Raw genomic sequence first — 144,179 nt, 5'->3', positions numbered from 1 at the left:
GGGGGCTTTGTGGGTTCCCAGTGACAATTCCTTTGTCTTCATCTTTCTCCTGGAATGAAAAAGAGACCCTTTGCATGAGAAAGTTGGCAGGGTATAGATTTTGTAGCCATTAATGCAAGAACTAGAATTTTATAAGAATCAGTCAGGAGCATTACTTTGAATTGGATCTTAGAAACCAGTGACAAGATATTTTAACTAACAACACATTTACTGTTTGACATCTTTCCCCAACCAGAAGAAACGTACTCTAAAACAAACTCAGAAAGCCCAAGGGATTTTGGGATTTTGCTTTCTCACATTTCGAATGTGGAAGTAGGGGACTGAACGTGCTATATTTCTAAGCCTTGACTGATTCCTGAGCTGTCATTGTCTTTACTACACTGAACACAGGACTCTCCTCATCATTACAGAGTTCAGTGAAGAAATTTCTGACTCAAATTTGTGTTGCAAAGGACTACACATTGTTGTAACACCAGACTGGTGAGGTTTGCAGGATGTGCGTTTGCAAGTAATTGAAAAACCAAGGTATCTCCCACTTTTTGAAAGTTTGTGCCACTCCGCTCTTACACAAGACCTACATTAGTGGCTGAATCTGCTCACCGGAAGAAATATGAAGAGTATTTTCGCTTTTATCAAAAAGGTGAAATGCTTTTATCAAAAAAGGTGAAAAGCAAAAATAGCATTCAGCATTGGTTTTGGGGTCAGCTCTTACAGAGGTGGTTCCCCCCCCCGCCCCCACCAGCAGGAGTGGCCCCTCCAAGCTCCTTCCCCAGGAAAGACACAGCATCTCCATGTCCAGCCACCAGAGCTTTGAACTGTGTCTGTGAGCGTCTGTGCTTTATCTCCATTCATTTTTTGCTTCCATTAGCAAGATGCATCGTAAGGTATCAGAAAAATCCTAGAGAGGTTATATTTTTGGGTCTGGGAACACTCAACTATTTTTCCATATATATTACTGGTAATTTGTTTCCTCACGTTATGCATCTTCAGCTTAGGAAAAGTTTCACAGGAATGCTTTCAAAGAGCAGGGGAAACCTGCACATGTATACCATTAAGCTTGATTTGTCATCTTAGGGAATGATTTGGGGGAATCTCACATTTGGAAAATTGAGTCTTACTGCCTTCAAATAAGTTGTAATTCCGAATTGCAATGAAGCACCATGATTTCCAGCAGCTAAGAGAAATCTTGCATTAGATAAAATTTCAAGTGACCCATCTTTGACAAAATCAAATGGGCTTACAAAATTATCTTCCAGAGCCTGTATGCATATTCCAGAGCATTCCCTCCGAGAGAAAGAGCTTCTAAGCACGGTGGGGTCTGAATTGATGGCAAAACCATTAAACCCACGATTCTAGCAGAACCAAAAGAGAAGGAAAAGTATTCTTCATGTTTTTCAGAATACGAGGTTGAAATGTAGAAACTTAAGCATGTTCCAGTCACTTTTCTTATTTTTATCTCAGGATGATGTCCCCATTACTTACCTAAAAACTCTTCAATATTCAAAACACCACAAACTTAAATACTTGATTTTTGTCTTTAAAAAGATCTGCCCAGCAGCTTCCTTTTTATGCATTATTTATTTTTATACTCGACTTTACAACATTTAAAAGAAAATATTTTAAAAATGGGGACACTCCTGAAAAGCAACAGTGAGACCTCTATTCATTTTGTTGACTTAAAGACAGTACCTTGTTTAATAAAACCAGGAATCCCTTAAAGTGCAGTGACTGGGCCCAGACACTGGGCCATTTAGAACAGAGGGCATTTCTTGAGTCCCTACTATTCCCCGAGTTCTTTCACATCCATCTTATTCTCATTCAGTTCTGATAACGACCCCCGGCAGTAGGTGTTACGGTCTCCGTCTCCATTTCACGCGTGAGAAAATGGAAGGAAATAACCTGCTTATGGATCTGTAGCCCTAAGGAAGTGCCCGCATAGACATTCTGGCCCTTATCCACCTGGCTGTCGGTTTCCTGTTCCTTTGTGGGCATCAGGTTGCCTTTTTTAGAGTTTATGTTATCGAATATCCTCCTTCTCCCTGGAGAACGTAAGAAGTGATATGAACGAGGATGTGAGGGTAATCTGGCTGCGACATCTGTCACCCCATTGATCGCCAGGGTTGATTCGGCTGATCTGGCTGGCTAGGCGGGTGTCCCCTTCCTCCCTCACCGCTCCATGTGCGTCCCTTCCGAAGCTGCGCGCTCGGTCGAAGAGGACGACCTTCCGCGATAGAGGACGACCTTCCGCGATAGAGGAGGACCGATCTTCGGTCAAGGGTATAGGAGCAGCTGTGCTCCCCTGCTAGAACCTCCGAACAAGCTCTCAAGAAGTGATATGAACGAATGCTTGCTTGTTTCTTGCAGGGCTACTTAAAAAAATGTATTTTATCCCCCTTAATCTTCTACTTTCCTATCCTTTTGTCCTTGTTACTTCATTACCCAGATTTTCATACTGTCTGGATATGTGTTCTCCTAGAAAAAAAATTGCATTTCCTCTATGCGAGCGATCTTCCCACCACTCCCAGAAACCCTAGGTTCTGCTTGTCACTTTTGAAGGCAGATAATAATCCAGAGACTATGTAAATAGTCCCGCACACAAAACAGGCCCAGAGAACCAGGGAACCACGAGTAAAACAAGAACAGCAATGAAACTCAAAAATGCAGTTATTAATTCACACCATCAGGATTATTGCTTTTTGTAAAGGTATTTTTAATGAGGGGAGATAAACAAAGCTTAAAAAAATACACACTGTTATAACTCTGGATCATTGATTTTTAGTGATTTCCCTGGGGTGCATACATTTGCTTATAAACATTTTTTGGTAGGGGTGAGAAGTTTGTGTTACATAAACCGATAGGGGCAGAAAGGTCTTCTGCTTTAAGACAAGGGACATTTATAAGCTATGCATTTTTACCATGCAATTGTTATCACAAACTTTCCAAAGAAGACCTGTGCAGATGCATCAGTGTGTATTTTTTTAACTACTCTAAATTCCCCAGTGTGCAAAGAATAAAACTCTGAATTTGAACCTGTAAGACACAAGTCACTCTCGTGTCTGGCTGCGTGTATGCACACAAGTGAGTGCACATGCATGTGAAATGCTTGCTTGAAGACTTGAAATTCGATTTATACAACACTCCGTGTGCTTATCAGACCAGGTGAGTCCTCTGAGAATTCAGAAGAGATGTCTTAGGGATGCTAGTCTTGAGTCTTTCTTGTGAAATGCTCTTTCAGGTGTATAGTCTTCCTGGTTTCCTTGTAGCATGCCTGTTCTAAAGTATAACAACTTGCTTATAAACACAATTTTTCATCTTCTGCTAACATTATCAGGACATCTATACATTTGTAACTGGAAGGTTGGACACCCTGTCTCAGGTCTCAGGGAATCAGACTCTTAATGAGGTCTAACTCCAAATCTCATGATCTCCTCCTGCTCCTTACTAAAGTCTGAACGAGCACAACTGTGCAGGGTGTGCACGAAGAGGTGCTTGAGAACCTGGATAAGACTTTCTAGCCCTGGAGTGGAGAAAGTCCTTGATTCAGCATATAAGCTCTAGCAGGACTGGGACCATATCTAGCTTATTCCCTACGGAATCTCCAGCCCTTAGCACAATATCTAAGACATAGGCATTCTTTTAAAATGTTGGTTTTATTAGTATTTGGGTATGGTGAGACCAAGACCAGGAGACAATTGTTATTGAAATATGGTTTGTTACTCACAGTTGCAAGAGGAGTGGGTAAGCCATGCCATACAGGGCCGCAGGGCTGGTCAGGAGGCAGGAGTGAGGGGGAAAGGTGGGAAATTTTAATGAAATTTTTATGGCAAGAAATGAGTGAGGCAAGGTAAGCTGCTTTAGAATTGACTAGTTTGAATAATGTCAGCAGGTTCTGGGGCATAGGCACTCTCTGGAGTTATCTGGTATCTGGTCCCAGTTGAGTGAGTAGGGCAGAGGAATTGGCTTGGCTTGTGAGAGTTTGATAAAGGAGATTGAGGAATATGAACTTTGGATTGGTCAGTTTGCATACGAAGGGCACATTCTAAGGGGTGTAGATTGCCATCTCTAGAAATTAGCTAGCCCTGGGCAAGGCTGTCCCTTCCTGGTCAGCAAGGACCTAAGATGTCAAAGCATCATTATATACAGAAAATAAGAAACAAGATTAGCAGAGCCATACAATAAACATATATTCAGCGAAAGCAAGAATAAATGAATGGCTGGTGGCTGCATCTCAGGGTTACACTCTTTGTTCCCATCTTCCATGCCCCCCCTGAAAATCAACAAACGATGGTGAAGAGAGCTGAGCGCAGATTTGTCTCAAACTCTTCCACTCCAAAGGTTACAGGGATTATTCAGGTGAGAGATCATATTGTGTCCTAGAGCAAATATGGAGCACATGATATGGCTGCCTTTACAAAATCTGAGTCCCTGTGCTGTGTATTTTTTATACATGCTGTGCTGGACTTGGATGACTCATTTTTCTTCAAATCTCAGATCTCCATCTACTGAAGAACTGAGTCCCTTACGTAAGTGTGTGCTGGTGGTGTTGGGACAAAAACATAAGCAACCACCACTGAAAGCTTTCAGGGAATGAATTTCAAGTAAAGATTTCAAGAAATAAATGAAAGGGAAAGGTACTTAAATTTTTGGAGGCCTTTAATGACTGCATGATACACACTGAAACAACTAAAGAGTAGCACTGTTAAGGGAACTTTATGCATATAAATAAATTCACAAGGACAGTTTAATAACATTTGCAATTAAAATTATTCTCCAGCGCTGGAAGGACGGCTTTCAATTACGTGTAGATCACTGGATTCATTTAATTCATATGACTTGTAAATTTGAGAGTCTGTGCTTCTAAAAATAAAGCCATGAAATCCTTCCTGAATATACACAACTCCATTAACAACTTCCTTAATTAAAATTATCAACAGTAAATACATTTGATTACAGTTGCTATATATTATGCCTTATTTAATGTTCCATCTATTTTATATATTATCATATAGGAATTTCCAACTATTGCCTTCGTGTTCATATATTTAGTTTTAATAGAACTTTATCTGAGTTTAGCTTTCCCTTTTAAAGGGAAAAAGTAATGTGCTGTATTTTACTCACAAGCAATTACGTGAAACAGGATCTTTCTCTTTTGTGATGGTTTCCCTACACCAAGTCAAGAGAGTCCGTCAGATCTCTGTGTCAATTGTTTGGCACCAAGCCTACACAGAGAGAAAAAGCTGTCTTGCCAGGACAGAAATACAGAAAGCGAGGGCTGGGGCGGGGGGGCGGTTTCTAGTGTAGCTGGATGATTTTACCCATTATCAAGGGTCAGAGATGCTGAACTCCATGAAATAGACAAGACTGAAAATTAATCCAGAAACAAAACCCAGGCAGTTGGTTAATCCACTCTAGTAGGTTAGCTAAGGACAGGAAGGATGAAGCAATGCCAGATGCCCAGGCAGACAAGCCCAGAGTCTGGGAGGAAGAATGCAGAGAGAATGGCACTGGTGAATGAAAGCATGGTTTTTGAAACTCTCAGCTGCATGGATATAGCTGGATCTATCAGAGCGAGAGAGGAGATGTGCAGTGGACAGCTTGGTTTTGACGGAGGCAGGGAAAATAAAGGTTAATGTCATAGTGAAATTTTCACACTGTTTTGCAGCATTGCCAAAAAAAGTGAAGTGATGCATACCTGAGGTTGGAACAGCTAGGTTTGGTTTAAGAGTAATTTTATGTATAGTCCATTAGTCGAATTTGCATATGTGGTCACAACCCACCAGCAGACACAGACTCCCTGGCAAACTGGCAAATGAGACCTGAACTTTACAATGACTAAAGTCATTAAAATGCTTTCCTTAACTCCATTAAAAAAAAAAAAAAAACCCACAACACCAAGTAAAAGTTTATTAAGTATTCTCTATGTTTCTTTCAAGTAAATAATGTAATGTAATTAACAAGAGTCTTTCTTGAGCTTAACCATGGGTGGTCCTGGGATTCAGGCACAGCATGTATGGGTCAACTAGCACAAGGCCCTCTACATGAGGCCCAAGGAGCTTCCCCAAAAGGAGACCTTCTTAGGAGCTACTATCTGGTCTTAATAACAGCAGGCGAGACTATGGACTATGAGAAACAAACTGAAGACTTCAGAGGGGAATGGGTGGGGGAAGGGGATAGACTGGTGATGGGTAGTAAGGAGGGCACATATTGCATGGTGCACTGGGTGTTATATGCAACTAATGAAGCATCAAACTTTACATCAAAAACCAGGGATGTACTGCATGGTGATTAACATAATATAATAAAATTAAATTAAAAAAAAATAAAGAAAAAAATAAAAAAAAATAAAGTAAAAAAAAAAAAAACAAACAGCAGGTGATGCTAGTTAGCATAGTACTTGTCACATACATTGTCTTGTTTTCTAGCCACTGGGGAGATTTGCCAGGGGTAAAGAAAGAATAAAGAGAAAAGAGAAAATGCTAAAAGAATGTCTCTAAATGTCCATGGGTCATTGATCTGAGTCCAATGTGAACAATACTGGCACTGCAGCCTCTTCTGGAGGGGTCCGAGCTAGCACCGGAGCCTTTGGCACGTTGGTGTAAGCAAGAGTGACCTAGGGTTAGGGGAAAACCTGAGAAATGTAGTATTACAGGCAACAAAAGAGTTTTTCAGGGAGGAGTAGTTTTTAAACATTATATAGTCATAGTGCTATGTATATATTGCATATAATTTATATAATATCACATGCACATGCCCGCGCATGCACACACACCACTAAAGAGGTCAAATAAGAATTATGTAGGTATGCGGGATTGCTATACTGGAGAGTAGATGGAGAGGCACTTTCTCTACCATCACAGAAAAAAAAAAGGTACAAGTAGATCGTTCAGTGCCTGGAAAATTAGAATGTATATTAGTAGAAATATTCAGGCTTAATCAAATCTCAAATTATAAAAGGTAACAAGGAGACTCTAGAGGTCATTGAATTATAAAGACTTATTTTGAATTGGATACAATATTTTTCTTTCAGAAAAAGAAATGGCAAAATTAATTTACCTTCTTCGGGAAAATTTTTTTATTGTTCTTATGATCTTGTTGTCAGATATCTTCCCTTCTTCCCATCTATATAGCTGAAAGTCTTAGTGGACTCACTTCCTAAAATAGGCATTATATTCCACATTATCTGATCAGGTAGGACATAAGTCTGAAAAGTCATCAAGGAGTTTCTAGCCTGTACTAAAGGAAATCAGGGAGTATTAGGTCTATGATACAATAAATACAGCATCTGTTGTGAATCTAGAACTTAAAAGAAAATCTTCTGTGGGCTGAAAGAAGTAGAATCTGATCATTAATGAAACATAGAACTTTTGGCCAAGTTATTCAAAATGGCATGAAGTATATCTTCTTTAAGGAAATTTCTTGATATTGAAATTATCGAGGGCAGATAATCAAGGCAGGTATGCCGTAAATTTTTATCCCTTATTGTTGAATTTACTTTGAAGCAGTAACAATAAGTTTTTTAGAGTTTAATATTTATAAGACTCAGTAGTAGTACCAGGAAACAGTAACTTCATATGGCACTCACTTTCAGAGGACTTACTACCCTAATAGATAAAAGCTAATTAGACAGAGATAGATGGTGGTTAGATGGATAGATAGATAGATAGATAAAAACAGAAAGTAACATGTAGTCTGCTCTAATAATTTTAAAGGCAGTAGTATTTCAGGAATTAGTAGGTGGAAAAAATCTGATACTCAAGGGTCCCTTATAATTCTATATGAATTTTCAAATCAGCTGGTATTCAGATAAAGTTTTTGTTGAATCTATAGATCAGTCTGGGGATTATTCCCAACTTTACAATGCTAAGTCTTCTGATCCACGAACATGAGATATTTTCCCATTTATTTAGATTTTTTAAAAAAAATTTTTCAATAATAGTTTTCAGAGTAAACTATGTTTTCATTTTTGTTAAATTTATTGCTAAATATTTTATTCTATTTGATGTTATTATGAATGGATGTATTTTCTCATTTTTTTCAAATTGCTCATTAAGTGCATAAAAATACAATTGAGTTTTGTGTATTGATTTGGTATCCTGAAGCCTTGCTGGACTCACTTATTGGTTTAAAACAAAATTAGTGAATTTCTTAGGATTTTCTATATATAAGATCATGTCATCTGCAAATACAGATAGTTTTACTTCTTTCTTTCCAGCCTAGATGCACTTTATTTCTTTTTCTTGCCTAATTGCCTAGATAGAGCTTCAGTAAAATCTTGAAGAAAAATGTTGAGAGCGGACATTCCTTTCTTGTTTCCCAATCTTAGGGAAAAAGCATCCAGTCTTTAACCATTAAATATGTTAGTTGTGGATTTTCATAGATGCCCTTTATCGGGTTAGGGAGTTTCCTCCTGTTCCTAGATTTTTATTATGAAAGTGTTGGATTCCGTCAATTGCTTTTTATGCATCTATTGTGGTGATCATGTGATTTATTGTTTCTTACTCTATAGATATGGTATATTATGTTAATTGATTTTCAGATGTTGAAGTAACTTTGTGATCCTGGGATAAATCCCACTCGGTCATGGTATATAATTCTTTTTATATGTTGCTGGATTCAGTTTGCTAAGATTTTTTTGTAGGATTTTGTATCCATATTCACAGGAAATATTGGTCTGTAATTTTCTTGTCATCTCTTTGTCTGGTTTTGCTGTCAGGGAAATGCTGCCTGTTTTAAATGAACTGGGAAGTGTCTATTTTCCTGCTATTTTTTTGGAAAAGTTTATGAAGAATTGCTGTTAATTCTTTGAATGTTTGGTAGACTTTAGCAATCAAGCCATCTGGGCCTAGGCTTTAATTTGTGGGTAGTTTTTAAAAATATATATATATTAATTCAATCTCTTTATTTATTATAGATCTATTGGTTTTTCATTGCTACAGATCTATTGGGATGGTCTTTTCTTGAGTAGGTTTCGACAGTTTGTGTTTTGTGGGAATTTGTTTGTTTCATCTGAGTTCTATAATTTGTTTGCTTACAATTGCTCATGGTATTCCTTTATAATCCTTATTTTGTAAGGTTGGTACTACTCTTTCCTTTTTATTTCTGATTCTAGTAATTTGAGTTTTGGTTTTTGTTTGTTTGTTTTTTCCCCATGGCCAATCTAAATAAGTTCTGATTCTTTTCCAAGAATCAGCTTTTGGTTTCATTGATTTTTTTTCTATTCTCTGTTTCATTAATTTTTACTCTAATCTTTATTTCCTTTCTTTTGCTTGCTTTGAGCTTAGTTTCATTCCTCTCCCCCTACCACTGTCTTAATGCAGAGGTTAGGTTACCTATTTGAAATCAGTCTTTTTCCTCAATATGGGCATTTCCAACTCTAAATTTCCCTCTAAGAACTGCTTAGTTCTTAGTTCTTAGCTGTACCCCATAAGCTTTGGTGTGTTGACTCTTTATTTCCATTTATTTCTTTTGATTTCTTTTATGACCCCTTGGTTAGTTAGGAGTGTGTCGTGTAATCTCTACTTATTTCTGAGCTTCTCAATTTTCTTTCTCTGCTATTGGTTTCTAATTCTATTCCACTGTAGTTTGAGAATGTACTGTATAATATTTCTAGCTTCTTAAATTTATTGAGGTTTGTTTTATAGCCTAGTATATGGTCAGTGTTCCATGTGCATGTGAGAAGAATGGCTGTTGTTAGGTAAACTGTTCTATAGAGGTCTAAAAGGTCTACTCATGGTGTGATTCAAGTCTGGCTTCTTGTTGATCCTTTGTCCAGCTGTACTACCCATTATTGAATGTGGGGTATTGAAGTCTCTAGCTATTATTATTGCACTGTTCATATCTCCCCTTACATAGGTCTTTTTTTTTTTGCTTCATGTATCTCAGGGCTCTTTTATTAGATGCATTTATATTTTTCATTACAGCTTCTTGATTGGTTGACCCTTTTATCATTATGAAATGTCACTCTTTTATCACTAGTAACATTGTTCAAGTCTATATTGTCTGACATTAGCATGGCCAGTGCAGCTTTCTGCGGTTCTTGCCTCACCGTCTGAGTCTGCGAGGGCTGCCATAAGGAAATACCGTGGACTGGGTGGCTTAAATAGCAGAAATATACTTTCTCACAGTTCTGGAAGCTGGAAGTCCAAGATCAAGGTGCCAGAAAAGTTAGTTTCACAGGTGGGGCCACTCTCCTTGGTTTACAGATGGCCACCTTGTCATTATACCCGTGCACAGCTATTCCTTTGTACGTGCACACTCCTGGTGTCTCTTCTGAGGTAAACAAACTTGCCTCCATAGAGATGATGTCAGAATTTGGCATTCCCACTACATTTCTCTCCTTGTCTCTACAAGGAGGCACCGGAGAGAAGGCATTTTAAGAAAACACAATAAATATGGGCCGTTATATGAGTTTAACAGTTGAAATAAGAGAGAGATGGGAACATGCATAATATATTCATGGTATATGATTAGATTATTGCAGCTGTATTTTTTTGGAGGGAGAACTTGGAGATAAGGGGAGAGTATGAGGGTCTTCAGTGTCAGGGTAAGAGCTTAGTTCAACGTTCTGAAAGAAACAGAAGACTCATAGCCCCAGAGTACATAGCAAAGGAAGTTTTTTCAACTATCAAAATCCAGCTACTATAACAAAACCTTGTGAACATTTTGTAACTATGGGCATCATTTCAACTTTTTATCCCAATACTTCAATAATTAGTAGAGTATGGTCAAAGGTCATAGGTTAAGTGAATAATTTCCTGCACTCTTACATGCATAGACCAGATATCTCTATTACTAGAGATAGATATAGAGAGAAATAATATACCTCTCATCCATGGTGGTGATCACAGATAAAACTTCACATACATTGTGTGATTATTTTATTTCTATTTCCTCATAAATAATAGCTCCACTGTACATATGTTTGCCATTTATATCTCCAGTGTCTACCTCGGTGCCTGTGACATAGAACAAGCTCAACAACTTTCCTTGAATAAGTACATGGATAGGGGATGGATGAGTGAATGGACAGGAGGGTGGAAATTACTTTAAAGGTAACCAATTATCTTAGTTTGGTACATGTCCAACTTGAGATGTTTGCTATCTTTTTTCTATTGTCAAACTCAAGAAGGAAAAAAAAATCCTACATTCCTAGTTCACAAATTGCAAAACAACCCCAAACAGACAAACAGAAAAACCCCAAAAAAACCCTGAAAAATATCTGTCTTCCTCTGCAGATGGTATAACTATCCGGAGGTTAGTGAAACTCACCAAATGAGAGCCCTCTGTGGGGACAGGTTGAGATTCAAGTTATCATATGAATTAACTATACTGGCTAAGGTACTACAAAAACATTCTAAGGACTCTCACCTTTAAATAACCACTTTCATTCTAAATAAAATACAGATAACTTCCGCAGTGAAAAACTGCTGAGCACTGTTTTTCCAATTCATCAAAGCGTAAAGCTAGCCCATACACAAATCAATCCAGGAGGTGTGCAAAAGGGAGGAAAGGAGAATACCAAGACAAAAATATCCATTAAAAGTGCAAAGTGCAGTAATGATTAGGAGCCTATAGAAACTCAGCCTTCACAAATGGCAGCAACCAAATTTCTGAGTAATCCTCCCTAGAATAGGTCAAGGCAGAAAGGATTAGTTGAAGGTGAATGGACAGGAATGTGGTCTGATCAATTGCCCTCAGTATGCTTCAGACATCCCACAGTGTCAAAGAAGCTTGGTCTGATTGGTTGTGCCAAGGGTTGTGTTGTCAGAAATTCAATTCACGTAAGTGAAGAAGCCAAACAAACTTACACTTCTCAAGGGCAAGCTTTGTTTGGAAACAGGAAGCAGGTACCCTGCAGTTTTCAAACAATGTGCATGGGATCTATCCCAATATCAATATTGCCAGTTTACTTGCATAAAATGATCTCATTTAACAAGCCCCCATACTTTCCTGCTATTGTTTCATCCTGTTTTAGGTGAGTTGTGTCTTAATATAGGCACCCAAGTTAAGGGGGAAAAAATGGCAGCCAATTTTTATGTCTCTTTTAAAATCTCATGGAGCCAATACTTCTTGTTGGAGAGTATTAAAAAATTTTGAGACTCTGCTCATCATAGCCAGGTTGCTTCTAGCACAGACTCAGGGGACTAGTACTTAACAGGAGAATAAGACATGCTTGGAAGGAGAGGGTTTCACTCCTGGGAGAGCAAATCCAGATGCTGGTGTTGAGGGAGGCATCACTCTGGCAGGCTAACCACAGAGCACCAAGGTCATGGCACAAAATGAAGCAGCCCTGGCCAGGAGTCATCTACCACAGAAGACGAGAGTAGTATCACAAAGAGGGATCCAACAGGAAAAGACACTCTTGAATCCCAAGAAACAGGCACTTAGCCTTAAAGATGGGAGTCTTAACAAGGATTTTCTTTCCTTCCTCCATTCACTTGTTCATTCAAAACTATGTTCAAGTACCCATTCTGTGACAGGCACCAGATATATAATGAGTTAAACGGATATGGCTCTTGCCCTCACAGACCTTACTGTCTAGTGAGAGAGACTGGCATTCGCATGAGGAATATACACATAGATGCATTATCATGAACACATTATCGTAAAATTGGAAGCTAATGGGACTAGAAACATGTAATAAGAAGCCCTAAAGTAGCCTGGTGGCTCCAGTGAAGGCTCACTTTCCTGAGGAGACATGTGAACTAAGATCTGAAGAATTGGCAAGAGAATGGAGGTGAGAAAACATTCAAAGTTCTCAGGTGGGAGATAATTATACATCCATGGAATTAAAAGAAAGTCAGGGCAGCTGAATCATAGAAAACAGGAGGGATACTGATAGAAGGGGATGAAAAGGAAGCCGAAACTAGTAATTGAAGATCTTGTAAATTATGTTAAGATTTTGTTTTTTATTCTAAAACATTGGGAAGACATTGCAAACCTTAAATGAAATAACATAATTGGCTATATTTTTAAAAGAAGATTCTGATTGAGACATGGAGAAAGGATTGTGGGTCATGAAGGTGGAAGGAACAGGAATGAATGATGCTGGGGAACGCTTAGGAAGATTTTTTAAAAATTTGTTTTCTGGATGAAAAATGACAGCTATATAGATTGGGGTGCTTCAAACAGAGATGATGGAGAGAGGCTGACGTATTACAAGAGGTGAGATCAACAAGAGTGGTGATGGAATGAACGAGATGTGTGGCAGTTGGTGTAGAGAGAAGTGACAAAATTACTTCTCAGATTCTCCTTGCAGAACTACCCAGATGATGGCCTACTTTACAAAAATAATAAACACTGGAAGAAGTGTTGGATAGAGGAGAGGATTGAGTTCTGTTTTAGACATTTCCAATTTGAATTCCTTGGAAGAAGATTGGATAGAGGAGAGGATTGAGTTCTGTTTTAGACATTTCCAATTTGAATTCCTTTGATACATCCTAGGAGATGTAAAGAAAACATAGCTGAGTAGGTAAGCCTACAGCTCAGAGGTGACATCTGGGCTGGTCATATAAACTGGAGAGTCATTTGCATATAGGTGACTGTTGCTGAGAAAAGCATTTGGTGGGTATGGCTTTGCTGAGGGAGGCAGTACAGAATGAGGAAAGAGGAGCACTTGGAACCCAGCCTTGAAAAATGTCAACCTTTAGAGGTTAGGAAGAAGAAAATGGACCAGAAAGAGACTGGAAGTAGCAGGCAGAGAAGTAGAAAAGAAGAAGGAGGTAGGAGTGATAGATCACAGAAGGCAAGGGAAAGTATTTTAAGAAGGAAGGAGTGATTAACAGCATCGAATGCTGATAAGGAATCAAGAAAGATGAGGATTGAAGAATGTTCATTGAATGGTGACATGGCGGTCATTGGTGACTACGAAGAGCTTTTTTCAGTGGAAGTTTTGTGTTGTTGATATTGTTGTTTTCTCTCCAGATCAATGAAACTCTTTCTCTCTAGATCAATACACCTATTGCCTTGCTGATTAATGAATTCACCAAATTTTTCAGCATTAAGCAGGTTTTCAAGGGAGAAGGTAGGAGGCTGATAAAGGAAGTTAGGAAGATACACCGTGGAGGTACTTTAGGAAGCTTGTTAGAAATGCAGACACCTGCATTCAACCTCTTCAGATTTTCATTCAGGAAGTCTACAGTCGGGTAAGGGAACCCTCCACGCAAGTAGTCTCCTTGCCCTCGAGGGTTCTCTCACACCGACTCTCGGCTTGTCCATTTGACTGGCTTTGCCTAATGGAGCATTAGTGTGAAGCAAGCAAAGCCTTGGGAAGAGCTTACCACTGGGGCTTACCATCTGGGAAGGCTCCTTCTTGGAACACAGTTGCCAGTTGTAAAGAAGGCCAGGTAGCCATGTGGAGTTGTTCACAGGCAGAACAGGGCCCCCTAGCTGGGGCTTTGAGCTAGCAGAGAATACCAGTGAGGGGGTCATGTGGCACCCATTAGACATCCCAGGACCTCTGCCAAGCCCACTTGGGACAGAACTGCCTGGTCAGCTAGTAGACTCATGAAAAAATAATGGGTTGTTTTTGTTTAAGCTACTAAGTTTTGGAGTGATGTGTTAGGCATTAACAGGGACTGTAAGAGTCTCCATTTTAGTGTGCTCTCCTGATGATTCTCGATGTACTGTTCCAGAACATATCAGCCCATTTTACAATTGCCACCATCTTCTCCCCTTTTCTTCCTCCTCTTTGTTCTCCAGCTACTGCTCCTTGCAGCTCCCTACCTGGCAGCATCAGACATGAGAGGATCGAGCAGGAGCCTGGAACTTTTCCTCACTCATGTGCAATGCTGGTAACTGACTTAATTCTGGGAGCTTCAGAGGCCCCATCTCTAAGCACAGGGACAAGAGCTCTACAGCAGGAAAAGGTGCGGTGATGTGTGTGGGATCAGTATCTAGGACACAGTAGCTCCCTTTCTCCTGTCACCAGTTTATCGCTTTCCCTTGAAGGACTCCTCAGCACATTTATCTAAGCTGTTTTCCTCATGTTTGGTAACATTCACTTTTATTGGCCTAACAGTCATCGACGCTCATACACAATAGGGTTTCTTATAGATTACTTATAAGGTGTGAAATAAGACTTCTGGAAGGCTTCAGGTTTCTTTTTAGAAACCCATCTGTACTAAAATGCCATCGTGTAGTGGAGAGATCATTTCAGATGAAGGCAGGTGGGCTGGAGGACGCAGGGCGAGTGCTCTCCTGCTCCCCTGTACCACCTCTGGACAATTTCAAGCACTGTGGGTTTTGCATAATAGAAAGCACTCGAAAACTTCTGGCTTCAGAGGCACCGAGCGGAAGCCAAAGTTCCTATTATATTTCTAAGCTCTTCTTTTCTGCTTGAACAAGTAATGGCATCATTCACCTATACAAGCTATCAGTAGGAAATTCTGATACTCTCTCCCACAGGACAAATCCAAAGTAAACTGTCAGGAGCCCGTAATGGTCCCAGGCTCTCAAACAACGGGAGTCCCCAGGCATTTCTCAGGATGGATAAGGAACTTGTGAAACTCATTGTGTTCCCCTTCTCCTCTGAAGCCCTCGGTGACCTGTTATCGGCCGATCACAGGTTGTTCCGCGTCAGGGTTGCTCATGCAAGTGATGGGAGCTTGAGCACAGGCCACAACCTAATCAAGCCCAGGGCTGCTCGGCTGGGAATTCTCTCCGCCAGCATGTGTGGCTGGCCTCGGTAATAGGCATCATGGATATACTGGATGGCTCAGGGACGCTACTGGGGAATTTGGATTACTGGGAAAGGGGAGGAAATTGTTAGTCTTCGAAAAATCACTGGAAAGGGGCTCTGTGAAATCTGCTAGCAGCTTGCTACTTCATCATTCCACCCCATTCATTGGACACATGCTCTTTTAATAGGCAAGAAGGTGACATGGCTGAAATGAATCCTAGACAGGGAAAGGTTTACAAAATAGCCCTAGAATCTGAACCACCTTTAATTTTTTTTTCTGTGAAATTTATTCAGGAGTTTGGTAAAGAAATTTTTTTTTTCCAATAGTGCCTGGTTCCCAAGTAGGCTAAAAGGTGCTATGGCATCAGAATTGCCACAATAGAGTAGAACTATTATCTATTTTACCCAAAGTCTGTCTTTGGAATACCAAGGGATGGCCTTTAAGAGTAGTATCTTCTCTGCCTCCACTGCTAACCCTTTAGTCACTGATTAATTATTCATTCATTCATTCATTCATTCATTCATTCATTCATTCATTCATACAGTATCCACTACGTGTAGACCCTGTTAGATGCTGAAGTATAGAGATGAATATGCCATGATCCCAATAAAATAAGCAGCCTGGTAGCGAGTAAAGACACATAATAACGGACATTTATACAAGATAAGTAACCATTTCAAGAACAGAGTGATTAATTCAACCTGAAGGGGTCAAAAACATCCTCAGAGAGCAGATGGCCCTTCGTCTCAGTGCTGTAGGGTGAGTGAGAATTCCCTGGGAGGTAGTGATAGAGCTGGTCCTATCAGGAAAACATCCAAGCATCCTTCATCATCAGTGACATGTCTCCACTGCTGGTTCTCATCCTGGAAGTGCATAGAATCTCCCATGGAGCCCAAATAAAACCAAACAAAACCAAATTCCTATTCTGCCCGGGAGACGCTATGATGACTGTCCAGATCCGTCCTCGGGCTGCTCATAGATGGTCCTCTCCTGCCAAAGCTGAAGACTCAGGTCTCATTCCCTCCCCAGGGCAGCACCAAATGACTGACCAACATGGGGGTAGGAAGTCCCAGCTCCCTCACTCCAAGTGAGTAGACCTCTGGGGGGCATCTTAACCTCACAACCCCTTAGGTCAGCTGAGGCCTCTGTAGAGACAGAGGTGCAGTTCATCTTTCTCTGCCCAATCTCTCCCCTTCTCAGAAGTCATCTGTCTGAGAGTCAGCCTCCTGGGGAGCCCCACCTGTGACAAGTGGCCTCCTTCCACAGAAGAATGAGTACAGCAGGTCTCACAGAGCAGGGAGGCGTAGTTTCATGGAGGTCCACAGGCACTTCTAGTGCATATCTCTTGTTAAGAATCACTAAATGGCCTTCTCAAAATGAGATCTGAAGACCCCTTGCCACAGAATAGATTTAAGCAGCTTTATTAACTAGAGATTCCTAGTCCTCCCTCCTGGCCCCCTTGAATTACAATTTGCAGGTAAAGGAGACTGGAAATCTGCATTGAACAAGTTCCTCCAAGTTCTTTATATGCACATTGCTTTAGAAAACACATAAGCTCATCTCAAGCATTTATGAATGTATTTATCTTTTATTTTTAATTTTCTTATTTCTTAAGTAGGGCTTGAATTCACAACTCTGAGATCATGACCTGAGCTGAGATCAAGAGTTGGACGCTTAGCTAAACGAGCCACCCAGGCACCCCATGCATTTGTCTTTTAAATATGTGCTCACACACAGATGTGAGTACACATGAATCACTAAGAGAAACACTGGTTACCCCTGCAGCCACTTTTACCCACCCATGCTCAGCATTTGGGTAATGACTGAGTGACATCTGACAACAAAGCCAAAAAAAAAAAAAAAAAAGACTTGCCCTTCAAGGAGACTCGTTGGCATCTGAACATTTCTGTGTCCTAACTCTAGCACCACTCTGCCTTTGATCATTGCATTTCCCCGCCCTGGCATGTGGTCAATACCAAAGATAGGAGAACATCATTCAGTGTATCCTAAACCTTTAAAATGGAAGCCTCCAGACATAATCAAGCATGACTTCTGGCAGCTCTCTCAGGCTCTCTTTCTGTCTCTCCTTTAGTATGCTTTGCTAATCTATTTTAAAATTATTTCCAAGCAACGTTGCCTCAATAGCTTGTCCTTGGTGGGCACTCCATGGTCTAATTAGGCTTTGAAGGTACTTTCCTCCTCACCTACATCTTTGCTCAATCTGTCTTTTTGTTTGTTTGTTTTTTAAGATTTTATTTATTTATTTGAGAGAGGGAGAGAGAGAGAGAGAGCATGAGCAGGAGGAGGGGCAGAGGAAAAAGCCAACTCCCCACTGAGCAGGGAGCCTGAAGCAGGGCTCAATCCCAGGACCCAAGTCAAATGTTTAACCGGCTGAACCACCTACACACTCCTCAATAATCTGTCTTCTTTTTAAAAAGCAGACAAATCCTATTCTTTATGTTCCTTTCTCCTTCTAGTGTCACTGTAAAGAAAGTACAGAAATAGTGGCAATCTGGTGCTGTCGTCATGTAAGGGAACTAAGGTGAGTCAGCTCCTTGACGAGTTAGAGATAGAGAAGGACCGAGACTGCCCTGAGTGCGGTTGTCACATAAAGGAAAATTTATTTGCGGCAAGAAGAAGATCACAGGGAATGACTTCCAAAGTGCTGACTCCCTGAGTGGGGGTAAGTAGATTTCTCTTATTTAGGGTTAGGATGAATATTCAGAAAGGGAAGCTGTCATCCCATGTGGAGGGGGCATAAGGGTGCACAGGCGTACTTAGAAAACAGGACTCTACAAGTGTCATCTGTTGTGCTAACGAAGCTTGTGCGCCTCCGACATTGTAAGGAGGTAGAGATCACTGCCGGGCGCCATGGGCCATCCCAGCAGGTATGAGCCGGTGGGCAAGCTCAAACGAGTCTCAGCCACCAGAGCCCTTCCTGTTGTTTGCTTCTAAAAGAAGAGGTCAACTTTCTTGTGAAGAAGGGTGGATTCAGTGAGGGTCTTGCTGACAGTTTCAACCTCATTAACCCTACAGGCCCCGTTTCAGGCACGGCCCTGGAGTCAAACTCCCTAGATTCCAATCCTGGTTACCTGTATCATCTTGAGCTGGTTGCATCATCTCACTGTTTCTTTATTTTTGATCTGTAAGTCTAAGATAATATCACATACCTCGGGGGGAGGGGTATTGTAAGAATCCAGTGAGTTGGGACAAAGAACTCCGGAACGCAGCCTAGTACGGAGGAGGTGTTCAAAAGTTCTGGCTATCATTATCACAGATGTGGGCAAATGAGAACCAAGTGACATTTGTCCACTTCCCATTCCTGGGCCCTATTTGTATCTTTCAAAACTGACTCAAAATAAAACACACCAAATTAGTAAGAAGTAGGCAGATAAGATTTGACCGGAGAGGTTTTTACAGAGGCCAGTGGAGGCATGGCAGAAGAAAGTGCTTCATACCAAGAAGAGGCTGAGAACAAGTCGAAGTTCAGAGGTCTCACCTACCAAACTCAGATCCGACTCCCTTGCAGATAATTTTTCACCTGAAGCACCATAGGTCAGGGTAGATCTGGATCCTCTTCTGCAAAAACTATCTGGGTGGCTGTGGGCAAGACATTCAACTTCTCTGAACCTCAGTTTTACCTTTAAATTCAGATTATTCATCCTCTCTTCACTGGATACTTACTTGTAAAGGCAAATAAGAGGGGGTACACCTGTACTTGTCACAAGGTTGGTATTAATAAAGCATCAGGTAAATCCGGTGTCTATTAGGATGGAGGGAGTTGAAGACATGGCAAGAAGCATGGGTCACTGACTAGGAAGGCCAGGAAGCATGGGTTTCCCGCTGGGCTGATGGGAGCCCTGGTGCTACAAAACCAGCATGGTCTATTTAACTTCTCTCCATTTGGATACTCCCAGCAGTGGCTCCCTTAGGAGTACATAGTGACGGCTAAGAAATGTATTTGACGAGCTAGGAGTCAGTCACAGTCAGTCTTCCACACAGCAGGCAGCCCTAGGAACAAGCAACTTATTCCCCAGGCCATTGTCCCTGGAGGGAATCGCAGTAGATCTTATTTTTAACGGTGAATTTCTGACTGTTCACCCCTGCCTTGGATGCTACACGTCACTGGGCTTTAATGAACAAAGGGAAGCAGCCTCAAGGTCCTCTGCACAGGACTCATTAAACAGACCCAAAGAGACCTCAGAAGGTTGTTTTTTGCCCCCAGACATTTGTTCTCCTGGTTACTTACAGACACAAGATGTTGGGATACCTTTCTCCTAGATCACTGTTCACTTTTGTCTTTAGAGATAAAGCAGCAAAGATAAAGAATGAACATATGTAAAAATCAAAGCAATAAAATACCACTAAATATATGCTTTGTGTCAAGACTTTATGCTGTATCTTTACTTTTCACAATTTTATGTAAATCGTCTATTCCCAGTTCCTTAGAGGAGGATGCTGTAAGGAGAATCAGTCATGTGTAACAGTTTGTCCTAGGTCACACAGCTGGAAGTACTTGGCTGGGATTCAGAGGGTTTGTTTTTTTAATTTTTTGCCTGGACTCAGACTCATGTTCTTTCCATCCACCATGCTGCCCTTCCCCGAAAATCATTCAGGCTGATAAGGATAATGAGCAGGAAAGAGGGAGAATGGAGTTGCTCTCATTTCCAAGAGCCCAAGAGTCTCTCTGCTTATGTTTACTTTGAATTCACTGCTTCTGCCTATAGACGCCCTGAGAATAAAACAACAAATAAGGCCATTTCCCATGGACCATGTTTGGGATAGCACAGCAGTGTCCCTGTGGTTACAAAGATCCAGAGATATCTGGTAATGAAGTCGTCTCACTTGGCCTCTTGGGAGAAACAAAACAAAACAAAACAAAACAGATTTTAAGCCCCTCACTCCCTGTATATTTCAAGTCAAATATTTTCATCTTTGTTATCCAGAAGAAAGCGATTCACACGTTAAGCAAACATTTACTGAGCACATATTACATGCCAGTTGCCATCCTAGCACCTGAGAGGTATCACTGAATGAAACAGATAAAGATATGTACCTTCAAAAAGCTTATTTCATCAGATACTCATAAATCCCAAGAAACAAGGAGTCTTGAGGAAGAGGATACAGCAACTCATTCTCCTAAAGTGAGTTCCAGTTTTCAACACACAGGGATAGCAAACATGTTCTATGTTTTCTCATTTCTGAGTGTTCCACACCATAGTAAATCAAAATCTTCAAGAGCTCTGCAAATGGAACCTTTTAACATCCAAATGTGACATTTTGGACCATTATGATGTGTTCAGCAAAAGGAATAAAGCATTCTCAGAGGGAACTTCCTGGTTGCCAAAGTAAATTCAGTGGCACAAAATGACACCCACTCTGGGGTGTTATGTTACACCTTGACTTGACGTGAGCGCACTTGAGTACAAAGACCTGTGCTGCAATATAAAAAGGAACTGATGCAAGTTCAAGTTCCAACTCCGCCACTCTGTGGTATGACCTGGACAAAACAAGTGGCCTTTGTGAGCTTTCCTCATTCCCAAGGACAAACTGTGTCTACGTCATTGCGTTTTGTTTTGTGTATGTACATTTTTCTCTTAGAACACAATGAAAGAATGTATTCAATTTCATATATTTGCATGTCTTTATATGCATAGCAATTTTTATCACTGCTAATACTAGGGTAGAGTTCCTCTCATCTTGCTATCTCTTTTTCTTCTTGTAATGAATTCAGTATTTTCTTTATATTCGGTTTCACGTACTTGACCTTTCTCTTCCTGTTGCAATAGTTCAGGTGCCCGTAGTATCACTGCTGAAATACCGGAAGAGCTGCCCAGCCCCCTGGTTTCACCTGGTGTACCTTCCAATCCTGCATATTTCTGACAGACAAATCTACATTTAAATAGTTCTTCCATTAGAAATCCAATTTTTCTAATACCTCTTGATGTGTTCATTATACATACAATGAAGTCCAAATTGGCATTTGGGTCATAGTTTATTTTTCCAGACTTGTGTGTCTCTACTAGCCCAGCACCCCTATTCACTATTCTTGACTATGTCTCATAATTGCTTATATCTCTTTGCTCAGACTACCCCCACTGAGCAGCATCTCGCTTTCTCTCTATAGCTACGAGTTATGCTTCGTCAGACATTCTCTGCTTACTCATCAGCTGTCACTAGTGTCCACCACCAAGTAGGAGCTCATGAAAGTTTGTCACCTTGAAGACCAAATAAGATACCAAGGCACAACTGACTGATGAGTGAATGGACTAACACCTCTCAGTGTAATTTCCTGCTATTCTAGGAATTTCTGAGATTTTCAAGTGTTCTAGAGTTTCCAGTTCATTATTATGTCCACATAAAGAGCTACGGCTCTATAATACTGTTAGCACCTGACAAATTCTTCGGTGATATCATGAAACCCACCAAGATGAACTCAATTTCCTGGACTCACAAACCTTTGGAATCCCCATCATTAAGCACCTAACTCTTTAGGAACCAACAGTAATACCCAACATTGCCTAATCATCTCATTTACTAAAACATATAGTAATAAGGAATAAACACATTTATATATCCCTTATCTTATTTTACTTTCAGTCAAGCCCTGGGAATGGGGTATCATTTTGTCCTTACTTTATAGGTAAGGACATTGAGCCTTGGTGGTTAAAAATAAAAGTTACGCAAACTCATGTTGTTTGTCAGAGTCAAGATTTGAACTCAAGTCTTTGGAATCCACAGCCTGTACAACTGTTCAACAGATAAGGTGGTAATAGGTGCATACCGAGGTTTGATGGCCTATTTAGCTTACACTGTCTCTTCCCTCGCCCCCTCTTATCCGCTATTCCATAACACAGTCAGAAATAATCTTCAAATACCAAACTTTTCCCTGAACTGATACCCTTTAGAGGCTTCCCATGGACTCCTGGATAATGTTCCAACTCCTTCGCGTGAGTGGTGGGGCCCTGTATGGTGGATACTGCCTGTCTCAACCCCTCAGGACAGTTCCTCTGCAACCATTCATTCCACTAAAAATGAGCTGAAGATTCTGTCTTCCTCTGGATTCGCTTGCCTTTGGGGTTTGCCCCAGGCTCAGTAGCTGGACAGTTAGTTTGTCATTATGGATCAGAGGAGTGTACAACCTTGACCCCTCATCTCGTATTCAGGCCTAAGGGCGACTACTTCAAGACTACAGCTTGGTCAGTGGGGTCTAACCCCTATTATTTGAAAAAAAAAAATCATGGTTCAATAAAACACAGCCTGAAAATACCTTCATCTATGCATAAACTCTTCAGCTATTGGAGGGAAAAAAATCTTGATTTTACTTGGCAGACATGCAGCACCTATCAGGAAAGAAAAGCAAACGTGTGACAGGCTGTGAAATGGAAGGCAATATTGCCTCATTAGAGTTAATTTTAAGTTGGTTTTAAATGACGCTTTGTCATGCATCTAAATAACTCAAGTGGGTACCAGGAATGTGTTTACCATATTGCTTGCAATACGTTTTCTTTTGCTCCCCTAAATATAACCCTTCTCGGAATTGCAAAAGGCAAAAGGCAAAAAAAAAAAAAAAAGGCCTCTTTCCCTGTAGGAGGCTGTGAGTGTAATCAGGGTTTTAATGACATTTCCCCCTGAGTCTGCCCTTATCTAGTTCCAGGAGCAACTCTGAGCCAGGGAAAACGAGGAAAATCACTGTTTTGATGGTTTTTGTCTTCTTCTTGTAGCCTTGCCTCTCCCTTGGTACTGTTAGACTATCCTGTTGAAACCTCTACGAAAGATGCATGTAGAGTAGCGGAGAGTGAAGACACTTGGCATCACACTGCTCTGGTTCTAATCCTGTCTCTGTCATACAATAGCCATGAAACCTTGGACAAGTTCAATGCCCTTTCAGTGATCTGTTTTTGCTGTTGTTGTTGTTTTTTGTTTTGTTTTGTTTTGTTTTAAGTAAGTTCTATGCCCAACATGGGGCTCGAACTCATGACCCTGAGATTAAGAGTTACATGTTCTACTGACTGAGCCAGCTAGGTGCCCCATGTGATGCATTTTTTAATAACAACTTTATTAAGACACAAGTCACATAGCATGTAATTTACACATTTGAAGTGTAAAATTCAATGGTTTTTAATATCTTGACAGAGCTATAGAACCAAGACCACAGTCAATTTCAGAACATTTTTGTCACTCTCCCCGCCCCCCGCCAAAAAAACCTGTACCCGTTAGCATCCACTTCTTGTTTCCTCCTGCCCCTCCCCCCTGCCCCTGCACCCACCGATATACTATCTCTGGAAATTTCACATAAATGAAATCATACAATGTGTAGTCCTTTGTAACTGGCTTCATTCATTTATTTTCAAGGTCCGTTTATGTTATCATATTATCCGTACGTCATGCCTTTTTATTGCCAAATAATATTCCATTGTATGAGCATATTACATTTGTTTATCCATTCATCAGTTTGGACATTTGGGTTATTTCCACTTTCTGGCTGTTATGAATAATGCTGCTATGAATACTTATCTGCAAGTTTTTGTGTAGACATATATGTTCAGTTTTCTTGGGTCTCTACCTAGGAGTGGAAATGCTGGGTCACGTGGTAACCTTATGTTTTGTCTCCTGGGGAACTTCCAGACTGTTTTCCAAAACAATCACATCAATTCTCATCTGCAGTATATGAGAATTCTAATTTCTCCACATCCTTCCCAATGCTTGTTATTATTTGTTATTTTTTTATTATAGCCATCTTTGTTGGTGTGATGTGATATCTCATTTTGGCTTTTTGTTTGCTGTTTCTTAATTACTGGACTTCATGTTTTCCATGGACAGTAAAATCGAGCAGCTCTTCCAGAGAGTCCTCATTTTACCCTCCTCCTCCCAACACGCAGTTGTAATTACTCATGTCTTATATGGTACCGCATTAGTTTCCTGGGGCTGCTGTAACAAATCACCACAAATCATGTGGCTTAAAGCAACAGATATTTATTGTCTTAACAGTTGTGGAGGGTTGAAGTCTGAAATTAAGGCATCGGCAGGTTCATGCTCCCTCTGAAGGCTCTAGAGAAGAAATTTCCTTGCCTCTTCACAATTTCTGTTGGTTGCTGGCAATCCATAGCCTGCCTTGGCTTGTAGCTACATTATTCCAATTTCTGTTTCCATCTTCATCTGGCATCTTCCCTGTGTGTGTGTGCCTATGTCTCTCATGGCCTTCTTATAAGGACGCCAGACATTGGATTTAGGGCCCACCTTTATTCAGTATGACTTCTTTTTAACTTGAGTACATGTGCAAAGACTCTATTACCAAATAAGGTCACAGTCACAGATATCTGGGGTTAGGATTTCGATCTATCTTATTGTGGGACACAATTAAACCCACAAAAAGTATATTTATGAACTAAATTAATGGACCAATATTGATATATTGTTACAACAACGGTCCATCATTTATTCAGATTTCTTATGTCCTAATATAATAATGTTCCTAATGTCCTTTTTCATCCTAGGATTCCATCCAGGATACCACATTATATTTAGTTGTCAAGCCTCCTTAAGTTCTGGACTGTGACACTTCCCTTTGTACCCTCCCTTTGATGACTTTGACAGTTTTGAAGTGTATTAGTCAGGTGTATTATAAGATGGTCCTCTGTTGGAATTTCTCTGATGTTTTTTCTCATAATCAGACTTGGGTTATGAGTCTTAGGAAGAAGATTACAGAACCTTCCAGGTGGGGCAGGGTACTGAGGATACCTACTATCAACATGACATCATTATTGACGTTAACCTTGATCATCTGATTGAAATAGCATTTGGTTTCTACAACCATAAAGAACACACTTTTCCCCCCTTTCCATACTATACTCTTCAGAGTGAAGCCACTGTGCAAAGCAGCCCGTACTTGAGTGGGGAGTTTTTCTCACCCCCCATGAAAGAAATCTTCTACATTGTCATCTGTAAATACGGGTAACAACGCTAACTACCAATTCAGAGTGTGAGGTGAAGGTTTATGGATTAATTTATGTAAAGTCCTAAGAACAAGTACTTGCAATCACTCAATAAACATCAACAGTTATCACCATTATTATCATTATTAAAACCCTCACCCTTTGCCTTCTATTGTAATAGATTTGTACCTGTCTGTCCTCCCTTTGATATAGTAATTTCCTTGCTTAAATGCAACTCATTGTACTATTTCCATAATCCCTAGCAATGGCACTATATTTCAAAGTCAATGCTCAGCTAAAAAATATGTTCACATATAAAAAATATAAATATAGAGATGCAATTACTTAATAAATCCCTTTCTTGCCCCACCCTCTTCAGCATAGTGTAGCTATTCTGAAAGAGTGACTCACTTGGCTGACCTTGGATAGGTCATCATGCAGATTGAGGCAGCAGGAGATGGGAGCCACTGCTCCAAAATATTCTGTAAATGCCCATTGTTTCATCATTATAATTTATCTCCTTAGTGCCCTAAGAATTTTCGTCTTCAATTTCCAAGTTCACTTTAATAAGGATTTCTTGGCTGAATAATCAGTCATAGGCACTCTGGGGATCATGAAGATGAGTAACGAATGGTCCTCGGTCCCTGCCCTCATTAACCTTACAATCTAATTGTGGAGACAGAAATAAATAACTCTAATATGAGCCAGAACTGTAGCATAACTAAAGCTTTTTGACAATGCGCAGAAGGGAGTAATTAATTCTGATCGTGATTATCACAGAAGACTTCACAGATTCGTAGCATTTGAGTTGACCTTTGAAGAATAAGTAAAATTTCAACAGGTAGAGAGAATAGGGAAAGAAATTCCACCTTATAGAAACTGCATGAGGAGAAAGATAAATATGAACCTCGATAAGAGTAAATAATAGCTAATATTTATTGATAAATCATTAATAAGTGTTCTAATAACTTTTAGGCACTTACATGGTTAAATTATTTAATCATCACTAAAGAAATTCTGGAAGATCAATACTACGCTATATGATTATCCCTTAAGAGCGTAATAAACGGTCACTCATTCTGATTATTCAATAGAATTTAGGGCCTAGATGACAGAAGGTAAGACAGGGAGGATAGAGGGTAGGATGAGGCTGAAAGCTAAATTAGAAACAGATTGTAAAGGGCTTTAAATGCCAGCTTATGAGGTCTGGGTTTTGGTTCTGAGGTCACTAAGGAGCCATAAAAAGATGATGAGTGACTTTGTGTGTTCAAACTGGGTTGTATTGTGAAGAAGAAAAATCCAAGGTTGGTGGAGAGAAATATGTCAGGTTTAGATACTGTAAATACATTTAGAGGAATGTATTATATCAGAAAGGCCTTGTTGAAAAGAAGACAAGGAAGGGAAAACTGCAAAGCGTTTGTATTCTTATCACCTTAAGAATGAAATGAGCTCAGCACTCAGCACTTAAGCAGCTAGAGAAAGTAGGGCAGAGGACCTATCCAATCCAGGGCTCACATGCTTGCTGCTTTAGTCAAGGTGCTTTCTACTTGTATTATTGTTATAATGTGAAGAACAAAACAAAGCCAACATGTTCTAACTGAGGAATGAACGTTGTGTGGTTCCGTTCAAGCCACTACAGGGGAAGAACTAGAGGCATTTGGAAGGAGCTTGTACCTTAAAAATTAATAAGAAATATCCTTTAGATGTGGCTTAAAAATAAAAATGAATATATTAAACATGACTAGGAAGTTCTTGGTACTACAGACAAGTTGTGTCATTTGCTGACTTGGTCATGGTCAGTCTACTTAACTATATTTCCTAGGTCCATGTGGCCTCACTTGTCCCTGGTGTAATGTCATTACATGTTAAACAAGTTGATAAGGTGGGGAAATCCATGAAGGATGCAGGGTGGAAGAACCACTAGTTAGAAAGCTCTTCTGGGCAATAGCATAGAGAATAGATTGAAGGAGAAGATGGCAAAGTCAAGAAAATTTGGAGTGTTAGTCATTTATAAAAGATAATAGAGAATTAAATAAACCAATAAGGGGCGCCTGGGTGGTGCAGTCGTTAGGCGTCTGCCTTCGGCTCAGGGCGTGATCCCGACATTCTGGGATCGAGCCCCACATCAGGCTCCTCCGCTATGAGCCTGCTTCTTCCTCTCCCACTCCCCCTGCTTGTGTTCCCTCTCTCGCTGGCTGTCTCAAAATCTTTAAAAAAATAAAAATGAAAAAGCCAATAAGATTTTAAAGTCATTTCTTTGTAACCGTAGATACTATTGAAAGTTTAGACAACTTTCTCATCGCACATTAGAGCTGGGTATACATAAATGTTCAGTGCAGAAGACATCCCTTCTGTTGGACAGCTAGTTCATTCACCTTCAGAGCAGAGGGGAAACTAAGGCCCAGAGAGACAGATGGAATGTCAGGTCTGTAGGTGAGTTAGTAGAAGAATTAGGACCAAAATGTGTTTTACAGTTTCCAACTTGCCAAACTAGCCTGTTTTCCAAAACACCGGGTTCACCAGTTACCAGTCTCGTTTTCTAATTAAGGAAAGGATAAGGCAGGAAGGATCCAGGTACTTGAATAATGTGAAATTGAGGGTAAGAAAATAAATCAAAAGGAAGAGAGGAGAACACAGAAGATGAACTTGACTGACTTCACATTTTGTCAAGAGGTAGCCCCGCTGAACCATATCCAAAACCAAGTTCACTTATGGGGAAGAATAAATGTAGATAGAATCATCTCTTCAAATAAAAACAAATTTGCCTTGAGACCCTATCTCCTTCTAGCCACCAGGCATGCTCTAATATTTTAATTTTCTTTAAAGCCTTCTCCGAGCACCACTGATTTATATCCAGTCCCCTGAAGAAGAGTGAAATCTTCAGGGTGAGCATTTGCCATAGATCATAGCTTAGAATCATTACCAAGATAAAAAATTATTCCAGACCAGTGTGACACGTATTATGTGAATAAGTATGATGAAGAGGTAGATAAAATGACCGTATCCATGATGATGACTCCTTTCTGTAGGAACTACAGATAGTCACATGACCTTTTTCTTTATCCATAAAATGCAAATGATGGTATAAACCTACTTTACTAGGCATTTATGAAGGCTTATGGCAACATGTTTCTAAAATTGAAAGCTCAATGTAAATAGCATTGCACTGTGAGTTGTTAATGTGCTCTAAAGTTCTTTCAGTCAATACATTAAAACATCTTTAATTCACCCTCAATTAATTCAAGCTTTGTAAGAATTTCAGCAGAAGCTAGGCTGATGATTGTTTTATACTATTTGTTTTGTTTTGGATATAAAACTTATCTATAGGTATTGTAGAAAAACTGTAGAATTAAAGCCAGGCTGTGCAAAGCAGGAAGGCATAGTGGTTAACACCCCCCCCCACCCCGGCACTGCCGTTTATGAGCAGTTTTGCTCTGTATTTTAAATGACACCTCTGTGCCTGGATCAGTTTTTTATTTCTGCAAAGAGATAATCACAGCAACCCCTCCCCAGAGCTGTGCTGGGAATGAAAGTTCTCAGTTGCTGTAAGCTGTAAAGCCCTGAGAATAATTCCTGGCTCAGAGTAAGTACTCAATAAATGTTAGTAACTGTTATTACTACCTCTTTTTCTTATTGTAATGAGAGCCAATTTCTAGAAGTAAATTTCACATGTAAAATATAAAGGATAACAATACAGTTTTACAAATAAAAAAATTGACGCCTTTGAAGGCTTCTTCGTCCCCCTGACTCCAGCCCTCTCTATCCCAATGCCCTAGGGATAACGGCTATCCTGAGTTTGGGATCTGTTGTCTCCTTGTTACGCTCCGTAACAGTCTTTCTCAACCACATGTTGGCGTATCCCTAAGCAGCATTCTGTGACTAAAATCATATTGCTGTACTCTCACCAGTCTCCTCTCCCCACTCCCCTGCCCTAACATTTTCCTTAAATCCACCTGTATTGATTCACAGAGGTGTAGACCACCCCTCCTCTCTGTGGTATTCCATCATATTCCATAGAAGACCCTTCAGATGGGCAGTTTGATTGCTTCCAGTGTTTTGCTTCTTTTCTCTCCTACATATGACGTTGCTGTTAATATCCCAATACATGTTTCCTTTTTACTGGTACAAAATTATTTCCAAGGTAAACGCACAAGAGCAGGATTGCTGTGCGGTAGCATATGTATCCAAACATGGACGCTGGAATCACCTGGCATCGAGGACACTGACCATAGTCAGGCTTGAACAACAATTAGAAATTGGAATTATCCCCGGAGCACCCGGGTGCTCAGTCCATTAAGTGCCTGCCTTTGGCTCAGGTCATGATCCCAGGATCAGTTTGGGGCTCCCTGCTCAGTGGGGAGCCTGCTTCATCCTCTCTCTCTGCCCCTCTTCTCCGCTTATGCTCTCTCTCTCTCTCAAATAAATAAATAAAATATTTTAAAAAAGAAATTGGAACTATCCCAACGAAAGCAGGAGGTGTAGTCATGCCAACCCTTCTAGATAATGTCATTCTAAAAACATTGCTTTCTAAAGTGTTCTAATTTACACTTTTTAAAAAAGATTTTATGTATTTGTCAGAGAGAGAAAGCACACAAGCACGGAGAGCAGCAGACAGAGAAGGAGACTCCCCGCTGAACAGGGAGCCTGATGTAGGACTTAATCCCAGGACCCTGGGATCATGACCTGAGACAAAGGCAGACACTTAATCAACTGAGCGCACCAGACATCCCCCAGTTTCCACTTCTATCTGCAAGGTGTTTTGCTCTTGACTGCACCTTGAATCAGCTTTGGTAAGTTCGTTAAGATATACTTTTCTAGTAACTTGATTTTCTAGTCTTTCAAATTTACTGGAATAATATTGTTTTTTTTAAAAAACACCTTACATTTTACTCCATTCAATTATCTTTAGATATGACTGCTTTGTCATTTTTAATACTGTATTTATGTCCAATTGTTTGGTTTTTTTTTTTTGATTGTTCAAACTTGCAAGAGAACAGTCCTTTGAGAGACAAACTGAAAATTTGACAAACATTTGTCTTTTTTTTTGATCTTCCCTGTTGCAAGGCTATTTTTGAGGTTATTAACTTATTATTACTTATTTTCTTTCACTTTCTTTCAATTCATTTGTTTTTATTCCAACTTTGTAAATTTAGTGTTTGGTTTATTAATTGAAATCTATATTCTTTTCCAAAACACAGATTGAAGTGTTTAAGTCTATAAATTTCTAAGAAGTGCTTTAGTTTTATCTCATAATATTTTTTTAGGTAGAAAATTCTTGTTACTGTTCAGTTCTGAATTATCTAATTTATATTACTATTTTTTATTGGCTCATTAATTATTTAAGAGTATCTTCTTTCAATTTTCAAAACTTTAGGGGTTTTACTACTATTTTTTATTACTGATTTTTAATCAGTAATGATTATATATATATATATTTTTTAACATCCCACGATTTTGTGAGTCAGAAATTCAGAAAGTGTTCACAGGCAACTTTATGCTCCTAATGGCTTCCCCTGTGATCATTGGGGTCACCTGATGGCTAAGATAGGGAACTTCATTCATGTGCCTGATGCGTTGCCATAAAGTCCATGAGTCTGGGTTTGGCCTGATCTCTTTCCATTTTCATGTCTTCTCAGAGCCTTTCCATGTGGTCTCTGCAGGAGCCTTGGGATTCTCAATAGCATGGGGGTCTCAAAGTAGTTTTACTTAAAAGGTGGCTCAGGGCTCTAAAGACAAGTGCTCCAAGAGATCTCAGTAGAATCTGTAAGACTTCTTACGGCCTGTTCTCAGACATCTAAGAACATCACTTCTAGATTCTATTGGTCAAGAACCTCACTAATGTCAGCCTGAATTCAGGGGGGAAGGGATTAAATTCTGCCTTTTGAATCCAGGAGTAGCAAAGAACTTATGGCCATCCAAATTCTGTCACACCTACGAATGCCCCATCCTGTCACCGCATCTACCTCCAGCTTCAGGACCTCCCAGAGACTTACGGTCAATACCATCAAGTCCATACATGGCTTTTCATTTTCTGGTGACCGACAAACTAAAAAGATAAGTCAGCTGATTCCCCCGCACTGAAGATGCAGTGTGGCAGGTAGTAGACATAACCACAGAAAACGCTTCTCTTTGGGGAAAGGGTAAGAATATGAGGCACAAAATAATCATGTGTCTAGTAATTCTGCAATCCCGCTGGGAAGATATTGTGAAAGCCTGGAAATGGGAGAGTTTCCTCCTTGTGGCTCCGATTCTCTTCTGTGAGAGGGGTGCCTTGGCCAATCTTTTCTTCATGGCTTCATCGTCAGATCCGTGTTTCTTGATTCCTCGTTTATCATGATGACACTGACATGAATTTAGGAGAGCACGTCTACCTTCGAGACTATAGCTTTATAAAGTCTGTCCTTGCTCATGAAAATGCAGTGGTCTACAGGTTGTTTTAATTCTTGATTAAATATTTTTTTTTAGTCTGAGATGGTTGGGGTGGGTATTTATTTATTTATTTATTTATTTATTTATTTATTTATGGCAATTAAATCCCTCCAGCATTTAGAAGGCTTCTGGTCTATCTCAATCCAAGTTCTTGTGCCAACAACAAAATCCCAAGTTCTTTCTTAAATTCCCAGATAAGCTGTCTTACCTTACTTCCTTATCTCTTTGGTGAGTTTAGGGGTGGGTGCTCATAGTGAGACTGAGTAGCGGACAATCCCAGGCCATACCATTAATCTGACATTTGCTGCAAGACTGGGTCTTTTTTTTTTTTTAAGTTTTTTTTTTAAAGATTTTATTTATTTATTCAACAGAGATAGAGACAGCCAGCGAAAGAAGGAACACAAGCAGGGGGAGTGGGAGAGGAAAAAGCAGGCTCCTAGCGGAGGAGCCTGATGTGGGGCTCGATCCCATAATGCCAGGATCACGCCCTGAGCCGAAGGCAGACGCCTAACCGCTGTGCCACCCAGGCGCCCTAAGACTGGGTCTTAATAAGTGTTCATTGTACCAAGTTTCTCTCAGTATTATTTGCTGACCTACTGTCTATAAACAGTAGGGCTCTTTTTGTTTGTTTGTTTTTTGATTCCGAAACGTAAAAGTACCAAATTTCTGCACTTTCTGCATTCTCTTGTATTTTTCCTTGCAAATAAGCCACTTGCTTCCTGAGTTAATTTCTATCTTAGAATACTTTGCCAAAAAAANTTAAAAAAAAAAAAAAAAAAAAAAAAAGAAAAGAAAAGAAAAAAGTAAGCTGCCAACAGACACTAAAGATTCAGTGAACTCCAATTCTTTCTTCCATTGGAGCTTTCAATTCCAAAGGCATATGCTTCCCAAGTGTCACAGCCTCAATTGTACCAAATGTTCTGCTACTGTAGTGCATGGATCCAACCTTGATAGCCTCTCATATGTTTCCTCCCTGTTCATGGAACTACCGCTAAGCCAACGAGATCTACTTAAAGATCTCAATTTCTGTTAATACAGCATAAGTAAGAGTGGGTACTGATATAGGCAACCCCAAATCCTCCAAAGCTAAATACAACAAAGGTTTAGGTCTCTCTTATACCTCGGTCTAATGCAGATTGGTAGGTAAGTAGACTCTGCTTCTCTCAATCATTCAGAGATCCTGAGGTCTAAGAACATCACTTTCGGATTCTACTAGATTCTTCTATGCCATGGCTCTGCCATTCTCGACATGTGCCTTTATCATCGTCCTGATTTACATTAGATAACAGATGGTTATCTGTTATGTGGAGAAGGCACACCTAGTCATAATTGTCTTGGGCTGGATGTGATATCTTTATTAACATTCCTCAGGCAAGGACTACAGAGATCATCTCATCTAGATAGAGGCAAGAGGTTTGGGGAAATTTGGTTTAGCTGTGTTCTCAGAGAAAGGAAACAGAGTGGCAGACATCTAGCCAATCTCTGCCACAAATCTGATGCAGGCATTTTAGTTGTTTATAGTAGGAGAATAGTTCCGGGTATGAAGTCTGGCTCATAGCTAAAAATGAAAGTATATTTTAACTTTCATCATTCTTTACATTGTCTGAAATTATAGCTTTGACTCTCTCATGAACCAATGGTTTCATAAAAGATTTTTCTTTCTTTCTTTCTTTAATCTCCAGGTAATAGATTTTTTTCCTTTTGTTTTTATTAAATGCTATTTTTATGTCATTGTGAGAAAAGAAAGTGACTTTATTTTATTTATGTTATGGGAAATTAGCGAGGCCCACATTTGGCCTAATATATGATCATTAAAAAATAAATGTCACATGAACAATGGAAAGTAAGTTGAATGAGAAAATGAGAGACTTAACAACCTATAATTATTTTCCATCTCAGTTAAGTACAATTCAACCTCTCATAAAGCTCTGAGTGACCCAGTCTCTGCTCGCCTCCCCACATTCACCTCAGCCACCTTCCTTCCACTTAACCATGGAGCTCCAGCCACACTGGGCCCCTGTTTATTCATGCCTTGGCTCTTTGCACCTGCTGTTCCTTCTTCCTCCAGATCTAGCCCCTGTTTGTCAGTTCTCATTAAAATGTCAGTCCTCTGACAGCATCTCTTAGGCCAACACTGGCGGACACATCACTGGCTTTATTCCTTCAGAGCATCCATCACTGGCTGAAATGAAATTGTTAATTTGTTTGTACATTACTTGCTCTCCCCAACTAAAATATAATTCTGTGAGAGAGGGATGTTGCCTTTCTCATCACTGTTTTATTCCCCATGCTTACAAGAGTGCTGAGACTATAATAAACACTAAATACATATCTCTTAAATGAATCAACATAAATTATCTCACTTTCTATTCATGCCTAACTCCAAGATGCAGAGGTTATGAAGCGGAATCATTCAGAGATTGCTTTTATTCCTCTTTTCTCTCCCCCTCCCCTTCTTCTCTTGTATCCCTCTCTCTCCTTCCCCCCCTCCCCTTCCCTATTTGGGAAGGTTTTTCAGGTTTAGGTGAGTTGTGCATTCAAAAATGTATTTCTTAACATAAAACATTAGACTGGGATTTGGTGAATGACTTTCTTTATTCTTTATTTATGGTCCTATTTCCTAATTTTACCTCTCTATGTATTTTTATTTTTTTTATTCTGGTAGGAGAATGGCAAGAGACGTCCCAGTTTGAGTGAGTCCTTTACTGTGTTTTTCAAAACTCTAGCAGAGGTTTTATCTGTGCCCTAATCCTTCAAAAATGTTTTAAAAATAAAGAACAGTCTCTATAAGATCTTGGGGACAAATTGAAGCTTTTTATGCAAATATATTTTTCAAGTGTTTTAGCAGCATTCGTGTACATGGACTTGATGGGCTTATAACAAATCACTCATAATCTCTTTATGGAAGCTGCACTCAAGAATCTTCCCTCCGGAACATAATGCTGCCTTTGCCTACAGTATTGGGTAAAAACAATTTGATTCCCCCTAAAACTCACTTTTAAATTCAAGTTCCTACATCCTTAATTATCTCCCTGATTACTTCAAATGAATGTTTCATTTTTATTAATTAAATTAATATGATACTAAGTCCAGTTCATTCAGCATAGTATCTTTCAGAGAAGAAACAGCTATAGTGTGAGTGTGTGAGTGTGTGAGTGTGTGAGAGAGAGAGATGGAGGTGGGGTAAGGGCTTTTTAGAATGAAGAAAATAAAAATGAATTCAAACCACGAGCTGTGTTTTGTAAACATGTCTCATGAGTGAAGGCTGGTAGCCCAGGGATATTATCTCGTTATTCAGGTCCCTTAGGAAACAGCAGGGTTATTTTCAGGGTAGTCTGTGCACAAAGGGCCATGTACTGCCTTCAAACTGATGTTCATTAGGAATGAAAAGTGCCAAAGCAGTTTATGTACACCCTGTACCCTGTCCTGGTTGGTCCCGACTGTTCTGTCCCAGGCAGGCTATCTTGAATTCTGGGAACAATTCCGAATACAAGCCCCCATGTCTTCCTCATAAAAAGCACCTCAGCTTAAGGAGTTGGTAGGTTGGGGGCACGGCACCTACAGGGTCTTTGTAGAACTATCCTGCTTTCTGGAGGTAAGAGCTATTTAGTAAGTGGGTGACTTCCTCTCATACCTATCCTGTGAAAAGTAATTAAGGAAGGGAGCTGGTCAGCTGGTACATAATTCAAATTTGAATGAAATAACAACTATTATTTTTAACACTAAGTGCTTAACTCTGTTCCTGACTGAGTGCTACAAGTTCTAAACTCTTTAATTCCCTAATTCACTATGAGGAATCTCTAGAGCTAAGTACTATTTTTATCCCCATTTTATACAAAGAAACTAAAGCTTAGGAAGGTTGAATCACTTGCCCAAGTTTGTGCTGTTATCAAGTTGAAGCTTAAGATTCAGAAGCCAGGAAGCATAACTCCAGAGACCATGCTTTTAAATGAGCAGTAATTGGATAGATGGATGGATGGATAAATGATGAATGGTGAGTGGATAGGTGGATAAATAGATGAGTTAGTTGTTAGATGGTGTCAAAAAATAGGAGGAGATTCAACTTCATTTGCAAGGTTTTGGGATGCCAAGCTAGTTTTAATGAAATTTTAAAAAATACTGATTTTTCTCTCAAGGGCCAGTTGAAACAATGTCTCCTACACAGCATCTGCATCTCATAGAAGTTCTGGACAGCCTAATCCCTCATTTGTATCTAGGAACTTGCTACACATGGAGTCACCTGTCCCAACTGAGAAGAGCTGGCGGTCTGTGCTGTTCATTCATTAGCACCATCTGAGTGCCAAATTGATGTTTTACATTATTTACTTGCCTCTCATTAGGAGCCAGGCCAGAGTACCATGCAATTCTCAGAGCAAAACACCCCAGAGTTTCCTCACATACAATTGCACATCATATAATGGTAAGGTCTGTTAAAATGCCACATGCTTGCAAAATTTTTCAATAATTGCTACAAATATTCACCAGAGGGGGGAATGTTTATTCATTTGCTTAATTTCTAATAACATTTTTTGCTATGGTAATATTTCCTTAGTCCCCCTTACATTTAATTTGGCATCTGACCAGTTGAATTTATGCTTTTAAGCAAATGGTACAGACTTTGAATGCTTAGCATCTCATTCATGTTATTTGTTCTTAGATTTGGTACCCATACAGCCTGTTGGCTGTGTTATTTTCTAATGAGAGTTTTGTAAAATGCCTTGGAGGCTCATTACAATTTGAGCTTCTTTCTTTCTATTCAAATGAGCCCCATTTTAAAATATAGCGTCTCTTGCCACTGGATGAGTATTGGCTCTGGAGAACACAGGCTCTTCTCTGTAGAAAACATGCTGCTGCCGGACCTGGGAATATCAGCCCTGTGCGGGATGCTAATGCTTGCCCTTCTAACCCAAGAAATTCTCTCTCCACTTTTTAGAGGTTCTTATGGAGCCACACATTATATTTTGTATTTTTTAAATTTTACTGGGAAACTCCTTGATTTTCCTTTGGACTTAATTGGAGAATAATTAACAAATAAAGAAGAAATATATGTAAGGTGTTCATGGGGTGATTTGATTCATGTATATATTGGGAAATGATTCCTAAAATTAAGTCAAGCAATATATTCGTCACCTCACACAGTTACCTATTATTTGTTTTTTAATGAGCACGCTTATGATCTAACCTCTGAATACATTTCAAGTTAGTGAATTTCAAGTACACAAGTGTTAAGTACAGTCACCGTGCTGTACATGGGAGCCGCAGCACTTACTCCTCTTGCATCTGTATACTGGTACCCTTCAAACAGACTCTTCCTATTCCCCTCTCTATATCTTATGATTCTTGTACAAACCCTGAGAGTGTTCCCAGTATTCCAGTGAGGAAACTAGGCTCAGAGACATTAGGTGATGTATCAACTATCATCCAGTTCGAAATGCTAGCCTTTATCTTCAAACACAGATTCTCTGACCAAAAATCCTTGGCTCTCTCTCTACGTCCTCCCAAGGCACACCAATGCCTCTGGTATTATTCAACCTCACTTACTCCAATGCGTTCATGCAATAGCTTTCACCAAGCAGCTTTTACTGCTAAAACTTTTCTCTCCAATGACCGTCACCACTTGTTTTTATTTCTGGGGGCTGTACCTCACAGAATGAGTCTTAGCTATCTTCCATTTGAACTCCTTCAAGTATTAGGATATAAAATAAATAGCATTATTTATTTCCTTTTTATTTCACAAATAAAAATCTTCCAATTCCTTTATCTGTGACTCTTTATCTAACATAATTTACAGTTTGCCCAGCTGCCACGACCACTCTTCTGTGATCCCATTCCGACTTATGGGCAATCTGACCAGAACAGAATAGAACAATATCAGCATCTTCCTCTTTCTAGATACTCTGCTCTTGTTAATACTGCCAGAGGTGGAAATGTTTGTGTTTTGTTTTGTGTTTGTTTGGCAGACATGTGACATAGTTAACTCACATCACTTTCACTGTGGGCTGATGCCTCTAAGTCACTCTTAAGTATTTTGCTAATGAGGCATCCCCCCCCACTTGCATCTCTAAGGTTAGTGGGGATGGGGGAACACTTTGAATCAGAAGCTTTATGTAACATCAGACACTCACTGCTGCCAAGCACTGCTGTAGAGACCAACTCTGTAAGGTTCTATCCCTCTGCAAGCGGAGGCAACCTGACAGCATCTCCCCTCCTTGCTGTGCCACCTGTCCCCATACCCAGCACTTCCCCACAGACATGGAGGAACAGGGTACTGCAAGACATCACTTGGTTCTCCTGTTTGTGCAAATCAGGAATGTGAGAAAGTTATCACCTCATGGAATAAATTTTGACCAAAAAGATATGGGCACTGTTGGGCAAATCCCCAAACTGTTTGAGAAGCAGTTCATGCAGCTTTTCAAAAGCTATCTCTGCAATATCAAACAGTCATTTGCACTGGTGCCCATTCAATAAAGTACCCTTGTATTGGCTTTCCCTCCTGCCTTGTTCCCTCTCCTTTTGCTCACATCTGCTTCTCTCTGATTTTGTTTCTTAATAAAATAGTGGTATATAAGCCTTGGGCTCAGGCTTTATTTTCTGAGGAATCCGGGTATCCAGGCTAATATCTCTCCCTTCACATGACTCTATTTTACATTAAAAGCATTCACATTTTTAAGAAGTTCTAATTATTTTTTTAATTTTTTAAAGATTTTATTTATTTATTTGAAAGAGAAAGAGAGAGAGAGACAGAGATCATGACAGAGAGCACAAGTGGGGAGGAGAGGGAGAAGCAGGCTCCCCACTGAGCAAGGAGTCCAAGGTGGGCTCCATCCCAGGACCCCAGGATTGGGATCATGACCTGAGCTGAAGGCAGATGCCTAATCGAATGAGCCACCCAGGTGCCCCAAGAGATTCCAATTCTTTCATGAAGATATTTGTTCTTATTCTTGCTGCCCTATTTTTCATTCAGAAAGTGTTCTCAATTATATGGTAAAGCCTTGACCATAATGATACTAGTTGGAAGCAAAATAGTTTGGCTATTATTTCTAGTGTCATAGTGCCTTTCTAAGCAAACAATACATTTCTTTTTTTTTTTTTTAAGATTTTATTTATTTATTTGACAGAGAGACAGCCAGCAAGAGAGGGAACACCAGCAGGGGGAGTGGGAGAGGAAGAAGCAGGCTCCCAGGGGAGGAGCCTGATGCTGGGATGGATCCCAGAACACCAGATCAGGCCCTGAGCCGAAGGCAGATGCTTAAGGACTGTGCCATCCAGGTGCCCCCCCCCCCCAAATAATACATTTCTTGTGGAGGAAAGAGGAGAGTGGAGGGAAAGTAGTTCCACAGAGTTAGTACTCACACTGAATGAAGTTATGAGGGAAATATTCTCACTGCAAGGATTTTGGATTAAGATACATTCAGCACGGGTCAAAGACCTGCTTTGATATGTATCATTTGCCATTCTTCTTCAGATTGTACTTACCAAACCCTCTCAACCTCCAGAAACTATTCTGATTTTAGGGAGAAAACTACATCATCAATGATCATTTTCAGTATGAGAAAATACATCTGATCAAAGATGGCTTAGTTATGTTAAAAATTAAACCTTACAGCTTATAGAAACTAACCAGTTGCTCAAAGAATGTAGCTGGAAGGAACCTTAAATACTTTCCAGTTCTTGCTTCCCACTCACTTCTCAAACAAAAGGAAACTGAGGTCCAGAGAGGTAGAGCAGCCTTTTTGGGTCACCAGGAAAAATTAACAGCCGAGCTGAGGCCAGATTGCTAGACCCAAGGACTTTTACACAACACTCATTTTTGAGCTTTAAAGAGTAAGGGGGTTTTGTTCTATTCTGAGGAATTCCCACTGGGAATAGTCCATTAAACTGTGGAAATGTGGCTGAGAAGAAAACAGTTTGTAAAACCTGTTTTGGTATTTTAGTATTTTTTAAAGTCTCTTTTTAACCCTTGAATATAAGATTCCTCTCTTATTCTCAAACACCACAATCCATTTTACCCCCAATCCTGACAGCTGCAGCTTCAAGAATATATCCTGGACCTGAACACTCTCACCTTCTCCATCTCTAAACCATTGTCCAAAAACTTGTCATATCCTAAAATAGCTCTTAATTGGTCTCCTTTCTTTCTCTATCACATCCTTCCTATAAGGTATTATCTACGTAGCCATCAATGCAATCTTTCCAATGTAAACCTGACCAGACCACTCAACATCTCCCAATGGCTTCAAATTGGCATTCAAAGATGACCTCGGAGGCTCTATGTGGTCGGCCCTTGCTTACCTTTCCAAACTCGTTTTCTAGAACTTCCTCCTCTCTTATTTGACAGTAGTCAGTTTGGCTGTCTGGTATTCCTCAAACAGACCAATCTTGTTCCCACTTCAGGATCGTTATGCTTGGTGTTCCCTTTGCCCAGAAGGGTCCTCTTCCAGATTTTCATTGTTTGTTCCCCCACAATACTCAGATATCTGCTCATGTCACTTCCATGTAATTATTTCCTGACCATCTATCACCTCCTTCCTCCTCTCTATCCTTTTACCGTGCTCTTTAGTATAGCAATTATCACTACCTGAAGCTGGATGGCAACATAGTTAAATACATACATTTTGTGTCTTGCTTACTGGAATGTAAACTCCAGAGCTCAGGAAATTTGTATTGCTCATCTCAGTATCTGCAGCACCTAAAATGATGCCTAGTACAGTGATGGTGCTGAATAAATGTTTATGGAATGAATGAATGCATGCATTAGGTTATAAATCCTTATGATAGAGAAGTCATTTTCTGCAAACATATGCCATTATGATTTTACTTCCCATTCTCCAGCAGTTATCCTGTTAACTAACTAAGCAATTCACCATTAATAAAGAGTCAATCAAGAAAGCGAGTCTCCAGTTCAAGCTATTAGAGTGCATTGAATTATCCCATGCATTAGAATGCCTGGAACCTGAATGTCAAAGCCATTTGGCTGCAAATATTTACTGCTTTTGGACCATCGAGATGGTTATATTCAAATGATCTCATAATAGCAGAAGAGCTCCTAGATGGCCTATCATCAATTATATTGTTACTCTACACTCTGTGGGAAATATCTAATTAGTCCCTGCAGCATTGCTGGTTGAGAGCAGAGGCAACTGAGAGGACTTGGGGACAGACGTCATCATGGGTGGTTTTAATGCATGAATGAAACCGGATTCAAAGAGCAAGCTTTCCTCTCTTTTAGACCTGCTGTGTCCAGCCTATTATAGTCACTGACCAAATACTACAGTGTATCCTCATCTATGTGTATTTTCTTCCTTAACTTAAGGAATTAGAATTTATCTGTAGGGTGTTGAGAATACACAGGTTTTCCAAATGTGCATTAAACGATGCGTTGTCAGAGGGTGGGCTTGGAAGAAATTTAGAGGCGATATAACATAGTGGATCATTGGAACCAACCAGTATTGGATCCAAGCCAAGGACCTGCACCTTCCTGGATGTACATTTTGTAGGCAACTTAGTGAACTTGTCTGAGATTCATTGTCCTTATTGGAAAATTGAGATGACAGTGGAACCCACCTCTTAGAGTGCTGTGATGACTGGTAAAAGCAGTGCACAAAAAGCAGTCAGTACAATGCCTGAGAATGCTTTATATATGTCACTTATCAATATCACTGCTTTTTTAAAGTGTCAACAGGTATTTATTGAAGGACATACTGCATTCATTTAATGTAATTGAGTCTGTAGGGTACGAAACAGTGACTCTGCCTTCTATGAGCTTTTGATCACTTTGGTGAAACAAAGTGTGCCTTCTGTGTAAATGACAAAGTGAAATGTCATGATTAAAAACTGCAAATATGGTAAAGGACCTAGTAATATATATGGTGCAAGAGAAGGTTTTTCGGCTATGACAGTCTGGTTTGGCTCACAACGAAGGATGAAAATCAAGGAGTCCTGATAGAAGGTGGAGATTCAGAAGGTTAAAAATGGAAGTAAAGAGATTTTTCTGTGGAAGAAATTATGCTAATTTCAAGTTCCCATTGTCTAGGTTCATTGCTGTTTATCTTGTGATTATTCCTGTCGAATACAGGCCCCCTAGAGACTTCCACTTTGGAAATACTTCGATAGCCTCATCCTGGTGCCAAAATGTACCTGAGAATAAGAGAATTGTATTTATTTAAGGACGTTATTCTACACCAACGTATCGAACACCTTATTTTTACATATCTCAAGATTCAAGTGTTCCCTACAGTTAGCTGTCGTTCTTTGTATTATAGTTGTTAATTGAATGAATGTGAAGAATGAAAAGTATTAGAGCCACGGCTAAGTAAGCTTATCTTCTGATGGGAAAAATGAGTGTTTTTAAACCACACAAAAGAAGTAAAAAATGAGTGGATTAAATGCTTTTCCCCCAACATTTCTCCTATATACACTTTTTTCCCTAGTTAAGGACACAAATTACATTGCATTATGATTGTTAAATATTTCAATAAAAAGTGGGGCTCTGATGCAAAATGACTGCTCTACACTGGAAATGGGACTTTTTACAGGGCTTTTATGGACTGTGACCTCATTCCATTATTAATAATGTACTTTGTGAGTTTTCTTTCATCCATTGATCTTGCAGGAGCTTTGCTAACATTAATTAATCCTCTTGTCATCTCCATGAACAAGGGAAGGCATTTATTGAAAGCTCGCTCTGCCATGATGAAACTCGGGCAAAGACTGCTTGACGGTGCTTGATGGATGTGTGGCGCCCTGGTGACGGTGAGGACCTGACTTTTAAAAGAAAAGGGCTGCTGCGACTTTTCTGGCACAGGCCCCTCCATCTCAGGAGCAATCTGACCACTTCCTCCACATACTCTTATTGGCTCAAATCTATGCCCATCTGTTTGCCGGGCACGGTGCCGAGGCGGACCCTGGTCAGGTCCTTGGCGCTGATCTTGGGAGATGAGCGCTTTCTGGGCAGTCTGTGTCCTCCTGCCACGTGGCATCTGTCTTACCAGATGTCTCACCTCTGGGTCCATTGGTATGCCAGCCCTGTTGCTGTGTGTCTATTTACAGCACATCTGCTACTGTGTAAATGCCAAGCAGCAAAGTAAATGGTAGGGCTTTATATGGGTGTGTGTGTGTGTGTGTGTGTGCATTTGTTGGGATGGGGGTTGGCGGACACCTAGAGCACAAGATATGTAATGCACTTACATAGCACTGCCTCCATCAGCCCTGTCATGGTGGTGTTTGCTGTAGAATACACCTATGTGGCATTAAGACACCTGCCTTTAGCTGTCAAAATGGATGTCTCAAAGTATATTGCCTCCAGAATCAAATAGCACATGAGTCTTCTGCCCTAGAAGTGTGCACCACAAAGTTAAAGGACTACAACAGCTCCCCCAAATAGAAGCAATGCTAAGACATATTGGAGCTTTCCTTAGTGGTTTCATTCTGTCATCATTCATTCATTTATTCAACAAATATCTATTGAGCATACTTCCAAGGTACCCAAGGTATGTGTCCCTATAGTAGGTGAATAAAGAGCTACAGAGACATGATACCGGGCCTTTCTCTACCAGGGAAAACTAGATTTAAGCATCTAAGATGAAAGAGTTGAGTGACCACACAAGATGGTCGGTGGTAGGTATCCAAGAGAGTGCTTTCTGTGGATTCCAGGGCAAAGGCAATGATGCCTAGTGGTGACGGTGAATTTCCATGCCACTCGCCCTACAAAGAAACAATGAAAGTAGTTTGGACATAGAGGAACAGTTCCAAAAACGGCACGAAGGATGTAGGTCTGTGCTATATTGTCTGTATGGAAATTTACTTTAAGAACAAATGTGTATAAAGAGCGAAACATACGTTTTCACATTGTTCCACACTAATCTGTACCCTAGGGTCAGTTAAATGAACCCTGCACTCTCATCAGAGATGTGTGCGCCAGGATACGCCGGGGGTGTTTAGCAAATGAACTACCGCAAGCGGGAACTGACACATCCAGGCGTGGTTGTTTGGCACTTCATAAATCTTTGTCAAGATCCACTCCAGAGAGTTTTTTAAATTAGCCTAGTGATGTTAGGAATTATATTCTGTTAGAGAGATTGCATGGGCTTTACCAACCTTTAAGAAGTTTAGGAAGCCAGCAAAACTTGCAGCTCAGTGACAGAGTGCAACACTTGAGTTCTGGAGCCTTCTTGGTTTCACATCCCTGTGCCTCCTCTATGGCCCTGCCGCTTGACTCCATTACAATGCTAGCTGAGGCTGCTGCCGTCGGAGTTCATTGTACCCATGTTAGGAAAAGTTTTCTATGCAAGGTTCTTGTCAGAGGGTCTTAGGACAGAGGATAGGAATTCCCCAACCTATAGTACAAGTCATATTTTTTGCCAGCTTACTATGCATGTTTGTACACTAGATTTGCTCTGTATCTTGCTTTCATTGTAATATACAAACTCGGAGGCATAGAGCCCTCCCGGCCCCACCCTGACAATGAAGTGTAACTAGAATTACTGAAAGGACTTGGTATTGGCTCCACAGTAAACTGGCTTACATGAGTTCTCTGATGTGAAGAATGGTTACTTGTTGAATTTACAGCCAACAGGCAGAGGACATGAAGATGAACCTTGAAATGTAAACCTGTATTACTCCCTACAAATCATGGTTTACAATTACTGGCCCTCGGGACAATTAAACAGCTATCACTAAATCAGCTGAGCAATCCCTTTCTTCCTTCCCCCCATTCGATCTTGTTTATGTGTCTGGTGTGAATATTTTATACTACTCAGAGCCCTGAGTTCACTCTTTTCCTGATAAAGAGTTATCTTTTAGCAAAGTCATGGCTGGTGTCCTGACATTTAGAATAGAAATGGACAGATTTCGGATACAATAATGGTACCATCGTCCTTCTGATTCCTACCAACAGATAGTATTTTAGTAGATTCAGGCTACACTTGAGTTATCCACACAGCTCTTCCATTTAAATTTTAGTGATCTTTTATTTTTAAGAATAAAAAATTCAAATGAAGATCACAAGTGCTTCTAACTTTATAAGACTAGGTAAACTTTGGCTTTGGATATATTGACTCTAGCTCACCAATTCTAAGATTGTTTGTTTTGTTATTTCTTTCCCACATTTCACATGGGACATTTTTATTTTTTTTTAAGATTTTATTTATTTATTTGACAGAGAGAGAGACAGCCAGCAAGAGAGGGAACACAAGCAGGGGGAGTAGGAGAGGAAGAAGCAGGCTCATAGCAGAGGAGCCTGATGTGGGGCTCGATCCCATAATGCCGGGATCACGCCCTGAGCCGAAGGCAGATGCTTAACCGCTGTGCTACCCAGGCGCCCCCACAGGGACATTTTTAAACCCAAGGGAATTGGTGCCAAGGATGAACCCAGGTGATGTATTCCTGTATACCCATTCCTCCAGTAATTTTCCCCACGTCTTTGAGAGTTCTGTGATCATGCATTGATAACTTCATCTGTAGTGGAGATGTTTAAACGAGTAAATGCATGAGAAACTGGTTTTCAATAATGTAAGTCATCTTTTTCTTTTTATTGCTCACTTCTCACTTCTTAGAAAAACAAAAAACTGGCTCTTTTTCCAGCACAAAATCATAGTATACATTGACAAGACATTTTGTAGGGACACTAACTGCATGTGTATCATCACTGCAGTCTTGAACAAGATCGTGGCTGAGATTAGCTATTTTGACATTAGGCCTATTGAAAATGTCAAATTAGGTTCAGTCAAGGGACAACCATGAAGATTTTTTGGTGTGTCACATACAGTCCCAGAAGTCACTTAAGAAAATCCAAATTCACGGAACTGAGACGCATCTAACCCAGTTATTGATTCCATTCTCAAAATGTTAATCTCTGAGCAGTGGTTAATGTAGATGACAAATGCCTTTTTCAAGGTGACAATTTTGACAACTATCCTGGGCATGTTGAAATGGTAGTGTTAATAGAAGTGTTAATAGAACATGCACTTAGGCACCAGAAATGATCAGGACAAGGCAGCAGGGTAAAGCAAAAGAAACACGGGTCTAGGATTAAAGGACTTTCTCATTCCAGTCCCACCTGATGGAGCCTGAATCTTCTCATCTCTAAAATAGGAATCAAAATAGCTGTCTTACCAAGTTGATCTGAGACAAAAATCAGACACAATGCGTAGAGGACGCCGTGGACTAGATGCACCTGTTCTAACCCTTCTCCGGCAGGCTTCCTCGCCGGGAAAGCTGGAAAACCCTAAGCATTGTTTCAGAGACTCCCTTGCACATAAGCCGCCAGCTGCAGTTCGCATTCTGCCACAGGGGTCAAGGGGCCTGAGATTCCGAAGGAGGAAGAAAGAAACAGGCATCAACAGGCACATAGAAGAGACAGTGCCAAGAGGAAGGGGATAGTGATTGTTTCTGTGGCCACGGTGACGAAGGTTCTTGCCATCTGGTCTAGAGCATTGTAGGTTCCAAGCAGCAGCCTGGAGCCCAGTGGGACTTTCCAAGAACCCAATTCTGGTTACTCTCCCTCTCTGTGTATCATCCAAGCATAATCCCCTAATCCTCCTGGAAACTATTATAAACTATTTAATGCCATCTGACAAATCCCTTCCTGTTTAAATTCATGGGAATTAATTATAAGGCCTGCGGATAAGATCTCTGAGACCATATCTGAAAAGTAATTTGATATAGAGACATTAGCTGTTTTTGAAAGGAAGAATCATATCATACTTATATTTATTTATTAATTTCAAAATATAATAAGATCCTCTTAGGAAACAAAGCCTCTGAATCAGATTATTGAGCATCTATTATATGATTATCATAGACATTTTAAGCATAAGGACTATCTTCTGGGTAGAGGCTAGAATAAAAATCTTACTAGGTATACCTGAAAGAAAATGCGTAATTCGTAGTAACTGTCGTTTTTAGTTGTATGCTTTCTTGTCAAGCGCCCTCACTCTTCCCATCCTCCCTAATTCATATCTCATGTTTGGAGTTTAAAATAAATATGTATACAACAAGATATTTTAAAGTATCAATGTGTAAGAATTATAAAAGCATGCATTGGCTTTCAGTCCAGATAATCTCTGTAAGAGGTTGATTATTCAAGGCTTTCAGTTGTAAGGGAGAGGCTCAACTTGAAAGGAGACACGAGTTAATTTATTATTTTTTTGTAACCAGGATATAAAAAGGAAGATCTGGTCTCTGGTGCAATGGGTATAGAAAACTCAGGGCTGATTTTCAGCCCTCTTCTTTCCATGTGTTTATTTCAATTTTGACTACTTATGGGGAATATGATTTCTGCTACTCTTTTATTCATATACTCCTAGAAACATAATCCTAAAAACATGTTGCCTTTCCTTAAGCCCCAAACAAAATCTTTTGGCGAAAAGACCCCTCTCTAACCTGAAGCACATCCCTGCCCCCCCGCCCCTCGCAGCCATTGCCATGGCCTGGGTATGGGGTATGGCCTATGGTGAACCAGGTCTGGTTCCCAGAAGCACCAGCAGCTTTGAGAATTTAATTGGGAGACACACGGACTGGAATGGGGCTGAAGAGATTCCCCAGAGAGAAAGAGTGCTAGACATAAGAAAAACAAAGGTCTGCTTTGGGGTGTTCCTTGATTTAAAAAAAAAAAAGTAAAAGGCATTCCTAGTGCTCTTTTTCCTATAAATTATAAAGTGCATCTCCAGTCGTTCCTGTATTGTGTACCTTCCATCTCCATCTCCTACTCATCCTGACCTGCCAACTTCCTCTCTCTGAATGAGATCAGAGAGATGCAGTCACATACTCTCATATTAAAAAAAAAAAAAAGTATTTTATCAGGAACCACTACACAAAGGGACAACACACACTCTTATATTGTATTCCTGCACCTTTGAAAGGCAGGGCACTATGACCTGGGAATAACTCTAACAGATAACATTATATGGCCCTTTACAATCAAAAGCAATTATCTGATCTCATCAAGTCTTCTCAGTGAGGTAGATGGTGGTAAGTTTTGCCTATTTTGTAAGAATATAATATTATTATTACTTCTGTTTTACAGGTGAGAAGGCACATGGAAGTAATGGTCTTTCCATTCTACTAAAAACAGACCACTCATGGGCTACACTGTGGAAGATAAGTTGGTTAGGTCATTTTAATGAATTCTGGAATGCCTTGAGAACTTCTGACGTGTGGCATGACTCTTTGAGGTATGGCTTTGTGCTCAATCTAAACAGGATGATATTGAGTGGAAAAATTCAGGGAACCCACAAAACTGTTACATGATACAGTATTGGAATTATCAGATTCCTAATGGTCTGGGGCAGGGGGGAGGAGCTCCAAGTGTCTCTCCTCCAGGGCCTGGCATGTAAGAGCAACTGCAGGAATCAACTCTTAAACACTGTCAGAGTCAGGAATCCAGAGCTCTTCACTGATGTCCCCATCCCAGCTAGAAGCAGAGCCTGCCGCATTATCCTACTGAGAAAGTCTTATCTTGTCCTTAGATCTCTGGAGATAATTTTTCAGTGTAACACACAAGATTCCTCAACAGTGTGTATTTAACCACTACAATGCACCAAACTTGCAAAGTAAGTTGTTTTCCATTATTACTTTTTTAATGTCTAATGTCAGCTTTGCCACTGATAGTGCTTTCTCTCTCCAGGGATATCTAAGTGATTCTTGATCCTGTTAAAGCCTCTGTGTTGTAAGTCATGTTTATGACTTAGAGAAGAAAAAAAAGGGAAAAATCTTGCATTTGTATTGTGCAAAATACTTTCAAACTGTCCCGTTTCTGGGTTCTCATAACAACCCTGTAAGATAATCAGGGTAGATATGGATATCTGAGTGGAACAGATGGAGAAACTGAAACCCCATGGGGTAAATGACTTACTGAACTTCCCCAATTCTTTAGCGCAAATAAGAGGGAAGTCAAATCTCTACTATCCAGACCTAAGGGTTTTCTATAAGGCTAGTGGCTTTTCAAATATATTTCTCTCATATATATATTAATTTTTAAATGTTTTATTTATTTATTTGAGAGAGAGAGAGAGAGCATGCAGGGGGAGGGACAGCGGGAGCGGGAGAAGCAGACTTCCAGCTGAGCAGGGAGCCCAAGGCAGGGCTCCATCCCAGGACACTGAGATCATGACATGAGCCAAAGGCAGCCGCTTAAGGACTGAGCCACCCAGGCGCCCCTCAAATATATCTCTTAATCTTTTTTTTTTCCCCAGAGAAAATCAGGCATTTATATATTGATGCCCAACATACAAAATAAATAATAGGGAAGCTGTTTTATGGAAGTGAGCCAGCGGAGGCCAGCTTTACCATGGGAACCCCTGGAGCATCACAGCAAAAGACCTGTCAGGGACACAGTTTGAGAATCACAGAACTAACACAGGTTCCCATCTCCTCTTGTCTCTCTAGTCCAGTCCTGCTGAGCATAGCTTCCCAAGTGGGGTGCCACAAACGCTTTTTAAAAATGTGCTAAAATGCAGATTCCCTTCATCCACCAGAATGGCCCAGGAAGCTTGAGCTGTCTGGGGCTGATCTTCTCTACCTCCAGATAATTTTCTAGGTGGGAAGCACTGTAGAAAGAGTAGGAGTTCATTCATTTTATAACACCCCAGGAAGGTAATCAGCCACACCCAGGACAGAGGCAATTCCAAAGAATTCAAGTCTTTCTACATATAATGTGCAAGCAAAAAAGAAAAGTAAAGTGTGGAGGGGTTGTTACAGAGCAAAGCAAATAAATACAATGTTTAAATCCTCATTTAAGTAAATCAGCTATAATACGAAGACATTATCAAAACCGGTGATGGGTAGTAAGGAGGGCATGTATTGCATGGTGCACTGGGTGTTACACGCAAGGAATGAATCATGGAACTTTACATCAAAAACTAGGTATGTACTGTATGGTGACTAACATAATATAATAAAAAATCATTAAAAAAAAAAAAAACAAAAGATAACAGGTGTTGGCAAGGATGTGGAGAAACCAAAACCCCTGTGAGCTCCTGGTAGGAATGTGACGTGCATGGTGTAGCCTCTTCGGAAAACATTACTGAGCTTCCTAAAGATACTAAAAATAGAAAACCATAGAATCCAGTAATCTCATTTTGGGGTGTATGTCCAAAAGAATTGAAAGTGGGGTCTTAAAGAAATGTGTTCTCTTCTATGTTTACTGCAGCATTATTCACAACGGCCAAGATACAGAAACAACCCAAATACCCATCATTGGATGAGTGAATAAAGCCAATGACACATATACCCACATGGAATATTATTCAGACTGAGAGAAAGAAAGAAAGGGAAAGAGAGAGAAAGAAAGAACGAAAGAAATTCTGTTGTATGTGACACTATGAATGAAACCGGAGGTTCATGCTTTGTGAAACGGGCACATGCTAAGTGAGACAAGCCAGTCACAGAAGAACAAATACAGCCTGATTGCACTTACAGGAGATATCTAACACAGTCAAACTCAGAGACAGAACAGAATGGTGGTTGCTAAAGATTCAGGAGAGGAGGAAACAATGAGTTGCTCTTTGACAGCTATAAAGTTTCAGGTCTACAAGATAAACAAGGTTTAGGTATCCTCACTACAATGTAATTTTTACAGTTAACAGTATCGTATCATGCACTTAAACATTTAAGAAGGTAGATCTCATGTTAAGTGTTTCTACCACAATTCAAAGATCAAAAAAGCTGCTTGATTCAAACAGAAAATTAAAGTGTTCATTTTTATTTAAAAAATGCTCTTCTAAGATAAATGGTGAAACTTGAACATTGTAGTTATTAGTTGAAATATTTTCTAGTGAAAATAGTAATAATTAAAATTAAGTCCATGTTAGCAATTAGATAATGGTATTAGATTATTAGGAATCACTGTCTCTTAGAACTATAATAAAATTACATATCTTATCTAAGACAAAATAAGATTAGCTACACATTGTTAGCTGGTAAAGCTGGATAACAAACACATGAGGGTCCATTACATTAATCTCTATTTTTGAAATTTTCCTAATATGTTAAACAAAAATACAATTGCCAAGAAAAAGGCACTAATTGCCAACACCGCAATAGATCAATGAATTCAACAACAGTCAGCAAAGTATAATTTGCAGGTCCTAAGAAGACTCAGGATGGAGAGCAGAAAGATATATATAAACTGAAGTAATAAACTACCTTTGTGACCGAAAACAAAGGTGGTGATGGCAGCAGAGTAGAGAGTTTTGGGAATCAAAGTTAATCAGAGAAAGTGCTTTGAAGAAATAAAATTGCAAATGTCTGTAAGGATAGTCCTATAATTAATACTGCATACTCAGTTTGGAAGCTAACCATAAATTGTCAAGAGGATTTTTTTTAAACCCTTCCCCCCCCCAAAAGCAGTTTATCTTCCATGCCTTATTAAAATTATTCTCTATAGCCCCCCCCCCCATTTTAGTGGTAACTTTGTTAGACAAGTCTCAGATTTGCCCCGTACCAAGAAATGAAAGCCATGATGGGGAATTGAATCTGACGACAGTGATGTTGGGACAGGTTCGAATGAAGCCCATCACTTGAGTAAAAATTTATGGTCCTGCTGTGCCATGCTGTGCTGTGCATTTCAGTTCAGGGCCAAGAAGAAATTTGTCAAAGGAACGTAACAAAAGATGTATGAAGGTAGCAGGTAAGGGTTGTGAAAGCCTTTATAAACTAGAGTAAATCTTGAAACTTTGGGCTTAATCTCTGCAAGTTGGGCTTCTGGGTATAAGTACAAGTTAACAGATGACATATTGTGCAGGGGAAATCAAAGTAAGGCACTGAGGAAAGCATGCCCTTAATAAAACTAAGAAGTCTCCATGACATGATGCGTGCATGTAGGTACCTATGGGAACCAGACAGGTACCTTTACTGGGATGGCAATCAGCATTGGGGATTGGAAAAAAAATGGGATCATATGGGGTTTTTTGTTATTGTTGTTGTCATTGTTGTTGTTTCTGCTTTTGTTGTTTTGGGTTTTTTTCTTTTGTTTTTTTTAAGAAAGTACCCTCCATGGCTCACTCCCAGCCAATGATTGCCATGCTAAAAGCCAGACTTTTGTGTACAATTTTTCAGATTTTTTAGGAAGAGCCTGAAATTTAGATGAGTATATGAAATCTTCTGTTTATATTATGTTGGCAAGATGTCCAAGTTTATTAAGTCTTTGTGGGCATGCCTACCAAACAAAACCCAACTACAGTTCATGTTCTGCCTGAAGATAGCAGGTATGCAAACTCTGGTCTACGTTCATTCATTTTTTTAATCCCTGTCCTCCTATTTTTCCCCTATATTTAACTTGGTTCAGGACTAGCTGTAATATTTTTCCCTCACTGAATTTGTTTTCTTGGACCTTTCCTGTTGTTTCAGACTTTTAAAAAAATGTCATTTCTGATGCCTTCTTCATTTTGTTTGTTGAATGTTGTTCCAGAGGACATAAAAGAATGAAAATGAATGGGGAGAGAGTTGGTAGGAGAAACTGGGGACTAATCTGTAAGCTTCCTTTTCTTGGGCAGTTAGATTTTGGTGCTAATGAAACCCACATTAATAGTTTCACTCTTATGTGAACTTTCAAAGAATAAACAATAGGTTTTTCTAACCAGAACTGAAAAAGTCATGAATCAGTGGGTATAACTTAGACTTCTGACCAAAAAAAAAAAAAAAAAAAAAAAAGCTGAACTGACTCTTCTATCAGTGAGCTGATGCTGTGCTCAGAGAAGATGGCAACACAGGCATCTCTATTTTAACAGACCCAGCGAGGCATTTAAGTGTAAGCATTTGGGAGAAAAGCTGAGAATACCATGGTGATTACTTCTTGAGTCTTCCAGGCCACAATGATATAAAGTAGGACACCCACAAGTGCATAGGGGAGACAGGATATGATGGAGAGACGGCTGGGCTGGGAGCTGGAAATTAAGATCCAGTCCCAGGTCTGCTACCAACAAGCTGTAAAAACCTCCCTGCTCCTTGGTTCATTATTTATTTACTATTTATACCTTGCCTATTTCCAAAACAGATTGGAGGTGGCTTTCAATAAAAACCACTAATGTATCAGAACTCTTTTACAAGGTAGTAACCTGAGATTAAAAAAAAAGAAAAAAGAAAACCTTACAGCAGCAAATCTAAGCTAAGGGAATATACCGTAATGAGCACCAAATGCGCTGTGAGCGCCATGGTTACAGAATGAAGCAGGAAACAAGTTACATCCTTGTCATCACCTGCTTTTCGTTCAGTCACAAGAGAAATCCGTGACCGGGAACTGGTTTGTCTCAGACGACCTGAATTTCTAAGAAGACATCTGAGAATTTCTGTGTTGGACTCGATATGACTGGAAGCTTTATTTACACAGAATATCGATTTGGGGAAGAGAAGGCCACTAAGGCTCGTAAATTGTAACAACACAGAAGCCTATAAGAAAGGATATAGCCACAAGAAGGTTACAGTCCAAAATTGCAACCTAGAAAGGTTGTGAGAGAGAATGTAGGAGAATTTTGAAAAAAAAATGGGGGGAGGCATGAAAGGGCATTAGAATATGGAAGGGAAGATAGTGGATACATGCACAGTGGGTACGGTAGCAAACTGAGTCAAGAAATCTTGTTTGACCAAAAGAGAATTCATGGAAGCGCTGAGGAAAAAAATGGAAGGAAAAAATTCTTTAAATCGACCAGGGACAATTTTGCTCCCCAGGGGAATTTGGGAATGCCTGAAGTGATTCTGGTTGCTCCAACTGGAGAGATGCGACCAACAGATCATAAAAAAAAAGGCAGTTCCACGACGCACAGGATAAGCCCCGCCAACAATGAATTATCTGACCCAAAATGTCAGAAGCACCATGCTTGATAATCCCTACTTTAAATAAAGAGAGGGCTACTTTGGTAGTCAGTCTGAAATCAATGCATTAAACATGATTTATAAGGGTTTTTTTAAGGTAAATTTCCATAACCCATTCTGCTTCCCATGACCTAAGTGGAAGTTGTATAGATTTTTTTTCAATCCCTTATGTGATGACCTTGAGACACATATATTCCCACCAACCTGATTCTTGAAGACTTAAAATGAAGCTTGCCTCAACCCTGATCCACATCTGAATGTCGTTTAAAATGTTCTCATTTAGATTATTTTCTGCCCTTTTCTCTGATTTAGTTCTTTTGACTTTGAACAGATTGGTGTTTTGACTTATAGAGAAATGACCTTCTGGGGGCACCTGGGTGGCTCAGTTGGTTAAGTGCCTGCTTTGGGCTCAGGTCATGATCCCAGGGGCCTGGGATCAAGGCCCACATCAGGCTCCTTGCTCAGCGGGAAGCCTGCTTCTCTCTCTCCCCCACCCCTGCTTCTGCTCTCTCTGTCTCTCACTCTCTGTCAAATAAATAAATAAAATCTTTAAAAAAAAAGTTTCATAATAAAAAAAAATGACCTTCTGGTCCTGATTATGACTCTTTGTCGTCCTTCAGTCTGAGACTTTTCTGATGTCCTGAGTTTTATCACTCTCAAGTGTCATTCATGATAGTCAATTAAATGGGGGGGAAACTCTCTAATTATTGCCATTTTCAGTGTACAACCAAGTTTCTGAACATTTGATGACCGCTTTGTACTTCCTCAAGGTACTACCTTTATGCCAAACATAGTTTTAACTACTAAAATTATGAAAATAGCCCTTAGATTAATAATACTTGTTTTGAAGCAGTTGAAATGAATCAGAAGGAAACAAAAGAACTAGAGTCAAAAGAATTGCCTCTAAGAAAGCAGAAGAAATATGTTCTTACAATTACATGAGGAGAAATATTGCAGTACAAACAATGGACATTGGCATCTATGTTTCTCTGGGATTTAGAACAAATTGCTGCATGGTTGATGTTTACTTAACCTAAAATCTTTAGTTTGGAAGTCAGTAGAGAACTCAATTGAACCTTTTGGGTGACCCTGTATGCCCATAGTGGATCTGATTTGAATGGAATATTATTATAGAAAAATCTGCCCTTTTTCAGCTGTTTTAAATGCCAATTGCATCTGAGGCTTCTCCTATAAGGGGACATTAATATCTTTTTCTGACATTTTTCCTCATGATTGACATTCGCTAGAAATTTCTCCCCAACCATTGCTGTCACTAGCATTATTATTGCTTTTGGTTGGCACTCTTTCCTCTACCTAATCCTGTAAAAATCAGAAGACATTTTTTTAAAAGATTTTATTTACTTATTTGAGAGAGAGAGTGCCAGAGAGAGAGAGAGAGAGAGCACAAGCTGAGGGGTGGGGTGGGAAGGGCAGAGGGAGAGGGAGAAGCAGGCTCCCTGCTAAGCAGGGAGCCTGACACAGGGCTTGATCCCAGGCATAACCTGAGCCAAAGGGCAGCTGCTTACTCCGCTGAGCCTCCCAGGTGCCCCAGAAGGTGCCCCAAAGATAAACTGCTCATTCTCATACACGTGCTTACCACACAAGAAGCCCCAGGAACACAGGTTACTGTCGATGGAGCAGGAGCCAAGAGGGTGTGCCCCCAAACTCTAGGCAGAGGGAGATGTTTACAGTTAGAGCCTGTACTTCTCGCCAAGGTTCCAGAATAGGAGAGAGAGAATGTGCTTTCACCTCTGTACAGTAAACGTCCCTCATTCTGAGGACAATAAAGGGCCATCTCATGGACATCACAGCTACCTCTCTAAAGCCTAAATGGAAAGCAGCAGAACACAGTTAACTAAAGAGATGTCTGGAAAGTTTCACTAGAGCACAGTAAAAGGAAATTAGAGTCATTTCTTCGCTGGTCTATTAGAGTACGTGCATATGTGGGCAAATGCGTGCAAGTCTGTCTGCATACACAGATGAATGCACCTCACTTTTTTGCTCCTCACGGTGGATCCTGACTTTTAGGATTTATGAGCTGTCAGAATTTCAATAAGTGAAAATGTCATCTTATTTCTAATGATATATTTGATTAAGCCATGCGGATATGTAATAGAGATTCTTCAGGAGTTATTGAGACCAATCAGTAGGTAAGATTCTTTCTGTATTGGTAACCAGCATTTTCTCAATGCCTCCTCTGGGCATCAGGCACCATGCCAAGGGTTCTACACATGTTATTTTACTTAATTCTCCTGTGTCCTAGAAGTATGTGTTCACCAAATCATTCCTTTCAAGAGAAATCTATTTTTTCCAGCCCCCTTGAGGTTAGGTGGGGCCATGGGACTGTTATGGTCAATAAGACATGGGCAGGAGGAACACATGCCATGTTCGGAGCTCGCCCTTCCGGTCTGTCATGGGCTCCTTTGCCCACATGCTCTCACTTTTTTCCCTCATTGGTTGACTGGATGGAGAAGGTCCAGGGGAGGAATCTGAGGCCTGTGAGAGCCACTAAGTGAAGACCATGTGGCCTCTGTGGAGGAAGGCCCCTCAGGAAAGCTGGTGGGTATTATAGTAACTGATGAGCTTTTACGAGAAGTAAATAATGTTAAGCTACTAAGATTTCATGGCTGTTTCTGCAGCAGCTAAATTACTTAACCAATACAGCAACTGGTAACTGCAAAAAGGGTGCTGCTATAATAGAAAACCTGAACTATGTAGTTTTTGCCTTATCGGATGGGTGAGAGGCAGGAAGGAGACAGATGAGAGAGGCTCAAAGGATGGGAACTCATGTCCTTCAACGCAAAATCTTCGGTGTAACTCTCTCCTGTCATAGAGTAGAAGGTAAGCACACACCCACCAAGCCAGCAGCCAGAGTGTGTTGGGTGCTATGAGCTGCTTTGATAAGGCTTCATAAGAAAGAGATGAACATGGGGAAAATCTGGCTGGTGTGGGAGTAGAAATGAAATGTGATAGACAGAGTCAGAAAGCAAGTGCTGTGTTTCTAGACAAGCCACCTGCTTTAGACACAAACAATAAGACATGTAATGTTAACAGATTTAAGTGTCAGTGGTCCGCTAAAACTCAGATGAGTAAAATGTCTAAGGAAAACTATTAAATTAGGAATGTGGCTTCTCACTCAAGTCTGGCAGCCACCATTTTCTTGAGAGAGATAGAGACAATAATAAACAAAGGACAAATAAAGGAAAATAAGGGAGAGGAAAAAAAAATAGAAGAGACCTGAAACTAAGTCTAGAAAAGAATGTGAGTGAGGATGTTGGCATACGGGACTAATTGTGATCAAAAGACCATTTGCTGGAGCCTAAAAACCACAATGAGATAAACACCTAGTAGAATGGCTAAATTTAAAAAGACTGGCCAGGGGCGCCTGGGTGGCTCAGTCGTTACTCATCTGCCTTCGGCTCAGGGCGTGATCCCAGGGTCCTGGGATTGACCCCCGCATCAGGCTCCTCCGCTGGGAGCCTGCTTCTTCCTCTCCCACATCCCCTGCTTGTTTTCCCTCTCTTGCTGGCTGTCTCTCTGTCAAATAAAGAAATAAAAATCTTAAAAAAAATAAATAAAAAAAATAAAAAGGCTGGCCATATTAATGCTGAGGAGGGTATCCAGGGCCTGGAACTCTCATATACTGCCGTGGGTAATGTAAGATGGGATAACTATATTAGAAGTCACTTTGGAATTTCTTAGAAATGTTAAACCTATACCTACCGTTTGATCCAGCCATTCTGCCCCTAGGTATTTATCTAAGAGAAAAGGAGGCATGTGGCCATATAATGGCTTATAACAAATTTTCATAAAAATGGAAACAACCTAAATACCTATCAGTGGATGAGCGGATAAACAGGTATCAAATAAATATGCTGAATAAAGAGGATACATAATATACGGTTAAAAAAAAAAGTCTTATACAGTGTTATGGGTTGAATTCATCAGTTGAAGTCCTACTGACAGTTAACTCAGAATGTGCCCTTATTTGATACAGAAGTAATCAAGTTAAAGTAAGGTCATGAAGATGGACCCTAATCCAATATAGCCAGTATCCTTACAGGAAGAAAACACTTGAACACAGACTCATATGGAAGAAAGACCACGTGAAGACAAAGAGAAGATGGCAACGCAAAACAGTGAATTCTCTGTGCTTTCCTTTTTTAATTTTCTTTTCTTTTTTTTTTTTTTAAAGATTTTATTTATTTATTCGACAGAGATAGAGACAGCCAGCGAGAGAAGGAACACAAGCAGGGGGAGTGGGATAGGAAGAAGCAGGCTCATAGCGGAGGAGCCTGATGTGGGGCTCAATCCCATAACGCCGGGATCACGCCCTGAGCCAAAGACAGATGCTTAACCGCTGTGCCACCCAGGCGCCCCTCCTTTTTTAATTTTCTAAATGACAGTATCACTGTGGTTAGCTTGTCCCTATTCTACCATCATATACTAGGTATATGACACAGGAAGGAAACAGCTTGTGTTTTAAAGTCATAGGTTTTAAACCAGGAAGAGCCACATCTATGATATGAAGAAAGTCACTCATCACCCAGAAATGCTGCTGGATGCAGGGCCTTCATGGAGCCTTGGGGTGCTACTAAGAATGGGAAGAGCAGAGCTGAGACACTCTTCTAATCTCTCCACACTTTTAATCTCCTCTTGGGCTAAACCACCTTTGTACGTTGCCTTACAGGTAGTGCGACAATGTAACCCAGGTGTGGGTTAAGGAATATCAGTAAAATATTATACGGTACTTCTAATAATGGCCTCCAAAAATCTCTTTCGGATCGTTTACAAAATTTCTCTCTTCTCCTGTTCTCCCTTCTCATCTCCTCCCCCCTCTTCCACTTTGTCTAGACAGATAGAGGGGATCCAGTGAAGAACTCCAAGGACTTTGGGGGAGCCCAGAATTTCTAGAGTACATGAAAGGAGCCCAGATCCCAGAGGCACTGCTTCAAAGTGCCAAGAAAAACTGCCCATTTGAAGATACGCGTAGAAGGATTTATGGGAGCAAGAAGTAAAAGAGCTATTACTTGGTTAGGCCAAGAATTTCCAGGGTTTATTTGTTAATCAAGCAGCTGGTATGACTTATCCTGACTCACATGTTTCCAACAATCTACAAAAATAATTGCTCAAGTTTGTACAATAAATTAGCTAACACATGGTGGATTAATCAAGTCTTGGTTTAGTTTTATCCCAGAATGACGATTGAAGAAACTTTGGTATTATGTCACTGTGCAAATACATAGAAAGGGGATCTTCCCGAGCCATGACAGAAAGAGACATTTGATCTGTCAACACACACACACATCCACAATGTGTATGAAATTCTTTCTGCAACTATGTGATGAATCACAGTGATTCAAATGAGTCAAGAAGGAGGGAAAATCACCAGCGTCTGAAAAACATTAGTTGACCCTTATCCTTGCCAATTTACAGCAAGTATAATGGATTGTGAACATGGAAAAAGGGGGGGAAGTCATTGTGATTTTAAATGGCAGTTGCTATAGAATACGTCTGAATAGAAAAATTACTAATGAGGCAGCCCAGGTCTCAAACCAGCCCTCCAACTGAAATAGTGCTGTAGAGCGGGGACACAGTGACAACACAACCCCAACCAACAGACTCGCAAGCCCATAAAGAGAGCTGAACTGGCGAAGCGGGTTACGTGGAGGCGGAAGCATTAGACAATCACAGTTCACAAAGTGCATTAGCGTCCCAATGAGAAACCTAATACTGAGCTACTAGCCTAGTGATTATTTCCCAGGATGACTAATCACAGAGGGAATTAAGAAATGAAATACATTAGAATTAGCATCATTACAGAAATCAAAGTGTACTTACTAGGGGGGCCAGTAACAACCAGAAGATATTTTTTTGCCAGGAGTTTGCATAGATTTACTACTTTTCTTTGAATGTTGGAGTTATATTCAATTTTACTGACACTATATTATGATCGGACAGGATTAGATTTTTTTCTTTCTTTTCAGGCATGATTAGGTGCTGACTGTGGACATGAACAGTACACAACTCGTAACAAATGGCCCCAATGTCACAGGAGAGAAGAAACAGAGATCTATGATTGTACTTCTCATAGGTATTCGGCGAAGTCTGGCTTAGTCATTGCAGAAGGACTAGTGCATATATGTATGGTCTGTGCTTGCCTTTGCAAGATATTTTAGCCCTTATTAACGCTATCATGAACAACCTTGCAGGGTTTTATTGGATCTTCCCCTCCCTCCCTTCCTTCTTTCCTTCATATATCGCAGTTGATCTTAAAAATACTTTCCATGATGAGAGACATTGGGAACACTTTTTGTTTTGCAAAGATGAAAATCATCATTTATACAGTCCTAGAACAAGTGTAAACAACATAGGACACATAGAAGCACAAGAAAAAAAAAAGGAACTTTAAGAGACTTCTTCCCTCTCATCCCCAGTATCCTCCTCCCTTCCTACTCTCATCCTCCATCCTGCATTCTCTCCACTCTCGCCTAACATGTCCTTTCTACTCCCATTCTCTGTCTTTGTCATGCTTCCAGGGACACACCTAGGCGGTTTCTACTTCTTCTTATCAACTCCCAGGGAGTTAGCAGGGGATTTTTTTCCCCCTTTTAACTTAACTCTTTTTTGGATAAATTTTTCTCAAAGCCCCCCAGCCTAGGTCTCTTTTGACTTTCAATAGTCCTTTGATCATGTCTTCATAAGATACAGAGAACATCTTCCCTTATACCCAGCGTTGCTCTTCTGCCCTCCTGGCCCTGCAGAGGTAGTTAGTGTGCTGAGATGGGCTTCGCTGTATGCAAACGTGGAATAAGTTCCAAGTCTGCCATGATTTCCCTGTCCTCAGACAAATTCTCTCACCTCTGCACCTCCACTTACTCAGCTATAAAACAGGGGCAATAATACCTCTTCCTAAACTGAATATCACATTACAGAGCTCTCTATTACATGATATAATACATGTAAATTACCTCATTACAGATTGTAGCATATTGTAGGCCCCCAATAAATATTAGCTTCTTGGCAACTCCAGCCTTTCTTCTTAATCTTGCTATTAAGAGCCAGCATGCAGGTTTGTTCAATCTTTTTCTTTTTTTCTCCCTCAACTTCTTACTTAATCAGTTGAGGATTCTTCTCTCTGTGTTGCCTTAGATTTAGATAAAGACGCTTGCAGGCCCAGGATGGTTGGTAAAAACAACTTCCCTCTATTTGCCTGCCTAACAAGGACGAATGACTCTATCTCTGTGGTTTATGTTGAATGCCTGATAATGCATCTCCAAGAGAAGCACTTAGCAAGAATACCCATAAATATGGCTATAATGTTTATTCAAACTACTCTATTTGCAAGGCCAAGTATACAAATGAAGGATGAAAACAGACAAAATGTGTCACTAAAATTAGCCTGCACTGTTTGTGAGGCGGATAATAATACAGTGTGTTGTCTCTTATAGCCTGTGTTCCAAAGAGCTTTAGTTACAGAAGAAAGATTTATTGTAAGAATGAGAAATTTATTCTCTTCCATCTTAATGGGATGTCTGCTGGTTGGGGAATGCAGGTCACAAAGATGTGTTGCTAAAAGTGCACTCTGTGGAAGGTCCTTTGCCTCCCCAACCTTGGTAGCTGAATATTACATAAAGTCAATTTCTATTCCTTAATCATACACAAATGTTGCGGCATCTCTTTCTCTTAGCGCCATCTCAATCAAGTTCCATAGAAATGGAATAGAACTCAGAAGTTATCTACCATTAACAAGAGAAAATAAAAGAGGAGAGAATAGCTGTCTGATCATGAAAGAGCAACTCAACTTAATCTGTATTGATTCCAGAGCTGGATGGAGGATAAATGGCTGAGACACAAGAATTCTGATTTTGCCTCAACGGAAGGAAGGAAAGAAGGGAACAAACTAAAAATATTAACTACCCTTTATGTATGAATAGCTGTACCTAAAATTTTCATGTTTTTTCTCATTCTTTTATCTTTACAAGTTGCCATTTTACACTCAAGAGGAAGAACAGACCAGAGATGGTGATGGGGCTTGTGGGGGCCACTCCGCTGGTCAGGAGCCTACCTGACATTCATCTCCACTTATGATTGATTCTAAAACACTGCTCATGCGACCATTCTTTCTCTACAACCTCAGAGAACACTTTCACACCTCAAGCTGCTGAAAAATTCAATCGGTGACTGAATGGATAAACAGTCTGAACCACTAGAAATAGGTGCCGGGAGCCTGTAGGAGCAGAGCATTGACGAGAAGCTCCCCCCATAGGTGGAGGTTGGACTTCCACTTTAGTTTAATATCTTTGAATATGTTTGTTTCTGTGTTCATCGCTCTTCCTGCTACCATTCTTGTAGTCAGCCGGTCAGATCTGCATCCCTTTCTAAACAGCAATAGGAGTAGCTGTCCCTGCCCTCTGTTACTGGCGTCTTGCCTAGTGCTTTATAAACATGGCCGCATTGGCTCTTTGGCGCTTACATCAAAGGTTGTTTCTTCATCCCATTTTCTTCAGGGAAGGAAAGTCGATTTCAGGGAAGGAAAGAAACTTGCTTGAGGACATGCAGGTAAGACATTTGGAAGCCGGGATTCTAATCTGAATCTGTCAGACTTGAACGAAAGTTCACACTGTGACCCGGCTCAGAGACCTCAAAATTCTTTGGGAAAAAAAATACAGTACAAATCACAACAATAACACTTTCCATGTGAGGAACTTGCACCAAAATTTCTTATACAAGTGAATTCAGAGGATCATAGAAATGCTGAACCTGGCCCTGCTGGTTTCCAGGCATGAGATGAGTTTCACATATTCTCCTAGTGCTTAGCCATCCACAAGAGCTTTCCTTGTTTGTTTTTCAGCTTGTCCAGGCTTCTCTTTTTCTATTGGAAAATATGACAGGGAGTTAACACCCTGCATCTGTCCATCAAGCTAGACAAATTGGTTAGAACTGTTGAAGGACAGCGATGGACTCATTTACCCTATACACCTCCTCATCACCCTCCTGATCTTTGAGGGAACGGACATCATTGCTGCAAGGCAACGGCATTTGCATTTGGTTCCTTAATACATAAGTGAATGAGTAAAAACATGAATAAATAAATGAACAAATAAGTAAATCATCAGAACCTTGGAAAATTCTCTTTGTTTTCATTCCAAAGCACACATGGCAGAAAGGAAAGCCACGGGCTGACTTGCATGCATAGAAACTTCAGCTTGATTCTTAAACTCCTTGGGTTTGCAGACAGAGGTGAGCTCATGCACTGCAGCTGCAGCTCAAGTAGGTCAATGTTTAAACAGGGTTCTGGCTTTTTATGGGGTTTTCAAGTCTCTTTCAACCGTATTTGCTGTCCTCATCTCATTTCAAACCAAAAAGTCTGGGAAGGGATCTCTCATGTCTGCTCATCTTGCTTTGGAAGAGAGTGGAGGTTGGTTCATATCAAGCAAAGCTGTGCATCTGAAACGTCTTCAAGACCTCATACTGGTTGATTTTTACATCTTACTTGTTCACCTTCCAGTTAACCATTAACTTTCATTTTTGTTTTTTGTTTTTCTTTTAATAAATTGTTTGGTCTTTTTAAAAATATTTTATTTAGTAACTTGACACAGAGCAGAAGCAGGGAGAATGGCAGGCAGAGGGAGAAGCAGGCTACCTGCCGAGCAAGGAGCCTGATGCGGGGCTTGATCCCAGGGCCCTGGGATCGTGACCTGAGCTGAAAGCAGACGCTTAACCGACTGAGCTACCCAGGCACCCCAACCATTATTAACTTTCTATGTGGGAATGAGCTAGTGCCCTCTATTAAGTAAACTTGCTATAAATTAAACTTATCTTCTCAGTTATTCTTACTGACTGATCTGTCTACCCTCCCTTCTCTCAGTCTACTGTCTTAGCTAGTAACTCAAAAGGTAACAGATGACACTCCTACCTTAGAATAATTCAAGGAGAATTTCCTAAAGAGACTATTCACAAATGCATGGGTAGGGTTTAGGGAAATCACAGGGGATAGTAACACCCTGCCCCACCTCTGTCACTTCCAGGCAAAAGGGGAGAAGGGAGGAAGTGATACTGAAAGCCTAAAGGAGAGAGAGTAGGAAGGGAGTCCTTATGAGAATCTGGTGTTCTCTGCCAGAGGAAAGCTACCAACCATAGTCTCAAAAGGAGAAAGGGGATGCATGCCCAATTTACACTCCCCTCTGGTCTCCTCCTAGAGCTCCTCATTGGACAAAAGCCACAAGAAGCTGGAAGGCAAAGGAACTCATTAATGTAATTCAAACAGATCAGCCTCTTGGATTAGAGTGATAGATGAAGAAGGGTGGAGAGTGAATCTGGAGGGGCCAACAAGATGTCCATCACACCATGTTCTCAAACTATAACCCCCAGCCCCACACATACCCTGGACACCCTTATTGTACTACTGGAACAAAGACATTTCCTCTCCCTCTATTGCAGATTGATTAAGATGATCTCACCCCCTAATTGCTTTTGTTTCACATGTGGCTGATTTCCCTATTAGATTATGCCCTACTGGAAGGGCTGGGACTACATCTAGTTTCTTGGAAAGTCTAGTGTTGGGATGGATCAAGGCGTAGACTGTTGAGGTCAGTGTAATGTAATGTGAGATAACCAAAACCCATACAAACTTTACTTTGAGTATATAAATGAAATGTCAGTGGATTTAAGCAAATTGACCAAAGTCTCTTAGAGGGAATGAAGGGGGGAAACACTTATACTTATTCCAGATTATATGCATTTAGGTTTTGTGGCTTTAGTTTGCAATCAGGACACCTCTATGTATCTTTCTTTCTGTCTCTGTCCCTGAAACACACACACACACACACACTTCGGATATTCTCTCTCTGGATTAAGATCATTTTGGAAAGGCAATGTTCATCTTCTATAAGAATTCACGTGGGGGAATTTGATATCCTGCATGAATGTAGCAGGAAATAATAATATCCTGCCTTTTATTTTGAGTCTCCCTACCGTCTCACTCCCTCTAAATCACCATGTAATCAATCTGAAACAGCAACATGCAACAGCATTAAAATTAGGGATGTTTGGAGAGGGAATTAGTCTACTCACTCATTATTCTTGATTAATAGAAAATTATCCTGCTAACATTTACTGTGCTATTCATTTGTTATTTGGAAGTGATTAGCCACAAATAGCACTTAAGAACAAGCCAGTTTTGTAGTTCCAGCCCCAGCTGTAATTACCCCCGCAGAGCCTCTTCCTTCAAACACGCCTTCCTCAACTCAAGCAGAGCTCATACCCTTCCTTCCACACCACCTCCTCTCAGCAGCTTTGCTCCCATTCACCCCATTTATGAAGCCCTGAAAATCGTCAGAGAAGAAGTTTTCTGGCCCAAAGCTGGGAAAGCTTGGGGTGTAGATGATTCTCTCTCCCCGATTTCCCCATGACCTGCTTCCAACATCTTCAGCCTTCAGCACATCTCTCATTCACTGACTTCACTCAAGAAGGAGGCTGAGGGCTCCAGGTCAGCCAGGGACCCAGCAGCCCTGGTGGACTCAGCAATCTCAGCCCCTTTTTCCTTACTTTCCCTTTGAAACACCCCTTACCTAGATATGTACTTTTCTGTTTCTCAGGGTGTCCTCACAATTACCAGTGCTCCTCTGGGCATTTCAGGTTGTTCACCTTGAATCTCCCACTTAAATGTCCTTTTTCTGCATTTTGCTACCCTAGGGGAACTAACTTCACCTCGCTGGCGGTTACTTAGGAAGGAGCAAATGAACTCACTTACCCTCAAGTGATAACAATGACTAGAAATTGGCTTGCTAAGGTGTTAATCATCCTGAGATATTTACATTTTGTCACTTTTAGGGCCCTACCACAGTAATTTTCAGCCCAAACCACTCATCAGCATCATCTCAGGAGCTTTTTAAAACTTTCAATGTCTGGGCCTCATGTCAGAGTTTCTCCCAATTTGTAGGGTGGAGCCTAAGAATGGGCTCTCATTGGAATTTTAGGGATTTGTAACAAGACAATGAGGGGATTATTGTTGTTATTATTATTATTATTATTATTATTATTATTAATTATTATCTGGTTCAGCAGGCCAGCATAGTGCCCTTACATTCATTTTGTTAGGTGATAGTTCTTTCTCCTCCTGAGTCTAAACATTTTGCCTACTTTTACAACTCAACCAATTTTTAAAAACCTGTTCCAAAGGATCATTCAGAATAAAGGTATTGTTGTACCCCATTCCAGAACTGTGCATTAGAATCAGCAGAGGCCTGCATTTTAACCAATTCTTACGACAGACCAACACACTCAAGTTTTAAAAGCACTCATCGTGCTAGGCAGAGGCAAGACCCAGACCTACCAAAATTAGAAGCTTATCTGATATAGGGTTTACCTTCTTTGTTGTTGTTGTTACCTTGCAGTGGATTATTGGTCCCAGGCATCAAAATATATACTCCAAATGCATCTTGTCTTACGTTAGAGGATTTTTTTTTAATAGGATACATTCAATGGATTGTTTGATAGGATGTTTACATTGTCTTTCCTCCAGGTATGTTTTATTCATCTCATCCTTTAACTTGGCATACACCTAGCATCATCTAACATGAGTCACTGCACAGCAACGGACACAGCCAGACTCACTTCCCTTAGGGAGCTTCAAGATTAGTCTCCTCAGGGAGAATGAAGTACACTCAACTAACGGGCAGAAGGTAATGGGTGATAAAGTCAAGACCTGGAACAAGAAGAAGCATGAGAATATCCCAAAAGACCTCCTATGAAGGAGACACTAGATAAGGTGAGCTTGGAAGAATGGGCTAGGTTACCATGGGCGCTTAAGTCTCCCCTGTGATTCTTGGCTCATGCTGTTCTGTCCTCCCAAGGGATTTTCACTTAGTAGGTCTTTCTGGTGAATTCTTGTTTATCCTCCAGAGCTTGCTCTCCCGCCATCTCCTCCATGAAGTCTCCTTGCTTTCCTCAGGGCTGAGCCCATCATCTCTTTTTTGTTCCGTTATTGAGTTTGCGGCGGGGGCTACTCTAGAAGCACCAGGCTCATCTCTTGTAGGAATGATTGATTTATACAACTGACTCCACCAGATTGTGACCTGCTTGGTAGCAGAAAACAGGACTTGTTCATCATTGACTGTCTAGCAGTTAGCTGACCACCTGGCAGGTGTAAGCCATGTCATACATGTTTGCTGATTTAGCAATTATATTACAGTGATTAACAGCCAAACTGACCAGTGTGTGTCCCGACTCTATAGCTTGATATCTGTGAGACATCGGTACAATTATTTAATCTTTCTGTGTCTCAGTTTCCCTGTCAGTAAAATGGGGGAAAATAGTAATTTTCTACTACCATTTCAAATACTACTCTGAAGCAGTAAATGTCACTGGTGCTGATACAAGGATACAAGGAGTTAATATGTGCAAAGTGTACAGGGGTGGGCCTGGGGTATGACTAATATTTTTATTAGTAGTAAAATTGGACAGATATTTCTTCCCTACATCATTCACCTTGGAATTCATTTTATTCTACTACGGCAGGTGGAAGTGCTGGGCAAGTGGCTAGTCATAAATGCACCCATGACTCCTTATCTTGATATAGGACTCCCATTCCCAGCACTTAAACCTTTTATGGATATTGCCTCGCATCACTACGTGGCATTCGCAACTGATATAGAGAGGTCTCAGGTACTGTCGCAAGTCACCCAGTGAGTCAACAGAACGGACCGACCAGACTTTACACATTTAGGTCAATGCCCCCTGCTCCCCTACTAAGGATTGAGAGTTTTGCACAGCAGTTTCTAACTTTTAAACTACGTGCTTCCCAAGCAGGTACAACCCTGAAGTCAATTTCAACTTTCTACCCTGATGAATGCAGTTTCTCTCAGTCTGGGATATTGCACAAATTTTTAAATTTTTCCTCTTCTATTGCTGAAGAAAAGCTTTTAAGCAAACTGTCATAAGCTGTCTCACAGAGGGCACCGATCAGTCCACCAGCTCCCACCTCCAGAGAAGTGCTCTCCACCTGGGGTGGTTTCTCCCCAGTCTGGGGACTTTTGGCAATCTGGGGACATGTTTGGTTATCACAGCTGGGGGATGCTACTGGCATTTAGTGGGTACAAGCCAGGGGTGCTGCTTAATATCCTTCATGTGCGGAACAGCCCTGACAACAAATAATTATGCTGCCCCAAATATCAGTAATGCCAAGGTCAAGAAATTGTGCTCTAGAGCCAGGTCACTGCCTGAGCACGGGGTTAAAGAAATGGTATACATTATAAATAACCCATATGCTGGCTCAGAGTGTGTGGTAGTAAAACTCACGGGAAGAAAAGAGTAAACAAAGTGAAAGGTGAGGACGATACAGAAGGCCAAAGAGACTTGCCTTGGACAATAGCAAGGACTCCATTTTGATGCTTCAAGATTTCTACATTCCAGCAACACAATTTGCGCCTTTCTCTGGCAACAGATAAGCTGCACAGTCATTTGACCGTTGGCTTCTATGGTAATGATACCCAGCAAGAACAGTGAGCCTTAAGAGCAGCTCTGTGGATTCTGTGGTCTGACCCACTGCCCTTTAATGAGGCTAAATTCCCTTTGTGACTCTCAGTTGGCAAGGATTGGGGTCCTGGGAGCAAAAGCCTCATTTGATTCATTTTACCCTCTAGTTTTCTTTAAAATTGCACACGTCATATTGGAGGGCCCCAGGTGAGAAGAAAAGGAGGAGGCATCAAATTGGATAAAATAATAAAGCAACTGGAGTCACAACCCTTCTCCTCCCTGGCTGCCTTCCTGCAATATTCACTTAGTTTTCTGTCTATAAAGCAAAATCATCAGATGAGCCCTAAACCATTGCAATTTAACATGCATGTCACACTTTAGTCACTATTAGTGATAATTACAAATAAGCTATCCTATCTTTTTATGGGGAGATTATTTTAGCCTTCTAATCCCAGAGCCAATGAGTTGTACCAGAGTTATGTGGATACATTATTTGTGTTCATGCATTGGTGCTTCAAAGGAATTTGTTAAAAAGAAAAGATAGAATGTTTTATGTTTGCAGTTAATTCTTCCTCAATATCCCAAATTTATAATATGTACGATTTACTCAGTTAAAAAACATATTCAACCTAAAATGAATTATTACTTCTCAGATATATTCAAATTTGACTGGAATTTTGGCTTTAATACATCATTGAAGATATGATTTCCAGAGATAAATTGTGATCTTTTTTCTATCGAGATCCATTTTTGTCTTGTGATTTACCTGGTGTTCTCTAACACCGCCTCATGGCTACGTGTTCGGAGGTTTCATCTGTTGGAAGGTTTGCAGATGTTTAAATGTATTCCCTTCCTACAAAATCATTTTCCTGCCAAGTTACTGGGAGACGCCTCAGTGGAGAGAGCCATGAGCCAGCAGAGTCTAGAGGCCATTGCAAATATTTCCCACTGTTATTAAAGGTTAACTCATTTGCTCCTCAGTCTCTTTCAAATCCCAGGACCAAAAGCTTGTGCTGCTGAGTACCAGCAGAGACACAAGACAAACAACCCTGCAACACACCAATTAAAAAAAAAGAAAGGCACTGTTTAAAACATGGAGGCAAACTCTCTTTAGCAATGATTTGGTTTTCGGTTCAAAAACCACTTAGACAAAGTCTTAGTTAAAAATTTTTGGTGTATTATAAGTGGAAAAGACCAGCTCATGTTTTCCTAATCAAAGAAACAAAATGATTGCCCCTTAAAGTGACCCTGTTAAAACTTCAACAGTTCGTGTCTTCCTTTGCTCAAAATGATCCAATGGCTTCCTAACACTTTCAGAGTAAGACAGAATAGGAGAGCTTATTGTGACCTTCTTCTCTCTGATCTCACCACCTACTAACCTTCCTCCTCACTTACTGCCATCGGTGCTTGCAGGTAGTTTCCTGCACTTGTGCTAGCTGTCCCCTCTGCCTGGAAGGCCCTTTCTCATTACTTGAAGTCCTTTCCCTTCACTTGACTGAAATTTCATCTTGTCACTGAGATTTCAACTAGCCAGCTAACCATACTTGAACCTCCGGCCATGGCACTTCCTACCATACTTTACTCTTCTCTTAGCACTTATCACTATCTATCATACTGTGTACTTTAATTATTTATGTTGCTTATTGTATATTTCCCATATTTGCATTTAAGCATTGTAAGAGCAAGGGTCTGTGGGAATGGCCGGTGGAATGTATTCCAAGGACACGGGAGGGGGTGAGTAGCCTCCAAATGCCCTGGTCCAAGTCCTGGGTCAACTGCCGGTCAAGTCCTCTTGATGAAAGAAGTTAATCTAGGATGCACAAAGGACCAGGAAGCTTTAGAAACTTTGAAAGCTTCTCTTATCAACTCATAGATTTTCTTACATGATCTTCTTCGTCTGTTTTGTGTCATTTATCTTACCATCTCTGCAACCTCACTTTCATTGATTCAATGTGGAACCATTGGGTTCCCATTGCCTCAGTTCCAGACAAGACCTCCATTAAATTCTCTAGACCTTCACATTCTCTGGAAGAGAGAATTTGTTGGCCAACACTGGGATAAGGTGTCCCCTGACTCTTGTGGCCAATCAACAGTAGCCAAAGAAAAGGGGCCATGTAAGGCAGTAACAGAGCTGCAAGGGGTTCATGCTCATGGATGTGGGGCAGAGTTTATTTCTTAGATTTTGGGGTATTTTCCAAACTCACATTCATACTCTTTCGTTAATAATGTAAACATAGAAGCAGCAAATAAAGACAAGTGTAATAGGAGATGAAGACAGCTCTCTCTATTCTGGCCTTGTTTAAATGAACAAAACCCTGTGTTATGAGAAAAAACATCAATTCTGTATAGACACATCCTGCATGGTTACAATCTAAAGGAACCATAGCTATTACTGGCCACCAACTGTCAGTGCCCTGAGAGAGTATTTTTCAACTTGTTATGTGTGCACAGCTTCTCCTTCAATAATCAGGAGCTTCATGGACAGCCCCCATGGCATAGTCATACTTGTTTTAGCCATCAAATGGGAAAATAAATGGCAAGGAACTATTAAGATTTAAGTAAAAACTTGAACAATTTTATGTTTCAGAAAGCACAACAGTATCTATATACAGTTAAAAAAATAGTATGTCTATGTGTGAGACTTTCTTCTTTTGTTAGCAGACATTGTTTTACGGATCTCTTACAATAGATCTGCTGGTTCTCAGGGTCCATGGTGAATGGGTTGGGAATTATAGGGCTGTACTCTAAAAAATTTGTTCTTTCCTTCATTGAACCAATATATATTTACACACTTATTCTTTCCTGGGTACTATGCTAGTGTCACACAAGATGACATGGTCTCTGCCAACAGTGACATATTTGATTTGCCATTATTTGCTGGTCCTCTTAGGCTCTTGGATGATAATAAGTAGTTGAGCACTTACTGAATAGCAAGCTCTGTATTCATCTCATTTAATCATTCACAAAAATGTTTGATGGGGAAACTATTATATTTCTGTTCCATAGAGAGAAGAGTGGTGTACACAGCTGTCCAATAATTTGGCCAACCTTTTAAATCTCATAAATGATGTAGTCAGGACTTAGAGCTCCAACACTCTTGAGGGAAGCAGGCAGTTATGTAAAGAGAATATTAAAATAGAATGCAATAAGTTTTCTAATATAGGATTTGACAAAGTTTTATGGGAACTCATAGACTAGAGTGACAATCTGTCAGTATCTGCAATAGATAGGAGAGGGAAAAGAGGACATTTGGAGACAGAAATGGGTCTGGGCTTAGTCCCTCCACAAATAATTTATACCAATTACTCAACCACTGAACTTTCTGTTGCTTTTGTCATAAAACTGGAACTAACAACACACACACCTTCATCTTTTGTTGTGGTAAGTACCTGATAAATGATCAGTGTCAAATATATGCCAGGTACTATGTTTGAGAATTATAGGATCAGACATGGAAGTTCTGCCACATAGTGTATACTCAAGATTATTATTCTCATTCTTTTTTTTTTTTTGTCTTTCCTAATCACCTTTGAATGTGTAGAAGTAAGAATTGGGTAAAAAACTTCTCATCTATTTCAAGAACATGTGTTTCATTTTGGTGTCTCTGGGACAAAAAGCAGTTTTGACTCATTTCTCTCTCATGGCTGTCTTTAGTTCACTGGTCTATAACAGCCATAAATATCACATTGGCTGGGTGCCCCAAAGTCATAAGAAGTGAGGGGCTAATTTTAGGTCTTGAGTACTCTGTTGGCGGAAAAAAGCCTTAATTGGCAATCAATGTGTGTAAGGCCATTTAGGAAAGAATGAATGGGCTGTACGTGGACACCGGCAGCTCATACATTGGGATCATAGAGAACTCGCTTTGAGAATCTGGTGTAAGAGTATGTTTTACATTTCCTGCTCACTTTGCTGAAAGGACAGCTACATTTTTGCAGAACAGGCGAATCATTCTGCCAATTGTGACATTGCCATCATGCCCAACTTTGTTGCTTCTGACTAAAGGCACAGTGGGTTGAACCCTGCAAGAGTTCTGGGTTCCAGGCTCGGCTCTGTGTGATTGGGTAATTCATTAGCATCTCTGGGCTTCGTTTTCTCCCTTCACAAATGGAGAAATGTGTGTTGGAGCATACTTGTTCTATGCTAGTTGAGAAAGCTTGTGCACGACAATGCAGGACTTTCATACATGGACCACTTTCTACATGTGGAAGACAGGCAGGACCTAGGCATACATTTATATTGGTATTTTCTTATTAATTAATTTTCCCTCATTTTCTATTTTTGGTCAGAAGGAGCTGCATTGTACTGAAAAAGAAGGAAGGGGTTATAAATAAAAGAAGACACATATAACTTGGTATGAAAATCTTTTAAATGTTAGAGAAAATGAGAGGAGGGTACAGGACTTCAAGAGAATGAGGGATTTTGTTGATTGTGTTGATGTTTTTGCTCCTATCTATAACTAATTGACAAGTCCTAAAGGAACATATCTAGGGATCCAGGCTAGGTGTTACAAGGAGGAAAACAGATCTCTGTCCCTTTCTTTCCTCAAGGGACTCAGATTCTATCTAGCTTGAGAAATGGAACAGAGCTGCCAAGGTAAACAAATAATTTCCTCCGTGAGACAGTGTATTCTCAAACTTGATAAGGGACATGGACATTGAGTTCAGATGTAGGAGATATGGGGTGACAAGGGAAAGAGTCTGAGCAAATCTAGGCATTGGGAGAAAGTAAGTATGATTTAGTTTGTCAACAGATGAGGAAAGGGAGCCTGCCTTCCAAATTGAGGAGTACGGTAAGCCAAGATGCACTATGAGATAAACATGACTGGATTCATAAGTTCTTGTTATGAAATAATAGACAATGAGATGAAAAGGTGTATATTAGTCAATTTGGGGGTGATTTCCAACGTCAGATTGAAAGAAGTTCATCTGGAGGTCAACGATAGTTCTTTATGATTGTGGCTGCAACGGACGAGCCCTGGGTGTAAAGCAGCAATGATGTGGCCTTCACCACGGACTCCCTCAAGCCACCCTCCTTGCTCTCTATCTCCATCTAGACGAGGTTAATGAACAGGACCAGAACATGCCTTTAGGTGAATTTATAAGTAGGCCATTTGCCATTGGCCCATGTACCAGGTCTACCAGGTTGGCAGTGGCCTCTGAGCACAGTCCCCTATCTCTGTCCTTTTTTACCTGTTGAACTCCAACCAAGCTTATCTGTCCTGAAGCTTCCATTTGGCCTCCCACTCTCTTTCCTAAGACTCTAGTTGGCTAAATTGATAAAAAGATTGAGTGAATGGCTAGTAATAAATTGAAAAGCAAGACTCTCACGCTTTTTAGACACTGGATGTCAGGTTTGATTCTGGTCACTAGAAGTAGTTTCTTCACACATATCCAAAGGAGTGATCCTAATAGTGAGAAATGCCTGGAAGGGCAGGGGGAAATGAGAGAGTATACAATATTTCAGCTTTACATACAGCTGAACACAACTGGTGCTCTGATCACATTGTATCAGCTTGGAAATCATTCACACAACTGTCTTCCTATCAAAAACACTTCTCTTTTTCAAAGGTCAACTAAAATATCACGAGCCCTGAAAAGCCTTCTCCAATCCTCCTTTATAAGAGTAACACCTAAAATTAATTGGCTGCTTGCTCTTCATACCATCTTTAATAAAAGTGTTTTTCTTATTATCGTCAATTTACAAATGAGAAAACCGAAGTTTAGAACAGTTAAGGACGTGTTCAAAGCTACAGAATTAGTGAGTGGTTAGAGACAGTAGGTCAAACTCTTAACAATCAAGTAATCCACTAAAATTTTATTTCTTCCTCTTCTATGCCCTCTTAAGCATTTTGTTTGTGTCTTTATTGTGATAACAACTAGAAGAGTCTGCTTTATACTATGGTAAATTGCACACCCCACAGTCTGCCTCAATAAATTATAAATTCCTTAAGTTTATTTACAAATTCCTCTTATTCATCATTTTATCACCCATAGCATCCAGTGAGTGCCTGATGAGAATAATGTGCTTAGCAAATCTCATTTGAATTATAGAAAACAGCGAGAAGAAAGTGTGTTAGAAATGTCCTTAAAATTATTTGTGTTTTTATTTTTTCCACTTTTACCTGGTGTGCGTGCGTGTGTGTGTGTGTGTGTATGTGTGTGTGTGTATTTATGTGAAGTTCAAGGAAAACTTGTCAGCCTAAGCTCATGTTGGATGTCTCTTATTTTGCCTCTTGGGAAAGGTGTGGAAGTGGGAGATATAGCAGAAGTGGGTATAGGAAGCCACTCTTATTATTTTGCAGAGGGAAAAACCTTGAAATATCTAGAGGCTATGTCCACAGAACTCCCAGAGAACAAAGCCAATGAAATTTCTAATATGCATTCCTTACAGAATCCCCTCCACATTTATTATTTAGTGTAAATTTTTGGTAATGATTTTTTTTTTCAGCTTTCTCCCTCCTGGCTTCAGCTTTTAGATAAAAAGCATTTCATATCCTTGGCTCTAGTAGCTCCCAGCAAGTGGTAGGGATTTTAGAGGAATTTTATCTTCCCTTTCTCTTTCACTAGCAGTGAGGACTACGCAGATGTGCTTTTTATGATCAAAAACTTCCTGGTCCAGGACCAAGGGAACGGTGCCCTTCTTCAAAACTCAGTGAGGGAAAATCACCTTGAAAGGAAGTCTTAGGCCTTAGGCCCAAATTGCCAATACAGAGAGCTACTTTGTAGGAGAAAGCCCTGCGCCAGACGTTGTAGGGTAGCCTCTTGGCTGGGTGCGAGGATGATCCCATGATACCCTTCACCTGGAGAAGTTCTTCTGAATTTGCTTCTGGAAGTATACTTCCCCCACTTTCCACAGAAATTCCCTGACTCTTCTCTCTATTCCTTAAAAACTATAGCATTATGCATGGCCCAGTGCAGATTCTCAGATTAGTTTTAGCTACATTTTATTGCTCCTTAGCAGGTAACCCATGCACCCACTGTATGTCACCTTCCAGAGAGAGCAAAAGGGAGGCCCGAATTGTTTTGTATTAGGGCTACACTCTGTCTCTGTCCAATTTACAATGTACGCATCCTTGGCTCATGTATCACAGGCTAATAAGCAACAGGGAAATTGTTCAGTGCACAGAATCTGAGGTCAGACAACTTGGACAAAATCCTAGCTCTGCAGTGTCAGCTCTGTAATGGTAGACAAGTGCTCTGACCTCACTGAGTCCAGTTTTATAAAATGGGTATACAATAGTGCCTACCTCATGCAGTTTCTGTGAGGATTAAATGAAATGATGGCTATAAAAGCACTTAGCATAGCACTCAGATAAATTTGAGTTGTTGAATAGTGTTTTTATTATAATAATCAAGTTCTTCCCATCCCTGTGTCAAAGTGAAGAGGTAGCATGGGCTGGATTCAAGTCTTCATTTTACCACACATCCTGTGGGCTCAGATAAGTTCACCAACAGCAACTCAGTTTCCTATATTTCCATCTGTGAAATTAGGCTAATAATAGTAATGACTTCATTGGATAGTTGTAAGCATTAAATACTAATGCAAATAACAGCCTTAGCACTGAGTTTGGCTCTAGTAATGCACGTAAAAAATATTATCATTTAAAAATACAGTAGGAATAAGAACATTACTGTTGCTGTTGTTGTTATCAGTAAATTGTGTGCTTTTTGAAATAAGAATAAACTTCTCTGGAGTATTTATCCTCCGTTCTCCTTAACCATTCTACCCGTTTCAGCCAACCCAGCTGCTGAGCTCCTACAGCAGCAAGCCAGATGGCATTATTTTGCCACTGGGAAAAAGATGCCAATGTGCCAACAGAGTGGCCAGCCATTTGGCTACCAAGAATATTTTCATGGAAATTCACAACTGTGTTTTTCGGTCCTGGGACTTGTTCTCCCTCTTCCCTTCCTTACTCACTGGGTACATGGGTATTGATTATTAAGAGTAAGAACCTTGATCCTAGGTTTAAATAATCCCCATTAACCTTTCTGACCCAGAGTTTTTAGTTTCTCCTGGTGTCTCTCTGTACTTGAGTTTTGTTGGGGAGGACAACTACTCTGCTCTGACTAGAAGCCTGTTGTAGACACTTCTCATTTGTTACATGCCACATAGAGTTACAGAGAAAGGAGATGTTTGTACTCACTCTCTCTGCTTCCTCCTATCCTGTTTACTCCTCACAAACAGTCTTAAAACTTCTGCTCCCAATATGCACACCCCCATATAATCCTCTTTTCTTAAAAACCCTCTTCCCTGTATTCTGTGACAGTAAGTTCTTCTGCTTTACCTCCTGCCTCTTTGGCTGTTTCTTCTCAATTTCTCTTGTGAGCTCCTCCTTCCAATGCTAGGTAGATTTCTTCAAAGTTCTGCTTTTTTCTTCACAAATGCATGCCTCCTCCAGGGGTCCGTAGCTCTACCCATTTTCTCCAGCCAGCAATCTGGGCAGCATCCCTGAATTCTTATTCTTGTTCATCAAAAATGAATCTCCCCACAAGAAATCATTAAGTTCTGTTGAGTTTTCAGTCTTATCATTTCTTGAATCCATATGTATTGCTTCTCCCTACTTCCATGACCCCAGTGCAAGCCAACATATCACTTACTTGAATTACTGCAATAGCTTCTTCATGTGTCCCCCCATTGCCTAACTTGTTCCACATCCTTCATATACATTGTCTGCAATACAGCTAAGATGATCATTCTAGAAGGTAAGCGTGATCCTGTCAGAGCACCATGGAAGACGTGTGAGTACTTTCCTTACCTCTCTAACCTTTATCTCTTTCAAACCCCATTCTCCAGCCATAATGGCTGATGTCCAGGTCCCAGCATGCTAGGGTAACCTTTCCCATACATGCTATTTGCTCTTCTTTGAAAATCTCCTTTTCCTTACCTTCACACATAACATATCTACTCATCCTCTGAGCTTGGGTGGAAAAGTAGCTTCCTCCAAAAAGTCTTCCCCATACACCTACGTTGGAATCGGGTAACTCTCCTATGTGCTCATTGACTTGCCTCACGAGCACGTTCATTTATATTGTAATCGCCAATATACTTTTTGTGTCCTTCCCTATGCAATTATTCATGGCCAACAGGCAAAAAGGAGCCTTATCATTCATTTTCATCTACATATCCCCCACATTGTGACTGGTTCCTACTCAGTAAAGGAAGGAAAGAGGGAGGAAGAAAAGCAATGTCAGAAGGAACGTAGCCAACCTCACAAACAGGAAGAAGAGAAGGAAGCTGTAACAACCTGCCAGCATGGAATACCTCCAAAGAAATAATTTATTGGCATCTAAGTGAGTTTTATGCCTGGAAATTCACTATTTCTTGGTTTACTTTATCACTACCATGTTTTGATTTTTTTTTCCTGCTTGCGCTTAATTGCCTATTGGCTCCTTTACTTCAAACAAATAAGTAGATTTGCAGTTGAAAAAGTTGAAATTTCAAGCATGCCTGTAAACAACACTAAACAAGTTTTTGTTTACAGAAAGTGGCAGGAGCCTTTCCCCCTCACAGTATTTGTATTCTTTGATGCTTTACTCAACACAACAGCACTGTCCAAACTCTAAACGAAATGTTCCAATTATCCTGTGCTTATGCCGCAAAAAACACTAACTTCCAACCTGTTAAATTGCAATTATATCTTATTAGCGTAAGTGTCTTAACTTTGAATCACTGTTTTCTCAGTCCCTAATTACAAAATCGGGGAGAAAAAAAATCCACCTCACAGAAAGCCGACAACAAAATGAATTAGAATATAGCCATCCTCCAGAAATTAAAACAGATCATCACAAAGATGATCACTGACCAACGTTAGTTGTTTTGGTGTGTTTAATCTGAAAAAGGTTACAACAAATGGTGACAATTCTGATGATGACAATGATGACAACGAAGATGACAAGATTGGTGTCCACGTTGTAAGCTCCTGCAGCATGGGCAGCAGGCTCCTAGGCCTTCTCATGGGGATTGCCTTATTTAATCACTATCGTAAGCCCAAAGGGTAGATAGTATTAGCATTATAATTTCTATTTTACAGGTAAGAAGACTAAGGTTTAAAAATGGTAACTCATGGGGCGCCTGGGTGGCACAGCGGTTAAGCATCTGCCTTCAGCTCAGGGCGTGATCCCGGCGTTCTGGGATCGAGCCCCACCATCAGGCTCTTCCACTATGAGCCTGCTTCTTTCTCTCCCACTCCCCCTGCTTGTGTTCCCTCTCTCTGGCTGTCTCTATCTCTGTCAAATAAATAAATAAAATCTTTAAAAAAAAAAAAAAGGTAACTCATTTGTCAAAGGCCCTGCAGTTAATTGAGTGGGTGGGCTAGAATTCAAGTTCAGACTCCTTAATACAAAAGACCTGCGCTTAACCTCATGCCAAGATTAATACTCCTGAGGCTTTATCATATCTTATTTAGGTTTGCCCACTTCAGCAGGCTGTACTACTCACTTTCTGTTTGTGTATTTTGCTCACTATAAGGAAAGAAATTAGCAGTTTCCACACATTGCTTTCTTATCTCAAATATTAGAACTCTTCATTCAAAAATCCAAACATGATTTTTTAAAAGTTATTTTATCAGATGGCACCTTTATCAAAAAAAAAATTTTTTTTGAGAGAGCAAATGCATGAATGGGGGAGGGGCAGAGGGAGAGGGAGAAGTAGATTCCTTGCTGAGCAGGGAGCCTGACACAGGGCTTGATCCCAGTACCCCGAGATCATGACCTGACCTGAAATCAGATGCTTAACTGACTGAGCCTCCCAGGTGCCCCCAGATGACATTTTTAATACATAATTAACATTCAGACTTGTAAAATATACTTTGGTATAATTTAGTGTTACGTACAAATTCTTAATTTATATCAGCAATGTCATAACTTCTCATCAGTCTTCTGCAAATTACATAACCTCTTTATGCCTCCATATTCTGATTTGTGTAATACAATAATAATATCAAACTCATTGGGTTATTGTGAATGTTAACTGATACAATTTAGGTAAAGCATTTAGCACAGTACCTAGAACATAGCAGGCACTCAGTAAAGGCCAACTCTTGTTATGATTAGAGTTTACAGACTAGGAACTCCTTTTACAATTTACCCTATATAGAATCAACCACTTTATAAAGTGGTTTCAAAGCTAGAGAGTGGCTTGTTGAAATAATTCCTTTTGATGGCTTATCGTTTATCTCAACAAGCCACCGCAAATTGTTTCTCTAGAACATTCGTAAGTTTAAATAAAAGGTAAGTCTGGCTTTGCTTTCCTAGTTTCTAATTAACTATAAAGGTCTACTTTTCTTTCTGCCCACCTTGCTTATTCACCCACATAGCAGAGAGCAAAAAACCATTTGTATACAAAAGTACCACAAATTCCATGACAATTTTTTAAATTGAGTTTCTCAGTCATTTTTTTTTCTTTCTATATTTTTAATGACTCATCAGCCAGAGGGTGCATGTCTATTTCTTATGCTTAATTTGCATAGGACTCACTCACGCGTTCACAAATACACAAGCTTCTGCCTTTTGGGTAGCCTGGGGGAGCCAGAGTGTGTCCAGGCTTCAGCTTAGCTGTGTCCTGGCTTCAATTGATTTTATCAGAAAATGTGATCTACAACTCTTGATTTAGTGTAGTTTCCCGGTTACGCTGTTTTCACATGGGTGTTTGATGCCTACACAAAGTCAGAGGTGGTCATCCTCATCTACATTTTTTCTGGCAGTGAGGCAGTTTGTGTCATCAGTTCTTGACAGGGTGCAGCAAGAAGAGGTGACATGTCATTTCCAAGCTGACAAAGTGAGAAGCTCATGCTCAAATGTCCCCAACACTGTCTTACCTGCAATACTGACAAAAGAGGCCGTGTACCCAGATGGCACAGCTCTTTCCTGGGATGTTTAAGCAGATTGGATACATGAGTCACCACGTGGGGAATTGCTTGAAATGACAGTAGACTTTGTGCGAGAGATGAATGCAGAATAAAATTTTTGATGTGCTCTTCTAGTGATTTTGGGGATCCTGTTACTCTAACATAACCTTATCCTATCCTGGCTAAAATAAAGAATATCAGTCTTACAGTTTACAAATCCTAGAGCAAGAAGAGTGTTTCTCTCAGTATGGCTGCAATGTCTTAGCTAGGATTGTCATAGTCCAGTTTGAGTCACATGGCCATTCCTGAAGCATCGCGGTGACCACGTGATTGAGTAATCTTGTTGGTTTGTCCTATGTCATGACCCACACCCTAGGTGGAGAAGAAAGGAGCAGAATATACCTGACATCATCACCTGGACTGAATAGGATGACTACAGAATGACAGAGGACTAGTTCTCTAAGGCATACTCTCTTGATAAAGTGTGACATTGCTAGTTTCTGAGCCCCATCACTGGCTAACATAAAATAATCTTGCTACAATAATGTTATTGAGGGGAGTGACACTTTTGCTTTTCCTAAAATGCTTATATGACAGACTGGTTTTTTACTTTTGTTGTCGTCAAACACTTTACTAAAAAAGTATACACACACCTGGGAGTGGAGAAAGTTGTTAAACAGGAGTTAGACCTAATCTTTTATTTCCTTTTATCAGCTATATGTAATGTGTCACTTTCAATTTAATCCAACAAACCCATACAGAGAACTTGCTGAGTAAAAAATATTGTGCTAAATGCCATGGAGGATATAGGCCAGTGGGACAGAGAATGGGGGCAATCTGCCTAATATCAGGGGGAACCCGGGACAAGGAGTTTTGGTTTTCAAAAGGAGGAAAAAGTGAAAGAATAAAGCAGCAATCAAAAGAGAGCCTTGAGTGATTCAGAGGATGTCAATAGTTAGAAAATAGATAAAATGGCATTGCAACCTCAGAGACCAGCATGAGGAAAGGAAAGTTTGTGTATGTTGCTGGGATGATGAGTTCACAGTTCCAGAGGATACAGGCATGGCCCTAACCATTCACACATGGCTGATTACAGAGAGTCTAATGAGAACTTTTGCAAGGCACTAAGAAGGGCTAATGAAATTCAGCAAAGGCTAGTGCAACATGCCATGTGTATCAGTGGCAAGAAGCAGTTCAGACATGAAGAGGCAAGGGGAAGAGGCAGTTACAAAACCTGGAGAAATTGACAGCTGTCGGAGAAGGACATCTGGCAGGAGTTTTGGCTTTTTGTAGAAGAATGGACCCAATGCCAATATGAGAAGAGGGAGCAAAAGGGGGCAGAGGGAGCAAAAGGGAGCAAGAGGGAGAGAGTGCCCAGGAAATAATAAGGCCAGCCTCCAGGCCTCTTACCCTCTGATATTTTTCCTGCTACCTCCCATTGGCCAAACCCAGCTGGAAGCTCAGTTGAGATCAGCCTCTTGGGTCACAGGATAAGATGGCCAAGGTGCAGATATGCAGGGACAAGCAGCCCACTGTGGCACAGACGCAGAGGGCGGAGTCACAGGCGAACCTGGAAAGATAGCCTGTAACAAGAATAGGGAAGGCATTGGACTGAAAGAAGGGGGGCAGCCTGCATATTTTAGCAAAGAAGCACCCTAGGTTTTATAACACTGGAAAAAATACAAGAGATTTATTCCACACAGTATTTCTGAAAAGCTCTCTTGGATGACTAGTCACTTTCTGGAATATTATCAGCTATAACACATTGAAAAAGACCCTAGAGTCAGATGGTCTTCGGCAACACTGGCACCCACCAAGTTAAATTGGTGAATATAAGACAGTGTTTCTCAGGTCTTTTAATACACTAATGTACACTGGGAATCTGACAGCATGAAATACCATAATGGAGTATTTCCCAAATGCATTTGATTGTGTAACTTTTTTAATAGAACATCTCTTGGTACTATATAGAGCTCAGCGGTGCCAATTCAGGAATTATGATGTGGCATAAATTTGCTTATTCTGTTTTGTTGCATGATGCATTTTATGCTTATTCAATTGTATTTTTAAGTTACTGGACAGCAGGAAGGTGTCTTCTAATACTTTTCTACAGCAAGTTGCTTTTTGCTAGTGGACTGCAGGGGCACTTGGTTGGGCCAGTGGGTAGAGCATGTGACTCTTGATTTCAGGGGTCATGAGTTTGAACCCCACACTGGGTGTAGAGATTAAGAAAAAAAAAGAACCTACATATGTATATTGTATAAGAATGTAGAGAATCAAAGTAGGGAATATAGACACACACGTATCTCTAGAGTGTAAGGAGGGGTGTTATGGAAGAACAGTAGTCAGAGAGCTGTGCAGTACTTTTGGAAAGATCAAGCCCCAAGTTGGGAACACAAGTTGTAAAGACCTTTAAAATGGTGTGGTAACCAGACACGGAGGAAATGTGGCCAGTTTGCCAAAGATGTAAGGAGTTCAATGGGACAAAGAACAAAAATGTCCCTGAGGATGAATGGAATTTATCATTTATCCTCACAAAGCATGTGCCTTCTCATGTTCCAGGATCCTCCTCCCATGGTCATTTATTTTTCATTCTAAATGCGTCTAAGTTGAGTGTTGTGCTTGGGGCATATTTCTGAAAAACCAAACCAAACCAAACAAAAAACATTTGAACTGATGGAGATTCAATAATCATTTTCCATTGATTGAGGAGTGATGTAATAGTGTATCAGTACATCGTTCAATGATTCAATGAAGAAAATACTTAGGAAGTACCTCCTATTTACACAGGTTGGTGTTATCTACTCCCTTCCCCCATGTTTTATAAATGAAAAGAGTAAAACAGAATTTGCAGAAAGCCAGAAAAGTTCTCAAATGAATGATCCAGAAAGTCAGAGAGGAGAAAGACTTTTTGGAATATGTATTGTTAGATGAGGCCACGCATCTTCTGCGTGCCAATGTCTCATGTGCTGTATACATGTCACACGGCACACGGCCGGCCAATACCTTCGGTCCTCTTATCCCTCAGCCTGGTCCATCCCAGCTCACTGCTATGGGCCAATCAACAGCTCACCCAAAGGAGTCAGAGTTCTAGAAGGGCCATGTTAAGGGCAAAGTGACAACGCATTTGGATTATAGCAAAGACTAAAATTCAGATTTGGAGAAGCTTTCTGCAATTTCTTTTTCATGGGGGAGTACAGGGAAGGATATTGCATGGTGAGCATACAAGTTAAAAAATCATGCCAATTTCACTAGAATTGCTTACAACCTCGACTCTGGCAAACTGCAGATGAGCATAAACTACCCTGTTAACATTATAGGGGGCTTCCTTAGAAACTGCACTGACCCTGAAAGGACTGAAAATTTGGAGTAAAACCTTTGATGTCGTTCATAAAATTGGATTCAAATGAAAAGGCTAATGCGGGGCCACCTGAGTATAACACAAAGAGATTATCCCCAAATTCAGAAAATAAGTCAGGGGAAATGTGCGGGATGCAGTGACAACCAGGGCTGTGGGCCTGGGAAGGGAAAAGGAGAGTGCTTTGTTTTTGTTATGTTTATTTTTCTATTCACTAAGGAATAGAAGGTGGATGGCTTCATGTCGGAGGTAATGAAGTGTGTTTCATCAATTCGGAAACGGTCATTCGTTCATAGTTCAAATAGGAACATCTCTGAAATCAGTGAGGTCTTACAGTTCAGTAGGTAATGGAAGGTCACAAAGTGGCGGTTGTCGTTGCTTGGGCTTGTACAAACTTGGTCGTAATTCCTGATGGCCTGACTACACTCCTTGACACTTAGGTCAAAAAACCATTTAGGGATCATTTGAAGAAGGAATACATGGTTGTTATCTTTCTAACCACTAGTTATTGTCTGAAAACCTCCCCCTGCCCTCCTGGTAATGCACTGGCCAGAGTCTGCTGATCAGGCATTAGCAACATAAAAAAATCTGGAAGACAATAGTGGCCTGCTGTTAAGAAATGCTGTATCATCAACAGGATTAACACATTTAAGGTCACAAAGAAAGATACTGTCTAGAAAAAAATATGGATATTGACAACTGAGAGAGTGATTCCTGGAGAGCTGCCAAAAACAGACCGGCTTGCACAATGAATTAATTTTGTTATTACTTGGAAGGTTTCAGGAAAAACAAGTTGATATCTACAAAGGAAGGCATGTGTCCGAAATTAATAGTGTTTAATGTTTTTGATAAAAACTGAGAAATTCAGCTGTTTAAGGTTACATCACTGGCAACATTGAGCTTCAGACCCTTTGTGATAAACAATTTTTATGAGTTCTGTTATTTCTGCAACACATAGGTCAGCAATCTATCTTTTATTGCATGTCTCTTAGGGTAGAGTGACCTGAATAATTAAATCTTTACCTAACAGAAAAATAAAAACTTTTAAATATAGATGACCAATGGAGAATTAGTGAAAATGTATTAACAGGACCCTAACTTAGAGTGTACATGGATCATTATTTCACTTTTCAATAATGACAGTATCATTATGTACATAAATTATTGTATATGTTTGGGGAAGCTACTCCTCTTCACTGGCCTTTAGTTTCCTCATCAGGGAAATAAGGAGAGGAAGGGTTAAATGGACAATTTTAAGGTCATTTTATGTTTTGAGTGTCTAATGCTTTTACTGTGCTAAAAACATGAACACTTTAGGCTGGGATAAAGCCATTACAATTCTGCCTGTACATGAAAACTCCAATCTAAAGTGTGTGGATATTTTTTTTAAGTTTTTATTTATTTATTTATTTATTTATTTGAGAGAGAGAGAAAGAGATCATGTGAGTGGGAGGGAGGGGCAGAGGGAGAGGGAAAGAGAGAATCTTAAGCAGGCTCCATGCCCAGCTCAGAGCCCAATGGGGGGCTCCATCTCAGGCCCCCGAGATTATGCCCTGAGCTGAAATCAAGAGCTGGAAATTTAGCTGACTGAGTCACCCAGGCACCCCCCAAAGTGTGTTTTTGGTGCAGCAGAAACAACGGCATAGTTAGTTCTAGCACTAGGGGACCTTGGGCAATTCAATTCTGGGTCACAATTTCCTCATCTGTAAGAGCATTCATACGAAGGGTCCACGAAGCTCTAAGCTCCTATGACTTTTAATAACATAAAGTTTAAACACACAGAGTTTAGGGAACCACTGAAAACAGGATCTCAGAATCTTTGGCTTACTCTTATGGAAAACAATTCTAAAGTCAAATTTCAAGCAATTTTCTAAGCAAACGTTAACTGTATCATACACGTAGAGAGTAAAACTTTTGTTATTGTGCTCTCTACTGCCCTTTCAGTGGCTGTCCAACTGATGGACCTCTCCCACTGCCTGCATTAATAACCAGATCCCTCACTAACTACACATCAAGTGCCTATTTTTGCAAGGTATAGTTTTAGAAGCTGGCTTTCCTAACACGGAAGGACACAATCTGGTCAATTTGCTCTAACTAAAGTTAGGGACTTCTACAAAATGTTGCGGGTTACTCTCTGTAGGGAAACAATTAGAAACAGAGATGACCCTTCTGGTAGTCTGAACTCCCCTTCCTCTGTGATTAAGAGTCCAATTAACAAGGCTAGTTTAGCAGTTAGAGTAGAATTACTTGCAGGTGCAAGTAATTGTGAAGATAATTATCAGCTGGCTCAGTTTTTGCCTAGTCAGTAATAATCACATTTATGTATTTTTAAGTTCCTCTTGTGGGACCATTTGAGGCACAAAAATGTTACCTAAGTTCCCAGGATATTTGAAACCAACAAACAAAAAAGATTAAAAAAATTTATATATATATAACACCCAATCTTTCTATTGTGTCCAGATCAAAGGAATATTTAGAAAATTTGCACTAATTATCATTTGCCACTTTAATTTTTTCTTCTCCAACCATATATAAATATTCTAAGTTATAATTCCATTAAATACCAATATTTCTGCTTCCATGTTTGAGTTTAATCATTTAGTACTCATGTGGCACATAGGATCTGTAAATCACTTTACAATAATTAATTTGTTGAAGAAAAACACAGATGGATATTTTGGTATTCAAATTATATTGCACCCTGGTATTTCTTTTAAATATGTGTGTGTGTATATACATATATATACATATATATACACACATATATATACATATATATATACATATATATACATATATATAATATGTATGTAAAAATGTATAAATATATATATATAACCAAAATGTTTTTATAATTATGAAAATCACAGTGAATTTTTTTTCAAATTGACTTCCTATTTCTGTCTTCCAAAACTCTATCATTCTACTCTTCTAATTTGATATATTTTTGACAAATAAATATCAACAGTTCCTACTATGTAAATTTATTATCATAGACCAGTCTAAAAGCATTTTGATACAAGCCTCCATCAAAGGGCTTAGTGGATATTTAAGCAGACTCTCTTGAACTAATAAATAAATTAATGCATTATTTTTTCAAACAAACACTTTCATTTTTATATTGCTTTATGTTTCTATGGGCTCTCCCTTCACATCCCTGAACCACCCTTTCCTGATCAGTAATAATGCCCTGTCTCCATCTGTTTCTCTCCCCTCCATCCTTTCTCTATTCTTGAAAAACAGATATTTAGACTAAGAGAATATAAATACTATTTGATGTTAGTTGATTAGATGCATAGAAGAAGAGAAAATACACACAAAATGTTTGTTAAAAGACAAAAAGATTTTAAAAATTGAAGTAGAAATTAGTGACATGGGGGGTGCCTGGGTGGCACAGTTAAGTACCCAACTCTTGATTTTGGCTCAGGTTATGATCTCAGGGTCCTGGGATCAGACCCCACATGGGGCTCCCCACTCAGTGCAGAGTCTGCTTGAGATTCTCTCCCCCTCTCCCTCTGCCCTTCCAGCTCCTGCTATCTCTCTCTCGCCCTCTCTAAAATAAAGAAATAAAATCTAGAAAAAAAGAAAGAGAGAGCGAGAGAAATTAGTGGGGTGCCTGGGTGGCTCAGTTGATTAAGCAACTAGCTTTGGCTCAGGCCATGACCCCAGGGTCCTGGGATGGAGCCCTGTGTCAGGCTCCCTGCTCTGTGGGAAGCCTGCTTCTCCCTCTCCTTCTGCCTGCAACTCCCTCTGCCTGTGCTCTCTCTCTCTGTCAAATAAATAAATAAAACATCTTTAAAAAAAAAAAAGAAACTAGTGACATGGATTATGTATTTCAAAATAAAGCCAGTAGATTTGATCAATACTCCAAAACAATGGTTGAGAAAAAGGGAAAGGGAACACAACACAATAACATTAGGAATACAAAAACGACATGACTACTGGCACATAAGCTACTTGGACAATTATAAGTAAATACTGAATGATATTTTATAAGGCTTAGCTAGGAAATCTAGGGGATCTAGTCAAAATAGAAGTTAGAAATCTAAGTGGGTAAGTATAAAGATAGGGATGGTCATAGGTTGAGCACACTCGCCCAGAAGGAGCTAGACCCAGTTTGGGTTACCAGAGACTTGCAACACACCACCAATGATGACCTAATTGTTATATTATTTAAATTAAAAGAACTAAGTAAAATACAAAAAGTATCTCAGTCAAAAACAAAATATGCTTGGAAACAAAATTAAAGATAGTGTTTGCACATTCACACACACACACAGGATGCATGGCAGAAAGTTTCTCAGGTTTTAGTAACATGAATTTCTTTCAAGAAAAATAAGTCCTACAGACTTATTTTGATTTACATAATTTATATGTTACTTATACATGTACAAACAAAAAGTAAAAGTCCATATTAGTTATTGCTGTTTTACCTAAAACTCCAAAACAAATGCACACAAATTAAATGCATACTTAAAAAAAGATTATAAAAGTAATATATTCTTAGCCAGTCAATGTCAACCATTACATTAAGTGGAATAGTATTTGAAAGAAGAAAGGTCTATTTTTTTCTAAGTTGAATAAAACTGATAATGAGTATGCCTGTTCACATAAATATATTTTTTAAGAATTACTAATTTCAGGGTTTGATTTACTAGTTACAAATCATCAGAACTCATAATTTTCCAAAAACCACTAATGAGCAATCTTGCACTCTTTAAACATAAATTTTAATTTTAATCAGGTGCCATATAATATACCTGTAGATATGCCTAGTTCACTTGAAAATAAATTAGCATTGTGAAAATATTAAAGCAGGCATTAAATAGCTATTTTACCTTTCATTGCTGGAATAGGAGTAGACAAAACCTTCATTACTTATTTATAATTTCATTTATTTTTACAAATTAATATATTATTGGGGCAAAATTTGCATCTGTTCTTTTCATTTCTGGCTGCATACTACAATTATTTGTAAAGATTAAAAATATATATATTGATGTCCATACACCAACTTTATAGATATCAATTCATTTAATCTAGGGCGAGGTCCAGAAATGCAAATGAAGTACCCAGGACTTCTGACCCCCACAGTGCACACACAAGTAACTTTAATAAATTATTAATTACCACAGTTAAATTCTTCTGGGTTTCATCTGCCCATATTAATATGTTATTTAAGAATGACCTAATTATCTCACTTTTTTTCTATCTCTTGTTGTCTGTGTACCTTGTTATTTTTTGTAGTCAGATGCCCTACCACTGAACTAAACCTCCAAATCTTGTTTTTTGTCTTTTTTTTAAATCTATCCTTGGTGAGAAATCCATCTTAAGCACAAAGGCAAAGTGGGATATTAGACATGTAAGTTCTCAGTTGTAGGGTGGTGACCCATAGCTTCAAGATTATGCTTAGATGTGTATAAATTTATTTATTTTTTAATATACATCTAAGAAGCCATCAGCATTTTACTTTTTATTTATTTTTTATAATAATTTTTTATTATGTTATGTTAGTCACCATACTGTATATCCTTAGTTTTTGATGTAGTGTTCCATGATTCATTATTTGCGCATAAGGCACAATATGGAAATATTTTACCATGGAAATAAATCTACAGAATACTTGGGTTCTTGGATCTCAGTTTGAAAAATATGATTGGAAACCAAAATAATTTATAAATATGCACATATGCTACGTAATTAATAATAAAATTGAGTCCAACTATACTTTAAAAGATGAATGGCATATTATGATCAATAAGGATTTTTACCAGGAGATAAATATAGCTCACTATTTGGAAATCTATTAATATAATTCACAGTATTAATGATTTAAAAAGAAGGAACATAAGACAATTCAAGCAATTTTTAAAGCCTTTTGATGAAATTCACCCATTCTTAGTAAACTAGGAATAAAAAAACTCCATTAACTTAATACAGAATTTCTTCCTTAAATCTAGAGCAAACCTCAATTTAATGGTGAAATATTAGAATCATGGAATTTAAATTAAATACAATATTTTAATTGCTTCAAACTACTATTATTTAAAAATAACAGTATTGTCAGTAAAATAAAAACAAAAGGAAATGTGAGATAAGATATTTGGAAATTAAGTAACAATACTTGTTTTCTACAAGCGATATTAACTATCACCCTAGAAAAATCTAAGAGAATCATTTGAAAGTTCTTTGAATAATAAAAGACTTTAATTTGGCAAGTTATCCAAATAGAAGGGTAACACATGAAAATTAATAGTCTTCTTATATGCCAGTAATAACAAATCAAGGAGCCTAATGGGGAAAAAAAAGGAGTTCTTATTCATAATAACACAAGAGCTATAAAATAACTAGACACCCATAAAACACTTAAACATTTAAAGTATTTAAAATAAAACAATAAAATGTAATCTTGGTTTCTGGCCAAGATAAAGTGGGACTGAATTTACCCAATTGCCTTAGCCAAATTAAAAAAAAAACAAAACAAACTAGAAACAGATAATTTTTTTTAAGCATCAGAAAATAGGCAGTACAGGACAGAGACTACCAGGAGAGGAACAGCAGATGAGGTGAGAACTACAATTGTCCCTCAACTTACACCTGGGGAGTGTTTCTAGGCTGAGGTGCTGGGAAGGGGAACCTGAGTGATTACTGTTGTCTTGGAGTTCAGTATGGACGCTGGGTTTTCAAGGAGGCCTCTACAGTTAAATTTATAAGGAAGAATACCAGACAGGAGACAGAGAGAGCACTCTGAAGACATGTAGAGGCCTGACTTCTGAGTCTTCAGGTGAATACAGATCAGAGCAGGTACATGAAGCAACCACTTAATGCTGGGGAAAGATCAATAAAAAGCAAGCGATTGGGACTGTGAGTATTAGACACATGGATTGTTAGACACACGGTCTGCATTGACATTGATACTCACCATCCCCTGTTAGAGTAGGGAGCATATGGGATACAGGTAATGAATGAAGTTCTGACCTAGGTCTGGTTCACAATGGATCCCCTGGGTCCACAGATGAACTTGGTGAACATTTTCTTGGTCTCTTAATATGTACTTAGAATGGACACACTTGTAGTTGTCAGAATCCTAATATCAGTTCCTAGAGCTAGGATAAGTGCTATTGTATCGGGCTAGATTAAATAGATACTTTTGAAATTCCTTCCCCCTAAAGATAATAAAAAATAATATGCGTTCTAAGTGAAATGACACATATAGTGTCTCCTCCTAAAGACATAAAGAATGAAGGGAGCTACTACCTGTCAAATCTTCATTTAATTCCCCATTCTGGCTCCTAAAATATGATATGGATCATACTACGGGACAGAATGTTACTACAGAATTAACCAAGTATTCACTCCAATGGCAGGCTGATCATAGAGCCCCTCGCATGTGGAATGTGGCCACTGACCTGGTGAATGCCTACTTCCCATTCCTATCAGAAAGGAGTATCAGAAGCAGCTTACCCTAGGTGGGCATCACGCATTTATGATGTTAACAGGATGATGTTAACACTCCCAACCTTTGTCGTAATATTGTCAAAGGTACTTGGGTCATCTGCAAATTCTGCGGAACTGCGCACTGCTATACCATGTCAGGAACAAGACTCCAGTAAGATGAGAGGAGCAAGAAGTGGTAAATCAGAAGCTGTGGTCAAATATGCACGCTCTAGAGGCTGATATCGGTGAAGGTTTTAGGAATCTACTGATCTAGAACATGTGAACATTCCCTTCACAGTAAGAGACAAAATGTATTTTATAACTCCCATTGGTTAAAAAAAAATGATAGGCTTCCTTAAGTTTTGAGATAGCATATGCCACACTTGGAAACATCCTTCTCATTCATTTATTGGATGACATGTTAATTTTTCAGTGAGAATGAGGCTGAAAATAATAATGATAATAAATGGCTCCACACACTGGCCCAGGTTGTGATACAGGCAATCCTGCCACGTGGGCCGTATTACCCAGACCTTGATGTGTTGGGGGCAGAGATGCCATTGGAGTTTATGAAAAGTACAAAAAGAAGAATCACAACTAGATGTGTATGGTTTGGGAACAGGTCCATCTGCCACAGAAAACTACACAGTGTTGGAAAAGCATGAGGCATGCGGCGAGACCCCCTCAGAAGTTGTTAGATCAATGATCTAAAATGAGACATCAAGTGACCCATGGCCAGAACTGCCCATCAGACACTGGATTCTTTCAGACCAACCAAGTCATAGGTCAGGCGGGCCACACAGCAGTCTACTGTAATATGGAAGGGGTGTAGATTTCCTAGAAATCTACAAAAATAAAATTCCTAGAATTAATAAGGTTACAGGATGTAATATCAATATATAAAAATTGTTTGTTCCTATGTACTACAAATGAACATGTAAGGACTGAAAATTAAAACCTATTATCAATTACAATCACTCAAAAGAAATAGTTGGGTATACATCTCACAAAAAACGCACTTGTATGGTGAAAACAAAACCAAAAAAAGACTGATCAAAGGAATCAAAGTTAAATAAACGGACATATTGTATATATAACTTCTTCAGGGTTGCAAACTGCTGACTTCTTATTGAATCCTCACATGGCAGAAACAGCTTTCTAGCTTCCTGGCCCCTTCGGACAGCACTACTCCCATTCATGAGGGCTGCACCCTCAGGACCCAATTACCTCCTAAAGGCCCCACCCTCAAATACCATCACATTGGGATTAGGGTTTAAACATAAGCTGGTGGGTTGGGGGTCTCAAACACTGAATTCACTGCGTGCATACATACAAAACCACTTATACCTACTTCAATCATAAAGAATTTGTGCATTTATCTGAAGAAGGATGATGATTTACAGATTAGTTTATATGCATTGTCCTTCTTCACATTTGGAACTTTTCTTCTACCCCCAGGCCTGGCTTTCTGGGTATTTGGCAGGGAATCACCTTCTAATGGACCACCTTTCTGTGACATACACAGCATTGAATACGAGGTTTTACTAAAAGGAAAATAAAGATGGGGGAGAGAGGAAATCATTGTCTCATTAAGCAGATGATAATTGCAATTATTCACCAAGAATTATGAATCACAAATGAGGATTGCAAAGTCAATTGGGAAACAATTTGGCTATAAATACTCTTATTAAACAGCCTAATGAAATCCGCTTTGCTTTAGAAACTTCCACTCTTGTTTTCATCAAGTGTTTTGCAGAAGTGCAAATCTTGATAAATTATTCCTGTCTCCTGCAATGCAGGAAAAAGGAGCAATGTACTACAATAATCATATTGATGGTTGCAAGATCTTCTGATGGTGATAATATCACCTACAGTTCAATCGTACAGGGTTTTTAGTTTTCTCGCTCCACACCATTATTTCATGTGGTCTCACAACACCATGTAATATCAGTCAAGGACAATACTCCACTGCAAATGTACAGCAAAGGGAAATGTAGTCTAGAAAGGCAATGATTACCCTGAGGTCATACAGTCAGTTGCTGGAGTAGAATCTGGGTTTGCTTATTTCATCCAAATCTTGCCCCTGAATCACAATACCTCCACCATCAATTTCAATGCCTTTAGTTTCACATAACTGAATATTGAACTCAAATTGACTTCAACATTAACAGAATTTACTGATTTATGTAAATAATAATTTCAAATGTAGGTAGGTAGATATGACAATTGGTTTGATCTAGTAGTTCAGAAATGTCACCTGATTTTTTTTCCCTCTTCACTCATTTTCTGCAGTGCCCTCCCCCTTTGCTGTCTTAAGAACCACTCACACTGTCACAGCATAACTCTCAGCAGCTTCTCAGAGAGAAAGATAGTGGCAGGGAGGGAGAAGGAGACCCCGTTACAAACATAAGCATGGACTTAATTCTAATGGGCCAATGTAATTTAATTGCCCTTGCCAGATCCAAACTCTATGACTCAAGCAATAGCATGTACTGATGGAGTTCAGCCAGTGTTTATGTCCATTTCTTTACCTATTACCATGGCAGAGAGTTGAGTCAATGCTGATTACAGAACACTCACAGCCTGGTTCTGGAGTCAGCATAGAGTCAATTGTACCCAAGTTCAAACCACATAGATGTTACACAATGATGTAGGGAGAGCATTCCCCAAAAGAAAATCTCAGTGATATTAGAAAATGCAAGTGGGTGGAAACATGAGCTGCAAAGGGAAGGAATGAATGTCTGCTTTGCTTCCAAATGTACCACTCATTGGACAAAAATGAGCAGAGCCTGGAGGCTAATTTACGTGTATCTAGACCATGGAAGATGCAGGCTAGAGCTGGGGATTAAGAGGGCTATAAATTGTCCATTAGTTCTCATATAAACTCAAGATTTGAAATGGGATAGAGAATGGGAATTTAGGCAAGAAGTAGTTTCAAATAAATCTATGAGGCCTGTGATACATCATCAGTGATCATCCATGTTTTACCTACACCCACTTCCTCCTTCTTTTGCTCCATTTTTGTGCCTCATAGCTTTCCCCTAATATTAGGTTGTGTTCATAGTTACAGTGCTCACTGACTATTGAACTTATCCAAAGCCATCTGGCTACAACCCCAGCTGTGTGATCTTATAAAAATGATTTGACTTCTCTGGGCCTCATTTTCCTCTTTGATCAAATTAGTGGTTTTCTAAAGTTAGTTATAAAACACTTCATCATCTCTAAGGTCCCTTCCAGTTTTAATTTTCCAGTAACCTCCCTGCTCTCAAAATGGGTTCATGTAGCTGGAACACTGTATTTGGTTCTGCATGTATTAGGGAGAAATGCAAGAAGACTTGGGCTAGATACCTGATCTTCCCCACTTTATCATACATTAGACCCACTTGCTTGGCTGGGGGGAAATTCAAAGACTCTTTGTGCTTTCAAATTGACTGTGGTCTTCCTATTTCCATCTGCTGGCAGGAGGAAGATTACTTAGAAGTAGGCTCCCACTTTCTTATTTTCTTCTAGGAGTTTTGTTTTCACGGTAACATTTGGTAGCCGAACCTAACCATAGCTGCTGTTTTAACTGAAACTGCTTCAGGAATGATATCTGATGTTTAGTTTCAAAAATTTTTGGATTAACAATGAACTCATCACCTCCAACTTCGCATCTAATAATCCTCCGATAAATACGATTTGTATTTCTGTCCATGTAATGTTTGCAGTAGATTCCTAAAAGTGGGATCAGCAAGTCAAAGACAAAACAGAAATGTTATTTTGCTAGATGTCGCCAAATTTCTGACCATAGGTATTTTATCACTTTGTATTCTCAGCAGCAAAGTATGAGAGTCCCTGTTTCCCCACAGCCTCGAAAACAGTATGCTAAAAAAACTTTGGAATTCTGATCAAAAGGCAAGAAATTGCATGGCACTGAAGTTTTAATTTGCCTTTCCCTTATGCAAGCGAGGGTGAACATTGCTTCCTATGATTAAGAGTCATTTATACTTTTTTCCTATAAATTCTATTCAGTTCTATAACCTGTCATGCTATGGTGTAGTTGAGCTTTTTCTTCTTTTTAGAAGGTCTTTAAATATTAACTTTTGTCTGTGACAAATGTGCACATTTTTTCCCCAGCATGCCATTTGTCCTTCTGCTTTAATTATAGTGTATTTTTCTTGGAGATACTTTTTTTCATTATGATGAAATCAAATTTACATCTATTTGTTCAAAGAATATTTTAAATAAGGTGCTGAGGGAATGTTTCTCTTCAGAGGATATAGGATATATTAAATCTGAGAAACTAGAAGGTAGAGTGACAAGGCATCCAGGTTTACCCAGGACCAAGGGGTTTCTTGGGAATGAGACTTTGAGTGCTAATGTCATGGTAGCCCCAGGCAAACCAAGGGTGAGTTGGTCACTCTATCCAAAAGTCAAGATAAGTTTTCCACCTGGGGAGGCCAGGAAAGAGTATTTGTGATTCAATGAACATCAAGAACAAAGCTTTAAAGCAGAAAAAAAAAAAACCCTAATATTTCCTAAGAATTTCCATAGGGCTACTGGAGAAGGAGCATAGCAGAGGGAGAGGACGGTAGCCTAATGAAAGGATTAGATGGAAGGGTCTGATCATGAAAGATCATTACACCACGGGCAAAGCAGGCATAACTTGCATTTATTCTAGAAGCTTTGGGATGTTACTGACAGGCTTTCATACAAGAGTGGCATGATCCATTCATGCCATTTGGAACTGGTTCATCTGCCATTGATTGAGTGTTGGCTTTTGGTTTAGTTTTTAATCTTTGCATTCCAATCTCTCTCTTGGAGGACCTGCGTGAGCTGTACTGAATCTTTTCCTCCTCACTTCAACAGACATGGGATCTCCCGCCAGGGTCTGCACAAAGAGTGATGACAAACTCTTGCTGGATAAACAAGCGGCAGGAGAATTGTCAAGTGGCCCATGTTCCCCTCATATCAATCCTATGAAGTGCCTTCTCCAGGGAAACAATGGATGGGAAAGCTTTTAAAGGCCAGAAAAGCCCTCTAATGTAATAGAGTGCCTTTAAATTTACAGCACCTCTGTTTTCCTGTGTCTCTTTTCTTAAGGCTCAAGGGGAAGTATTTTTAAGTTTACCTGATAACTAGATAGTTCTCATTTAATTGAACATTGTGAACTTTAAATATAAAAATAGAATGGTTTAATTATCCTTTTTCCATTCCTGTGTTCAAACATATTCTGTCAGACCACTCTTTTTGATCCCTTAACAATATATTAGGTATATTCTGTGGCTTTACAATCACTTTAGGTCATTAGAAAATGTGCTCAGCCCAGATGGATTTAAGACTCCAGTCTCGCATAGGATTCAAATACCAACTCCTCCTTCCCCGCAACAGCCCCACTGCGGGGCATGTGGGAAGCAAGTGGGATGTGTGGTTCATATCTTAGACCCTCACCTTCCAACACCTTGGAGGGGCACGGGGCTACATGGTCTGGTTCTCTGGTTCTGGAATAGCTCTTCTCTTCCTCTCTCCTCACACCTGTGTCAAGCCCCTGCCTGTAGAGGCAGTAGGAAAGAAGGGAGAGTGTCAGTGGCAGGAAGGTACCTATGGTCTTACTCTGAGCTCTGAGTCAGGCTAATTCCATTTATTGCTGATGCTACATCCACCCATATGGTGATTTTCTGCGAACACAGCAGTGGTTTTCATGAGGTGGGAACTGAGTTTTACTTGGCCCCTCCCTTGCTGAGGACTCCGAGAGTAAGAGCTCTATCACCTTATAGCCCTGAGATTTCCACACACCTGGTCCTCTCTCTCTCAGAAGTCACATCACTTAGGTTTCCCTCCGGAGAACAACTCCTCTTCCATCGTCGTGCGGCACCTGTGGGGTTGGCTTGAATTTGGTAGGTTTTGCTCTACCTCTGCTCTAGGACTGAGACCTGATCGATTCAAGGTCATCCGTAATTTAACTCTTTGCCATGAGAATTAGGTTGGGTGTGAGTCCCTATCCCCTTCTTTCTAAGCGCGTTACCAAATGATTCCACCTCTTGCCGATCCAAGCAATTCTGCCTTCAAATATCTCCAGGTGAGAAGCAGTTCCTTCTCTCTTTGAGAACTTTTCCCAACTCTAGGGAACAAGGGTCAGCCTCCCGCAGGAACCTGAACCGCATTCCTGCTCCTTCCCAGCGCCTGCAGACTCTGCCCCTGAACATCGAGGGCAGGAGGGGCGGGAGGCCAGTGCGCCCTTGGGGTGGGTGCCCCAAGCTCTGCTCCTCTGTGGGGTTTGGAGCCCCTCTCACTTGGCTTTGATAAATAGAAATATCCCCACCCTTTATGGCGAACAATAGTACTGTAGATTCTCTCTCCCCTTTTTCATTCAGAGACAGGTACGATGAAAAAGACAGGAGAAGGAACTAGGGCACAAAGGGATGGGGTGAAATGAGACACTAATGGAGACGCTGCTAGTCCATATGGCCCCGTCTCCTGAATCAGAGCAAGGCATTTCCCCTCCGGGAGGGTGGAGCCCGTGTGCGCACAGCTGGGCTAGCGGGGTGCAGGCTGGATTGCAGTCCTCATTAGCCTCTTGGCTGTGCACATGTGAATGATGAACAACCTCGACAAAACAAGTACGGGCTGTGGTCCCGACACTTGCAGTGATAATGGAGATAGCAGGGCTGGTTTGGCTACTGCTTAATAAATACTGAAGAAGGGGGTCTGGCCTCAACTGGTATTTGCTCTGTGTCAGCTCTGTCCTGAAAATAAAAGGCCAAACAAAATTACCACCCAACTTCCTTCTGAATAAGTATAATTAAATTCTGCTGGATGTTGTGCACAGTGACTTGTACTGCTGCTGGAAAAATTGTTGTAAAATCATATCCAAGGGTGATTTGAAAGAGAAGCTATTGCTTCTAATGATTGAGAGGAACTAGGCACTTAAGAAAACTAAACTATACTTTAAAGTTAAGTCACATTATCTTCATGTAACATACTCAAAACAGTAGGAACATATTTCAATTAAAAGAACAAAACTCCAGAACCAAATATGAAAGGCATTAAGAAAATCATGAAAAGAAAGTATAGCTAGCCTTAAGCCTAATGAGAATTGGGATATAGCCAAAATTCTCTTAGTATTTTTTTTTGTTCCTTTAAAAGAGTTTTTTTTTTCTTTTTCTTTTAAAAGAGCACAGATGGAAAGTTATTTGTAGTCCTTAATTCAGGACACTATCATTATTGGTTTCTCCATTGTTTACTTGTTTACTTATTTATTCTTCACATGTGTCTCCATATTAAGTAACATTCTTCTCCCAGCCACAGGCCACTATTTTAACAGATTCTAAAAATATCTGTGAATCTCTACATATTCTTATAGATGATAGGCATTTGGGAGGTATTTTTAAGCTTTTAATTTGAATTATTTTTGAAATATTCTATTCTATTTATATAATTTTTATATTTTTCATTTTATATGTATTTAAAATGTTTAATATATTATAGAATTCTATTACCAGTTTTTTATGCTTAGCACTGTCTTTAAGATAATCCATTTTTATTATGTACGCGTGATTGTGTGTGTGTGATTTTTCTTCTACTTGCAAGTAGAAGCACAATACTCCACACTATGATGGCCCTGTCCTTAAAGAATGGGTTTCCTCCAGCTCTACATATTCGGGTCCATGTCTCCTTATGAACCTGCATAAGACCTGGATTGCTGTGTCATAGGGTTCCGCACACTTAATTTGACTAAGTACTACCATGATGCTCTCTAGAATGGCCACACTGTGCTATGCTCTCACCCCAGTGAAATATGGGCTCTCTCCTTTGCCAACAAAATCACCTTTATAACTGGCTTGCCTCACCTCTGTCAAGGGGACATGCAGAAGACTGAAGCTACTTAATGAATCTACTTACATGCATATTCCCTGTGATCAGAGAGAAGAAACTGGGATGGAGATGGCTGTAGGTGTGTGGATGGATACAGTGGGGATATCATAACTATCAATGAAGCTATTGCAAATTGAACTGGCAAAATAGATGGTAATTCGACAGCATGAAGAGAGCTCCATGGCCTTACACTCTCTTTTTCTTTTAACATTAAGTTTATGGCTTAACATTTAGAGAAAAAAATTCTCAAATGACTATGGAAAAGAACACTTTTATAATAACACCAAAAAAGAAATCCCTCTGGAAAATGTGTTTTATATTTCTTGCATATATATAAATTTAAAATTTTTTATTATTATGGTAAGAAAACATAGGAGATCTACCCTCTTAACAATAGTGCATCATACACTTAAAAATTGATTACCTGTAAGCACAGCGTTGTACAGCAGCTCTCTAGAACTTTCTCATCTCACATGACTAAAATTTTATACCCAGTGAACAGTAACTCCCCGTTTCCCACCACCCTAATCCTTAGCAACCACCATTCCACTTTGTACCTCTCTTACTCTTTTTTTAAAAACTCTTTTCTGATTATCACGGATATGTATACACAGACTTCTTAATCTCAAAATCACTTTTGAATTTATAATTGAAGTTATGGTGATGATTATAAATCCCTGCAAATACAAATTTATTATAGGAAATTTAGAAACAAAAAATAAAGGAGACTTATGCCACTCGTGTCACAGCCTGATATCTCCCTTGATCCAAGAATAGAAACATCATGAATTCTTAACCTACATTCCAGTAATCCAGCTCAAATATTTGTTATTGAGATGGAATTTTTTTGCTTTTTTTCTAGGGAGAATATAATTTAAAATGTAAGATCAGGGAATCATGAGAGGTCTTGCAGAGGAATCTTTAAATTTTACCTTATAGCATTGTTAGAAAACAGTTATTACAGAGGGGCAGGGGGCAATTGAAAGAAACTACAAGGGCTTATATATTTTCCCTTTGGCATTAAAAAGGGAAGAGGGATGTCAGCTAGTTTTAGTTTGAACTCCTCATGGAAAAAAACTAAATTATTTGTTTGTTTGCTTGCTTTAAAGATTTTATTTATTTGTCAGAGAGAGAATGAGTGCGTGCGTGTGCACACACGGGAGTTGAAAAGTTGGGGACAGGGAGCAGAGGGAGAAGCAGGCTCCCTGCTGAGTGAGGAGCCCAATGTGGGACTAGATCCCAGGACTCTGGGATCAGGACCTGAGCTGCAGGAAGATGCTTAATCAACTGAGCCACCCAGGCATCACAAAAACTAAATTATTTGAACAACAACAGCAAAAATTTGTTTTAGCTTTTTGAAGTCAGAGATTTACCAAGAATGTGAGAATTTTTAGGGCCAGAATTCCGGAAAGCAGGGAAACCTAAAATAGTGAACCCGACATTTGGTACCGTTTCTCCCTTTGGTTTGAAAACAGCAACTGTGAAGCTAAAAATCTGAGCATACAATAGGAGCTACAAAGATTGGCAGTCACATAGATGCGGATGTAAAAAGCCATCAAAAGGAGGGGTTCTTGCTCACAAATGAGACTAACTGGGCACTTAAAAAACTGTGTTGTAAACCTAAGTGTGAACTAGATACCAGCTGGCTCCTACAAGGACTGAAGGTTAGCTTTGAATCACCTCAAATCCTGATTAAGAGACCTCCCCTAGCAAAAGTCCTCCTTAGACTTTCGTCTCTAAATTGTGTAATGCAAAATGTCTAGCATCCAGTAAGAAAGCAACAAAGAGTATCAGTGAGAGTCCAGTCAGGAAGCAGAAACCATACAATGTATGTCAATGGAAGTGATTTCCTAGAAAATTGAAGAACTGAAAGGCAAAAGGTAGAACACTAAAATATCACAAGGTAGCAAATGCAGAAGCAGATACCTTATTTACAACTGGAAGAACAAGAGAAAGCAGGTAGAAATATTTCAGGGAAGCTTGGAAGAAAGGTCTCTTAGAGATAAAAATTAGGATATTAAGAAGGGATTGATGCTTGGCCAGTGGTTTCTTATATCTTGCAGGAGGAATCTTGTGGGGCTGAGACCCAGACTTCTCCGGTGGCAATCCTGCCTGGCTGGTGCTGGACTCTCTGAGCAGTCATTTTAAGTCTGGTTCTTTGCTTGTCTGAAGAACTGGAAACTGGATTCCATTGCTGCTACTTAAACAAACACCTGTTCTGGGGTGAAGAATCGTTGGGAAGATGATAGTGACAGAAACAGGGAGCAGACAGGAAGCAAACTTGGAAGAGAAAGTCCCTTCTTCTCCCTCCAACCTTCCAATCTCCCTCTAGTGCCTTTATGGGCAAAGTCTCATGGAAGTCAGCAGGCAAGTCAGAAATGTTTTTGACAGCTTCCCACCCTCAGAGTAGAGTATACAACGGTGGGTTTGAGGCTGAGAAGAAATAGCTCTGTAACTGTCATAGAAAGAACATAAAAGAGTATGATGGACCAAGAGAGAGTGAAAAGCAGACTATACAATAGAATCAGAGGGGATCCAGATATTGCAGTTGTCAAACAATTATTTTCAAATAATGTGATTAATAATATGCTCAAGAAGTGAAATGACAAGATGGAGAGAATTCTGGCCAAGAACTGGCAACTATAAAACCAAAGCAAACTTGGGGCGCCTGGGTAGCACAGTCGTTAGGCGTCTGCCTTTGGCTCAGGGTGTGATCCTGGCGTTCCAGGATCGAGTCCCACATCGGGCTTCTCCGCTGGGAGACTGCTTCTTCCTCTCCCACTCCTCTGCTGCGTTTCCTCTCTCGCTGGCTGTCTCTCTGTCACATACATACATACATACCAAAGCAAATGGAACTAAAAAGCATAATAACTGAAATTAAGAACTCAATGAAAGTTCAACTTGTGATTAGCAAATAGAAGGATATAAAAGACCTTCACTTCCATCAAACTGTCAAGAAATAACAAGGAAAAAAATCACATTTTTCTTTAAAGCCATTGAGACCTGAGGACAAAAAATCATCTAGAAAATTGAACTCCAGAGTGACAAACCCTTCTTAGTATTACCCAAGTGGTAGGTTCTTTCCCCACTCAATATTATTCACCAAATAGCCAAATGACAAAACGGTATCTGATGGCAAGCAGGTAATTTATCCAGTGGCTAGAGAATGGAGAAGGGGAACTCATGCTGTAAAGTCACCGGCTCTCCATTAGGTCTCATGGTCAGGGTTTTATGGAGTTAGGGTAATTAAGAGGCTAGTAAGCAAGCTGATGTCAGGGTTTTTCAGGGAATGTGGAGGAGGTTTCTTCGAAGTAAGGTACCACCTTTTTTTCTTCCCTTAAAGGAGCACAGTCAGATATGTCATGGGCTGGTAGGTGTGTGTTTTGTTTTGTTTTGTTTTTTCATTACGACAATTAGATGTAACAATCTTGAGCTCATCTGGAGGGTTGGCACAGTGTCTGAACTGGATCAAGTGGGTCAAAAACTGGGTCAGGAGGGCTTATTTGGTGCTTGGGTCTTCTGACATCTGGTCTTATTTTCTGGTAGTAAGCAGCACCGCTAAGCAGGGCTAGAAAACTAGGTTAACGTGGCTTATTTGGAGCTTGTTGGCGAGTCCCCAGTGATACTAGGTAAGTAATACAAAAAAGAGTTTCATGCTTAGGGTTGGTTGCTAATGTCGGGAGAGGTTAAGGGCAGGTAAGTCTATAACCAATGGAACATTTTTTTTTAAGATGTTATTTATTTATTTATTTATTTATTTACTTATTTATTTAGCACAAGTTGGGGGAGGGGAAATGGTGAGGAGAGAAAGAATCTCCAGCAGCCCCAATGTGGGGCTCAATCCCATAACCCTGAGATCATGACCTGAGCCAAAATTAAGAGTCATATGCTTAACCAACTAAGCCACCCAGGCACCCTCCAACTGAACTTTTAATAAACATGTATGTGTATTAGCCTGTAGAATTTGAATCAAATGCAAAAGTGATTCTGTCAAGTAATTCTCTACAAGGAAACTTTTCAGGGGTACGCAGATGAAAAGTAGAAGTTGATCTTTTAATTTTCCAGTCAGAGTTTCAGATTCTCATAATCTCAAAGTCTTGCTGCCATGTGGATTTATACTCACATAACCTTAGAATCTCATGGTTCTGTAGTCCCACATTCCACAGTATTACAATATTAAAGTTTCCAGGAATCATAGTCTTATGGTCTCACAATCTCCAAGGTTTGCAAACTCACGGTCTCAAAATCAAATGTCCCAAAGACCCTAAGGTCTAGACATCTAAAAATCTAGCAGTTTCACAGTTTTGAAGTCTATCAAACTTGAAATCTCACAGTCCTAAGATCTAGAAAATTTGGAGTCTTTTGTCCCAAGGCCCTTCTAGAAGAAGTATGAAACACATTTAAAGCACTTTATCCCCGGATAAAATTGGTCCAATAAAAAATGTAACCAAACCTCATTCAAATTCAATGATTTGTAAGACTAACATTATCAGTCTATGATAGTGCAAGAAGTTGAGAGTTGGACTAATAAATAAAAAAGATATTTTTAGACTCACAATGCTCGACCTCTAAGACCTTGCAATGGCTACTGAATGTTGAATGTAAAAGTTAAAAACAATACAAATCTATCAGGGAGCTGATAACATACGGAATTTAAGTATATGAAAACAAGAGCATGAGCTATAGGAGCACTGTTGCAGTATTGTAATATCGTTTGCATATTATCTAAAGATAGGCTGAGAAAAAAAAATATATATATATATAAACTCCAAAGGAACCACTAAAAATTAACCAAACTGTAGAGTCGAAATGTTAATACACGAGATAAACTGGAATTCAAAAAGCACACACAGCCAAAAATTAACAGAGAAGATACACAAAATACAAATAGGACAAATAGAAAATGAGTAACAAAATGGTAAACTTGCACATAATCATATCAATAATTATATTAAATGCAAAGAGACTAAATATTTTATGTGAAAGGCAGAGATTATAAGACTGGAAGAAAAGACCAACTATAAAGGCAAAGATTCTTAGACTGCATAAAAAAGCAAATATACATAAAATATGATAGAAGTTGAAAGTAAACAAAAGTAACACATAAACCCTGAAAGTACTAAGCATAATTATTTGGATATTCTTCATTAAAAAGTATTACCAGAGATAAAATGGGACATTTCAGAAAGACGGAAGTGTCAATTGATCAAGAAGGCATAACCAATCAAAGTGTGTATACATCTAATGGAGCTCTAAATACAAAAGGTAAAAGTTGCCAAACCAACAGAAGAAATAAGCAAATCTATGTGGTAAATAGAGCTGTAATAGCTTTTCCTCTATAATTGATAGAATAATAATTCAGTGAGAATATTGAAGTGTTGAACAACCCCATCAACTAAAATGAGCTAATTGGCATTCATAGATTACTACACCTAACTCTTGAAAAATAAACATTCTTTTTACATGGACATGAAATATTCACTTATAAAGACCAATAAAAGAGCCATAAAACAAGCCTTAAAATTTTTCAATGGATTGAACTGTAATACTGAATATTGACTACAGTGAAATTAAATTAAAACCCAAGAACAAAAAGATCTCTGGAATATCTCCAAAACTGGAACAAAGCAACGCACTCATACAGGGTCCATGAATGAAAGAAGAAATAAAAAAAGAAAATTAGAAAGTGTTTTGGACTGAATGCTGACAACACAATATATCAAAATTTATCAGATGCATTTGTAATAGTTCTTAGAGGAAAATTAGAGTTGTGATGATTATATGAGAAAATAGGAAAGAGCTACATTGAGTGATCTAAACTTCTTAAGTTGGGGGAACAAGGAAGAACAATTTAAACCTAAAATGAATAAATTAAAGGAAATACATTTTAGAGCAGAAATCAATGATATGAGAGACAACACCAGATAAAATTAAAAAGCCAAGTTGTTTTTGTAAGAAGATGAGTAAAATTGATATTCTGTAGCTAATTTGGTCAACAAAAAATAGAAAACATGAGTTAGTAAAAACCAGGAATAAAAGATACATCACTACCCATTTTATAGCTATTTAAAGGAAAATAAAGTAATATTAAGAGCAGCATTATGCCAATAAGTTTGACAACTCAGATGAAATTAGAAAATGTCTTTCTTAAAAGCAACTTGATTGACATATGACTTATACACACAAAAAAATGGCACATCTTAAATACACATGATTTGATGAGTTTGGACATACACAAACATGCGAAACTATCTTTACAATGAAGGTAACAGACATATCCACCACTAAAAGTTTTCTTGTGCTACCTTGGGTTTTGTTTGTCTGTTTGTTCTTGTTGTTTTGTTTAAGAATACAACACGATGTTTTCTCTTTAAAAGCGTGTTAGGTACACGACACAGTAATTTTAAGTACACATGCTGTACAAGAGATCTCTAGAATTACTCATCTTGCATAACTGAAACTTTGTATCCATAGTGTATGGATTTTTGGCATATTTTGCTTAGATTGTCAGGCATTTTTATAAGGTTTTATGCCTCCTAATGTATTGACAGAAATGCTGAAACAGTAAACAAGTTTATTCATTTTTGTTTACAATCTCTCTTTTATTCCTATGGCCACATGTAAGTTGTGGCTCAAGAAAGCATTCAATAAAGATTTGAACTAGGTACCAAGTATTGAAATAGAAAGATATTTACATTTGTAGACTGGTCATAAGGGACATAGGGAAAGAGAGGTGACATTTTTGAGGACCCAAAAACATCTGGCAATGGGCAAGATCACTATGTCCATCATGTGTTTTGGAGTTTTACAAGGATTGAATGGCAACTTATTACTCACATCTGAAGTCAGAGAAGAGAGTAGAAATAGTACCAGTGCTGTACTGTGGTACCAGTACCACATTGTAAAATACTTTGTAACTGCATCATGTTTTCCTTTCTTCCTCTAATGGTAGAAGGCTAACAGCTTGGTAAAAAGGGTATTGGGATTTCCCTTCATTTGCGTACCAATCCCTGCATAGATTGATGATGTAACCTCTCTCTACCTCTATTTCCCCCTCTATAAGACAATTACATTATAAAGTGACAGGAAAAATTGATATGACATATATAAAGTGCTTTTTTCACGGTGCTTGGCATCTAAAATATGCTCAAAATATGCTATGGAGAAGTAGTAGTATTAGAATAGTACTGGTATACCAGGTAAAGCAGCAGAGGACAGGAATAGTGTGATCTCTAGCAAAGCATGGGGCCCTCTCATGACATTGGTTTCCAAACAGGTGAAGAGAACGTCTGGCTTTGACTTCTTAAAGGTCCACCCAGTGCTAAAGCTATGCAATGCTACAGCTTATATAATGCATATTTTTACACCAAGGTGTGCACATATATACATCACTGGTCTTTATCTGAAACAATACAACGTACATTTCTGTTTTCCATTTTCACATATTTGATTGTCTTCATTGTACCTTGTTACTGGATCAGCACGGTAAAATTTTAATAAAAAAAGATGCATATTAGAAGAGACATGGTTGATTATCTATCTATAATCTATCTACATACAATCATCATCTATCTACACAATGTGTAATCATTAATCAACTGTATTTGCTTTGTCATGTAGTTTGCAAACTCAATCTCATTAAAATTGTCCACAGTACTTTCCAATGTACATTCCTACAAAATTTCACGTTTAAATCCAATAAGTTCTATGGGTTCCCAATAGCTTTGTGCAATTAGAACTTAGTTGTATTTTGCAGGGAAGATGGCAAAGTAGGAGGATCCTAGGCTCATCTTGTCCCATAGATACACCGAGATAACACCCTAGATGATCTAAAGAATGGCTGAACAGAATCTTTCAGAGATTTTTTTCTCAGAGAAGAGGCCACATGAAAGAGGGTAGGAAGGGTGGAGACATGGCCGGGCACCAAACTGAACTGTGAGGCTGTTTATGGGAAGGAGGGACACCAGGGGCATAAAGAAGAGAGAGGAGCAGACCCCACACCAGGCACACCAGTCATTCTAGGCATGGAAGACCCATAAAGGGAAAATAAAACCCCATAATATTTGGCTTTGAAAACCAAAGGGGTCAATTTTGCAAGTTCTTACAATCAGTGGAGCTTAACACCTGGAACTTTAAAAATCAGCAAGCTCAGCTCTGGGAGAGCCAGGAGGGTGAGAAAACTGAGTCCCTGTCCTTAAAGGGACAGCACAACAAAAGAATCCCACTGGGATACAGCATAGAAGCAGCAGTTTGAAAAACACCTGGGGTATACAGGAAGAAGATTTATTTACTAATCTCAGAGTGTGTGCTGGAGGAGCAGATATCTTTGGGAGACTTTTCCAAGAACGAAGGAGCTGTCAGTTACCATTTCCCTCTCCTACCCCCTGGCCTAGATATACAGACACCTCCTGGAACTAGCAGGCAGTACAAACACTCTCCACCTTGCTAACAGCACAAACCCGCTGCTACACATTTCTACAAATCTACCCTCTCCATCCAGGCCTGGGCAGAAGTTTTCCCAGGCAACCACAGATCTCCTCCTGCAGCTCCCTGCTGTGGACCTTGCTGGCAGAGCATGCCCCAACCCCACATTCTCCTGTGAATCTGCCCCCTCTAACATATCCTTCGTAGGAGTTCATCCAAAGTGGCACCACAAGCCTGGCAGTGTGTAAGTAGTGCTGAAAGAGGCCAAAACCACTTCAAAGTGACCGCTGCCCCAGGGAGAGTGCAAGATAACCACACACACACACACACACACACACACACACACACACACACCTAACTGCAGCCCCCGCAGGGGGCTGGGGGCAGACACCTGATATGAAAGCTTCTCAGGGGACAATTCAGGGAGATAACCCTGCAGTTTGGAGCTACTGCATCTTGGGCAACCATTGGTTTGACTCACCTCAAGCAAAAGGTGGCCCCAGACTGGTCCACTAACACCACAGGGACCAAACCCTGCCCACAACAGGCAAAGAGAGTTATTGCAGACAACTGGACTGAAGGTAAAAATGGCTCAGCCATAACAGTAGGGTGTACTCAACACACATAGAAAGACATACCTTCAAGAGCAGGAGATGTAACTGACTTCCCTAAGACACAGAAACAGACATAGAGAGTTTTACAATATGATGAGACAGAGGAATATGTCCCAAAGGAAAGAACAGGACAAAATCATAGCTAAAGAGCTAAATGAAATGGAGATAAGTAGTATGCCTGATAGAGAATGTAAAGTAATGATAATAATGACACTCAATGGGCTTCAAAAAAATAATGGAGGACCTCAATGAAACCCTCAACAAAGAGATAGAAAACATAAAGAACCAGAGATGAAGAACTCAACAACTGAAATTAAAAATACATGAGAGGGAATAAATAGTAGACTCAAGGAAGCAGAATAGATAAATGACCTGGAGAACAGAACAATGGAAATCAATCAAGCTGAACAGGAGAGAGAAAAACAAATAATAAAGAATGAAAATAGATTAAGGGAACTCAGTGACACCATCCAGCTTCATAACATTCACATTATAGAGATTCCAGAAGATGAAGAGAGAGAAAATGGGGCAGAAAATTTATTTGAAAAATAGCTGAAAATGTCCTGAATCTGGGGAAGGAAACAGAAATCCAGATCTAGGAGGCAAAGAGAACTCAAGCCATGGAGGTCCACACCAAGACACATAGTAATTAAAATGGAAAAAAAAAGTAGTGATAAAGAGAGAATTTTAAAAGCAGCAAAAGAAAACAAAACACTTACATACAAGGGAAACCCTCTAAGGCTGTCAGCTGATTTCTCAGCAGAAATTTTTCAGGCCAGAAGAGAATGGCATGATACCTTAAAAGTGTTGGGGGGAAAAATCAACCAACCAACCAACAACCAAACAAACAAAACTCCACAAAAAACAAATAAACAAACAAACAAAAAACCTGCACCAAGAATATTCTATCCAGCAAGGTTATCATTTAGAATAGAAAGAGAGATAGAGTTTCCCTGATATATCCCTGAATGTATCACCACTAAACCAGTCTTACAAGAAATGTTAAAAAGGGCTCTTTGAGTGGAAAGTAAAGACCATAAGCAGGAGTGAGAAAAATAGGAAGCACAAAAGCAAGAAAACTAAATATACTTATAAAAATCAGACAAGGGATTCATAGAATAAAAGGATGTAAGATATGACACCATATACCTAAAATGTGATGGGGAGAGGCATAAAAATTGAATGCTTTTAGAATGGGTTCAAACTTAAGTGGCCATCAACTTAATATAGACTGCTATATGCATAAGCTATTATGTATAGACCTAATGATAACCTCAAATCAAAAATCAGTAATAGATATACAAAAAATAGAGAAAGGAATCCAAGCATGTCACTAAAGAAAACCAGCAAACTGTGAGAGGAGAGAGCAAGAGAAGAAAGGATCAGAGAAGAACTATAAATATAGCCATAAACCAAGTAACAAAGGGCAATAAATGCATACCTATCAATAATTACTTTGACTATAAATGGACTAAAATCTCTAATAAAAAGACATAGGATGACAAAATAGATTAAAAAGCAAGATACAGCAACTTCTTTCATGACACATCTCCAAAGGCAAGAGAAACAAAAGAAAAAAATGAACTTTTGGGACTTCATCAAGATAAAAAGCTCCTGCACAACAAAGGAAACAGTCAAAAAAACTAAGAGGCAGCCCAAGGAATGGGAGAAGATATTTGCAAATGACACTACAGATAAAAGACTGGTACCAAGATCTATAAAGTACTTCTCAAACTCAATACACAAGAAACAAATAGTCAAATCAAAAAATGGGCAGAAGATATGAACAGACACTTTTCCAAAGAAGACATACAAATGGCTAACAGACACATGAAAAAATGTTCAAAATCATTAGCCATCAGGGAAATTCAAATCAAAACCACCTTGAGATACCACCTTACAACCAGTTAGAATGGCAAAAATCAACAAGACAGGAAACAACAAATGTTGGAGAGGATGTGGAGAAAGGGGATCTCTCTTACACTGTTGGTGGGAATGCAAGTTGGTACAGCCACTATGGAAAACAGTATGGAGGTCCCTCAAAAAGTTGAAAATAGAACTACCCTATGACCAAGCAATTGTACTACTGGGTATTTACCCCAAAGATACAGATGTAGTGAAGAGAAGGGCAGCCCATAGGAACCCCAATGTTCATAGCAGCATTGTCCACAATAGTCAAACTGTGGAAGAAGCCAAGATGCCCTTCAACAGACAAATGGATTAAGAAGATGTGGTCCATATATACAATGGAAGATTACTCAGCCATCAGAAAGGATGATTACCCAACATTTGCAGCAACATGGACTAAACTGGAGGAGATTATGCTAAGTGAAATAAGCCAAGCAGAGAAAGACAATTATCACATGGTTTCACTCATTTATGGAACATAAGAAATAGCAGGACGATCGGTAGGAGAAGGAAGGGAAGAAGGAAGGGGGGTAAACAGAAGGGGGAAGGAACCACGAGAGACTATGGACTCTGGGAAACAGACTGAGGGCTTCATAGGGGAGGGGGATGGAGGTTGGGTAGGCCAGTGATGAGTATTAAGGAGGGCACATATTGCATGGAGCACTGGGTGTTATACGCAAACAATGAATCATGGAACACTACATCAAAAACTAAGGATATACTGTATGGTGACTAACATAATAAAAAATTTAAAAATAAATAAATAAATAAATAAAGTGGAGAAAGCTGTAAAAAAAAAGCAAGACACATCTATATGCTACATACAAGAGACTCATTTCAGATATAAAGACATATGTAGATTGAAAGTGAAGGGATGCAAATGTATTTATCATGCACATGGAAATGAAAAGAAATCTAGGGTAGCAATAATTGTTTTGGACAAAATAGACTTTAAAAAGACTGTAACAAGAGACATAGAAGGACACTATACAATCATAAAGGGAACAATCTGACAAAAAGATATAACAATTGTGAATATTTATGTGCCCAAGATGGGAGCACCCAAATAGATAAAGCAGTTAATAACAAACAGAGAGAAAGTAATCACTAGTAATACAATAATAGCAGGGGACTTTAACACCCCACTTACATCAATCATCCAAACAGAAAATCAACAAGGGAACAGTGGCTTTGAATTATAGATTGGACCAGATGGATCTAACAGATATACTCTGAATATTCCATCCTAAAATATTGGAATACACATTCTTTTCAAGTGCAAATGGAACATTCTCCATAATAGCTTACATATTAGGCCACAAAATAAGTTTTAACAAATTCAAAAAAAGTTGAAATTTTACTATACATCTTCTCTGATCACAACATTATGAAATTAGAAATCAAGTACAAGAAAAAATCTGGAAAAAACACAAATAGATGGAGGTTAAATAACATATTACTGAACAATGAATGGGTCAAACAAGAAACCAAAAAGGAGATACATGGAGACAAATGAAAATGAAAACATACTGGTGCAAAATCTTCAGGATGCAGCAAAAGTGTTCTAAAAGGAAATTATAGGGCCGCCTGGGTGGCACAGCCGTTAAGCGCCTGCCTTCAGCTCAGGGCGTGATCCCGGCGTTATGGGATCGAGCCCCACATCAGGCTCCTCCACTATGAGCCTGCTTCTTCCTCTTCCACCCCCTGCTTGTGTTCCCTCTCTCGCTGGCTATCTCTATCTCTGTCAAATAAATAAATAAAATCTTAAAAAAAATAAATAAATGAAAATAAAAGGAAATTATAGCACTACCAACCTAACTCAAAAAGGAAAAAAAAAAAGAAGAAAGAAATCTTACATAAATAACCTAACCTCATACCTAAAGGAGCTAAAAAAAAGAACAAACAAAACTCAAAACAAGTAGAAGGAAGGGAATAGTAAAGATTAGAGCAGAAATAAATAAAATAGAAACAAGAAAAAACCAATAGAAAAGATCAATAAAACCAGATGCCTTTTTGAAAAGATCATAAAATTGGTAAACTCCTAGTCAGATTCATCAAAGAGAGAGAGAGAGGACTCAAAAAAAAAAATCAGAAATGAAATAGGAGAAATAACAGCCAACACCACAGAAATACACATGATTGTAAGAGACTTAAAAAAATTATATGCCAACAAATTGGACAATTTAGGAGAAAGGGATAAATTCCTAGAAACATATAAACTCTCAAAACTGAGTCATGAAGAAAAAGATTTGAACAGACAGATTACCAGCAATGAAATTGAATCAGTAATCAAAAAAATCCCAACAAACAGAAGTATAGGACCAGATGGCTTCACAAGTGAAATCTACCAAACATTTAAAGAAGATTTAATACCTATCCTTCTCAAACTATTCCAAAAAAATAGAAGAGGAAGGGAAACTTCCAAATTCATTCTGCCTGATACCAAAACTAGATAAAGACACCACAACAAAATATTAGCAAACAAAATCCAACAATACATTAAGAAAATCATTTGCCATGATTAAGCGGGATGTTTTCCTGGTATGCAAGAGTGGGTCAATAGTCACAAAACAATTAATATGATATGTCACATCAATAAGAGAAAGGATAAAAGCCATATGATCATTTCAACATATGCTAAAATTTGTACGGAACCAAAAAGCAACCAGAGGTTGCCAAAGCAAACTTGAATAAGAAGAACAAACCTGGGGGCATCATAATCCCAGATTTCAAGATATACTTCAAAATGATAGTAATCAAAACAGTATGGTATTGGCACAAACATAGACACATAGATCAATGAAACAGAGTAGAGAACCCAGAAATGAACCCATGGTTACAAGGTCAATTAATTTTCTTTTTTTAAATATTTTGTTTATTTATTTGACAGAAAGAGAGAGAGCCAGAGAGCACAAGCAGGGGGAATGGCAGAGGGAGAAGGAGAAGCAGACTCCCCATTGAGCAGGGAGCCTGACACGGGGCTCGATCCCAGGACCTTGGGATCATGACCTGAGCTGAAGGCAGATGGTTAACTGACTGAGCCACCCAGGCACCCCAAGGTCAATTAATTTTCAACAAAGAAACGAACATCTAATGGAGAAAAAAAGACAGTATCCTCAACAAATGGTGTTGGGAAAACTAAACAGCTACATATAAAAGAATGAAACTGAATCACTTTTCCACACCAGACACAAAAATAAATTCAAAATGGATTAAAGACCAAAATGTGGGACCTAAAACCATAAAAATCCTAGAAAAGGCACAGGCACTAATTTATCTGACATCAGATGTAGCAACATTTTTCTAAATACATCTCCTTAGGCAAGAGAAACAAAAGTAAAACTATTGAGATTACATCAAAATAAAAAGCTCTGTACAGTGAAGTAAACAGTCAACAAAACTAAAAGGCAATCTACAAAATGGGAGAAGCTTTTGCAAATTACATATCCAATAATGGGCTAGTATCCAAAATATATAAAGAACTTACAAACTCAAAACCCAAAAAATGAATAATCCAATCAAAAAATGGGCAGAAGACACGAACCGACATTTCTCCAAAGAAGACAAGCAGATGGCTAAGAGAAACATGAAAGGATGCTCAACATACCCATCATCAGGGAAATGTAAATCAAAACCACAATGAGATATCACCTCACACCTCACACAGTCAGAATGGCTAAGATAAAAAACACAAGAAACAACAAATGTTGGCAAGGATGTAGAAAAAAAGGAACTCTCATGCACAGTTGGTGAGAATGCTAACTGGAGCAGCTACTGTGGAAAACACTATGGAGGTTCCTCAGAGAATTATAGTTAGCATATGACCCAATAATTCCACTACTTGGTATTTAGCCAAAGGTTACAAAAACACTAATTCAAAAAGATAAAAACACCCCTATATTTATCGCAGCATTATTGACAATAGCCACATTATGGAAGCAGCTAAAGTGTCCATCGATGAATGAATGGATAGGGATACCTGGGTGGCTCAGTTGGTTAAGCGGTGGACTCTTGGTTTTGGCTCAGGTCATGATCTCAGGGTCATGAGATCAAGCCCCGCATCCAGCTCCATGCTCAGCATGGAGTCTGCTTGAGATTCTCGCTCTCCCTCTCCTTTTGCCCCTCCCCCAGCTCACATGCTGTCTAAATAAATAAATAAATAAATCTTTTAAAAGGAATAAACGAATGGATAAAGAAGATGTAGTATATGTATATATATACGTGTGTGTGTGTGTGTATGGAATGCTATTCAGCCAGAAAAAGAATAAAATAAAATCCTGCCATTTGCAACAAGATGGGTGGATCTAAAGGATATAATGCTTAAGTGAAATAAGTCAGAGAAATTCAAATGCCATACGATTTCTCATATATGTGGATTTTATGAAGAAAAACAAATGAAAAACAAAAAATCAAAACAAAACAAAAAACATATTCTCAAATATAGAGAATTGATGGTTAAGAGGAGTGGTGGGTGGGGTGATGGGTGAAACAGGTAAAGAGGACTAAGAGAACATTTATCATGATGAAAACTGAGTAATGCATAGAATTGTGAAATCAAGATATTGTATGCCTAAAACAAATCTATTGAAATAAAATTATATTGGAATTAAAATTATATACCTATATCTATCTATATATAATTAATTATACTGGAATAAAATTATATATATATATAACCATAATCATATTTTAATGAGATATCCAGATCCAAAGATATTCACATATACCATATATCCCCATAGCATTTGTTGGAATTCCACTTCTAAAGGTTATTTAGGAAAGTCTATCAGAATGCAAGTGCCATTAAACAAATGCTATTAAGTCTACTCTGATAAAAATAAATGATTGTAAAACTTCAGCATTTACTCTGAGTTATACATTACTTGTGATGTATATTCCAGATGAAAATAAAAGTCCAGGATTTAAAACACCAACAGTAAGAATGATTAGTCTAATGAAGGAAAAGCATGCTGGCACAAGCTTTAAAAATAAATTTCCTGTGCTCACATCCTGGATTCAATACTTGCTAATGATATGACCCTGTACGTGTAACATTACTTCCTTAGTACTCCATTTTATATGTGTAAAATGGGAATTATTGAAAGTAGTCAAAAGAAACCAAAAGCTCATCATGGTTTCCATGGCATATTCTGATTAAATACAACATTTTTTTTCTTAATGAACTATCAATCACTATAGTTTGAAATCATTTGTGTGGTTTGGGAAGTGAAGTATGAAAGAAGACACTGGGAACAGAAGTTGGGAGAGTCCCAAAGGGCTCTTGTTTGCACTTACAAAGAGTTCACCATTATCTCTAGGCAATTCACCAGTCAATAAGTTTTCTAGCCCTGATTTCCAAACTTTTTGTTTTATAACCTCATCCACAGCCATTTCTCATTCCGTATGCTCCCAAAGATAGCTAAACTTGATTTCACACTCTCACTGCACTTTGTTCAAATCCCAACTGCTGTACCTATTCTACTGATTTTCTTACAGATTATTTTCCCAAACTAAATGCCTCAAACATAAGGATCACTACTTAGGGTTTTTACATCAGTTCCATTAAAAACATAGATTGTGTTTGTTCATTGCTATATTCCCAGTGTTTACCACAGTGCCTGGAACATAATATTTATGATTAACACATTTATGATTTCAGTGTTTAATAAATGTTTGCTCCCAGCAAACTTTTGTGGAATATGTGAGTGACAGAGGAAAGGGGATGAAGAGAGATAGTTAAATTGAGTCAAAGCTTATACATGGAAAGAAAAATCCTTCACCCAAAACTGTACAAAAAAGTTGAAAATGTCCCAGATATTATAAAAAGCAAGGCATAAAATAGCATATAATCTCTGGGATGACTGAAATAATATCAATCACGACTCTGGTTTCATTTAGGTTATTATTTTGTGATATAAACTTCTATACATTTTATGATATAGACTCTACACATTCTATGGTGTACGCTTCTACATGCTTTAAAATCTATGCGTTGCTTTAAAATATTTTACTAATTTCTGAGCTACATGGAAAGAGAGGGTTTGCCTTTTCTGTTTAGCTTGGTACATGTTAAATCAGGTAGCTTCAGAATGGCATCATAGACAAATTTAGAAATGAGAACTCCCTAAAAACAACTAATAAGCATAATATTGTCCATGTTTGATTTATCTTGAACATTACATACATCTCATTAGGGTCAGGACCAAATATTCTTAATATTTTGATTAGTACATGATAGATGATTGACGAACATATGGTAAACAAACACTACAGGAAAAAGTGAATGCCACAGATGTTTTGATTGTGAAAGCAGAAAAAAACACAGCTTATATTTTGAAAATAATTCTGAGATTTAAAAAAATGCATGTATCATCCCATTAAGATATATGAGGCAATAGGACAGGCTGATCAGGAAAATCCAAGAGTAATCATAACTGAGATTTCCACTAACATGATCTGATAGATCCAGAAAGTTGAGTCCCAAATAAATATCCAAGACAAGGAAGGCCAAATATTTAGAAGTTTCCAGCATCCAGGTCATAGAGTTGAGAAAGCTCATTAATGGGGTACTTGGGTGGCTCAGTCAGTTAAGTGTCTGCCTTTGGCTCAGGTCATGATCTCAGGGTCCTGGGATCAAGCCCAGCATCCAGCTCCCTGCTCAGCAGGGAGTCTGCTTCTCCCTCCACCCCTTCCCCTCTCGTGCTCTATCGCTCTCTCTCAAATAAATAAATACAATCTTTAAAATTTTTTATTTTATTTTTTTAAAGATTTTATTTATATGACAGAGAGAGAGACAGACAGTGAGAGAGGGAACACAATCAAGGGGAGTGGGAGAGGAAGAAGCAGGCTCCCAACGGAGGAGCCTGATGTGGGGCTCGATCCCAGAACACTAGGATCACACCCTGAGCTGAAGGCAGACGCTTAAGGACTGAGTCACCCAGGCGCCCCTCAAAAAAATTTTAAAAAAGAAAGCTCATTAATATACATTGTAAAGTTTGGGTCACAAACCAATATACTACTTTTTTTTGTCTTTCATGCTAATTCACATGATTTTATTTTTTAATAATATTTTTATTATATTATGTTAGTCACCATATGGTACATCCCTAGTTTTTGATGTAAAGTTCCATGATTCATTACTTGCATATAATATCCAGGGCACCATGCAATACGTGCCCTCCTTACTACCCATCACCAGCCTATCCCATTCCCCTCCCCACCCAAGACCTCAGTTTGTTTCCCAGAGTCCACAGTCTCTCATGTCTCATTCCCCCTTCTGTTTACCAAGATACTGCTTTCTACTTTTGTCCGTACTGTCTGCTGAGTGAAAGTAGCTTGGGTCAACTAGTATTCATCCATTCATCTGATCATTAATCAGTTTTTTTGAATAAGTATTTGCTGAGTATTTACTAAGGTAAGGGTTAAGAACTAGACAGTAGACACTCAAGGGTTGGTATCTATCTATCTATACATAATCAAACTTCAGGAGCTTAAAGGTATAAGAGAAATAAATTATCAGTAATAGTAAAATGTGATAAGTGCTATAACAGGTACATCATATGGAAGAGAAGGAATATGTCACTTATTCTAGAGAGAAGCAAAAAGTGGTCCCTAGAGAAAATGATGCCTGAGCTGAGATCTAAAAGATAAGTAGCTTGTGAGAAATTGTTTCAGATAGAGGGATTGCAGGTAATGGTATCAAGAAGATGGGCATCAGGTTGAAGATAAAGCCTTTCTCTTATTTGGAAGAGAGGGAGAGGCTGTGGTCACCTCAAGACCTTCAACAAATGGAAAAATGGATATAGCAGGTTGGAGACTATTTCACCTTCTTAGTATTTATGATTATCAGAAAGTCAGAGAAGTTCGTTGTAAGCATGAATGTTGACAACAGCACTCTAACAAGGAAGGCAAGTGAAAATCTGTGACATGATTGAATACCACTTGTCAAATGAGAAGTCAAAAAAAAAAAAACTTTTGGGCAGGTACATAGGTTCTTTTATGCAGAGGAGGATTATCGGAGAAAAAAGTCAGGGTCCATAAAATTCAAACTCAGGGAAGGTGGCATTTATTTTTAGATACTCTATGTAATTGAGGTTCCTGATTCTTCTAAGCTTCTGAGCCAATGAACACCCTGTAGATAGCACTAGTAGAGGCAGGCATAAATGTTTTGGCCACCAACCACCCCTTGGTGCCCTGAGTAGGTCTCCAACATATGGATCAGGAAAAATGCTTTCTTTTGAGATATCTTCCAGTCCTACTGATTTCAGATGACAACAACAAAACTCTATGAAATTTTTATTCTCAGAGGCTTACAGCTATTCCTGGCCCTCTTAGATAAAATAATCCAGTGACCCAAAATTTCTGCTTGCCTCAGAGCTCTTCCATTATCTCTGAAGACTCTCCTTGTAAGCACAAGAATTATGGTATCATGTCAGGAATTTTTTTTCCAAATTGGTTCAGAGTAAAGCTATGCAACTGCCCTGGGCTCTATGTTTTGCTAGTATTGATGATATTCCAGGGAAGCTTTCCTCTAGAATAGACTTTAAGCCACCTTTATACTCATTGTATTTATTGCCCAATTTGGGGCTTCAAAATTTCCAGACTGAAAGATATTCTCACCCAGAGGTATCAATTGAAGAGAAGATGGTGCCATAAAATTCTTTATAAATGTATAGCTGATTCTGCAATGCATACTTGGTCTTATCATTTTTTGAAAAAAAAATTTCATCCTAACCCACTTTTATTGAAAAATAACTATTTTCAAAAAAAATAGGTGCCAGAAGAGTAGCATTGCTTTACATTTTTGCCAATTTCTTTTGTGCCCTGCTTAATAGAAGACAGCTGGATTCCCATAATATCTGTTTCTGCATTCAATCTATTGTGATTTATGCTGTTTGGCTGAAGTATATGAAGAAATTAGAGCTTCACACAGGTAAGCAACTGAGGATGAAAAGACCTTATAGATTCTCCAAAAGATTTGAGGGACCCCAGGATCCTCAGAGCACACTTGAGAGATGCTAATCTGACTCACAGTTGGCAGTGAGTCTTTACTGAGTTCAGAGATGAATTAAATAAACTCTGGCTGGGGAGGGAAATGAGTCAGAGAGAGAGAGACTTAATTGTAAAATTCGGTTAATATAAAAACAGCACCATATGGGGCGCCTGGGTGGCACAGCGGTTAAGCGTCTGCCTTCGGCTCAGGGCGTGATCCCGGCGTTATGGGATCAAGCCCCACATCAGGCTCCTGTGCTATGAGCCTGTTTCTTCCTCTCCCACTCCCCCTGCTTGTGTTCCCTCTCTCTCTGGCTGTTTCTATCTCTGTCAAATAAATAAATTAAAATCTTTAAAAAAAAAACAGCACCATAAAAAGGGAAGTGCTTCTTTATTATTTGGGAGGAAAATGATGCCTCCATCTTCCCCCTTTAATCTAACCATTTAGTGGTTTTCCTACTAAAGGTGCCAGTGAACACACAACATCATTTAATGGACAACAATCCTTTTTAGGGCACACTTTCTATAGTATCCTTTATAATACACTTTTCTCAGAGTGGGGCAAGTCTGCTCTTTGATTATTTAAATACATTTGGCCATATTATAAAATATGCGTGAAACATTTTATCTGTTCCAACAGGTTGGCACATTTGTGTGTGTGATACTTTAACTTATTTTTGCATTTTTTCATTAAGATACAATTGACATAACATTTTGTAAGTTTAGGGTGTACAACATTTTGATCTGATACATTTATATATTACAATATGATTACCACCATGGTGTTAGCTAACACTCCTATTATGTCACGTACTTATCATTGCTTTTTTGTGGTGAGAAGAATTAACATATAGTCTTTTAATAACTTTGAAATTTATAATACAGTATTACTGACTATAATCACTTTGTTGTGTATTAGATCTGCCCAAGTTATTTGTCTACCACTTGTAAATTTGCACCCTGAAACATCTTCCAAATTCCTCCATTTCCCAGCCTCTGGTAACCACCATTCTATTCTCTGCTTCAAGGAGTTCAGCTTTTCTAATTTCACATAAGTGATATTACACAGTATTTTTCTCTCTGTCTGCCTTTTATCACCTAGTATAATGCCCTCAAGGTCCATCCATGTCACAAATGGCAAGATTTCCTTTTTTCTAATGGCTGAATAAAATTTCATTATATATGTGTGTACACACACACACACACACACACATCATATTCTTATCCATGTATTTGTTGACATGCACTCAGGTTGTTTTTGTCTATCTTAGCTATTGTGAATAATGTTGCAGTAAGCATGGGAGTGCAGGTATCCTTTTGATATCCTGTTTCCACTTCCTTTGGGTATACACCCAGAAGCGGGATTACTGGATCTTACTGTAGTTGAATTTTTAATTTGATGTAGAACGCCCATACTGTTTTCCATAGCGACTGAACCAATCTATATCCCCACCAACAATGCCTAAGAGTTCCCTTTTCTCCACATTGTCACCAATAATTAGCTCTTGTCTTCTTGAAGGTAGGCATTCTAACAGGTGTGATGTCTCATTGCGAGGTTTTTTTGTTTTTATCAGCATTTTACTGGTGATTAGTGATGTTAAGCACCTTTCCATGTGTCTGTTAGTCATTTGGAAGTTATTATGTCTTCTTTTGGAAAATATTCAATTCCTCTGCTCATTTTTTATTTATTTTTTTAAAGATTATTTATTTATTTATTTGACAGAGAGACAGCCAGTGAGAGAGGGAACACAAGCAAGGGGAGTGGGAGAGGAAGAAGCAGGCTCATAGCGGAGGAGCCTGATGTGGGGCTCGATCCCAGAACGCTGGGATCACGCCCTGAGCCGAAGGCAGACGGTTAACCGCTGTGCCACCCAGGCGCCCCCTCTGCTCATTTTTTAAATGACTGTTTTTTGTTATGCATTGTATGGGTTCTTTATATATTTGAGATATCAAATCCCTTATCGAATATATGGTTTGCAAATGTTTTCTTCCATTCTGTAGGTTGCCTTTTTATTTTATCATTTCTTTTGCTGTTCAGAAGCTTTTCAGTTTGATGTCATCCCACTTGTTAATCTTTGCTTCTGTTGCTTGTGCTTTTGGTCCATATCCAAAAAACCATTGCCAAGACCAATGACAGGGAGCTTCTACTCTGTGCTTTCTTCTAGAAATTTTATGGCATCAGGTCTTCTGTCTAAGACTTTAATACATTTTGAGTTAATTTCTGTGTGTTGAGATAGGGATCCAATTTGATTTTTCTGCATGGGGTCATCCCAGTTTTCCCAACACCTTTTGTGAAAAGTTTAGTATATATGTTTTTTTATTACTTGTTGACATGGATGGAGTAGGGATGAGCTGTACTTTTCATCTACCCTCTGTCTCTACACCAAATAAGAAGTTAGCATAGTGGAAATAAGCAGAGTATTCAGTAAGTATTGGTTGAATTGGAAGATTAAAGAGTTAGTTTGAGGATGAATCTTCCCACCCAAACATCCTCTCATACCTAGTTTACCCTTTAAACTTTGGAGTTTCCTTGTTATCTTCGAGTTAGTCTAAATAATGTGGTGTCCAATCCTGCAGCAGGGNCCCTTAAAACTTTGGAGCTTCCTTGTTATCTTCGAGTAAGTCTAAATAATGTGGTGTCCAATCCTGCAGCAGGGGTGAAGACTTCAGGCTCTGTTTTTTTCTCTTTCCACTCTGAAGTGTTGTGAGGTTTATTCTCTTTGTATAGCCAGCAGCTTCAGGTTTGCTGATATAAAATAAATATAATAGTATCTCCCTAAGGACATTGGGAGCTAGAAATTTAGTATTTTGAAAATATTTGAAGGAGTTTTAAAAAGAGATCTAAGCAGAAAATATTAATAATAAAGTTGAAAAAAAGAGATGAAACATTTCTAAATAGCACAGCTCCTTTGAGCAGGTTATTTCAAACCCACTTCATTTGAAAAGGTATTTACCCCTTATTTTCAGAGCACTTAGTGGCTGTAAGTGCTACTTTCTTTATATAAAAGTAAAAATACTAAAACAATTTCACTACATTTGAGGAGACCAAAGGACACTAATCAATTCTACTGACTTGACTATGGGTAAAACAAAATGATTTAGGGTATGGTGCTCCAAAATACACCTGAAGGCTTTTTTTTGGTAAATGTATGAAAGGGTGTTAGTCTAAGGTAAGACATATTTTCTAGCTTTTTAACTTGCTTATTTGTTAAAAATCCATTTATTGTTTTAAATTCTCTGCTTCACTTAAAATCCTTGAATCTATCTTTCCTGTTTCTTGTTAATTGAACATTTGGACTATTATAATAATGATATTCTCATTTTTGGATTTCCTACCCACGATTATGGATGAAAGTTATAACCTGTTCAGCTTCTTCAACCACAAAAGATCCTTCCAGGTCCTTTATTTACCTCCAGTAATAATGTTCAGCTCCTCCCACAGCATCACTGATTTTGGAGGCAGAGGGATTGGCAAACATTTGTATAGATAAAATCTGGTTTAAAAACATATAAGGAAAGATCTGTTCACCCACAATGCCCCAAAAGGCATAAAATATAGGTAAATACAAATTTAGTTAGGAATAGTATTCAGATTTTCTACGAATCTTGACATATAATATGGAATAACTTACTTAATCAGCCATCAACTATTTGCTGAGTTTCTACTCTAGGTATGCTACTATATTGAAAATTATAGAAATTATAATAAATCATAAGACTCTATCCTTGAGGGGCCTACATTTTAGTAGTGGGGAAAAAACACAAATATTTTAAAACATAAGAAAACAAAACAATATAAAAACCAGGAGTCACAAGGCTACATTGCTTCTTTAAAGTACAAACTTGAAAAGGTGATATATTCCTTCTAATTCTTACCTCTATGATTGAGAATAAACAAGTATAAGAGAAAATACCTATTTCTGAGCTTTTAATTTTTTCTAAGGTTGTGTTTCTTTGGACATCTGTCTTCTCTGTACAAAATTTAGACTCAATTACCACCTACACGCTCACAATTAATAAATATATTTTTTTACCTGTATTTCAGGCTTAATACAAGCCTCATCCCTTATCCATATACAAAGTGCCAGAACCCAATGGGGGGCATTTGGTAAATGGATTATCTGATAAATAAATTGATCAACTGCCACTTCCTTCATAATTTTGACCAAAAAGAATGAGCTTGTGGTGATTCAAATGTAAGTATGATATTTTGAGGAAGTACCATAGAAGATAAAGAAAGAAACAAAAGAAGGGACAGATCTATGTTCAACATTTAGGAATAGCAGATTCAGGGAAAAGCTTAATAATACTCTATAGACAGATATCATTAAAGGAAGGGATTCTATGCAATTACTCCTAAGTATTTACTGAGTGACTTTCATGTGCCATTGTGCTAGGCATGGGGACAATTTCCAAAGAATGAGCGGTCCTAAAAATGAATTTCAGATGAAAAACTGATCACGAGAAAGCTGATTTCTGACACCTTCCAACTCTAATATTAGTGACTTTCAAATCCTTCCTTGAATAAAAGGTCCCCATTAAATGGAGAACATGTTGTCAATCTCCAAGAACTAGAAATTTCACAGCCAATCATCCTTCCTCAATAACCTATGACCTATACCAGAACAATGCCTCAAACAAAATATTGATGTAAGGCATGGTCAATATCACTAAATTTCATTTGAGATAAAGGTTATCTTACTGTAAGATTATTTACAATCAGTTCTTTCTTATCTGCATGAAGTTTCTCTGGAACAAAATGTTAATGCTGTCATTTTAAATCATACTTTGAATAAAATGAGTATTTATTGTGTAAAATTTGGAAAGTATAAAGATTATAAACCATAAAAGGAAAAAATACATACAACACATATATACTGAAAGGTGAAAGTGTAATTATGCTACCTCATTACAAACAGACTTGTGTATTTTATTAACAAAATAAATAAAATGGCAGTATTGCAATGTATGTCATCTACCTTTGTGTAATAGGTTTTAGGTATTGTTTCATAACTTTTTAGAAGTATAATTATTAATATTTTTCTACTCTATTATTTACAAAATTACATCATATAGATATAACTTACTGACTCAATGTAAGATATAATATGACTTATTGACTGGTTAATCTACTATTGAACATTTAGGTTGTCTCATCATTTTCATAATTGAGAATAATGCTTACATAAACACCTAAAAGCATTTGGACATATCTCTTGATTCTCTTGAATTTATTATTAATTTCTAGATGGAGTATTGTAGGGTTAAAGGGTACTAACACTTCTAAGGATTTTGTCATATCTTGGCAAATTGCTCTGGAAAAGAATAATCCTGTAGTCCTTCCCACCCATTTTAGGATTGCTTCCTTCCTCATACCCCAAATAGGACTTTTTTTTTTCCAAATTTATGGGTAAAATGTTATTTTAGCATTTGTATTTGTCTAATCACCTGTAAGGCTGACTAGATTTAAGTTTAAGTATAGGCTATCCTATGCAGGTTTTGGTTTGTGATTTGTTTATGAATTGTCCGTGATGTTCTATGCTCATCTTTAATCAGAGAATATTTCTCTTGCATGTTTGTAAGCGATATTAGAGGTTAAAGATATTAACTGTTTGCCTATCATGCAGACAGTGATTTTTCCCTTGGCATTTGCTTTTCAATTTTATTCATAGCAATTTTAGATATACTGACTTGTCATCATTTTACAAACTGTGATGAAGATAGAAATATTTAACATTTACTATATGTGAGACATTGCATCAAACAGTTGACAACATGCTTTATCTCTTTTATTCTTTCTTTTTAAAGATTTTATTTATTTGACAGAAAGAGATAGCCAGTGAGAGAGGGAACACAAGCAGGGGGAGTGGGAGAGGAAGAAGCAGGCTCCGCAGAGGAGCCTGATGCAGGGCTCGATCCCAGAACACTGGGATCACGCCCTGAACTGAAGGCAGACACTTAATGACTGAGCCACCCAGGCACCCCTATTCTTTTTTTTTTTTTTAAAGATTTTATTTGTCAGAGAGAAAGAGCGTGCGCACGCGCGTACACACACACAGCAGGGGAAGGCGCAGAGGAAGAGGGGGAAGGAGGATCTCTGCTGAGCAAGGAGCCCAATGCAGGACTCCATCCCAGGACCCTGGGATCAGGACCTAAAACAAAGGCAGACGCTTAACCCACTGAGCCACCTAGGTGTCCCTATCTCTTTTACTCTTAAAAACTACATGAAATAAATATTAGTAATGCAGAAACTCAGGTTTAGAAAGATTAAACAATCTAACTGTGCAGTGAGTAAGAGGAAGATCTGGCTTTCTGAACAAGGTGTGTCTGAGGCTAGACCTCTTATTCTTGGACTCCACCTTCTAGCACCTCCCCTTATATATTACTGCAAAGACTTTCCCCACCAGAAATCAGATAAACACTGATCTATATTTTCTCTTGGTTCTTTTGTGGCTTTATGTTTATTTTCAACTTCCAAAAATCTGGAATGTGTTGTGAGTTAGAGGTCTATTATTATGCATATTTATAATTTGATAATCAACTGTCTTATATTTATTCGTTCTGCACTGATATGATGTGATTTACCACTCTTTATTAATAGGCTAGTTGCCCTATTCCTATTAGGGTCTGCAGCCTGGATATAGGTCTATGTTCTGGGAAAATGAAGTTTATTCAGAATATGAACTAACAACCATAATGACAGTGAAATATATTAATATATTAAAGTCCAAACCCAAAAAGAAATCAGTTGGAGTCTGTTCTTTTAGAGAATGGCACCGGTAAGGAAAGGTCAACTTTATGGTTTTGGACTCTGGGAGGGGAGTATAATTCCAGCATTTATTAGGTGCCTGGCATGGCATTGTTCATCATAGTTCTATTCCTGAGTTCTAAAGAAACTGACACCCAGTTTAACATGTTGAAAGAGAAATACAGGGTTTGGGGGAACAGATGCTAGAATTTGTCTGATCTAGGGAGATAAAGTAAACTGTGAGAGATGAGGTTCTTCCATATTAACTAAAACATCTCAAGGGCCATTCTCACATACCTACAGAAATCACTCATTTCTAAGGCAAGAGCAAGTTTAACTGCTATAACCAGAAGAGAATGAACCAAATAGACTTGTGGAAGGGAAGGCCAGAGTGTAAAGGAGAGGACTCTGAGGCAGCCTGACAAATACCTTGACCCCTGCAAACAGCTCTTTTGCAGTTCCCTCACTTCCAGCCCCTCCTTCAGCGATTGCTAACATAGAAAGTGTTTATTGCCTTTTAACAAGCTATTGATTACTCCAAAAAAGATCAGATTTCAGAAGGAAAGCATGTTAATCTGAGAGGAGGGCACATACATTTCATTGATCATTGTTTACAGATGTACTTCGTTGGATAACCATTTATGTCGAAAGTGTTATTTTATTCAACAGCTAAGATATAACAGGGATAAAACTGAAAGCTTACCAATAATAGACCAAACATGTTTAAGAAATATAAATCATTGTCCTAATGAGGGAAGCAAGTATCTGTGAGGAGACAGACAGAAGAAGAGAGGGACAGATCGAGAGAAGGGTCGTCCTCTTTAAAAGTGTAGGGCAAGCATAGAGGATAAAAACGAAGTTGCCAGTGAGATGATATGTGTGTAGCTAACAGGCATACCATGGCATTAGTCAAGCTGAGTTGGTAGAGCCAAAGGAAGGCTTGGTTCCTGTTGAAAGGACACCACTGCCTTCGCTAATTCCTCCTCATTCTTGTACCTTAGTTTACTCATCACATTTCTGGAAAGCTTGAGTTATGAATCGTTCATTCCTTCAGTGTTCTCTTATAGAAGCCAGACTGCCTGCTTATAGAAATGATCAATAGAATGTAGTATTTTAAGGGGGTCACTCTGATCTTCAGTTCAAATCACATTATCATGTATTAACTGCAACTTTGGCTCAAATACAATTGCTGTGTCTCGGTTTCTTCACTGGTACAATGAGGTTAGTAGTACTACAGTGCTAGCTCATCGTGAGGACTAGAGGAGTTAACATCATGAACACGCATTAACGCTTGAGAAGTCTCTGATAATTAATCATTGCTCAACAAATGTTGGCCACTATTATGACCATTCTCATAGCTCATTTTCTTGTTTGTATTCCCCACTAGATATGAAGCTCATGAAGGCCTGGTTTAGTAGTTCACTACTGCAGGGCTTCTGAAACCTTAGCATGTGTACAAATGCCTTGAGAACTTGTTAAACGTAGATTCTTTTTCAGTACAAGTTGGGTAGGATCTAAGTTTCTGTATTTCTTATATTTCTAATAAGCTCTCAGGCAATGAGCTGTCCATCTAGTTTGATTAACAACACAGTGAAGTCAAACAGAGAAAGACAATTATCATATGGTTTCACTCATTTGTGGAACATAAGAAATAGCAGGAAGATCGGTAGGAGAAGGAAGGGAAGATTGAAGGAGGGGGTAAACAGAAGGGGGAATGAACCATGAGAGACTATGAACTCTGGGAAACCAACTGAGGGCTTCAGAGGGGAGGGGGGTCAGGGACTGGGATAGGCCAGTGATGGGTATTAAGGAGGACCCGTATTGCATGGAGCACTGGGTGTTATATGCAAGTAATGAATCATGGAATACTACATCAAAAACTAATGAAATACTGTATGGTGACTAACATACCATAATAAAAAATTATTATAAGAAAAAACAAAAACAAAAAACAAAACAACACAGTGAAAAAGAAAACCACTTGGCAGCTAGGAATGCAGGTCCTGGATGATTTGGTCAGCTCCATAACCCACTACACCCTTTTGCTTTGGTTCCCTGGAATAACTTTGTATCTGTGTGAAGATAGCAGGATTGCCCATGTCACTTCCTCTTCATGCTTTATAGGTCCCATGAGTAGGTAAAGTTAGTGCCACTAGCACTCAGTTTCTCTGTACAGTGGGTTTCCCAGACTCCTGTTCCAGCATCTGCTGAGGCAATCAGGCTACCAGAGACCTTGGGGAAGACTGAGTTCACTCTACGAGGTGCAGCCAGCCTGGTCTTTCTCATTTTTTCTGGTCCAGCAAATACGTGGAGATGGAGCAGTGGCTGAGAAGCTAGTTCCCTACCAGGGAAGTGGAACCCCTGCTGGCCATATTTGTGGTCCTTTATGGGTCAAGGAGCATCACCGGGCCTAGACTCCATGTTTCTACAGGCTCCTACTTGATGGCCTGGTATACTGTATGGTCAGTTATATTGCTGTCTGCTTTATGGGACTAGGCAATACTGATTCTGCAATGATGGTAATCACATCAGGTGTGCACAGTACCTTATATAAATAGATACTTGCATTAATCAACGTAAAAATATCTAATTGGTTGCAATGGCAATGTACCATATAGGAACAGGAGTGAGCAGGGCTGCCTTTGGCAAAATCCTTCTGGAAGCTTTTCTTGATTGCTATAATCCTTAGCATCTTCTTTCTCTGAACTCATACTAAAAAAATAATCTAAATAATTAAAATTTAGCATTCAATTACTTTTTTTCCCCATTGCTTCGTCCTACTGTTGTTTTCATTTTGTTGAAATCTGGCTTCCATGCCTGGACTGTGATTTCTTTGAATGAATAGGAGAGCCCTGGCCTGTCTCAGCCATCTATCAAAGTGTTCAGCATAGTGCTGGACACCCACAGTATTCAGTGAAGAGATGCTAAATCATGGAAACAAGCTACTATCTTCCTTCTGGAAATTGACAGCAACTAGTTGATAAAGCAACTGATACAGGAATCTCCAAACCCTTTCTGTCTTTACATGAAAAGAAAGGCTTTCTAGAGTGTGCAGTGTAAATACTGAATTAGACCAACCTCAAAGGGAGCGTTTCTGCTTAGAAAGCCCAGCAACCTCAAGCTTCCTTCTCCAGAGATTTGGGACTCTTTCTTAACATATATGACATATATAGCATGAGTGATGAAAAAGGAATTCTGTGGCTTTGAAAATGCCATCTGAGAATTTGGTAAAACATACTGGACACATTGCATGCTGTGTGTGTGTGTGTGTATGGGTGTGTGTGTGTTTGAAAGAGAGAGGGAGAAAAGGAGGGAGAGAGAGAGAGGGAGAGAGTGAGAAAAGAGAAAGACAGTGGAAGAGAGAGAGAGACAGAAAAAGCCTTTTGATGGCAGAGATTGTCTTATATGTATTTTTGTACTTTTCTAGGAGCAAGGCCTCAAAATGTGCAAGATTTGGTTGGGTTTGTGTATTTTCCCATCATCTCAGATGTCAGTACATTTTCACCTTTCTTTCTTCTTATATCACTATCTTGGCATAGTGCTTGGGCTTCTGGTTTAGCCAAGAAGGCAGCTATGGTCTCCTTTTCTAAAGGAGATCTTGTCTGTAAAACATGTATATAGTGCATAGCATATAGTAAGTGACGTATTAACTATTACTACTTTTATTAGAATCAAGTGCTAAAATTATAGGACTATGAATTTTCCTCTGAATAAGTTTTTGGCTGCTTATAGTTTGGCTGCATTTTGAATCACATACTTTTGAATTTTTAGTTTTGAAAGATTATATGGACCATCATGCTCACTTAAGGGAAAAAATATAGCCGGAAAGTGACTTGACCAATATCACAGAGTAGTTTCCAAAGTATATATGTGATTATGCTTGCTGAGAATAAACCAGGAAAAAATAAATAAATCTTCTTTAAATTGTCCTTTGACTATATTTTGCAGGATCTAATGTGTAAATATCCAACTTTACTATTGCTATTTCTAAGTTCATTAACCAAATAAAAATGAAAAATCAAGCAAATGAAAAAGTGAATATGGAAAATCTCACCTCCATGATGTCCAAAAACGGTGATGAAAAACGGTATTAGTTGTATTAATTTCATAGATTCTCATTAAAAAAAGCCAAAAATATTTTTAAAAGTTTAATTGCCTGAATAATTGAATTTCCAAAACTATTTTGGAAGTACAGATCTAAGCCGTCCTATGTTATATAAACAAGGAAGCCTTGGACAGTTTTAGCTCTTTAATTTCATTCTTAAATGTCAGTTTTAAGGAGAAACTGTTGCCTGTTTGTAAATTCATAGCTTAAAATCGGTTTTGAAAAACTTCAGCCACTCTATGGCAACTCATTCCTTTTTTGTTATATAATCATTATCATTATTATTGACATATTCAGGGTTTTCCCTTTGGAAAGCTAAAAGAAATCACAAAGAGACATGCCCTTCACAAAGTCTCCATTAGGTGTCTCATTTGGAAAATGTGAACCAAATGAACAAAATACAGGTTTAATTTTGTTTCATTAGATTGTGAAGAGACCAACATGAATCAATTAGTGTTAACTACAACACGCTTCACTAATACCCTGCCAAAATAAAGATTTCCTACAATGCCAAGATGAGAGACACGTTCGGGATGATAAGAGAGAAATTTAAGCAAGTTGGTACAATTATTATTACAATTACTGCTGCAAAGAGTTCTAATTGAAAGGGGATTTTGCATGGGGGGTTGGTAATAAGCTCCCTTAAGATCCTGGGCTAGACATTTAATTTAGGTTTAATGGCATAATTTTATGTTAAATGGATGCAAATTAATTATTAAGGCATATTTATTGTGATTATTCATACAGGCAACAACATTTTAAAATGACAAATAGGGACTTTTGAAGGGTAACCCAGCTACTCAGCCCCCATTGGGTTGAACTGATAGTAAATTGAGAAATTTTGGACATGGTAAGTGGCCATTTATGTGGTGAAGGAGAGCCTCTCTCCATAACAGAGATGTGTCATTGGTAAGGCATTGACTTCAGGTTATGGCTCTGGCCATTTAAACTTGAGCACCTCTTGTTATTAGAACATCTATTGTATAAATGATGAAATTTTTTAATGCTCTGAGGGTTGTTCTCTCTCTGTATTGCAACATAAATCACAATAATGTTAGCAAATTAGTGGTAACATTTTATCCTCCAGGCTTCCTAGAGAGCAAAGTACACATACCAATGGAACAAAGGCAGGATACAAACTACCTTCAGGACTAGACAATGTATACTTATGTGTATGCACGTACAGAAATTACACATTGCAGTGATTTCTAATGATTATCCTGTGCCTTGTACCTAATCCAACAAAGTAATGTAATTCAGCTCTTACATCTGGCAAGTGTTCTCTGTGATATGTCTAGCTGTTACTCAGAGCTGTCAATGACTTAAAATATTTAAGGTTGCAGAGAGAGTTTATACTCCCCCCCCCATACACACATCCCACACAACTATACTAAACACACAAAGCCTGAGTGTTTTAGTATTTGCCTAACACATAACTCTTTGGGAGACATGGAAGATATCCATGGCTTGGCCCCTGCTCTTGAGTTTCTAATGATTAATTCAGGGACATTTAAACACATTATTATAAAAAAGATAATTATGTGCTAAGCATTTCCATGATGGAAGTTAACAGTCACCATTGACTTAGGCAGTTTGGAAAGTCGTTAATGGAGGTTTAAATTATAGGTATAGGAATTAGATAGGCGGAGAGATGAAAGGATGTTCTAGGGCAGGAAATGATAGCAAGGTTGGAGGGGACTTGAATTTGTTAATGAGACAGTGAATGGAAACAAATCTTCACATGGGGAAGTAATGGATTATGAAGTCAGATGGGTGGGGTTTAGACTTTGGTTTACTTTGCTGGTAGATAAGTGGGGCCAGTGTATGAGGAATGGTATTCATACCATGATATTCTTTAAAAGACTTTGTCTAATGTCTCATGAGGCACAGCCACTTCCTAGGAGAAGTGAAGCTTTACTAAAGGGAAGCCATTGCCAAGACAGATGGGCTTCGCAGGCACTGAGATCTCTTAAACTAAAATATCCAAGAGTTTTCCCTCTAAGCTTAGGAGTAAATTTCCAAACCTGATCTCCCTAAAGAAGGGTGGCAAAGTTATGCAAAATAAAAAGTTTTGTTTTGTTTTTAGCTGCAAACCAATATGGTTTGTACCTCATTACAGAAAGACTTTGTGAAGATCTGAGTTGATGCTCCTTGGACAATGGTAGGGAACTTCTAACATCACAGCACACCACAACCACTGTGCAAAACAATTATCAACATTGTAATTCTATCATTTGGACAATGGCCAACTGCATGAAACCATTTATGCCCACGGATGCGTATTACAATGAAACAAGTCTTTAGCGCTAAGATCCTAAACATTCTAAAAGATGAGATGGCCACCCTACATAATGAGAACTTTATCTCCACAGCTGTGCACATTTAGAAAACTTTACAGAATGGGAAAGTACTTTGGTTTACTCTTTTGGGAATATGAAAAAATAATTTAAACATGTATGGACATTTTAGATTCAGGGAAAAGTTAAAATACGTTTAAAATAAGTTTTGATGCCATTCTGTTCTTTTTGCACGCTACAATTCCCTTCATTTTCACTTTGTTAGTCGAAGTAGTAGCTATTGCTCTTTGCTCGCTTTCCCCCCACAAGGAGATGGGCAACGTTAAACCAGCATCAAATATTGGGTAGTATCTGACCCCTGTCCCTTCAAATTTTGACAAACTTCAAGACTGTTAACTTTGTTCCACCGCTACCTTCTTTCTCAACTCAACCCTGTTCTCTGTCTTCTTGCTCGGTTGATCATGTTAGAAAAAAATATATTATTTTCTTTTTAAATAAATGTTTATATTCCTTCCCATATGTTTGAAATTGATGATAAGTGGTTAACATTTTATGATCTCAGAAAGTGAAAGAGGGGCGCCTGGGTGGCTCAGTGCGTTAAGCGTCTGCCTTTGGTTCAGGTCATGATCCCAGCATCCTGTCTGGCTCCCTGCTCAGCAGAGTCTCTTTCTCTCTCTCGCCCTCTGCCNCCTCTGCCAGCTTGTGCGCACTCTCTCTCTCTCTCTCTCAAATAAGTAAATGAAAATCGTTAATTTAAAAAAAGTGAAATAATTGGCTATTTTCCTCTGAAAATATCTGCTTGTTTTGCTCCTCCCCTCCCCCCATTTCTCCCTCCTTGCTTGCTTAGTTCTTAGTAGGGGAGATATTTATTTCTGCCATTCTTATAACTGAATGAATCATGGTAAGTGTGTGTACCCCTGTGTGATATGTAAGCATGTTTCATACCCTTCTAGTCTTAAGACAGAAACTGACTTCCACACACAGACTAGGTACCTGCCCAGCTCATTTTTATTATTTATTATCACCCTTCTTAAGAGGGGACAGGGGTTTTCCTCTCCTCTGTGTGTGCAGAGTATAAGCTGACAGAGTCAGGAAATGGATATGAATTCCCAGAATTGCCATGTGAAGGGCAGACAGGGGACACAGTTCGCATGTCGGCTGCTGTCCCCTTTCATTCTGGCTTGGACTTCCTTTGGCTGTTTGCAGTCACAGAGGGTCAGAAGCTGAAGTTAGCTTCTGTGTGTAATGTCTGTTTACAACGTTTCACTCACCATGACAAATGGGACCTGCTCAGGCTCACTGCATTCTCAACCCATTGCTGGTGGGTTTCATCATTTTGTTCTTTGACCGAAAGTACAACTCTGGATATATATCTGTCATGACACAATTCTACAGAGATGATGAAAATTTAACCCTCAGTTAGCAATGGAACTATAAGATAAATTAACAAAATGCATCTTATGCTGTTAAAGGCTGATTTTCCTCCTTTCAGAGAAATTGACCTGTCAGTTGATAAACAGTGTAGTTATGCCTAAAATTTCATGCCGCTCAGATTTCTCTGGGTCTCTCCAACAGTCACCCTCAGTCCATAATCCTCTAACTTAGACATGTTTTTTTCCTTCTGTGTATTCACCATCCTTCTGCCTGTATTAGAAGCTATTCTAGGGTAAGTTGGGGTGCCTGGGTGGCTCAGTTGGTTAAGCATCTGCCTTTAGGTCAGGACAGGATCCCAGAGTCCTGGGATCCAGTCCCTGCATGGATCTCCCTGCTCAGCGGGGAACCTGCTTCTCCCTCTGCCCCTCCCCCTCCCCCAGCTCCTGCTCTCTCTCTCTCTCATACATATTCTCTTTGTCTCTCAAATAAATAAAATCTTGGGGGAAAAAAAACAGAAGCCATTCTAGGGTAAATATTCTCTTGGTTCACTGCTGTATACCTTCTGATTCCCTCATCCTTCACTCATTCCCCTTCATTCATCATGTGAAAGACTTTTTTTTTCACTTCTCCATTCAAAGCATCAGTTGATCACCTCGTTTCTTTGGTTTTCAAGTGACAGTATTTCTAGTTGTGTATTTGTTCACATAACGAATTCGGGGTATGGAATAATCTCATCTATTGCTGCATCCAGGGTGTGGGGAGAGGACAGAATAACCCTTTCTGTCTCTCTCTCAGTTCCGTTTCTCTGTGTGACTGCAGGCTCTGCTTGCTCTGGGGCATTGGCCTCAGTGTCTTAGGAAAGAGAGTTTCCTCCATTCGGAGAAGAGAAATAAACCTAAGATGTTCAGCTCAGGTGTTCTCAGAGCTTTGGACTCTAGAAGAAGAGAACATCTTTCCCAAAACTCTCTCAAAACAGTTTGGGAGAGGCTTCTGAGTAACCTGGCCTGGCTTTATGCCCATCACTAGATTTAATAGGTCCAACTCAGACATACCAGAATCACGTACAATGCTGCCTATGATTCTTGAAAGGATTCTGGGCAATGCTCTGCAAATAAACCAGTCATTACCTTGGTTACTGGGCATGTGGAGGTGAAAGACAGGTCTATAAGGAACTTGTAGCTGGTGAAGGAAACAGACCAAACCAAACCAAACCAAACACAACAAAACACAGTTATAGCTTGTGTGATAATTACTGAATATCCTTATGCTCAGGGTGCTCTTAGAGCATAGATGTAGGCAAATCAGAGGAGGCATTACCTGAAGGATTCCTGGAAGAGCTAAATCTTGCAGAATGCTTAGGGGTTGGGGAAGTAAAAACTGATGATGGCATGTTGCAGCTTACCATAACAGCATGAAGAAAATATTGCAGGCTAGACTGCCTGCCACAGCCTAGGATCTGTTAGAAGTCCTGGAGATGAAGAGGAAGGAACAGGAGGAAAGAGAGGGAAACCATAAAATCTGTAACACAATTCTATGCATATATTAGTAAATGTAAGTCTAAGAACAGTAGGAAGAATGAACCCAGTGGTAGGGGAAGGAGGGCAGGGAGAACCGTCTGAGTGCAGCTGCACTGAGTTCAGTGAAGTCGCACAGGGAAGAACAGCAGCAGTAGGGAGGTACCTGACCTGAAGAGTGTGGAGGAGCTCAGCGGGACAAAACTGAGGGACAAATTGGATAGACTGGAAGAATGTTCAAATTGATTTCCAGGTTTCGACCTAGATGAACAGAGGGATGACAGAATAAAGATCTGGAAGGCTGGAACAGGAATAATGTTAACCAATGATTTACTAGGCATCTATCCTATAAGCCAGCTGATCTTCCAACACTGCAGAAGTTCAAGGATCATTTGCTTGAAATTAGTTATCTCATATTTTTTTTGTCTTCTAAAATGATGGAATTCCATGTTTCTGACCCACAAAAATCTTAATTTCACTAGACCTAATTTAACCTGAAGGCCATGGTAAGACCCCAAAATGCCACCTGAAATGGTGTGATGAGTAAGTGGATTGAATCCTGGGTCTGAGGGAGATCTTGGATTGAGAGAGCCTGGCAGAGGGTTCTTGTCGACAAGAAAGAAGCAATGATATGCAGGAGCTCCAGGGTCTGGCAGAAGAGCTCTGACAGTGTAAGTGACCTCCTACCCAAAGATGCAGAAAGGCATGAGTTGGCTACAAAAGCAATTAGAAAAATCTGGTTTCCCTTTAGAACATATAAAGCTTTTGACTTTTACACAAGCAATTAGAAAATGTGAAGCCATCTACCTTTAAATTGTGGACTTACTTGTTAATTCACTTGACCCTCTCTAACATACATTCCTCCTTTCTCTCTTTGAAAACTCTTCTTTCCAACTCAAAGCTTCCAAAGTTTCAGGCTTCTGAAGGAAAAGTGAATATGAGACATCTACCTCTAATTCAATTTTCTTTAAGAAATAAACATGCTTGAAATAAATATGCCAAGAGTCTGTCAAACTTTTCTTTTTCTCATTGTTTTTATTTCTGCCTCTCCCATTCTTCTCTCTCAATCTCCCTCTTGTTTTTCTATATCAGGAAATTTGCTTTCTTTACAGAATAAACAAACTGAAATCCTCATTGTCTGACATCTTACTGACATTCTTTAGAAAAAGCAGGCTGTAAATCATGGAGCTGAGTTACCTCAAGGTGAACAAGAGGAAAAGGAAAAATTATAGGATGATAGATCATTGTCACTGATTTCTGTCCTTAGGGGCAGAGAATCATTCAGTTCACATGAAGTACCACATGTGCGAAGGCTGCACAGGTAAGGGTAATCTTTGGGTGACATTCTAAGAGCTAAAACTAAGAATGGTAAGGCAAATCAGCATCTGTAGCCCCTACATCTAGGTAAAATCTCCATCCAGACCTTTGACTCTCTGATCCTCATTCTGACCTCTATTCTATTCATACTTAGCTCTTCTTGGGGTACCTACATGTGAGGCTCCTCAACCTTTCGCCCACTGATTATGACATCTGGTCCTTTTCTCCCTACCATGTTCCCTGGTCAAGGCCAGGCTCCATATGCACCCCCTCCAGGCAAGAACCGCAGATTAACTCTGTCCTATTAAAAGATAAGTTGTATGGATAAAACCACAACTTTCTGTGTCCACCTATTTTTTAGCTGTTCTGCATTATTGTTCTACTCATTCATTCAGCAACCCTTAGGTGAAGTATTTGTATATGCATGCAAGCCCTGTGTTGATCACTGGTGATACAGAGTATGTTAAATGAGATACGCTCTCAGGTCTCCTGGAATTTTAAGTAAATTGACAATGTCTATTCAGTAAGTTAAGTTCTAGCTGGAGATACGAAGAGAATGGTAGGGGAGCACAGAACAGATGCAGGGCTTTCAGGCCTGGGGGACAAGGAAGATAAGGGGCCCCAGCTAAGTTTGACAGAGACACGAAGTGTTACCTGGTTGGGAGATATGGTGGGACATCCCAGAACACTTGGAAAAACCTGGCATACTGAAGGAATTTTAAGGAGGTTCGTGCCATGGAGAATGCAATCAGTGGTGGGAAACAGACTGGAGAAAATCTCAAATGGAAAGTCTCAAATGTTGATACCCATCAAAATCACCCTGGGAACTTACTAAGGGATCAATTCCTGGTGGGGTCCAGGAAATCTGATAGTGTGAGCCCAGTAATCAACATTTTAAACAAGTTCTTTCTCCACAGTATTGTTCTGGATCATGAGTCTCGATTGTTGAGCAAAGACATTTGAAAGGGATCTTGAAAGATTCAGGGAGCCTCGTAGGGTCTTAAGTAGGAGAAGGACAGATCTGACTGACTGACCACTTGATTAATTGGAGACTAAAAGGCAATTGCAGTGATTCCCTTATTAGATTTATAAACGATGGAGATTATGTCATATTGTTTGTTTTTTTCCAATCTCCCAAAGCAGTGTTTCTAAACTACATCTTATCACAGTGACCTGAGATATCCAAAAATAAACATTCCTGAGCTTTATTCCTTACATACTAGATTAAATCCCCAGGTTGGGGCCCTGGGATCTACATTTTAATAAGTTCCTCAGGTGAGTCTCACACACCACACACAGCATAGCACCCCCAGAGTATTTCAGAGTAACCCCGTCAGTACTTTTCAGACCAGCCCTTTGAATGACCTGATAGGTTCTCATCCCGATGCTTTCTAGCATCTCAAACACAGAAACCATAATACACTGCATCATCCTTAAAGTCATATTTCGTCAGAGCAGGGGTTTTAGTATTTCCCAGAAGCAGTTAATTCCCATGTCCACAGCAGGAGGAACAGCAGCTTCTAAAAGTCACATGGAAATAACCACATATTAAGATGTATCTTTGAAAAGAGTTGCCAATGCTTCTGTGAAGCTTAAGGAGCTTTTCCTTAAAAGAAATCAGGTAATTCATTTTGAATTAAAGTTAAGCACTTGGCTTAGTTCTCTTTCATTTTTCTTCTTGTAAATCTCTGACTCAATTAATTAAGCTGGTGTTTAAAACCGGCAGCCAACCTGACACAGGGGCCATGCGGCAAGAGGGGTGTCGGCAGTGAACTTCGAACAAAAGTCAGAATCTGCTGCTTGGAAAGAGGGGCCTGCTTTTCTCTTGCCTCTCCCCATGTCCCCAGTACACACATGAGTGCCTGCCGAGACCCCCCACCCCATGCCAAATGCTCCAACCCTCAGTCCCGCGGCTGACTTTTCTTCCTGTTATATATAAGGGATGACAAATGCACGAACAACAAAAAGGAAGCTCGGAAATTTTCCACTCACACACTTAACAGCATGAATAGTTGCGATTAATCCCATAATCCCAAACCAGATTAAGACAGAGCATTCAGGCCAACGACAGCAGAGAGGTCTGCCCATAGCTGAAGTAGACGTTGTCCTGAGATTTTGTTCACACCAGGTACGATGGCTAATTTGATGTGTCGTGATTTCTGTGTATGTGAGGGTGTTTCCGAAAGAGATGAGCATTTGAATCAGTGGACGGAGTAAAGAAGATTGCCCTCATCAAAGTAGGATGGGCGTCATCTAATCTATTGAAGGATTGAATAGAATCAAAAGGGAAAGGAAGGCAAATTCACACTTTTTGCTTAAGATGGAGCATCTGTTTTCTCCTGTCCTTGGACATTGGTGCTCCTGGTTCTTGGACCTTCAGACTGGGACTGGGACAACACCATCAACTCTCCTGGTTCTCAGGCCTTTGGACGTGGACTGAATTACATTACAGGCTTTTCTGGTCCTCCAGCTCATGTAGGGCAAATTGTGGAACTTCTCAGTCTCTATAATATATAATAGTGCAAGCCAATTCTTACAATAAATCTCCTCTTGTGGATTTCTATCTGTATATCCATTTAAAGGTTGTTATTTCCATTCCACTTAGTTAACATACCATGTAGTATCAGTTTCAGGTGTACAATATAGTGTTTCAGCACTTCCATACATCACCCAGCCCTCATCACAAGTGCCCTATTTAATCCCCATCACCCATTTAACCCCTGCCCCCACCCACCTCCCCTCTGGTAACCATCAGTTTGTCTCTATAGTTAAGAGTCTGTTTCTTTGTTTGTTTCTCTCCCCCCCTACAAGTTCACTTGTTTTGTTTCTTAAATTCCACATAGGAGTAAAATTATATGGTATTTGTCTTTCTCTGACTGACTTACTGAGCTCAGCATAATACTCTCTAGCATTATCCATGTCATTGCAAATGGCAAGATTTCATTTTTTTTTATTTGTCAAATTTTCTTTTTTATGGCTGAGTAAATGATATTATCTGATAAAGGGTAAGTATCAAAAATATATGAAGAACTTATAAAACTCAAAACCCCCAAAATTAATAATCCAATTAAGAAATGAGCAGAAGACATGAATAGACCTTTTTCCAAAGAAGACATACAGATGGCCAACAGACACATGAAAAGATGCTCAACATCACTCATCATCAGGGAAATGCAAATCAAAACTACAATGAGATGTCACCTCACACCTGTCAGAATGGCTAAACGCAACAGTACAAAAACAATGGGGGAGGGCAAGGATGTGGAGAAAGGGAAACCCTCATGCACTGTTGGTGGGAATGTAAACTGGGGCAGCCCTTCTGGAAAACAGTATGGCAGTTCCTCAAAAAGTTAAAAATAGAGCTACCCTGTGACCCAGCAATTGTACTACTAGAAATTTACCCAAACAACACAAAAATACTAATTCAAAGGTATACATGCGCCTGATGTTTATGGCGGCATTGTCTACAATAGCCAAGTTAGGGAAACAGCCCAAACATCCATCGACTGATGAACGGATAAAGAGGTGGCATACATATATATACAACAAATTTCCGTATATATCCTACTGGTGATCGAGTTAATTTCTCTTACTTCCTACTTCCTCCCTTCTCATTGTCTTTCAACTTTTCTCTCTCCCTTCCTCCTTTCATCACTCTTGTCCTTCCTTCCTTTCCTTTCTTCCTCTTAGCCAAGCACCTACCACGGGGATGTCATGATAAAGCGGGGGTGACAATAGAGGTAAAAATCCCTGCCTCTTTAGGGAGCTTGAATTCTAGTGGAGGAAACATATCATAAACAATTAGAAAATTGATGAACACAAATAAGATTGGGACACATGCCATAAAGTAAAGGAACAGAATGCTGCGGGAGAGGATAACAGAGGGGACTTTCAACAGGGTGGAGATGGTGAAGAGTATTTTCAAATGCCACCACGTGGACCAGGAAGGAGCCCAGAACAGGGAGTGGTGTGTTCCTGGGAGAAAGGGGCAGAGGCAAAGGCTCCTAGGATTCTGCTCTACAGATTTGAGTGCAACTTGTTTGTCTCTTGGAGGCCACCATCTCTATTTTTTTCATTTCTTTTCGGTAAGAAATCACATTTTCCTAAGTGTTCTATGTGGAAATTTCACAAGGGTCTGTAAGGGAGAGGCTGCTTTCAAAGTGAATTGTTTACCCCCTTTCCTGGTAAGTTTAAGACATGAGTGGCTCGAGTGCCTGAGGATCAAGGTACCAAACAGCAACAACCAAATACCACTGGAAAAGGACTCAGTGTGAGCAAAGCTGCTCCTTTGTCATAATTAACCTTCGTCATCAGCTCCCCATTCAGCACAGTTCCTCCTAGAGTTGACTCCTGGAGGGAGGGAGGGAGAGAGGGAGGCGTTTTGTCATCTGCAGTAATCATACAGGTTCAGTTAGCTGAGTCCCTGAAATTTGTTTGACCTGAAGATTAAGGCAATTTAAAGCAACATTTGTTTTGGTTCTAGAGTGGGACAGGCAGTGGGGGACAGGAGTGGGGGGGGTCCTAAATATGTAACTATGGCAGCTTTGAAGTGCCAGCTGGGCCCTGGTGGGGCTGAGACGGGGCTGACCCTTTGCCTGTCTGATTTGTGCCTGTCTCTGCAATGTAGGTGATGTGATTCGACACCAATTAGCGGGCATGCACAGAAGTTGTCCGTTTCCCCAGTTAGCAGTAACCGGAGAGTATCGTGCGCCTCTTCCCACATGACAAGCGGCACACAAGTCATTGCCTTCGTTAACACTCATCAGGGCTGACAGGCGCTGAGCTACGGAGAGATGCCGGGAAGGCAGAAAATGTGATTGGCCACACACAGCATCAGGGAGGACAAAACCTCCTGACATTTGGAGCAGGTGAAATTACCAGGCGAAATGTAAGTTTATTACTGCCCCCAGAGCATGAACTCAGAAGGTGTCTGTAAACATCATGTGCGTCTCAGGGGACTCGTTGGACCAGGAAGAAGTAAGTTGCTTCCAGAACACTCCCGGCCTCCACTCTCCTATGTAAAGTCTGACATGCAACAAATTTCCAGAGAATACGGAAGCTTGTAATCATCCACTGTTTCAGAAAATCGTGAGCACACTCACAAACGAGAAACAAAAACTTAAGTGTGACTTTGGTGGGCACCATTTTATCATTTACATCTGTGTTTGCTTTAGATCATGACCCTCAACGCATAAAAAAAATGAACTTGCCACGTAGCAAAAGTTCATCGTGCCCCTCACTGCCACAACTGGCCCAAACCTCTGCTGTCTCGTGCTTTTTGCCAGCATAAGAACTATGGTGGTCCCCACTTCCTGTAAGAGCCCCCAAATCCTCAACCCAGAATTCTTTCCAATTCATATCTCTCTGTGAAAATTTCTCTTTATGAATCATGCTTTATAGTTACACTGGTCCTCTTCTTGTCTATGATCCAAACAACGAAAGAGAAAGAGAGATCCACAGGATTTTTTAAGATGCAGAAACCAGGTGTAAAAAATATATATACCATATGATGCTGGTTTTTTTTTAAACTACATATTTATATTTTCAGTTAAAGAAATGAGCTGAGAAATTACAGGCCCAATGAGAAGGAATTTTTCCTTTCTAACTTTTTCCTTTGCATACTTAGGAATTTGGGACTTTTTACAATTAGCGCGGATATGCATGTATGGATAGTATAAACTTACATAAATATACATCAGCAGTATGGAGTAATCAGAAGCAAAAATGGGACCTCCAAGCTTTGTAAGACTCCGCCAAAATTCCAGAGAACCAACACCCAGGGGAACAAAGTGACTTCCATATCTGACCAAAACCAATTTGTTGGTTTAATATGATATAAATTAGTCAGTGCATGTCTTCCTCAGTCCTTTCAATATTTACAGGAGCATGTCTATCTCTTCTTCCAAGCAGGCTGAGAAATGACACATTTCACTTGAGTCAGACCATAGCTGTGCTCAAACTCTAAATTCAAACTCAAAAAACTTAGTTGATAGAAACAATATTTATGACCAATTGCCTCGAGGAAGTGCAATTCTGTCACCTCCCTCAATCAGCATTTCCTAAGTGTGTCTTTTGGGACCTAAATTCCACAAGATGTCCTGTCCAGTTAAGAAAGAATTCTTTAGTCAACCAAGTTTGGCAAATGCTGCATATTATATCCCCCTCCGGAAATTCAGAATACACAACAAGGTACAAAGAGCTCTGAGAATTCAAGGAGTCAAGAAAAATCCTTCCACTTATTAAACTAGAATTTTCCAAACTTATCTGGTGAAGAAACTGCTTTCGTGCAAAATCCACTGTAACACATCCAAGGGAAATGCCGTGCCAGCTACTTGCAAATGTACTCCCCATTTACACCCCAAAACCTTCTTCCCCAGCCCCTGGGGAAGTGTGCTCCCTCCTCCTGCTCCCCAGTAGCACTGCAGCTACTGCGCTGAAATCCTTCTCACGGTTTTCTATCAAATTCTATCTACGCATTTTGAAGCATGTTATTTCAACTAGTGGGGAAATTATTGGGAGATTTTTTTTCCTACATCAAGGATAGAAAGTCAGTAAATTTGAGCTATTTTTATGAACAGGCAGAATGCTGAATTCTTTCATGGACAGCTAAGATAAGCCTCAGAAGAATCCTATGAAGTGATCACTGTTATTCCCAATTAGCGATGAGGAAAAGAGCCCCAAGGAGCTCGTGCGGGCTTGCGCAAGAGGGCACAGAGAGTCTGTTTCAGAGCTTGGATTCAGACACAAGCAGCCTGACCCCTCAGCTCACACTTGTAACCACTGTATGATCACCATGTCTAAGAAAATCCATGAGGGACTATTCTTAGTGTTTTCTCTACCAGAAATGTTTTGATTCCTAAACACTTTTTTTTTTTTATTTTGTTCACTGTATGTTATGAAAAGGGTGTGTTTCCCTTTTCCCACTGGTGCCCAAATACCGATAGCCCCAAGTGTGGCTTAGCAGATGCACAGAACTTCGAGGAATGTGTGTGGTGAACCAACCTTATATTGACACCACATGAAATTTTTACTCTTATTTTCCCTTTGCCTCATTTTACCTCATTTTGTTTCTCATCAGCTTTAATTCACTTTTTTATTGTTATACTGCGCATATGCTATACAAATACAAGGTGACAAGACAGAAACATATCGCTTCTCTAGCACTTCCTATACGACTTCTAAGTGCCACAGACCTTTCCTCTCCAACTGCACCATCATAAAATATCATTATGAAAATGAGCCAGGATTGAGTTTCAGTCATAAACATACTTTACCAGAAAGCTTTCACCCAGTCAGTCAATTAACATACAGTGTATCACATGGGAGAAAATTTGTCCAGAGCCCAGTTTGTCATCGATAGATAAGTAAAAGGTAGTTAATGTAAATTGCATTTCTAAAATTCATTCCACTTACGGTTCAGGAAGGACCTTGAGACTGCAGTCTAAAGATTGCAATAAGAGTGAGTAACGTGGTGGCCACTCACCATTTATGCGAGCATCTCTCTCCAGAGAGCACTTTGCCGTTGTCCTATTTACTCCTCCTCGTTACACCTGTTTGGTTGCTCTTGTGTGTTACAAGAGCCCTGAAACTCGAGCAAACATTAGTGGCAGTTCCCCAGAGCACTTGCTTAAACTATGTTAAGAGACCTGCTTCAAACCAAGCTCATATAAGTACTGATTGCCCTGTGTGGGGAAGGGCTCCATTTCAAACATGGCTGACCACGTGAGGCGTGAGTCTATTCACCTGGGTAGTAGTGACGCTGATGACCTCCACATGGCCCATCTGTTTTCACTTAGTGGGATAATCAGATCAGGCTTAGACTTCAAACACTTAACCAGTTTATATTTTTTTAAAGATTTTACTTATTTATTTGAGAGAGAGAGAGAGCACAAGCGGAGTGAAGGGCAGAGGGAGAAGGAGACTCCCCGCTGAGCAGGGAGCCCAATGCAGGACTCGAGGCTAGAACTTGGGATCATGACCTGAGCTGAAAGCAGCCACTTAACCAACTGAGCCCCCAGGCACCCCCCAGTTGTTTTATTTTTTTAAAAAGATTTTATTTATTTA

The sequence above is a fragment of the Ailuropoda melanoleuca genome, chromosome 6 (assembly GCF_002007445.2).
Source record: "Ailuropoda melanoleuca isolate Jingjing chromosome 6, ASM200744v2, whole genome shotgun sequence".
Lineage (NCBI taxonomy): Eukaryota > Metazoa > Chordata > Mammalia > Carnivora > Ursidae > Ailuropoda > Ailuropoda melanoleuca.
This window is presented reverse-complemented; position numbering follows the sequence as displayed.